This window comes from Melanerpes formicivorus, unplaced genomic scaffold, assembly GCF_026170545.1.
Source record: "Melanerpes formicivorus ecotype bairdi unplaced genomic scaffold, bMelFor1.0.p_v2 SCAF_34, whole genome shotgun sequence".
Classification (NCBI taxonomy): Eukaryota; Metazoa; Chordata; class Aves; order Piciformes; family Picidae; genus Melanerpes; species Melanerpes formicivorus.
In genome coordinates, this window is record NW_027142386.1 from 8,367,114 (window position 1) to 8,504,612 (window position 137,499).

The window sequence follows — 137,499 nt, forward strand, 5'->3', positions numbered from 1 at the left end:
CAGCCCCCACAGCCGTCCCAGGGCTGGGTGAGGTTCTTTTGGTTCCAGCACTGTTACTTTACTGTCTCTCCTCCCCGGTTTGGAAGCCCTCTGTGGGTGACACTGACATTTGTGTTACGATCAATTGGCTGAGTCGTCACCATGAGGAGAGGGCTGGGGGTTCCTGTGTGTGTAACAAGGTGTTTGTCACTGCAGGATGCAGGGGGGAGCAGCAGCCCTCTTTGTTTCAGAGAGCCGACGGCGCAGCTGCTCTGTCGGAACCGCCGGGAGGTGATGTCGCATTCTCCCCTTGTGATTCTTCGGGGATGCTTTCAAAGGCCTCATCAAAAAGCAATTGGAGGCTTGAGCTTGGCTGTTATCTGCAGATGAGCAAGGCTTTGAAGTTGAAGGCTGCAATCCAGGCTCTTCGAGGTGTGTGGAATCCACAACAGGTAGCAGAGGTTGGGGCTGTTATGGGGGCGTGTGGCAGGAGCCAGCCTCTTGTGCAGGCTGCTGCCCAAACCCCACCGTGTTTCGTGCAGGAGCCGCTGCTGGCGGCAGAGGGAACCTCATGGAGTTCAGCCAGGGCAAGGGTTGGGGTCCTGCCCCTGGGGAGGAGCAACCCCTCCAGCAGCACAGGTGAGGGGGGACCTGCTGGGAAGCAGCTGCATGGAGAAGGAGCTGGAGTGCTGGGGGACAGCAACGTGCCCAGGAGCCAGCAATGTGCCCTGCTGGAGCAGGGGACTTGCACTGGATGAGCTCCAGAGGTCCCTTCCCACCCCAACCATGCTGGGATTTGGCTTTGGGAGGGCTGAGTGATGACCATGGCTTGGCAGGGCCCGGCTGTGCCTGAACCTTTTGGGTTGTTGCTTTGGTATTGCTCAGGTGCAGCAAGGGAGCAGCAGCGCTGGTGCCAGGCTGGGCTTGGGCTCTGCTGCTCAAGATCTGCTTCGAGGGGAGTGCCAGCTGCTGGCAGCTGAGTTTCTTTCGGGTGGCTCCTGCACAGCCTCCCTCTGGCTTGGCCATCTGGTGGTGCTGATGTTTGGTATTCTGGGGGAGGGTTGTTGTGGAGAAGTGAGGGAGTGAGGATAGCCCTCAGCACCTGGGGTACCCCTCCCCACCAGGGACACCCTTCCCCACCAGGAACACTCCTCCCCACCAGGGACACCTCTCCCCACCAGGGACACCCCTCCCCACCAGGGACACCACTCCCCACCAGGGACACCCCTCCCCAAGCAGGGACACCCCTCCCCCCAGCAGGGACACCCCTCCCCACCAGGGACACCCTTCCCCCATCAGGGACACCCCTCCCCAAGCAGGGACACCCCTCCCCACCAGGGACACCCCTCCCCAGCAGGGACACCTCTCCCCCACCAGGGACACCCCTCCCCAGCAGGGACACCTCTCCCCCACCAGGGACACCCCTCCCCAGCAGGGACACCCCTCCCCAAGCAGGGACACCCCTCCCCAGCAGGGACACCCCTCCCCCACCAGGGACACCCCCTCCCCAAGCAGGGACACCCCTCCCCACCATGGACACCCCTCCCCAAGCAGGGACACCCCTCCCCAAGCAGGGACACCTCTCCCCCACCAGGGACACCCCTCCCCACCAGGGACACCTCTCCCCCACCAGGGACACCCCTCCCCACCAGGGACACCTCTCCCCCACCAGGGACAGCCCTCCCCAAGCAGGGACACCCCTCCCCCAGCAGGGACACCCCTCCCCCCACCAGGGACACCCCTCCCCACCAGGGACACCCCTCCCCAAGCAGAGACATCCCTCCCCCCAGCAGGGACACCCCTCCCCCACCAGGGACACCCCTCCCCCACCAGGGACACCCCCTCCCCAAGCAGAGACATCCCTCCCCCACCAGGGACACCCCTCCCCCACCAGGGACACCCCTCCCCAAGCAGAGACATCCCTCCCCCCAGCAGGGACACCCCTCCCCCACCAGGGACACCCCTCCCCACCAGGGACACCCTTCCCCCAGCAGGGACACCCCTCCCCAAGCAGGGACACCCCTCCCCCCACCAGGGACACCCCTCCCCAAGCAGGGACACCCCTCCCCTAGCAGGGACACCCCTCCCCACCAGGAACACCCTTCCTCCACCAGGGACACCTCTCCCCCACCAGGGACACCCCTCCCCAAGCAGAGACATCCCTCCCCCCAAGCAGGGACACCCCTCCCCCCAGCAGGGACACCCCTCCCCCAGCAGGGACACCCCTCCCCCACCAGGGACACCCCTCCCCCACCAGGGACACCCCTCCCCATCAGGGACACCCCTCCCCACCAGGGACACCTCTCCCCCCAGCAGGGACACCCCTCCCCATCAGGGACACCCCTCCCCAAGCAGGGACACCCTCCCCCCCACCAGGGACACCCCTCCCCACCAGGAACACCCTCCCCCCACCAGGGACACCCCTCCCCCAGCAGGGACACCCCTCCCCACCAGGGACATCCCTCCCCCAAGCAGGGACACCCCTCCCCATCAGGGACACCCCTCCCCAAGCAGGGACACCCTCCCCCCACCAGGGACACCCCTCCCCACCAGGAACACCCTCCCCCCACCAGGGACACCCCTCCCCAGCAGGGACACCCCTCCCCACCAGGGACACCCCTCCCCCACCAGGGACACCCCTCCCCAAGCAGAGACATCCCTCCCCCACCAGGGACACCCCTCCCCCACCAGGGACACCCCTCCCCAAGCAGAGACATCCCTCCCCCCAGCAGGGACACCCCTCCCCCACCAGGGACACCCCTCCCCACCAGGGACAACCCTTCCCCCAGCAGGGACACCCCTCCCCAAGCAGGGACACCCCTCCCCCCACCAGGGACACCCCTCCCCAAGCAGGGACACCCCTCCCCTAGCAGGGACACCCCTCCCCACCAGGAACACCCTTCCTCCACCAGGGACACCTCTCCCCCACCAGGGACACCCCTCCCCAAGCAGAGACATCCCTCCCCCCAGCAGGGACACCCCCTCCCCCAGCAGGGACACCCCTCCCCCACCAGGGACACCCCTCCCCCAGCAGGGACACCCCTCCCCCACCAGGGACACCCCTCCCCATCAGGGACACCCCTCCCCACCAGGGACACCTCTCCCCCCAGCAGGGACACCCCTCCCCATCAGGGACACCCCTCCCCAAGCAGGGACACCCTCCCCCCCACCAGGGACACCCCTCCCCACCAGGAACACCCTCCCCCCACCAGGGACACCCCCTCCCCCAGCAGGGACACCCCTCCCCACCAGGGACATCCCTCCCCCAAGCAGGGACACCCCTCCCCATCAGGGACACCCCTCCCCAAGCAGGGACACCCTCCCCCCACCAGGGACACCCCTCCCCACCAGGAACACCCTCCCCCCACCAGGGACACCCTTCCCCCAGCAGGGACACCCCTCCCCCACCAGGGACACCCCTCCCCCCAGCAGGGACACTCCTCCCCCACCAGGGACACCCCTCCCCCCAGCAGGGACACTCCTCCCCAACCAGGGACACCCTTCCCCCAGCAGGGACACCCCTCCCCCACCAGGGACACCCCTCCCCCCAGCAGGGACACCCCTCCCCCACCAGGGACACCCCTCCCCACCAGGGACACCCTTCCCCCAGCAGGGACACCCCTCCCCAAGCAGGGACACCCCTCCCCCCACCAGGGACACCCCTCCCCAAGCAGGGACACCCCTCCCCAGCAGGGACACCCTTCCTCCACCAGGGACACCCCTCCCCCACCAGGGACACCCCTCCCCCAGCAGGGACACCCCTCCCCCACCAGGGACACCCCTCCCCAAGCAGAGACATCCCTCCCCCCAGCAGGGACACCCCTCCCCATCAGGGACACCCCTCCCCCAGCAGGGACACCTCTCCCCCACCAGGGACACCCCTCCCCCAGCAGGGACACCCCTCCCCCCCACCAGGGACACCCCTCCCCACCAGGGACACCCCTCCCCCAGCAGGGACACCCTCCCCCCACCAGGGACACCCCTCCCCCAGCAGGGACACCCCTCCCCCCAGCAGGGACACCCCTCCCCCAGCAGGGACACCCCTCCCCCCACCAGGGACACCCCTCCCCACCAGGGACACCCCTCCCCCACCAGGGACACCCCTCCCCCACCAGGGACACCCCTCCCCACCAGGAACACCCTTCCTCCACCAGGGACACCCCTCCCCCACCAGGGACACCCCTCCCCACGCAGGGACACCCCTCCCCCAGCAGGGACACCTCTGTACCCTCTGTGATGCTCTGCAGCCCTGGAGGGAAATGCCCAGCCCTGGAGTTTGCTTCCTTCCCAGAGCAGCAGAATAATGCCTCGAGCAGAGAAAATATTTCTTGGTTGACAGAAACGATTTAAATGCATAATTAGCACTGGGAGGGAGTCATTAAGAGGATCTTTATTTATTTATTTAGCTCTGATGACTGCATTGAGTTATTGGTCGCACCAGAGCCCTGTGGAGGTGCAGCTCGGAGGCGGCGGCGGCGCCGGGGCCGGTGTCCCCTCGCAGCCGCTGGGGGATGAGTGAAGAGCTCCCTTCAGAGCCTGCAGCTCCCACAGCTGCCTGTGGATTCCTCAGCACTCAGAGGCTTCTCCTGCATTTCCCCAGATGTTATCCAGAGCTTAGCACCAGACTTGGTAAATCACAGAAAGCATTGGGTTGGAAGGGACCCTCGAAGGTCATCTTGTCCAAGCCCCCTGGAGCAGATGACCCTCGGAGGTCCCTTCCAGCCTAAAGCATTCTGTGATTCTGTTTCTTCATGGCAAGGGGGGAGTTCAGGGCCTGGATCCCAAGGGTTTGTACAGCTAAGTATGACTCTGGTATCCCACCTTGGCCTTTCCCACCTGCCCAGGGACTGGAAACATGCCTGGGTTTGCAGGTTTGCAGGAATGGAGGAGCTTTGCTTTTTGGTAGAGAAGGCCCAGATGAAAGGTCTGAAATGCCAATGTGTCACCCCTGAGGTGGAGACCTGAGTCTGAAGCACCACAGCTACACCTCTGCTGCTCCTTTGTGGCGCCTCTCACCCTCTGGACCATGGGAAGCTCAGTGTGACTCCGATCAAGGCTGACCGGAGCCCTCGGTGGCCTTCTGCAGAGCATGAGCCCTCCCAGGGGAGCCCAGCCCAGCTCAAGTCCTCCATCATCACTTAAAGGCTGAAGCAGATGATCCTTGGGGTCCCTTCCAACCTGGCATTCTCTGATTGTGTGATTCTGTGATCTCTGTCACCCAGGGCCTGGGTCCTCCCCTGGCTCTCCAGGCAATAGCTGCCAGCCTCTGGTTTGTTGTCTGTTTACTCTTTTCCCATCTCTCACGTTCATGAATATTGATGGAGAGCTCCAAAATAGCCAAGAGCACTTTAATCAGAGGACTATCTGCAGCCTAATCAGGATCAGACTAATCAGGAAGTTCAGAGCAGGCTTTGACACTTACTGCAGGAGGGGAAAGTTTACTCCCAGCTCCCAAGTGGAGTCTGGTGATGCCTCTTCTGCTTCTGCCCAGTCACCAGAGGAGAAACCCGAGATTTACTGTTTGCATCTGGTGGCTTCAAGCTTCTCAGCAGGAGCAGTGAGATGCTGGATGTGGCACAGGAGGAGCTGACACTGCTGTGAGGAAGCTGTGCCAACAGCTCCATGCTGCTTTAATCCAAGGTCTGCTGCAGCTCCAGCCTTCAGGATCTCACTTTTCAAGCCAATCCTTTACAATCTCATCTCTTTTTCCTTTCTTCACCTGGCTGGGGTTGGACAGATGCTGCTCCCAGCTTGCAGGAGGGTGATTTGAGTGCAGAGAAGCTGCTGTGAGCTGCTTTCCATCACTGCCATCTTGTTCCAGCAGAGATTGAGTTGAAAAGGGAAGCAGCAAGCTCCAAAATAAATCAAGGCAGAAGTTTTTGAGGTTCATCAACCTTAAAATCAGAGCTCCTGAGGGTTTCAGACCTGCCAGGCAGTGCTGTGCTTCTGTTCAGCATGGTGCCCTGGCTGAGGTTGAGGTTTCTGCTTCCACTGTCCCTCAGGGTTTGCAGCCAATCCTTTGATAAAGTCTCCAGCAGTGGCAAAAGCTCACAGCACAGCCCTGGGTTGCAGCTGCATCTCCATGGGACAAGGAACCAGGATCCTGCTGGGCTGTGGCTCCAGTGCAGACTTTCTGCCAAAGTTTGGTGTTCCTGCAGCACTGCTCTGTAGACTTCAGAAATCAATCAATCAATCAACCAATCAATCAATCAGCAACCAGGTCATGACCCTGCTTCCCCTGCAGCCAGAGGAAGGGTCCTGAGGCCACTGTTCTGCTCTCCTCTGTGTCTGTGTTTGCTGGGTGCCAGAGGATCCCAGCCTGGCTTGGGGTGGCAGGGACCTCCCAGATCACCAAGCCCCCTGCCACGGGCAGGTACACCTCCCCCTAGCCCTTCATCCTTCCCCCTGTGCTTTGCTCCTGGCTCAGCAGGGCTCACCAGTGCCTCTCCATGCTACTTTCACCAAGTTTTATGTGTTTTAATTTTCTTTTATGCCTTTGTAGCCCATTTCCAACTGCTTCACAAGAGAAGTCAATGAGACAGAGCTCCTAATAAACCTGCATTCATCAATGCCTTGTTTCACTCCCTTTCATCTCTAACTACTACCCAATCCCGTGGACAACTGATGCTGGCAATTAGACCTCTGCTTTCTGCTCCTGATGAAGGATTAATTAAATCAGAGCTTTTCAAGACTAGAACACATGCAGGAACATTTTTTGGCAGTTTTCTCCTTTCTTTCAACCTGGCTCCTATTAAATCAAGACACCTGGCAGAGAACTAACATCTTGCCCGGAGAGGAAGCAATAAACTGAGATTTATACGCAGGAGCCCTATGGAAAAGCTTCTTTTGCCTTCCCAAAATGCAAACTGTGGAACAAAACATTGTGAGAGTTTGTAACTCTCCACCCAGTGCAGAGTTTGCAGTCATGGAATCAGAGAATGGGTTGGGTTGGAAGGGACCTTAAAGATGACCCAGTTCCAGACCCCTGCCATGGGCAGGGACACCTCCCACCAGCCCAGGCTGCTCAGGGCCTCATCCAGCCCGGCCTGGAACACTCCAGTGAAGGGGGCAGCATCACCAGGGCTGTGTCTCAGGAGCTCAGTGTTGGGACCTGCTTAGCTGGTCTTGAAATATGCAAAGTCTCTGCTGGTGTAACAGATGCTGGGGGAGACCTTCTGGCTCTCTATAGCTCCGTGACAGGAGGCTGGAGCCAGGGCTGTGTTGGTCTCCCCTCCCTGCCCCTGCTGCCCACACTGTTGGGGATCAGCCCAGGACAGGCTGGCTCCAGGCTGGCAGCACTTGGTGCCAGCTCATCTCCAACCTTTCACCCTCCAGCATCCCCAAGTCCTTTTCCTCAGGGCTGCCCTTCAGCCCCAGCCTGGACTGATGCTGGGGGCTGTCCCAACCCAGCAGGGCCTTGTTGCACCTCATGAGGTCATGAGGCTGAGCCTCATATATCTCAAGCGTTAACAACTTCCTTTCAGTCCCTGACTCCCTGCCCCATCCCTGTAAGTCGATCTCTGCAGGGTCTGGAGGTGCCTCTTGCTCTGCACTCTGCTGCTGTTTATCCTCAGAAGCCCTGGAGCCTGCTTCAGCATCGCTGCTCTCTAAATATAGCCACAGCAAAGTGTGTCAGCAGCAGGAGCCACCCTTGGCTGCAGGTAAGGCATCTCCCAGGGCTCAGAGGGCAGAGCTCCCCAGTGCCAAGCGTGGCTGCTACTGGGAGCCACTTCTGGTGGGGTTTTGCTCAGACCACTGGGACTGTCCTCTGTGGTCTTCTGGCTAATGTTGCTCCTGGACATGCAGATGAGACACACAGCTGCCTCCTGCCGCAGGCTGGGATTGATAGGAGGCTGTGACACTGCTCTGTGGTTTCCTCAAAGCCTTCTCCTCAGAGTCTTGCTCTGCACATGCAAAACCAGAGTCTAGAATTGTTCAGGCTGGAAAGGACCTCTAGAGCATCAAGTCCAACACCACCAAGTCTACTCCTAACCCTTGTCCAACAGGTCCATGTCTCTCCTGGGCTGGTATCACCCAGCGTTCCAGCACCCCTGCTGGGTCCAGGGTCTGCTTGGCCCCATTCAGAGTAATGCCAGGAGTGACTCTTGGCCACTCATCACCAGACCAGCCCCAGACCACCTTACAAAGAGAGCTCTGGTGCTTTGCAAGGCCTCATGTTTCCATGGTACAGCAAAAGCAGCCTTGCAGGCCAGGGGTAGCAGAAATTACCACAGCAAATCCTGTGGAAGATTGTTCAGCTGTGGGGGGTGGAGGGAAGAGGCAAGTCCCTGCTCTGCTCCTGTCCCAGCTCACCCAGCCCTTGACAGGCCAGGGGGTGATGGCTTTAAACTGAAGGAGGGAGATTCACACTGGAGAGAAGGAAGAAATTCTTCACTGTGAGGGTGGTGAGAGCCTGCCCCAGGCTGCCCAGGGCAGTGGGAGCTGCCCCATGCCTGGAGCCATTCCAGGTCAGGTTGTTTGGGGCTCTGAGCAACCTGTTCCTGCTGCAGATGTCCCTGTCCAGAGCAAGCAGCAGCTGAGGGCTGGAGCTGCATCATTGCCTGCAGCTGCAAACGCAGGGCTCTGCAGCCCTCTGGTGCCCAGGAAACAGATGGGGAAAGCAGAATTTGTGACAAACATGGGGATAAGGACAAGGACAGCCCAGGGTGAGGGTCCTTCACCTCCTGCAGCCCGGAGCAGGCAGGAGCATGTCACCTGCGGGCAGGGACATGAGCTGGGGCTCTCAGGTTGCTCCAGGGCATGATCTAGCGTGGACCAGTGTGTGCCTAGGTGGCCAAGGAGACCAGCATCATCTGGCCTGCAGCAGCAGCGTGGCCAGCAGGACCAAGGAAAAGATTGAGCCCTGTGCTGGGCACGGTGAGGCCACACTGCAATCCGTGGTCTCTGCAGCCCTCTAGTGCTCGTCACAGATGCGAAAGCAGAGCTCTGACAAGGGAAAGGGACAGGGACGGCGCAGGGTGAGGGTTCTGTCACCACTACCGAATTGTTCCCCACTCCCTTGTCCCTGCAGCAATGGCAGCAGTCTCCTGGTTCCCCCAGGAGCTCCCTGACCCCTTCCTGCTGCAGCTTGTTTATTTTCCAGAGCAGAGCAGAACAGAACCATCCACACCTTGGTCGTCTTTGCCACCCCTGGCTTTCACCTGCTGCCAGGACAGAGCTCCAGCTGGGATCTACCCAAACAGCTGGAATGCTTCAACAAGCTCCTGTCCCATGAAACACGGCAGAGAAGCTGCCCAAGGCCAAAGGAGAGCCATGCAAAGGGTGCTTGTGGGTGGGAGCCACCAGCACCTAGTGTGGAGGTGATTCATGAACTTTCAGCCCATGGAAGGGAGGTTCAGTTCAAGTCCCCTCCCAAAGGGCATCCCATCTCCTCTTCTACCTGCCCTGTTCAGCTACAGTTTTCCACACTGTAGGAAAGTGATTTGATTTATAGGAGAGCATGAGGGACCTCTACCCTGGTCACCTTTGGGGCCTCTCACTCTTAGAAGGACATTGAGGGGCTGGAGTGTGTCCCGAGAAGGATGAGGAAGCTGGGGAAGGGTCTGGAGAACAGGGCTGGGGAGGAGCAGCTGAGGGAACTGGGGGTGTTCAGCCTGGAGAAGAGGAGGCTGAGGGTAGACCTCATTGCTTTCTACAGCTCCCTCACAGGAGGTTGGAGATAGGGCTCGCTCCCTTCTCCCTAGTATGAAGTGACAGAACGAGAGGAAGCGGCCTGGAATTGCGCCTGGCGAGGTTTATCGTGGGCGTTAGACCAGGAGAAACCTTCTCCTCCCTTCCCCTGCCGCTCAGCGCCGGCCGGTACCGGCACTGCTGCTGTTCTGGTTGTCACCACAGGAGGGCGACAGCACCCCGGGTCTGGAGCTCCGGGAGCGGCGCCGCTGCCCCGCGCAGGCTGCTCGGTACCTGCGGAGGTGTCAGAGCCAGGCGGAGGCTCTGCTCCAGCAGCCCCAGAGCTTGGGAGCAGCTTCTCCTGCCTCTGTGAAGTAAAAGAGCCGGGAATAATGCGAGTGCTCCACACCTCTGATCGAACCCTAGCCTCCCGATCCTCCCCAGCTGTGGCTCTGGAGTGTGCCCTCAGTGCTGGGGGGTTGTGTCTGTAAATTGAGTTAATCTCTGATGCAGCCTCACTTAGAATCTAACTGGCAGCTGCTGTTGGGGGCAGGGAAGAACGGGGTCCAGTCTCTGCACCATCCATGGCCCTGGTTAAACGACGTTGGAGCATTAAAAGAAAGAAAGAAGGAAGAAAGTACTTGGCAATACTATAAAATGAAATGAGAGGCTGAGCCCTGATTCCAGGGGCAGCTGAAGCTCTCTCTTCCTGAGCCCTGACATTTGCAAATCATTACACTTAATGAAACATTCACCAACTTCCCCTACTTCAGGAAGAAGCCAGCTACTCGAGTCCCTGCTTGTCTGTCTTTCATGCTTTGCTCTGGTTTTCATTTGCTGCCAAGAATTTGCTTTGCCCGGGTCGGGAAATGCTGGCACAGCTCAGCCAGCTTAGCTGCAGGAGCCAGAATCCAGGTTGTAGTCAGCCAGACTCCTGATGAGAGAATCTCTAGCCCGGGGCTTTGGCAGCCAGGACACAGGTGGGCTTTCAGAAGTTCATTTCAGGGCCTTTTCATGAATACTTTTCTTCTTCAATAACCTGGCCTCAGATCTAAGAGTGCTCCCCAGTCCCCATCTTGTCATTTACAAGATCCTACCCATCGAGCTGTTTCTCTTTGCCTGGGATGGCTGAAAGAAACTGGAGAGGAAATTCATCCTCATGAGGGTGGTGAGGCACTGGAATAGGCTGCCCAGGGAAGTTGTGGAGGCTTCAAGCCTGGCAATGTTCAAAGGCAGGTTGGAAGGGGCCTTGAATGACCTGGCCTGGTAGGAGGTGTCCCTGCCTGTGGCAGGGGGCTGCAACTGGGTGATTTGTTAAGGTCCCTTCCAACCCAACCCTTCAGCCATAGGAACTGCAGGGTTTGTGCATAGGAACACTGACTCCAGCTGTGTGCCAGTGCAACATCTGAACATGGCTGGCTGGGGCAAATTAGTGCTTTGTAAATAACAAAGCAGCCAGCAAGCTCCAGCTGGCAAATCTTGTCCATATTCTCTTGCTCTACACATGGCCATACTCTGAGCTGCAGCTGCAGGTGCAGAGACATGCCCAGGGTTAAGCTCTGAGCTGCAGTGTGCACATGTTGAGTGGTTTAGATGGACACATCTGAAGAGAGCTGGGAGCAGAGCAGATCACTCTGGAGAAGGGTTCGTCTGGCTGGAGGGAATGGGTGTAGCATTACTACAGCTCAGTGAGTAACACCCTGGTGTGTAACAAATCCATGGGCCACGCATTCTTGACGGCTGACAGATCGTCAGGTCCTCCTCGCCCCAGTGTGCTGCAGGATACTGTGGCTGAGGGTGGTGTCAAGTGTCCTGATGTCTGGAATCCTGGCTTGCAGAGAAGAGGTTTGTCAGAGCAAATTACCAGTCATTAATTCTGATGTATATTAACCACTCAGAGGCAGCAGTGAAGATCAAGGCAAATCAACTCCCTAGAAGCGCAGGTGGGAGAGTCTGCAACAGGGGAAGGTCTTCTGAACACAGGGGAGGGGTCGTGGAATCATTTCAGTAGGAAAAGACCTTTAAGATCCTCGAGTCCAGCAGTGCTTATCTCTACAGCAAGCCTGGATGGAGGGAATCAGAGAGAGACAAAGAGACCTGCCCAGGGCACCACAACAGCTGAGCAGCAGAGCTGCCCCAACTGCTCCTCACTGGTAATGGAACATAACAAACAGCCTTTAGCTCCCTGGATTTTCGTGCCCCAGTGCAATGAAACAGCTGGCTTGGTTCTAAGATGTTCTGACTGACCACAGTTCCCTTTGCCTTTCAGGAGAGATGGGCAGGCAGCACACAGCAGGCACAAAAGCCTCCCGGATCTGGTTACTGATGGCCCCAGAGGGATGCTGAGACCCTGCATCTCCTCAGCTTGGTAAGGAGCCTGCCGCTGGGCCTGGTATTGCTGCTGCCTGGCTGAGGCTGGTAGGTGCTGGTGGACATCCTGCACCACAGCCAACTCAACCAGCGGCTCCAGCCTGGCTCGGGCTGGGACATCAGAGCTGCCCCGCAGGGTCCAGGTCCGTACACGGCTTGTCCCGGTGGCACCAGTTTGAAGTAGTTTATCGAGTCCCAGTTGCAGCACTAGAGTCAAGTGGAGGCTGCCGTCAGCGAGTGCCAGGCCAGTCTCAAGGAGAACATTTCGTCCCCTGCAGAGTGCAGCCCTGTGAGCACCTCTCCAGGCGCCTGGGCTGCCTTCCGAGCGCCGGGGTTGTTTTCTCGGTTATTAATGAATTACCTTCAAAAATCCGCATTCTTGAGGCAGCGGCGCCGGGAGAGGGGCAGAGCAGCCCCGGGAAGCAGCAGCCCCAGCAGCCCCAGCCGCCTGCCCTGCCCGGCCCCTGCCCCCGCGCTCCTCCCCCGGCCCCGGCGCGCCGGCAGGGCAGGGCTCGGCTCCCGGGGCGGGGCGGCCCGGAGCAGGTGACCCCCGCCGGGGCGGGCACAGCCTCCTCCTCCCCGCTCCCTCCCTCGGCTCGGAGGGGCAGGGAAGTTGGGCGCTGTCGGGAATTGCCGGGGCATGGCGGAGCGGCCCAGGGTGGGGGGTCGTAGGCAGCGCCGGGGGGCGGCGGCGGGCGAGAGGCCACGCTGAGCCGAGCCGAGCTCCGGGGAGCCGCGGCCGCCGGCATGGCTCGCTGGATCCCCACCAAGAAGGAGAAGTACGGGGTTGGTGAGTGCCAGCCCGGGCTGCTCGGGCACCCGGCGTGCCCCTCCCTGTCTGCCCTCCGCTCCTTCCCCGCGGCTCCTTCCCCGGAGCCTCCTCCTCTCCGGAGCCATCTCTCCCATCCCCGGAGCCTTTCTCCCTCCCCGGGACACAGCTCCCCGCACTCTCGCTGCCGATCCCCCGGTCCGCCAGCCCTGCAGGCTGCTTTGCCTCCCCCCTCTCCAGTGGCTCCTTTTCCCTTGCAGCCCCTGGGTCTCTTTCTCCCCGAGCAGTTTCTTCTCTGTGCTCAGTTTGTGCTCTCCTGCAGTGCCAGGTTCCAGCAGCGGCTGCTGGCTCTGAGCCCCCAGGGATGGGGCACTGGTCGGTGCCCAGCTCCCCCCGGCAGCTCCGGGGTGCCGCAGCCCCGCGGCTCGGGGCCGTCCGGAGGGGTTTTGCCTTTTCAGCAGCGCAAGTGTCTGCCGCTGTCCCCAAAAGGAGACGTGGCTGGGACGTGCTGGCAGGGCGAGAAGGCTGCAGAGAGTGAATGCAGGACTGGCAGGGGCAGATCTTTGCAGGGGTGGAGATCCTGACAGTCAGGGGGAGGAACGGTGAGAGCTGAGCTGGTACCTGTGTGTGAGAGGAGTTGCTGAGTGCTGGCTCCCTGCTCTCTAGCAGGAACATGCCAGAGGTGTCCCTGACGACTTCTCCTTTTCTTGAGACTCCGTCAAATTGAAACCTGCACAATTCTGAGGCCGCTCGTGAGAACTGGAGAGAGAAAAGCAGGCAGGAAACCACCAATGACACAACTCCGGGCAGTTTATTTTCATGAGGAGTGCTCTGTGCCCCTTGTGCTCCACCGCGGGGCTTCCTGATGGGAGAAAACGTTTTGCTTTGATGCTTGCAAAGTGTTAACTGTCCTGACTCCTGCAGAGTTAGAGTTGTTCATTCCAGCTCAGCCCAGGAGTTTGCAGGTGAGGAGCCTCATCCTGCAGAGTTTTTCACAGTCAAAGGGAAATTGTTACTCCGATTCGAAGTGGCTTTGTGGAGGGGCAGATCAGTTCTTGCCGGACTGTGGCTTAAGCTTCAGAGATCCTGTTCCCAGCAGAACCTTATCTGCTTTCTGCTCTGGTAGCTGGGAGGGTGTGGAGTGCTGCACGCCCTGAACTTTGGCTCCTTCTGCGGAGGTAGCAGCCTGGGGCTGGGCGAGGTTCCTCTGCAGCAGGAATTCAGAAATGCTGGGGTTACAGTCAAGTACAATCCATGGGGGTAGTGGCTGTGCTGCAGTGTGGTGGAGAGCTCTCAGCTCACCTTCAGCAAGGCTTCTGTACCTCAGGAGTGGCCTTGGGTAGTGGATGAATCAGAGGCACTCCTGCAGCTTCCCCTTTATTGGCTTCCGGGAAGGTTTTGTGTGCTGGCTGGGGCCAGCTGCTGCTGACAGCTCCTGACCCAGAAAGGGCACAGGAGGAGGGGAAAACTGCCTGTTCCTCATGCTGCCCACCAGAAAGTGTTGGTGGGACATCCCCTTTCCTGTGTGCTCAGACAACTGTGCGAGGAAGGGAAGCCTGGGCTTGCATTTAACTTGCAGCCAGAACCGGTGGGGTTAATCCCCAGGCACCCAGCAGAGTTGTTTCTGCAGTGCCCAGCTTTATCAGGAGGGGTTTGATGCATGGCATTAATGGGATCAAAATTTGGCTGCATCCCATGCCCTGCTCAAGCCTTGTGCTCACCTGCCAGCCCCTGCTGGGTTTGTGCTTCACTTGGAGGAGCTGATGAGATCTGAAGGCAAAATGTGAGCCTTTGGGGCCACTGATCAGTCTGCTGACCAAGATGCCTCTTGGTGCCAGTTGTGAAGGTGGCAGTGGTGCCGCTGATCTCTATGACACAAGCCAGCAGATGGTAACAACTTCCAGTCCCTGGTAGCTTGGCTAAGTTGATAGCTCTGAAGTGTGAAGATGCAAGTTAGGGAATCACAGAAACACTGAGGCAGGAAAGATCTCTGAGGTCAGCACTTGGCCTTGTTGCACTGCAGTTCAGTCTCTGTGTGGCTGTTACTGAGCTGTGCTTTGGAAACTAATCTGGAGCCACTTGGAGTCATCGTAGCCACAGCTCTGTAAGTCACAGCAGCAGAGTCAGGAATTCCAGGAAGCAAACTGTGATTCAGGGTCACTTGGCTGAGTTTTTCATTTCAGTGCAGCAGGGCTTGTGTCCTGCACCGTGCTCTGCAGGTCTGATGGGTGTGGGTTCAGGCTGCTTTGCTGCCTCGGTTGGTTAGGCTGCAGACTGCCACCCTTTACCAATCTCCTCTCCCCCTGGGCTTTTGCTTTTGGAGCAGGCTGTTCTGGTAACCTGACAGGAAATTGCCCCTGATGCTTTCTGGCCACCTTTGGAACCCACCCTGGTTCCCTCCTGGACCTCAGGCCTGCTCTGGCCATGGACAAGTGTTTACTCAGTCAGAATCTCATGTGGTGGCTGAGGGGAGCTCAGCTGCCTCACGCCTCAGGAATGGCAGCAATTGTTCAGAGGTGAACCAGTGCCTGCCAGCGAGGTCATGATTTATGTGAGGAGAGATGCAGAGGATCAGAGAGGAAGAGAGAGTGCTGCAGGATGAGATTTTCTTACTAATGGTTTCATTTGTGAGGACTTGTGATGTGCTGAGCCATCCAGGCTTGGCTTCACCTTCAGACCTCATAGATCTTCTGCACAGCTGTCTGGCAATCCAGGCTGTGATCAAAGGGGCTCCATGGCATTGGTAGAACTCCATCATGTAAATTGGGGCAAAACTCAGATTTGCTGCAACTTGCTGCCTGCCCTCTGCCTCCTGTTCCTGCAGAGCACTTCTGCCTCGAAGCTCAAGTCCAGTGGTGTGCAGCAGGTTCATGGCAAGGGCTCTAGAAGGACAGACAGAAGGATTCCTACTGCAGAAGTGATTCTCTTCTTTCCTGGGGCTGTCAGGGATTGTGGTGCATTTGCCAGGAAGCCTGCTAATAAACCTGAATTATTAAACAGCTTCTTAGGTGGCCAGTCTGTGGTTGCCTTCGGAAATGGAGAGGTTACAGAGTGCTGGCTGAGCTTCAGTGATGGAAGTGTCTCTGGTACAGTGCAGGCTGTCCCTCCTCAGAAGGCCTCCCAGGATTGGAGGTGGGGAGCACTCTTTAAAGGGTGAATTGCTCAGGCAGCCTCTTGAAGCTTTCAGGGAGGTGTCTGGCAAGATGTCAGAGCACAGCCAGAAAACCCCAGCAGCTGCTCCATGGAGATGATTCTTTGGCCACGATTTTGCTGTCCAGTTTTTGGAGGAGTTGCTGCAATGAAAGTGGACCTGAGGCTGTTCATCAGGATACAATGGAGATAATCATTTGTTTCTGCTCTTGGGCAGCTTGGTGCTTGCATCCTCTGTAATCACAAACCAGTTCTTGCCTTCAGCTCTAAAGCTTTTTTTCAGAGTGTCCCAGGCAAGTGGTGGCCAGGTCGTTGTGATGGAGAATGCAAGGGCAGCTGAAATGTGAGAGCTGATTCCTGCAGCACCTCCACCCTCACTGCTCTGATGATGTTCTTGGGGCTTCAGGCTGCAGAGAGCTTCATGTAAAGGAATGAGGTAGCTCCATAAATGGCTGGGAGGGCTGCAGTGAGTGGTGCCCAATTCCCAGTCCTTTACCTGCCTGCATCCTGTGCAGTTTAATGGAGATTGATTTGCTCACTGCAGATCTGGGAGTCATTGCCAGTAGCTTGTTCTTCATCCTCCTTGGCAGCACAGGGATCAGCATTACTGTTTGGCTTTATTCCTTCCAGAGAAGGACCCTTGGTGCCCAGCCAGGATTTCTTGCTCCTCCTTTCAGCACTGTTCTCCTGTTTGCTTGTTACCTGAGAGAGGTGGCAAGATCTAACTCTGGGATTAAAGGTCTCTGGAAGTGTGAAGCTGTGGGTCTGGCTGTGCAGCACCAGGTCTCTGCTCAGGGCTTTGCATCCCTTTGCAGTCCTGAATCAATGAAACTGCAGGCACCCAGGTGAGCTGCTGGCCTGTGGAGAGTGAGAGCTGAAGGTGCAGAGGCAGCTGAGACCCTCTGACTATGCACAGCAGAGATGCTGCTGGAGGCAGCCCTGCCAGCACCAGGCAGCTCCGGTGCTGCTGTCCAGTGCAGGTGGAGAGGTTCCTGGCAGCATATCCCAAGGCTCTGGCAGTGCCGTGGGCCAAGCTGTGCGAAGACTGCTTCTCATACCGGCTGTGGTTGGTTCCCTGCCCATTGTCTTCCAAGTCTGCTGCTCCAAAAGCACAATGAAGAGATCACAAAAGACCTTCGGGGGATCGAATTTGCATGACACCAGAGGGGTAACCTGGGTAAGCTGGAATGGCCAAAGCGTTGATTCTGTGGCCATGTGGTGGTAGAGGCCACATCCCAGGGCCGAAGGATTGCTCTGAAGGACAGGACTATGATTTAACATCCTTTGGGGAGGATACTGATCCTTCAGGCTGGATGTTGCTGCTCACATTTCAAAGAGGCAGAATAAAGCTGCAGGGCTTGGAAGATCCACACCTTACAATAATATCGAGCACCCTCTCGCCTACTGAGATCTAAAAGCCACCTGTCCTTCGGTATCTCCTTGTAGCCTTGCCAGCAGATGGAAAGGAGCAGCCTTGTCTTGTATCCTGTGTGTTGGGGAGGTCACTGTGCCACAGGGAAGGCAGTTGAGTGTGCATCTTGGTAGGTGAGTGCAGTCATCAAAGTCACCAGGTAGATGTGCCTTGTGAAGCTAGAGCTGGTAAAGATGCAGCTGTGATAGCAGCAGGATCTGAGGCTGCTCTGGAGTGCAGCAGCAACAGCCCTGGCAGCTGCTGCTGCACCTTTCCTCCCTGAGCCAGCATCACCCTGCTCAGATCTGAACCTCCAAGGCAGGAGTGGCAGCTGGTGTCACTGCCACCTTCTGTGCCAGCTGGAGGAAGGTTGGCTCCATGAACAACAGCTGGGTTGAGACCCACTAAGCCAAGGACCATCTTCCAGACCCCACAGGCTTTGTGTTGTCATCTTTCTGCACTTGGAATCTGCTTTTGGCTCCTTAGTTCCAAGCTGGGTCTCCTGCTGGGTCTCTGTTCATTCCACATGAGCTCTGACATGCTGCTGCATGTTGCTTGCTTGAGTCAAGCATATCTGAAGCAGGCTGCAGCCTCAGAAACTGTTTTACACCTCAGTATTTTATCAGCCTTTTTGCCTCTGAGCTCTGGCAGGTGGGCATCATTCTCCCTGCCTGCAGGTGGAGGCTGGCAGAAGCCAAGGGGATTCCTCCTCACCACAGCCTGGGGAGTCTTGCAGACCACCCTTAGTGGTGGAGGTGCAGCAGAGTCTGGGTTGGTGCCCCACAGTGCAATAAATGTTGGAGGGGAGGATGAGTAATGGGAGTCCTGCAGACAGGATAAGGTGGAGATGATTTATTTTTCCTTTCTAGTCACTGTCTTTTGCTTCAGCAGTTCTGAGCCCTCTTGCTTTCCCTGATCTGAGTCTGCTCAGAAGCTCTAATTGGAAGACTTGGGCTAATTTCTCCCTGGGTCTGCCACTTGCTGCAGAGCATTCTTGTGGCACCAGCTGTGGTTTCTGAAGCCATAAGAGACCATTAGCTCATCCAGCTGGAGCACTTGTGTCATGCTTATGGAGCCATCCATGGGCCCAGGGGCTGAGGGTGTAAACTGGGGGTTCTCTGAAGCAGGCCAGGCTTAAGGAGATTAAACCTAGAGCCTAGGTCCTGCTGCCACCCCTGACAGAGCGAGACAGGAGCATCCACGAGCTGGTGATGGCATCACTGGGAATCATCCCCAGTCTCAAGTTTGGAAATTAGTTGGATTCAGCCTGTGCAGGACAGGCTCTGCCAAGCCTTGGCTGCTCTGCCTGTCCCAGCTCCAGGATGCTGCTCTCTCTCCCAGAGGAAGTCAGGAAAATCTGAGCAGGCTCTTGGCCAGCTGTGCTGGGCAGGCACTTCCCTGTCCTGGCAGGTGAGCAGCAGCAGCCTGCTGTTGGAACAGGCTGAGCTTGGAGCTGGCAGTGTGGGAAGTGTGCTGAGGACAGTGACTCTTCCTGCTGCTCCTGCTCTTCCCATGGCTCTCAAAAGCAGGGAATGAGCAAAGGGACAGTGGGGCTGTGCCCTGCCCTCCTGCACAGGCAGCAGTGCCTCTTCTGTCAGTTCAGAGACCTGTGTAAGAGCACCAGGCTTAAAAATGTTAGGGATAAGTAAAAGCCCTTCCAAGTGTATTCCTGTGTGTGAGGGCAGCCTGGAGCAGTAGGGACAGAGGATGTTGAAGGTTCACCTCTAGCTCATCAGATGTTTGCCTCTGGAGTCTAATGATGGCTGTTAATTAAAGCATTTCCAGCCCCTAATCCTGTTACTCTGGATTATTTGCATTCAAAATGCTAAGCAGTCACTGGGAACTTTGCAGATGAAGCTGAACATCATCCCTAACCCTGTCAGGAGCAGTCACTGCTGATCTAGCAGCCAGTCAGTGGCCATGGGACCAGGGCTGACTGCCCCAGACATGGCAGTCTTGGTGCCCTGGTTCTTTGTTTTGCAGACACAGATTCCTGGGCAGTTACCCGAAGGTTTTTGCTCCAACATCAAAAGGCCTTTGTTCCTATGAAGAATGAATTCCTTGGGCAGTTCCTTGTTGTTTAAATAAAGGCTCTGTTTTTTGGGTTGCATGTTGGCAGCAGAGAGCATCCCAGCCCTCTCCAAACAGGGCTGTCCAGCACAGAGGCTGCCTGGGTGCCTGGGAGAGGCTTTGACTGCAGCTGAAAGCTGCCAGGAGATGAACTCTGCCTATTGCAGCAGCCCTGAATGTGAGCCTTTGTTCTGGGCAAGCAAGGCACAGCCCTCTGCTATCAGATAGTGGTGGGGGCAGCCTGCAGAGGGTGGGATGTGGCATTTGGAAGTGGTTCTGTGGCTGATGGGTGGAGGGCTGAGTGTTCTGAGCCAGCTCACAGATAGCATCTCAGAGGGACTCTGTTTTTCAGGCCAATAATCCATGTTTTGAATGCATGTGAACAAGTTCTCGAGGGAAGGATTCCATTTCATTCTGCTTTGGGGTCTGACACTCTCTGCCTCCTTCACTTCAGTGTGGGACTGAAGTGTCCTTTCCCATCCCTGCACTCTGGCTGCTGGTGGTGTCTGTGGTGCCTCAGAGCAGTGTGCCCCTGACATCCCCTGTGCACACCCAGTTGTGCAATGCCTTTAGAGTCTCTTCTCAACCCACTTTGGGGAATCCCCTCCTGCCCTGAAGCACAAAAAATGCTTCTCCTTATCTCCACCTGCATGACTCTGGCTGCTGTCATCACTTATCTGCTGCCCTTTTCAGGTCAGCCCTGCTGGTGACTCCTCTGCCCTTCCCTCCTCGTGGATTCCATGGGCTGGAGACACAGTGGAGACCCTCAGTTCTTAAACTCTTCACTCATCAAATGGGGGGGCTGTAAACTAACCCCCACGGGACATTGCCTTTGTTCTGCTCAGAGAATGTGATCATTGGAACAGGTCTGGGACCTCCTTCTCGTGGATCCTGTTTTCCACCTCTGCCTGTTTATTTAGATTAAATTTGCTGGACTTCAGTCTGCTTTTCATTCAGGCTGATAACAGTAACAGGATCAACCAGCCTGAAGTCAGTTTCAAAGGAGCAAATCTCAGCTGAAGTTTAACTTGAAGTGAAAAGACTTAGCCTGAGCTGTTCCTGCACGTCTGGGGACAGAAGGCTCTGTATTTTTTTCCTCCTTCTTCTTCCTTTCTTGCTGCTCTGTGAGGATTCTCTCTGAAGGGTTGTTTTTTTCCATGCCATGTCCGTGTTTGTTGTGTGCAGCTTCCTTTTAAGTCTGGAAGAGGTCAGATTAGATACACACAATGCAGAGGAGAGTGAGCAGCTCTCAGAGCTGGGACTGCTGGGGACAGGGCTGGCTTCGAGAGCAGCAGGAAGCATCCCTGAAGCTCCCAGGGAAAATAAGCCAGCAATTGGCCTCTGCTAACCTCCAGCAGCACCACCGGGCAGGGGACTGCAGGGACCCTCTTGCTTGCTTAATTCAGCCTAGCAAAGCAGGGTGCTGCAGCCCCTGCCTGGCTCTGTCTCTGGCCATGAGCGTTACCCAAGTGTTTGGTTTTTCTCAGACATTGATGGATCTGTACTTCTGGGCCTGTTCTCTGAGGCATTTTGGGTGTCCAAACTGTGTACCCAGGTCAGCAGTCAGCTTTTAGTGTCTTGGCCTGCAGCAGCACTGTGGGGAGGGAAGGAAGGTGGCTGCTGCAGCAGCCAGTGCCATGGGAGCAGGAGTCCGGGAAGGTTCCTGCCAGCCTCTGGCAAACACAGGCAGAGGTTCAGGCACTGAGGGTGGGGTGGGCAAGGGCCAGGGCCACTGCATGATGCCAGCCCCTGCAGCATGAGGCAGTGAGCATCTGCCCCTGGTCAGGGGATTCACATCAGTGCTGCTCCTGGTTATTTATAGCTGCAGGGTTAAGGAGAGCCAAGAGCAGTGAGGTCACTTCCAGCGCGGGGAGCCGCAGGCATCTGCTTGCTCTGGGTGCTGGCCAGGAGGCACAGCAGCTCCTGCGAGGGCAGCACAGGCACCCATGGGAACTTCCCAGCACAGGAGCTCACAGCTTTATTTATTTATTTCATCTGCAGGGAGAGTTCTTCAAATACAGCCCCTGGGAGGTCTGAAGAATTTTCCCAAAGCCCCTTGCAGCCGGCGGTTCAGCCTGGAGCCGTGGGGGTGGGTGGCAGAGCAGCAGCTCAGGCAGTTGCTGTTGCTCTGGCAGTGCCTGGGGATGCTCCTCTGGGCTCAGTCCTGTGCAGAGCCAACGAAAATGGCACTGATGTGACTGAACGTCAGCCGAGGTGAGAGTGGCCTTTGCTGGGCAGGTTGTCAGTGAAGTGGAAGGCATAGAATGGCTTAGGGTGGAAGGGACCTGATGGATCATCTGCTCCAACCTCCCCACCATGGACAGGGCTGCCCCTGCCCTGTGTTCTCTAAGGCAGCAGTCAGACTTGGTTGGGTGTTAAAAACCTTTCTCCTTGCAGGAACTGATGCTAGGATCTGCAGCAGGAGCTGGCAGGGACTTCTCTGGTGTGTTACATCCACAGGGGAGCTCAGGAACTCGAGAGAGCTTTTCCTAAATCCTTTGCTGCCTTCAGCAGCTGCTGTGATCCCAGACTCTGCTCTGCTCACCTCACACCTTCCAGGACTGTTTCTCATCTCTCTCCCCTCTCTTTCCTCTCTCAGCAATCTACAATTACAATGCTGCCCAAGATGTGGAGCTCTCCTTGGAAGTGGGTGACACTGTGCACATTCTGGAGATGTATGAAGGTAGGTGCTGATCCTTCCCAGTACTTTGCAGTGGGTTTTGGAAGAAGCAATGATAAACCAGGATCCATTTGGGTTTAGATAACACAGACTTCAGATCTAGGCTTTGAGCTTTGGGTCCACCCAGGAGCACAGAGCTCACTCTGCAGTGTTTGCTGCATGTACTTCACCTTTTGGATGGCAGTAAAACTGCTGCTCTGGCAGAGGTTTGTCAAGGTGAGAAACGCTCCTGGCTGCTCAGTCCTGGTGTTACACCACACCTGTGTGCCTTGGCTCCTCCTCACCTGGCCAGGCACTGGTGTAGTCCTGTGGAGCAGCTGCAAAGCAAGGATGATTTCTTTAAAGCAGCTTTTAACTTGAATTGGTTCTTTGATCTGAGACAAGGGAGGCAGTGGATGAAAGACAAGCAGAGAGCAGATCTGATTGTTCCCGAGGTGATGCAGGTTTAACCCCAGATATCACCAACTGGCAGAGGGTGGTTTGGAAGGCCTCCAGTTATGGAGCTTCCTGGCTTTTTTTAAGGCTGTTTCTGCAGGGTTCTGCTGGGAAGCTTTTTGTAATCCACAGCCCAATGTCAAACGTCTTGCAGCAAGGAAACGAGAGTGAGCCTGGTGTGTTCCAGCCTCCTCCCTAAGCCAGGCTGTTTGGTGAGGATTCCAGCATGGAACACAGCCACTTAATTACTGCAGGGGCTGTAGGAGCCACTGCTCCCCGTGGAAAGCTCAGTCCTCTTTCCAAAGCCTGAATTCAATCCCTTTCACCAGCAGCATCGGTTTGAAATGGACTCAGAGCACAAAACCTGGGAACAGCGAGCTGCTTGTTTAGCAATTTGTTCTTAGCCAGTTGTTCTCTTTCCACTTGGCTTTGACCTTGACAATGAAAACATCCCCCGGTGCCTACAGCCAAAGCAGCTGCTGCTGGTGTTCCTGCACTGATGTGTGAGTGGGGAGTGTCTGGCAGGGGAGGGAGAGAGGCTGAGAACGGCAGAGCTTAGGCACTGGGTTTGGAAAAGGACACGAGGAGGAGGGAGTGCCAGGGCTGAAACTGCCCTCGGGAGGAGGATGCATCTTGTCCTTCCCAAAGCTCACCTTAAAACCTGCCAATTGTGATGCTGTTTGCTTGGCAGGAGATTCTCCTGCCTCGCTGGGGCTGCTTTTCTTTTTCTGGGCCATCAGCTTTCAGCTTTGTTTCCACCTCTCTGTGGGTTGTTTCTGAGCTGTAGTGCTCTCACAAGAAGCTTTTTCTGTTCCTTCTCATGCTAATGATGTACCCTTGGAAATCCAACTCCAGGCTGATAAAAGTGGGCTTTTGTTCCACTAATCACTGTTCTTATCTGGATACACAAGTCCTGATGTAGAAGTTTCCATTTATCCAGGGCGGTGGCTCTGCAAGAGGAAGGGCTCAGAGATGCCTTCTGAAGCCATTCTCTAGTCAGTGTGAGTGAGCCCTGCAGCTCAGCTCTGCCTGGGGGCAACCCCTGGGCTGTCAGCAAAGTTCTTTACAGAATCTCTGAATCCCAGGGTTTGGAAGGGACCCCTGGGGATCATTCATTCCAAGCCCCCTGCTAAAGCAGGGTCACCCAGAGCAGGCTGGGGTCACTCCAGGGGAGACTCCACAACGTCCCTGGGCAACCCACTGCAGGGCCCTAGCACCCCCACACCAAAGGAATTTCTCCTCATGTCCAGATGGAACCTTCTGGGTTCATTTGTGCCCATTGGCCCTTGTCCCTTCCCTGCCTCAGGATGCACAGGAGCACCTTTGTGAGCTACCAGAAGGTTCTCAGGGCTGTTGCACTGCAGTTCACTTCCTCTCTGCTGGTCCCCTAGAATGTGCTTCCTTTTTCTCCTGGCTGAAGGCAGCAGGTTTGCACTCCTCAGCCTCCTTCAGAGGAGGCTCTCTCTGCATCAAACAGCCTCACTTGACAGCTCTCTGCATTCTGCATCTGAGCTTGTGGCTGGCTCCAGCCTGTGCAGAGTTTGGTCCTTGACAGGAGGCAGCAAGGGTGAAGCTTGGGCTGGGTTTTGATGTTAACAAGAAATGTTATCTGCCCCTCAGCTGCCTGAAGAGCTCTGAGACACAGCAGTGATAGAGCTAAGCCACAGCAGGGGATGTGTGAGGCAGAGGGCGTTCAAGGGAGTTAAAGTGCAGGCCAGAGGGTGTGGATGGAGCTTGGTGACCCCTCTGCCATGCAGGCTTCTCATGCACCCAGAGCCAGTGCTCCAGGCTGGAAGAGGAGCAGAGCCCTTGTGGTTGAGCACATGGCCTGGGGTTGCATCACTCTACATAGCTTTTCCTTATCTCAGGTATTGGCATCTGAATAATTTTTCTTAGGTCTTCTGACCTTTTACACACTGCCTAAAATCCATGCAAGGGAAGGTGGAACTGAGGCCCTGTGCCTGAGCAGCCAGACACAGCCCCCAGCCTCGCTGTTGGTTCTGTGCTGTCTTTGTGTAAGCAGACTTCAGCTGGAAGCAGAGGACACTCAGGCATGCCAGTAGCCTGCCCTGCCCCTGGAGCTTTAGGCAGATTTTGCTGGGGTTTAAGAGGAAATCAAGCAACCCATGGAGAGCTGCCCAAAGCTTTTGCTCCTCTGAAGAGGATGGATGAAAATTACTGACAGTCAGAGCAGAATCCTGGACAGGCAGCACAAGCTGCCTGCTGACACAGTTCTGCTAACACCCAGCATGGTTTGGTGCAGTGACTGCAGAATAGTTTACAGGACTGTGGCTGAGGCCAGGAGCCCCTTTGAAATGAGGAGGCTGTGGTAGAGGAGGGCTGAGCCTATGTCCTGTGTGCCTGACATCAGTGGGAAATGTCCTGGTTGAATTCCATTAGCTTTGTATCCCACTCTGAGTAACTTGTACTTGGCCACTCAACTAATTACAACTTAGGTATAAATAGAAGCTAAATCTTCTCATCCCTAATCCAGTACCTTATCCATGGCTCCATGGTAATCTCACCCTCAGCCTCTGGAAGGACTGGAATTTCTTCTTTCTTCCTGAGTTACTGCTGGGATATTGGGTTTTGCATGGTCAGGCTGAGTCACCTTCTGAGTGCTAGAGAAAAGGGACAAGACTGTGCTTAAAACAGACCAAACACAGCTCCCCACACACACTCAAGCCCCAGTAAGACCCCACCCTAAGCTCAGATTCATGGCCAAGGGGTCTGGGATCCATGGTTCTTCATGGAACCTTCTTTGGTAAATGTATGAATAGGTGGAGGGATGGAAAACACAAGAGAGAACAAATTGCACTTAAAGAAGCCAACAGCCCCCAGCCTCCCCTCCCCTCCTCTTTGCCTGACTATTGCCCTTGAGCCCTGCAGAGCAGGAGGGGGAGGGTCATGGTGGGAAAAGAGCCTTCAGCCCTGCTCTTGGGGCCCAAGCCTCCCACAGAGAGAGCAGGGGTGTCCCTGGCCAGCTGATGCTGTAGGGACACAGTGGGGATGCCAGGGTGCTTTAGACAGGAGAGGAGAATCCTAACTGCTTCTGTCTCTGCTCCAGGCTGGTACCGAGGCTACACCCTGCGCAACAAAGCCAAGAAGGTAAGGCCTCACCTCCCAGGCACCCTGAGCTTGATCCTTGCCAGCCCCTGCTGCTGCTGTCACCTGCTCTGCTGGGCCTTCTGTCTTGGAACCTGAGCTCTGTGTCCTCCTCAGAGACAGAGAGAAATGCCCCTGGGCAGCCTGGTTCAGAGTCAGTGTCTGTGTGCTGCTCCCCTGTGAGCAGGAGCAGTGCAGCCTGAGCTCTCCGAGCTGCCTGTTGCACACCTGCAGCACAAGGTTGTTGCTTCATTGTTATGGGCTGGGACCTGGACACATCCAGCATTAGTTATGTGTGATGGCAAGGGTAGAGCTTGGATTTGCCTTGGAAAATACTGCCACATTATGCATGCAGGGCTCTCAGCCAGACCTGGAGAGGTCTGTGAAACAGGTCTGAGAACTGCATGGAAATTGGGGTTCCCGTAGGAATCCTGGCACCTCTCATGTGGTATCTTCCCAGTCCCACTTCTGGGTCATAAAGGCAGTGAAAAGAAAATGGAAAAAGACCAGAGCCTTCTAGGAGGTTTCTTTAAGTAAAGGAAACTTGGGGCTGGTGCAAACCTGCAGATGCTGTGGTGTCACAGCAACCCCCACAGCACTCCAGGCTGGGGGCAGAGTGCCTGGAAAGCTGCCAAGCAGCTGGAGATGAGCCAGGGGGTGCCCAGGTGGGCAAGAAGGCCACCAGCAGCCTGGCCTGGAGCAGCAGTGCTGTGGCAGCAGGAGCAGGGCAGTGATGGTGCCCCTGGACTGGGCACTGCTGAGGCCACCCCTCAAACACTGGGGTCAGTTCTGGGCCCTCACTGCAAGAAGGACATTGAGAGCTGGAGCAGGTCCAGAGGAGGGCAACAAAGCTGGGGAAGGGTCTGGAGAGCAGGGCTGGGGAGGAGCAGCTGGGGGTGTTGAGCCTGGAGAGGAGGAGGGTGGGGGGAGACCCCCTGCACGGGAGTGCAGGCACTGATGTCTGCTTTTGCTCCTAGGGCATTTTCCCAGAGACATACATCCACCTGAAGGAGGCCACCGTCAGGGACCGGGGGTAGGTTGGCACTTCTGGAGCTCTGCTCTTGGGCCCCAAGCCAGTGGAATGCTGCTGCCTCTGGAATCAAAACCCCAGCCTCGGGAGTGGCTGCCAGGAGTGCTGCTGGTCTGTGCCCAGCACCAGTGCCAGGCTCCGGTGAGAGAGCTGCAGAACTTGTCTCTTGTCAGAGCACTGCACACCAGAGAGCTGCTGGCAGAGGTGCAGCTCTGCTAAAGCAGTTAGCAGTGGGGCAGGTCAGCCAGGCTGCACTGCAGCTCCTCTGGGGACTGCTGCAAGTCATAACAGACTCCTGCTGGCAGCCAGCAGGAGTGTGGAGTCCTTCCTGTCTTGGAAAGCATCTGAGGAAATGACTTCTCCTAGAGCTGGGTCTGGGCTGACTGCAGGGAGGGGCTGTAAAAAGTGCTTCAGCTGTGGCCAGGTGACCACTGCAAGGGGTGACTGTTCCAGAGGGGGTTTCTATCTGCTCCTGGTGTTTGTGGAATGCATCCAGAGGAGAGCAGGACACGAGGAACTGCACCATGTGTGATGAGCAGTGGCTGGAGGCTGTGTGTGGGAGGAGCAGCTGAGCCCCCTGGGCTGTGTGAGTGCACTGTGACACCTTTGGTCTGTTCTCTGTTCTCTAGACAACATGAAACAGTGATCCCAAGTGAGCTGCCCCTGGGCCAGGAGCTGGCCTCTACCCTGAGGGAGTGGGCAGTTATCTGGCACAAGCTCTATGTGGTAAGTTGGGGCTCATTGCATGACTCAGGAGATCTGAGCCTGGTCTTTCTGCAGGGCCCTTTAAGACTTGGAGTGGAACATTTTCAGACTGTAAAACTCTCATGGGTGCAGAGTTGGTGGTGAGAGGCTGGAGCTGTTCTGCTCTGCACTGGGCAGGCTGTGTGGGCACACAGAGCTGTGGGTTAGTCCTTGCTGCAGTGCCCACTGTGCCTGGGTGAGTGTGTGGTGCCAGCACTGGTGAGGTACCAGGCACCCTGCTGCCAGCTGGCTGAGGCTGTCACAGCTCACCAGGAGAGGCAGGGGCCCTGCTCTGCCTGCCCTGGGTGAGGGGTGGGTACCTCAGCTGTGCAGGGAGCCATGGTGGTGTTTCCACAGGACCTCTGCTTCCACAGTTCTCACAGCTCAGGCAGGCTGGGCAAGGGCTGGGGAGAGGACTGGGGCCATGTGTGGAGGGGGAAGATTTGACTTGTCAGAAGTCACATCAGATACTTAGTTCTCAGGAGGGCAGGGGACAGACCTCATCTGTTGATTCTGTCTGGTGGCCTGACCCAGTGATGGTCACCTGGGTCACCTCAGGAGACCAGAGCCAGGGCAGTGCCTGGGCTGGGTGGGCTTGCTGAGGTGTCTGAGTCCTTGCTGAGGCAGAGCTGGGGGTCACAAGGAATTACCTTCTGTGGAAGGTGATTATTGAGCCACATTAACAAGAGTCAAAGTTGATTTTTCTTCAGTTAGTAATAATTCAGGCTGCTTACTGTGTGCTCTGAGGCTTTAATTAAGGTGAGGGGATGGGTTTTAATTAGCTGTAAGCATTGTCAGAGCAAGCTCTCCTCTGGAAGGTCTCAGCAGGCCACAAGTGTGTCTGGTCTGTGTGCCACCAAGCCACAAGAATTTACTGCATCCTCTTAATTTAGCAAGCAGCCTTCTGTGCCTGCATTGCTGTGTGAAAAGAGAGGTTTGTCCCTGGCTGCTTCTTCCTGAGTGACTTTGGGATCCTAGCCTCAGAATCTAGTTTTAGTGAAGAGCAAAAGTCTTTGATGTTGCTGTGCTCAACCAGTGTAAGTCTTAAAATAGTCCTGGACGATGTTGTGGTTAGAACTGGCTCTGAGTGGTGTGAGCTGCAGTGAGTAGAAAGAGAAAATCAAAAAGCCAGAGGAGGAAGGAGGTGTTTGAGGAGAAAAAGGAAATACAGAAGCTCTGAGCCTCTGACAGCATTCCCCTTCTTCAGTTCCTGTGGTTTGCAGCAGGCGTTGCACCAGGGGAGGCATCTCCCCTGCACAATGAGCCTAAAAACCTCTCTTGGACTGAGCTCCAGGGCTGGAAGCAGCCATCAGGTCTGCCCAGGACTGGGGCTGGAAGCAGCCATCAGGTCTGCCTGGCTGCAGGCATGGAAGGTTACCCAGCTGGGCCAGGAGGTGTCTCAGGGCTGTGGCTCAGAGCTGTCCTTGTCCTCGCAGGACCACAAGACGACGCAGTTCCGGCACGTCCAGCAGCTGACCTACAGCCTGATCGAGTGGAGGTCACAGATCCTCTCTGGGACCCTGCCCAAGGATGAGTTGGCTGAGCTGAAGAAGAAAGTCACTGCCAAGATTGACTATGGCAACAGGCAAGCTCCAAACGGTGTCTTGAGGGCACCTGAGGCCTCTAAACCCCACAGAAGGCTCTGGGTGGCTCTTGATGCCAGCAGCCATACCAGGGGAGTGCTGGCTGAGGCTGGCATTGTCCCTTGGAAAGGCTCCAGGCCCAACTTTCAGCTCCCATCCCTGCTGACCAGCCTGGCAGGTGGGCACATAGCAGTTGGTTCTTCACATGCCAGCAGTCTCTGTGCCCTGGCAGGGAAGCTCACCTGCCTCAGCCCTGCAGCAATGCTGGCGCCTGATGGCATTTCCCATCCAGCACAGCTTGTGCCTGGCTGGGGCCAGGCTGTGGCTCTGGGAGTGAAGTCAAACTGCTTTAGCAACAGCTGAGCAATGAGGTTCTACAGGCCACCAAAACTCCATCCTGCACTGGTTTGTACAGGACAGGGACTGTCTCCAGAAGGCATTTCCCTGCCTGTCAGGCTTGGGTCAGATAAGTCAGTGAACAGGAGAGGAATCATTGATGAGCCACAGCCATGAGCTGGGCAGAGACACCACTCCTGCTGCTGTGATTTGTGCTCTTGCAGTCACTGTTCTTAGCTGTTGTACTGTGTCCTTTGCTGACTTCCCTGCTGCTCAGGATCCTGGGCTTGGACCTGGTGGTACGAGATGACAATGGGAACATCCTGGACCCAGATGAAACCAGCACAATCTCTCTCTTCAAGACCCATGAGACAGCATCCAAGAGGATTGATGAAAGGATCCAGGAAGAGAAGGTACATCTCTTGTCTTTTTCTTCCTCCAGCAGCTGCCACCCACTGCATTTCTGCCTTCCTCTGGCAGCAGAGCTTTGCCCTGGTGGTGTTTAATGGAAGCCCTCTGCCCCTTTGCAGTCCCTGCAGCAGAACCTGGAGCTGCGAGGGCAGCCAGTGTTCACCACCACTCACACCTACAGCCTCTATGTCAACTTCAAGAACTTTGTCTGCAACATTGGGGAGGATGCAGAGCTGTTCATGAGCCTCTATGACCCTGAGCTCTCCAAGTTCATCAGGTAGGGCTCTTCCTTGTGGAGGCATAAGGCGATCCATACACATGGTGGTCACTCTAGAGAAGCCAGAGGAGCTTAGGAAGGAGGAGCCAGCAGCTAACCCTTCAGTTCTGTTGCTTGCTGCCCCAGTGGTGATTTGGGAGTTAACTTCAGAGGAGACACAGAGTGAAGGTGCTGAGCCCATGCTGAGCCCTTGCACTCAGCTTCTGACTGCTGGGGATTTCTGTGGTGCCTCAGTCACAGTCCCAGCCTGTGGGGTGGTTTTGCTCTTTGTTTTGCTGCTGGGGTCACTGGAGGCTGTGTTTGATTGATGGCTCCCATTCGGTCTGCATGGTTTGCTGTCAAGTCAGTGCAAGCTCACACCAGGAGTTGGCCACCTTGTACCAGCAGGGGAAGGTCTGAAGAGCTTCACCAGGGAAGCCTGGATGTGGCAGGCAGCCTCTGTCTCCAGCACTGCAGCTATCAGCTGAGGCTGTGCAGGCAGAGCTCGCTCACTCACATCCTGCCTGCCTTCTGCCCTCTGGAATGAGTCACTTCAGAGTCACTTCTTCAAATATTCCCAAAGGAACAAAGTGCTTTTGAGCTGTTTCCAGGTATGGGGAATGCCAGTGTTGATTCATTTACTCACTCAGCTCTTCCCCACTTCCTTGGCAGTGAGAGCTACCTGGTGCGTTGGGGCAGCAATGGGATGCCCAAGGAGATCGAGAAGCTGAACAACCTGCAGGCAGTCTTCACTGTAAGTGGCTCATGCCCTGGAGCTGCTTCCTGTCCTGCAGACAGCCCAGCTCTGGCTTCTTTCCCTCTCCCTTCTCCTCCCTCCATGCAGCAGGGAGAGAGGTGTCACATAGAATGATTTAGGCTGGACAAGACCTTTAAGCTCACTGAGTCCAATCAACGTCTGCTGCTCACCCATGTCCCTCAGCACCACGTCTCCAAGGCTTCCCCTGCAGTGCTGGGGATACAAGCAGTGCCCTGAGAAGCCTGTCCCAGGCTTTAACATCTCTGTCTCCTTCTTTCCCATTCCTAAAGCAGGCTGACATGACTTTATTTTGCATCTTTCCTAGGATCTGAGCAGTTCTGACTTGATCAGACCCAGGATCAGCTTGGTGTGTCAGATTGTGAGAGTGGGGCACATGGAGCTGAAGGATGGGAAGAAGCACACCTGTGGGCTCCGGAGGCCCTTTGGGGTGGCAGGTAGGACAGCTTCAGCCAGTGAGGAGAACAGCAGGGACAGGGAGCTGGGCACTGGGAAACACATCCTGGAGGTCAGCAGAGCCTGAGAGCCTCCCAGGGTCAGCATCTCTGTCCTCCAAGTGGAGACAGTCAAGACAGAACAGAATCACAGAATGGTTTGATTCTGGCTCAGCCCCAGCCCCCAGCACCACATCTCTGTGGCTTTGAACCCCCCAGGGATGGGAGTTCAGCCCCCTCCCTGGGCAGCCTGTGCCAGTGGTGAAGGGAGTGGTGCTCTCTGTTGTGCCACGGGTGGCACTGCCCCGGTGTTGTCTGCGTTCTGGTGGGGCTGTGTCCTTCAGCGACGTGACGCAGCTGTGTGATGACCTTGTGTTGTTGCAGTGATGGACATAACTGACATCATCCATGGGAAGGTGGATGATGAGGAGAAGCAACATTTTATTCCCTTCCAGCAGTAAGTACCTCAGAGTTCAGCACACGTTGGCTCGTTCAGAGCAGTTGTCCTTTGGAGAAGGACAGATTTGTCTGGGGGCCTGGCAGTGTCCCAAGGTCTCTGCACACAGATTAGCTTATGGCAGCACTCAGCCCTTTGGAGGAAAAGGTTTTTGTCAGCCCTCTGGAGCCTTTGTTCCCCTTGGCTCACAGGTCTGGCTGATGAGCTGCATTGCCTGGGGAGCTTTGGCACTGCAGCTGCACTGCTGGGCGCCACTCTCAGCCGAGGGGGCAAGAGCAGCACAGTGCCCAGCAGTGCTGTGGGGTCCTGGGCTGTGACCTTCAGATGCCTATCCTAGAATGAGAGATTCAGGGCAGTCTCTCTGGGCTTGTACCGGGGGAGAAGGAAAACATCCCAGGGGCTCCTTGAAAGAATATTAACCCTTGTGTGGAGGCGAGGCAGGTGCTGGGCAGCCCTCCTGCTGCAGAGCGCCTGCGGTGACTGTGCCTGGGGTGCTGTGCTGCCCAGGGTCACCATGGAGACGTCTGCCCGGCAGCGGCAGCTGATCATGTCCCCCCTGCTGCCCTCCCACGGCGTCGGCGAGAACGAGCCCCTCACCGCCGTCTTCAACAAGGTCATCGCGGCCAAGGAGGTGAACCACAAAGGGCAAGGTGAGCAGCTGGGGCAGGGCAGCTGCCCTGCCGTGCAGAGGGGAAGCAGTGGGCAGTGGAAGTCCAGGGATCAAGGCTGGCCGGAGCCTGCTGCCTCTCCCGAGCCAGGCTGTGTGTCTGTGGCGGTGCCACTGCCGCACGCTGGGAGGTAAGAGAGAAGCCAGAAGCTGTCCTGGCCTGTGGGAGCAGCCCTGCTCTGCCTGCTGGCTTCTCTCCTACTGATGCAGGAGTTAAAGGTCAAACTCTTGGGGTGGATGGAAAACACTTTTACCGTGGCTGGTTGCGTGTTGGAAGTGGCTGTGGGCTTAAGCTGCACTGTTCAGGATTCTTCTGCTCTTGCCCACGTGTGGCCTCAGGCACCACAGCCTCTGTGCTGGGCTTGGGAGATTCCTCTTGCCCAGCAAGGGCTCAGCAGTGGGGAGAGGGAAGTGGGCAGGTGAGAAGCAGCTTGGGATGTTTAAGGAGCTGTTGCAGGGGGATCAGGAAGAAAGGTCTCTGTCAGGCTCAGGTTTCCTGGGGCTGTGCATTCCTCAGTAAACAGTGTTCCTTTTTCCCTCAGGTCTCTGGGTCTCCCTGAAGCTGCTTCCTGGTGACCTAGTGCAGGTGCAGAAGGACTTTTCCCACCTTATAGACAGATCAACTGCTGTGGCTCGCAAAATGGGGTTCCCTGAGATCATCCTTCCTGGTAGGTCCCTGGTGCCCCCACACTTCATGGGCTGAAGGAGCCAGCTGGCATTCTGGGCCTCCTGCTCTGCTCAGGTTTATTTTAGGGCCAGCTGAAACCTTGCTTTCGTCTTTCTTGACCTTTCCAGCTGATCTTTTGATATATTTTTGGCCAAGAGGTGCAAATTAAGCTTGCTTCCTCAGACTGGGAAATGATGCTGTGAGTGCTCGTGGAGGAGAGCTCCTGTTCAGTCAGACACTTTTGGTGGGTGTAGCTTAGACCCTGCTCTGTTCAACCCATCCCAAGAGCATTTGGCCCTGCAGAGCTCAGTACACTTCAACAAGCAGCACAAGGACACAGATGTGTAAAGGGGAGAATGGTCCAAGTGCAAAGGCTGGGTCTAGTTGGATGCTGAGGGAGGTGGGATCAGTGAAGAGTAAGGGGAAGGCTGCGGTGGGCCCCAGGGGTGCAGAGCTGGGGGCAGGCAGCTGACGGAGCCCTGTGGCTTGCAGGGGATGTGCGCAATGACATCTACGTCACCCTGCTGCAAGGGGAGTTTGACAAGGGGAAGAAGAAGACTCCCAAGAACGTGGAGGTCACCATGTCTGTACATGACGAGGATGGAAATCTCCAAGAGGTACTGTGGCCCTTGCAGGAGCTGCTGGCTCTGCCAGGTGACAGCTCTGCTGCCTGGGCTCTTGGTTATCAGCTGCATGCAAAGCTGTGTGGTGAAGCAAGGAGATCCTGGAGGTGATCTCAGGGGCCAGATCTGGACACCCTCACTGGGTTTGCTTTGAAATTAAGAGAAGGGAGCAAATCCTGCAAGAAATTCTCAGGTGCTGTGCTGTGCAGTGAGTTCCCCTGAGTGGGAAGCACAGGCTGAGGAACTCTGCCAGTTCTGTCTTCTGGCAGATTCTGACCCCAGCTACTTGTTGCTTTCATTCCAGACCTGACCTGTTCTTTCCCTGCCTCCTCTTATCTTTTTGTCCAAAGAAAGCTATCCACCCTGGAGCTGGCTACGAAGGGCTCTCTGAGTACAAGTCTGTTGTGTACTATCAAGTCAAGCAGCCCTGCTGGTATGAAACTGTGAAGGTAGGAGCCTGGCATCTGCACCCTGGCCAGGGAGTGTGTCAGTAACAGAATGGTCTGGAAACTGGGACCACAAAGAGGAGGAGGACTCCTGTGATGACAGGCTGGGAGAGTTGGGGCTGTTCAGCCTGGAGAAGAGAAGGCTCCAGGGAAACCCTAGAGCAGCTTTCCAGTACCTGAAGGGGCTCCAGGAGAGCTGGGGAGGGACTTGTGTCAAGAACTTGGAGTGACAGGATGAGGGACAATGGCTTGAAACTAGAGCAGGGTAGATTTAGATTGGACATTAGCAAGAAGTCCTTTGTTAGGAGGGTGGTGGAACACTGGAACAGGTCACCCACATGGGTGGTGGAGGCCCCATCCCATGAGGCACTGAAGGTCAGGCTTGATGGGGCTGTGAGGGGCTCTGGTTGGGGATGTCCCTGCTGACTGCAGGAGCTGGACTGGGTGGCCTCTAGAGGTGCATGCTGTGATTCTGTGGAGTTGTCTGGAGCTGCAGTGCTGGTGCTGGGTTCTGATGGAGCTGTCACCTGCAGGTGTCCATCGCCATCGAGGAGGTCAGTCGGTGCCACCTGAGGTTCACCTTCCGCCATCGGTCCTCGCAGGAGTGTGAGTGTCAGGAGACCTGCAGGGCACCCACACAGGCTGCCCAGGACCACAGTGTCCAGTCCAGAGGTGACTCCATCACCTCTCTGGACAGCCTGCTCCAGGGCCCCAGCACCCTCACTGCCAACAGCTTTGCTGTGCAGCTGCAGATACCAACACCCTTGGGACGAGAGGGAAGGGAAGAGCTCTGCTGTGGGTCACAGAGCCCACATGGTGCAGTTAAATAAAGGAGAAGCTGCATACAGAGAGCTGTCACATGGACACCACAGGCAGAAGTAAGACCTCTCCTGATGAGGATTCCTCTTTCTGCTTGCAGCCAGGGATAAGTCTGAGAGAGCTTTTGGCATGAGCTTTGTGAAGCTGATGAACTCGGATGGAACCACGCTGCAGGATGGCAAACACAACCTGATTGTCTATAAGGTGAGCTGCAGCTCCACTCTGGGGTCACCAAGCAAAACAGCTCCCTGGGCTGCCTCTTTCCCAGCAGAGTCCTCAAGTGTCATGGCCACACATTGCAGAGAGCAATGAGGTCTGCCCTCGGCCTCTGCAGACTGAACACCCCCAGTTCTCTCAGCTGCCCCTCACCAGCCCTCTTCTCCAACCCCTCCCCATGCCAAGGTGTTTTAGCCTTCTCTGGCTGTCCCTGTGCTGAAGTGTCTGCAGGTGAGAGCTGCAGGAGGCCAGCTGAAGTGTGCTGGGTGTGGGCAAACTCTTCCCTTTGCTGTGTCCCAACAGGGTGACAACAAGAAAATGGAAGATGCCAAATGCTATTTAACTCTTCCTTGTACCAAAACGGAGGTAGAGGAGAAGGAGGGCCCCCCGGGGAAGAATGTGGCCAACTTCACCCCCACTAAAGACAGCACCAAAGACAGCTTCCAGATTGCCACTTTGATCTGCTCCACCAAACTGACCCAGAACGGTAGGTGTCTGGTGCCAAGAGCCTCTCCTGCCTGCTCTGTGTGGTGCTGCAGCCACAGGGGCAGCTGAGGAGCTCTGATCTCTCTCTGCCTGTGCTTTCTGTCCCTGCCAGTTGACCTGCTGGGGCTGCTGAACTGGCGTTCCAACTCCCACAACATAGCTCACAACCTGAGGAAGCTCATGGAGGTGGAAGGAGGAGAAATCGTCAAGGTATGCATAGGGATTTGAGTGCCTTTGTCATGCAAACACTTCTGTGTGTGCCTGGTGCTGGCCTTGAAGAGCTGATTGTGTTGTACCAAAAGCTGCCTCTAGGCTGGGAGCCATTCCAGCTGCTGAGCAACAGGAAAACAAAAGTTCTGCCTTGCCCCAGGAGCTCTCAGGGGAATTCACCAGGACAGGAGTTAAATGTTAGCAGGGTGAGGGAGATGGTGGTGGCTGTATTTCCCCTGTGTCCTGACCAAACCAGACAGATTCCAAGCCTAATCTTGCACTTCAGTGGTGGCTCTGGGCCTCCTTTGTGAACAGGGAGTTGCTGGGGATCTGGGAACAGAGCAGGTCAGAGCACCATGGGGAGCAGACCTGAAACGTGGGGGGCACACAGCAAAGAGTCTGCTGAAGGGGCTAGGGAGTGAGACTTGCTGTGGTTCCAAGTGTGGATGGCTGGGACTGTGGCAGGTGATGGCTTTGCACTGCTGAGCAGCTGCAGGAAATGCTGGGGCACTGCAGAGCAGGCTCTGTGTAAAGTGTCCTGGCTCAGTGCTTTGCTCTGGCCCAGGCATGTGGGAGCTGCACAGGCAGGGCTCAGTGTGTTCAGCAGGTCTCCTGCTGGCTAACAAAGCAGTGGAGCAGGAAACTGGGACCCCTCAGGGCTGCTGATAAAAGATCTTCTCTGCTCTAGTGAGGGACAACAGCTTGATGAACAGGACAGGCATGTGAGTGGATGCAGGGCTGAGATCCCTTCCTCAGCCTGTGCTGCACAGCTTTTACACTTCAGCTGGGCTAGGCTGGAAAGGGAAACCCACCCCAATGAGTCTGCTCTCCTGCAGGAGCCCAGAAGCAGTCCTTTTCCCACCCTTTTCCTCATTTCTTTCCCTCTAGTTCCTGCAGGACACCCTTGATGCTCTGTTCAACATCATGATGGAGATGTCAGAAAACGAAACCTATGACTTCCTGGTGTTTGATGCCCTGGTGAGTGAGGCCTCTGCTGCTTTTAGAGCCTGGTCCTGGTGCTTCCTTAGATAAGTGTCTGGTGTTGCAGAAATGAATGACCTTGAGACAGTTCTGGAGGCCTTGCCAGGAGCTGGGGCTGGGATGTGCCCCAGAGTGATGCACATCACATCACTTACAGGAGTCCTCTCAGCTGCTTGCATCAGAGCAGGGGACAGGAGGGGAAAGCTCTCTTGTCTGTCTGAAGCACAAAGTGAGGGGAGCTGTTCATGATGGAGGATATGTGGCAGTGGTGGGCATGAGCCTACAGACCCCACACCCTCTCCCAGCAGGCCTGTGCCTTGCTGGTCACAGGTCATGCTGGGTTGTTTCTCTAGCAGCAGGAGTGCCACAGGCACTGCCCTCGTGTGCCAGCAGTGGACAGAGCTGCACAGCCCCAGCAGAGCTCAGGCTCTGTCCATCTCCTTCCTTCTGCACTTCTGGCAGGTGTTCATCATCTCTTTGATTGGAGACATCAAGTTCCAGCATTTCAACCCTGTGCTTGAAACTTACATCTACAAACACTTCAGTGCAACCCTGGCATATGTGTGAGTATGGTGGGCACAGCCCCACAGGCTGTCAGCTGGGTGAGAGGGGCAGCAGGGGCCAGGCAGGAGTGTGCAGGACACAAGCAAAGCCTCTGGCTGCTCCTTTGTACCCTGTCCACAGTTTCTGTTGTAGGAATTTTCTCTGTAAGGAGAAAACCCTGCCCCCATGGAAGGCCTCCCTCTCCCTCCCCTGCTTCAGGAGGGCTTTGTGCCCTGCACATGGCAGTGCAGACACCTGGAGAGGTGTCAGTCAGTGATGGTTTTCCAGCTTCCTGAGCACTTCCTGTTAGGCCTCAGAGACAAAAGCCAGAGGTTCCAGGAGCCTCTCCCTGTGGTCCATTCCTTAGGCTGCAGTTCTCTCTGGGATGAGGAAGCTGCCCCCACACAGCCCCTCACAGCCTCTCTGTCATTCTCTCCAAAGGAAGCTGACCAAAGTGCTCAACTGTTACGTGGGGAGTGCTGAGGACTGCAGCAGGACAGAGCTGCTCTTTGCCGCTCTGAAAGCCCTCAAGTACCTGTTCCGCTTCATCGTGCAGTCGCGAATCCTCTACCTGAGGTGAGACCCAGCTCCTGCCATCCTTCCGCAGAGCTACTGCAGCCAGCACCCGGGGGGGATGTCCTCAGCATATCCTCATCCTTGAACCCTTGAAGGGCAGGATTTCTCTGCCCTTGTCTGCAGCTGGAGCAAAGAAGCTGAGTGAAAATCCCCTTGAAGGGGAGAGTCCTTCAGTCACCTGCAGCCTGCTACAGGCAGCACTGGGCAGTGCTGGAGAGGAACCTCTTAGGTGTCAAAAACAGGAAGCCATGGAGTGGCCTCCTTTGGAGGAACTTTAAGAGGTTAAGGCACAGTTCCTTGCTTGGTGAGAACAGCACACTGTGCACTTAGGGGATGGCCACTGGCAGTACCTTGAAACTTGTTTTAGAGATTTCCAGCAAGGGTTTGGAATCCTTCCCTCATCTTTGATACAAAATGAGCTCCTGGGTTCTGGGGAGCCAAGAGCCCAAGCAGGCAGTGGAGTGTAGAAGGTGCAGCCTCTGCCTTGCAGCAGGTCCCAGCAGGAAGCCACTGCAGAGCCTCCGCTGCTGCTGCTTTGCTCCTCGTGTCTCTGCACTCAGGCTGCACTCAGTTCCACAGGATGCAATCCTCAGCTGCTGTGGCACTGCTGGCCTGGCTCTGTCCCTGACCAGCCCTCCCTGCTCCCTGCAGGTTTTATGGGAAGAGTGAGGATGGGGACGAGTTCAACGACTCCATTCGCAGGCTGTTCCTCAACTTCAACCTCCTGATGGACCGGCCCCTGGAGGAGGCTGTCAAGATCAAGGTGAGGTCTGCTGCAGCTGCAGTTAGGGTCAGGTGCAGCTGCAGCTGCAATTAGGGTCAGGTCCTTGTGCTTTTTCTTGCAGGGTGCAGCTTTAAAGTACTTGCCAAGCATCATTAATGATGTCAAGCTGGTGTTTGACCCTGTGGAGCTCAGGTAACCACACTGTCTGTTTGTCCTCTAATCACAGGGCAGAGTTTGGGAGGAGTCTGGGAACTCCTAAGCCCCCTGCTGAGGTGGTGATGCTCACCCTGTGTGTGAGGCCCTGACAGGAGGCCAGTGCAGCTCAAAGGGATCTCAGCTGCTCCTTCTTAAACACTTTGAGATGTTGCTGAGGACCCAAACGTGAGGACTGAGGAGCAATGAGATGTTGTGCAAAGAGTGTGGCAAAGGCACAGCCTTGGCCAGAGAAGCACAAGTTGGATTGGTTCAGGAGGTTCCCAGCATCAGGGGAGTTTTGTTCTCTGCCCTTTGGAGCTCTGCCCAGCCCCTCCCAGCCCTGGCTCCCTGTTCTGACAGCAGCCAGACAGCAACGCAGAGGGAATTTAATTTAATGGAATCTCAGGCTGCAGTGAGTCATCTGTTGGTGAAGGGGGCATCTGGAAGGGTATCTCCTGCTGCTGTCCATGGCAGTGTTTTACCTTTCTGCTCTGCTGAAGCTGTGCAGACTTCTGCTTTCATTTGCTGTGGAAGAAGCCTGGTGGCCTGCTGCTGGCACTGAGGGCAGGTAGCACTGCCTGGCTCTGCAGGTCTGGGGTGCCTTGGGGTGCAAGGTGCACTGGAGGGGTGCAAGGTGCACTGGAAGAGTGCAAGCAGAGCCTGCAGGTTCTGTATCCTGTTTGCTTTTAGTCAAAGTCCTGTGCTAAGTTCCTTGACACTAAGTTAGGGCTCTGTACTCCTCTTCTTGGAGACCACTTGCTGCTAAGGTGTCCGCAGTGAGAGAGGTGCCTGTCCTGCCCGAGCGCAGGGCACTGCGGGTATAGGTCGGGGGAAGGTGCTGACCATCTGTTGGTTTGTGGTTTGCTCCCTCAGTGAACTCTTCAGCAAGTTCATCCAGAGCATTCCTGACAACCAGCTGGTTCGGCAGAAGCTGAACTGCATGACCAAGGTGGTGGAGAGCGACCTCTTCAGGCAGGCTGGTGAGTAGCAGGCTCTGGGTGCTGTGTGGGCCCACAGCCCGCAGAGCAGAAATGTCCTTCAGACATCATCAGTGGTCTGCCCTGAAATCCATCTTCAGAAATGCTTCTTGCCGTGGGGCAGCTGAGGCTGTCCTTGCTGTGCAGGCTTTCTGAATGCCTAGGAGGAGGCAGAAGATGGCAGTGCCCTGTGTGGTGTGATTGCAGCTCAGCTATCAGTGGCAGCTCAGGTGGATCTAAGTCTGTTTTGGTGTCCAGGATAAAGCTATGAGCAGGCTGCTGGGTGGTGCTGCTGAGGAGCTTACTGAGCCCAGCAAGCTTGATGCTGTTTGCTTTCCAGAGTGCAGAGATGCCCTCCTGCCACTGCTGGTAGATCAGCTGAGCGGGCAGCTGGATGACAACTCCAGCAAGCCTGACCATGAGGCCAGCTCCCAGCTGCTCAGCAGCGTTCTTGAAGTCCTGGATCGGAAAGATGTGGTGAGCATCAGCTGCTGAGGGTGCAGCTGAGGGTTAATTCTCCTCTTGAGAAGGTGCAGCACAGAAATGTTGTCAGTTTGGGCTTCAAAGAATGAGGAAGTTCTGCTCCCTGCAGGAACTGTGTTGCTGTGCTGGATGGTTCTGTGAAACTCCTGCACACAAAGCAGCTGTGTGGGAAAAGGAGCCATGAGAGGTTGGGTGCATGGTGATCACTGCAGTACAGAGGGAAACCAAAGAGACCAAACTGTTGTTTCCAGCTGCTTTGGTGGCTTGTGGGTTATTTGAAGCAAGTCCTGGAAGTGTTTGGTTTCTGTTTTCCTCCTCTCTGAAACAGGGACAGCAATCATTATTTGGTCAGGGGAACAGAGCCATGGAAGTTGGTTCTAAGTTGCTGTTTGGAGGAGGGTTTAAGGTGTTCAGGGACTCCAGAGCTGAATCACCTGGTCCAGCTCAGCTGTGCCAGGCTGAACTGGCCGGGCTGGTGCAGGGCAGTTTTTTGCTGGCTCTCCACCAAGCGCTCACCGACAGCCCGTGGGGTTTACAGCTCCTTTGCTGCATCCTCTAACAGCAGTTAAGCACTGCCAGGGCAGTTCCCCCTCCAGGGAGCTCTCTGTAGTGCACTCCAGCTCTCTGCAGCACTGTCTCAGTCTCTCCTTGCACCCCCAGGGTCCCACTGGAAAGCACATCCAGATAGTGATGGAGAGGCTGCTGAGGAGGATCAACCGCACAGTGATCGCCATGAGCAGGCAGTCCCCGCACAGCGTGAGAGCCTTTCTCCTGCTCTGGAGGAGCAAACTGAGCCCTGGGGAGCAGGGAATGCATGCAGAGACTTCACCTGGCAGTGTGGGGAGCTGTGGTTGGCCTGGGGCACAGACCGGGGGCAGGACAGAGCCGGGCAGGGAGCTGCTTGGTGCCATTGCTGGGGCAGAGCTCTGAAGGCAGCTGCCTCCCTCTGAGCTCCCAGGGCTGCACACAGGATAGCAACCACACCCGCACCACATCCTGGTCTCCAGGCTGGTGACACATGGGTGTGATGGGTGACCACTAGATGGGTAAGGAACTGGCTTGATGGCTGCACCCAAAGAGTGGCTGTCAATGGCTCCAGGGCCCAGTGGAGGCCAGGGACAAGCAGAGTCCCTCAGGGATCAGTCCTGGGACCTGTCTTATTCAACATCTTTGTGGGTGCCATGGACAGTGGCACTGAGTGCACCCTCAGCAAGTTTGCTGATGACACCAAGCTGTGTGGTGCAGCAGCCAGCTGGAGGGAAGGGATCCATCCAGAGGGACCTGGACAGGCTGGAGAGGTGGGCACAAGCCAACCTCATGGAGTTCAATAAGAGCAAGTGCAGGGTCCTGCATCTGGGTCGAGGCAATCCCAGGCACAAATCCAGGCTGGGCAGTGACTGGCTGGAAAGCAGCCTGCAGGAGAGAGACTTGGGGGTGCTGGTGGACAAAAAGCTCATCAGGAGCTCTCAGTGTGCTCTTGCAGCCCGCAAAGCCAATCAGATCCTGGGCTGCATCAGGAGAAGTGTGGCCAGCAGGTCGAGGGAGGTGATCCTCCCCCTCTGCTCAGCCCTGGTGAGACCCCACCTGGAGTCCTGCCTCCAGTTCTGGAGCCCCTATTACAAGAGGGATGTGGAGGTGCTGGAACATGTCCAGAGAAGGGCCACAAGGATGATCAGAGGGCTGGAGCACCTCTCCTATGAGGACAGACTGAAGGAGTTGGGGCTGTTCAGTCTGCAGAGGAGAAGGCTCCGAGGTGACCTCATTGTGGCCTTCCAGGATCTGAAGGGGGCTACAGGAAGGCTGGGGAGGGACTGCTCAGGATCTCAGGTAGTGATAGAACTAGGGGGAATGGAATGAAGCTGGAGGTGGGGAGATTCAGGCTAGGTGTGAGGAGGAAGTTCTTCACCATGAGAATGGTGAGACCCTGGAATGGGTTGTCCAGGGAGGTGGTCGAGGCCCCGTCCCTGGGGGTGTTTAAGCCCAGGCTGGATGAGGCTCTGGCCAGGCTGATCTAGTGTGGGGCGTCCCTGCCCATGGCAGGGGGGTTGGAACTAGATGATCCTTGTGGTCCCTTCCAACCCTGAATGAAACTATGAAACTATGAAACCACTGCCTTCTTGTTCCCCTCCTAGGGCATCTTTGTGGCCTGCATGACAGCCATCCTGAGGCAGATGGAGGACTCCCACTACAGCCACTACATCAGCACCTTCAAAACCCCCCAGGACACCATTGTAAGTCAGCCTGGCTGGGCACCAGCTCAGCCACGAGCAGTGGCACTGCTCCTGAAAGGCCATCCCAAGGTGCTTGCAGTTCCTCTTGGGTGCCAGGCGATCCTTGCCCTCTGCAGCTGCAGCTGCCTGCGATCTGCAGGGCAACACAGCCACCTGCAGGGCACTCATGGCTGGCACCTCTGCTGCCCAGCCCACCAGCTGCACTGGCCAGGCAAAGCATCCTCTGGTTTGAGAAAAGCTTTTAGAGTTACCCAGGTAATCTGGGGGGAAAGAAAGGCAAAACAAACAGATTGAGCTGTCCTGAGCAGGCCTCAGGGCAGAGCCTGGAGGATGTCTCCTGAGGCAGCACCAAGAGCCCTTTCTCCTCTCCATGGTGCTGCTTGCCAGCTCCTCAGAGCAAGCTGCTAGAGGCTTTGCCTTGCTGGGGATCTTTGCAAGGTGGCTGCTTTGTAGTCCAGCTCCTGCCCCAGAACTCCCAGCAACCCAGCTTAATGCAGAACAGCACAGGCAGATTTAATTACACTGACCCATGTGGGGGGAATCATTGCTCCTCCTGTAACTGAATGGAGGAGATGTCAGAAATAATTCAGTTACTGGAATGAGAGCTCCTGCTGGGGAGGTGCAGTGTGTGGGTTGCTGAGCAGTGCAGGCACTGATCAATGCAGCTGCAGACATTTGCCTTTCCCACTCTTTTCCCCAGATTCACCTTGGTGGTTTTGTTTTCCTGCAGGACTTCCTGATGGAAACCTTCATTATGTTTAAGGATTTGCTTGGGAAGAATGTGTATGCCCCTGACTGGATGGTGATGAACATGATGCAGAGCAGGTAGGAGGCTGCTGCTGCTCTGCAGCCTTTCTGGTGCTGCAGGGAGGGTGAGTGGCACAAGCAGGTTGTGAGCAGCTGGAGTTCACAGGCTGTGAATTTCAGGGTGATCTGAAGGAGGTTTCAGCAGTGAGGTTTCAGTAGGTGGTGCTGCCCCCATGCCCTGCTGCTGCTGGAACTCAGCATCTCTCTGCCCAAGGGGCAGCTCCGCCGTGTCCTGCCCAAGCGCTGCGGAGAAGGACGGGGCAGGGGCAGCTTCTCTGAGTGCTGCAGGGGTGGGGACAGGCTGAACTTCAGAGAAGCCACCAGCTGAAGTGACACTGCTCTGCCAGGCACAATGGGTGACCCAAAAAGTGTTTTCTGTTTCATCTGCCTCCATCCTGGCTTTCTTTTGCTCAGAAACAGGGAAGTAACTTTCCCTGAGTGTCCCTCTGCTGGGAAGGAGGTGAAACACCTCCTGGAGGAACAGCTGCCCAGCTTGGGAGCTCTGCTGCTGCAGTCTGAGCTTGCATCTAGGAGCTGTAGACCCAGCCCTGCAGGGTTACTTTCCCTCCTGGGCTTTCTCTCTTCCAGGGTTTTCCTCCGGGCAGTGAACCAGTTTGCCTCTGTCCTCAACCGGTCCTTCCTGGGTCAGACAACCTTTGAACTCCAGGTAACAGCTCCATTGTTCCTGCATTTTCATGTGGGTTCCAGCCCTGAAAGGCAGGAGAAACAAACAAATCCCACTGTTAAGAGGAGATCATAGAAGCCTGAGGGTTGGAAAGGCCTCTGATGAGGAACACGGAGTCCAACCATCAGCCCAACACCAGCCCTGCTGTGCTGGTTGCCGCTTTGCCTTCTGCTGTTTCAGGCTTCTTTCTCTTCCACAGCTCTGGAATAACTACTTCCACTTGGCAGTGGCCTTCCTCACTCATGAGTCCCTCCAGCTGGAGACCTTCTCACAAGCCAAACGCAGCAAGATCATCAAGAAGTGAGTTTGCAGTGCAAGGGTTCCAGGCCTTTTGCTTTTGAGAGCCACAGCCCCCTTGGGGAGGGCTGGAGCATGCCAGGGGAGTGCTTGGTTAGAGTGTGAGAGGCAGCAGACACCACAGAATCCAGCTGCAGGGAGCAGCAGGGCACATCCAGGTGCTGTCAGGGGGTTAAGGAGAGAGCAGCAGGTTTGGTGGGTTTGCCATTAGATGTCTCTGGCAGCTTTGCACAGGTCAGGTCCCTGCTCAGGTCCTGCTCTGCTTTTGCTCTCTGATGCTTTCTGTTGCAGGTATGGAGACATGAGGAAGGAAATCGGCTTCCGAATCAGGGATATGTGGTACAACCTGGGTGAGTTCCAGCCAAGGAATGGCCTCTGATCAGGCTCTCAAGATGGGTTTCAAACCCTGTCTTGCTTTCTAGAAGCTGCTCAAGCATAGTGTGGGGAGTGGCACTTCAGGCTCAGCAGCCTCAGAGCACAGCCTCTGTTTCTGTAGAGCTCCCAGAAGCTGATCTTGGCCCATGTCAGCTGCCCAGACAGTTGTGTAGGTTCCTCACCAAAGTTGTTCTGCCATGGGGAGGGCAGGAGCAGAATGTTGAGAGCCTTTGTGACCTGCAGCACAGTGTGCAGCTCAGCTCAGCTGTTCTCCTGAGCTGTTCCCGGGGCTGGGAGCTGCAGCACATTAGCTGCAGACACGCAGAGGACATGTGCCCTCCCCACAGGGTGTCTGTGGCTTGTGGTCTGTCCACAACAGCTGCTTCAACATTCAGATATCCAGATCCAGCCCCTGGCACTTGTCTGACTCTGACTTGCTTGCAGGTCCCCACAAAATCAAGTTCATCCCAGCCATGGTGGGCCCCATCCTGGAGGTGACGCTGGTGCCGGAGCCGGAGCTGCGCAGGGCAACCATCCCAATCTTCTTCGACATGATGCAGTGCGAGTTCACCTGCAGTGGCAACAGGAGCTTCCCCATGGTGAGGGGCTGGGGGCTGCAGCTCAGCTGCAGTGGCAACAGGAGCTTCCCCATGGTGAGGGGCTGGGGGCTGCAGCTCAGCTGCAGTGGCAACAGGAGCTTCCCCATGGTGAGGGGCTGGGGGCTGCAGTTCACCTGCAGTGGCAACAGGAGCTTCCCCATGGTGAGGGGCTGGGGGCTGCAGCTCAGCTGCAGAGGCAACAGGAGCTTCCCCATGGTGAGGGGCTGGGGGCTGCAGCTCAGCTGCAGAGGCAACAGGAGCTTCCCCATGGTGAGGGGCTGGGGGCTGCAGCTCAGCTGCAGTGGCAACAGGAGCTTCCCCATGGTGAGGGGCTGGGGGCTGCAGCTCAGCTGCAGAGGCAACAGGAGCTTCCCCATGGTGAGGGGCTGGGGGCTGCAGCTCAGCTGCAGAGGCAACAGGAGCTTCCCCATGGTGAGGGGCTGGGGGCTGCAGCTCAGCTGCAGAGGCAACAGGAGCTTCCCCATGGTGAGGGGCTGGGGGCTGCAGTTCACCTGCAGTGGCAACAGGAGCTTCCCCATGGTGAGGGGCTGGGGGCTGCAGCTCAGCTGCAGTGGCAACAGGAGCTTCCCCATGGTGAGGGGCTGGGGGCTGCAGCTCAGCTGCAGTGGCAACAGGAGCTTCCCCATGGTGAGGGGCTGGGGGCTGCAGCTCACCTGCAGTGGCAACAGGAGCTTCCCCATGGTGAGGGGCTGGGGGCTGCAGTTCACCTGCAGTGGCAACAGGAGCTTCCCCATGGTGGGGGCTGGGGGCTGCAGGGGTAGAACTTTTCAGCAGAGCCAACAAACAAGTGCTAGGCTCAAGAGAAGCTTCACTTTGGCCCTGAGGGGAAGTTTTCACTGCTGTTTCTGAGGACTGTTGCAGCTTCCCCCTGGGGAGCTCAGGCACTGCCATCTCTGCTGGCAGGCATTGCAGACAGGCTTCTCCCTGGAGATGGGCAGGAGCCATCCATCCAGAGGCAGCCACCTTGGCACTTCAGGCTCTTGTCATCTGTGACATTTGTCTCCCTGAGCAGCAGACTCACAGCAGCTCAGCCCCAGCACGTGGACAGGGTCTTGCTTCCCTTGGGGTCATCACTCTCTGGTGTGGCTGGCCCCAGGCTCGGGGCGGGGTTGGAATGGGCAGAGGGAAGCAGGACTTGGGGCTTGGCTTTTCCATTCCAGTGGTGTTTATGTGCTGGCTGCAGTTGTAGCTGAGGCTGTGCTTGGCCTGCCTGCACAGATCAGGACTTGTCCTTTTGGCTGGGCAATCACCCAGGGCTTGGTTCTTGTGGCACTCACTAGCAGCCAGCAGTGTTCTGGTGGCCAGAGAGCTGTGACTTGCCCTCCACTGGTGGCAGCTCAGCTCCCCTAGGGTGAGTGAGCGACCACTCTGTGACCTGGCTGCTGGAGTGCTGCTCCTTCTGCTGGCAAACCTGCTGATGGGCAGGGGAGAAAGGGGAGAGCTACTCCAGAGCCTGACTTCCAGAGGCTGCAGACTGAGAGGGAGGATTGGAATTTCCTTCCTCCAGTCCTGGCACTTTGGCTTCCTACCATTTGTGCTCTGCTCCACTCCAGCCGTGAACATGTCCTCTAGCCTGGCTTGTGGAGCCAGGGGGTGATGGTGAGGAGGCTGAGAAACAGCAGCCAGCAGCACTGCTGATGCTCAGACCACACTGCTGGGGAGTGCTGTCTGTCTGATTGGGGGTTTTGCCTTTTCAGTTTGAAAATGAACTGATAACCAGGCTGGACCAGGAAGTGGAGGGTGGCCGAGGGGATGAGCAGTACAAGATCTTGCTGGAGAAACTGTAAGTGCTGCAGAGACCCTGGGACCCTTCTGCAGCTCCCTGGCCTGTGTCTCTAGGCAAGCAAACCCTAGGGCATTACCCCAGTGGCCAGGGAGCAGAGCACCTGGCAGTGACACCAGTGCCATACTGATACTCTGAGATACTCTGAGTCTGGTTGCTCTGAATGATGCCACTGGAGCAGCTGGCACAATTGCCCTAAACTTGGAGATGAAAGCCAAGAGGCAGGTGCCAGACTGGCAAGGAAGGGGCTTGTGAAGAGCCTGGGGACAGCAGGCTCAGGGTCAATGCAAAATCAGAGCCTTCTTCCAGCACCAAGAGTAGAAGAGCCCAGGATTTGGATCAGCAAGGCAGGCTTTGGCCTGCCCTGCTTGGGTGTCTGGGGGCTGTGGGGGGCTGCTTGGCACTGCCAGGGACCCCGAGCAGGGAGTGCATCTGGCTGTGAGCTGAGGGCCCTGGGTGGCCCCCACTGGAGCTCAGCTGCAGTGCACCTCCCCTCCCACAGCCTCCTGGAGCACTGTCGGAAGCACAAGTACCTGGCTGCCCCTGGGGAGGTGTTTGCCCTGCTGGTCAGCAGCCTGCTGGAGCACCTGCTGGACTACAGGACCAGCATGCAGGAGGAGAGCAGGGAGAACCGCATGAGCTGCACAGTCAACCTGCTGGTGGGCGCCGGGGCTGGGGGCTGCCCTGTGCCAGGGCTGGGGGCTGGGGGCTGCCCTGCACCGGGGCTGGGGGCTGCCCGGGGCTGGGGGCTGCCCTGCACCGGGGCTGGGGGCTGCCCTGTGCCAGGGCTGGGGGCTGGGGGCTGCCCTGCACCGGGGCTGGGGGCTGCCCGGGGCTGGGGGCTGCCCTGCACCAGGGCTGGGGGCTGCCCGGGGCTGGGGGCTGCCCTGCGCTGGGGCTGGGGGCTGCCCGGGGCTGGGGGCTGCCCTGCACCGGGGCTGGGGGCTGCCCTGTGCCGGGGCTGGGGGCTGCCCTGTGCCGGGGCTGCGGGCTGCCCTGTGCCGGGGCTGGGGGCTGCCCTGCGCCGGGGCTGGGGGCTGCCCAGGGCTGGGGCTGGGGGCTGCCCTGCACCGGGGCTGGGGGCTGCCCTGCGCTGGGGCTGGGGGCTGCCCTGTGCCGGGGCTGGGGGCTGCCCTGTGCCGGGGCTGGGGGCTGCCCTGCGCCGGGGCTGGGGGCTGCCCTGCGCCGGGGCTGGGGGCTGCCCGGGGCTGGGGGCTGCCCTGTGCCGGGGCTGGGGGCTGCCCTGCGCCGGGGCTGGGGGCTGCCCAGGGCTGGGGCTGGGGGCTGCCCTGCACCGGGGCTGGGGGCTGCCCTGTGCTGGGGCTGGGGGCTGCCCTGCACCGGGGCTGGGGGCTGCGTGGGGCTGGGGCTGGGGCTGGGGGCTGCCCGGGGCTGGGACCAGTGGGGGCTGCCCGGGGCTGGGGGCTGGCCAGGGCTGGGGCTGGGGGCTGCCCTGCGCTGGGGCTGGGGGCTGCCCTGCACCGGGGCTGGGGGCTGCCCAGGGCTGGGGCTGGGGGCTGGCCGGGGCTGGGGGCTGCCCTGCGCCGGGGCTGGGGGCTGGCCGTGGCTGGGGCTCTCGGGCACGGGCTGGGGGCTGTCTGTGCCTGCACAGAGTGCCTCCGGAGGGCTGCTGCTCGGTGGCTGGCTGGAGGGGCGGTGCCAGCCAGGGTGCTTCTCCTCAGACTTTGGCTCTCTCTTGGCAGCATTTTTACAAGGAGAAGAAGCGAGAGGACATCTACATCAGGTAGGGAGCTCCCCACCAGCGTGCAGAACCTTTCTCCCTGCTGCAGTGCTGCACACAGGGCCCCGGGCAGGCGGCACCCAGGTGACAGCTGCTGTGCCTAGGTACCTCTACAAGCTGCGGGACCTGCACACTGACTGTGAGAACTACACCGAGGCAGCTCACACCCTGCTGCTGCACGCAGAGCTGCTGCAGGTACTGCTCCACAGCCACTGCTGGCTTCCTCCCTCGGGGGGTGGGGGTTCAGTGAGAGGCAAACAGCTCAGAGGAAGCAATTCCCTTCTTTATTCTCTTTTCTCTGATGTGCCTGGGTGTTACCCAGGCTCTGGTGGCCACCGAGGAGCCTCACAAGTTTGCAGAGCAGCTCAGTGGATGAAAGCAAGGAGTTTGCTACCTGCTCCGGGTGGAACAGAGCTGTAGTGAGCTGGGAGAAAATGCCCATGGCCAGAGTCATAAGGCAGAGCTTGTCCAGCTCTGGGGGAGCCGTCTGAGACACCCTGGCCTAAGCCACTGCCCTTTAGATTGAGCAGCCTGTGGGCTCAGGTGGTGCCCCTGTGGGAGCCCCTGAGCCGGAGGCACCCAGCTGTGCAGGGGCAGCCAGCCCTCTACCCACGCTGCGAGGCTCTTCTAATTGGGTGACAGGTTGGACTTGAGGACCTTTGAGGTCTCTTCCAGCCTTTTTATTCTATGATTCTATGTGACTGGAAAAGGTGCAAGTTCAGATGAATTCCTGAACTGACTCTGAAGGAACTTTGCATGGAACGGAAGCTTCCTGGCCGTGTGTGCAGGGGCAGAGGAGGATCAGATGCTCCCAGCAGCCAGCTGGAGGGGTTGCAGTTGTTCCTGGCTGGCTGCTGGTGCCCCAGCCGTGCTGTGAGGTGCAGTGCCTGTGCATGCCTGTGCTCTGGGCCACTGCACAGCTGCCTTGCCCTGGCTGCACCCCTGCAGCCCGTGAGGGTCTGCTCACCTGCAGGTGCTCCAGTTGCATCAGCTTTGCCTTTTCTCCTTCTCTCCAGTGGTCTGAGACGCCCTGTGTGCCCCACCTGCTGCAGAGGGACAGCTACTATGTGTACTCACAGCAGGAGCTCAAGGAGAAGCTCTACCAGGAGATCATCTCCTTCTTTGACAGGGGCAAGGTGAGTGTCCTGCCTGAGGGGAATCGGCTGAGCTTGCTGCTCCCCTCCCTCTGCCATCAGCTGCTCCTGACTGACTCTTTCCTTGTGCTTGTGCTCTTCTTCCCCACCTGCCTCCCTTCACCCTGCCTGGAGATGTGGGAAAAAGCCATTCAGCTGAGCAAGGAGCTGGCTGCCATGTATGAAAACAAGGCCTTTGATTATGAGGGACTTGGTCATCTCCTGGTAAGATTTCCTCTCCGTTTTCAGCAGGCTGCTGGCTGCCTAAGGTGATGCTGAGCCGGAAAAGCCCCAAACACAGTTCTGTGAAGTAGTTCCCATGGCTTTTGTAAAGCTCAGCTCTAGGATAGTTCACATTCTCTTACCAAGTGTGGGTTTGCCCCTGTAAGCAGCACCACCACCTCATGTGCAGATGTTTGGCATTCCTGATGTTAATCAAGGAAGGTAACCTTTGCATGGTGCATTTTCAGGCTCCGTAAATCTCCTCCCCTGGCTGTTCCTGTGCTGACACCACTGTCTGAGCACCGAGCTGCAGGAGCAGCTGGGCTCTGAGTGCAGTGCTTCAAGATGGAACCAGATGGGTTTTATGTTCTTCATGTGAGAGTCATCTGCTCAGCTCTGCTGCTGCCAGTTCTCTGACATTTGTCCCCCTTTGTCCCTGCTCCCTTCCAGAGCACACTGATGTGGGGCTTGTGCTGCAGCAGTGCAGCGCTTTGAGGACCCTCCTGGAGCACGAGGCATTGTCCTCACAGCTGCCAGCCAGGACATGAAGTTGGCTCTGGCCCAGACAAACCAAATATTGAACCAAGTCAATGGATTTGAGATCCTGTATCAAAACAAATGTGCAAAGCCTTCTGTGGGGGAGAGCTGAGAGATCAGGAGGGGTCAGTGGGAGCGTGGGCACTGGGCACTGACTGCTGCTGACCTTTTGCCTTTCAGAAGAAACGAGCTGCTTTCTATGAGAACATCATGAAGGCCATGAGGCCCCAGCCAGAGTACTTTGCTGTTGGGTACTACGGGCAGGGCTTCCCCTCCTTCCTCCGGGTAAGAGCTGTGCAGCACTCAGCTGCTGTCTGTGCCTGGGGTCCTCAGCCAGCTCCCACCGGGCGCAGGCTGGCGAGGAGCCCGCAGCCCCCTGCCTTGAAGAGCACTTTGGCCACACCAGATCAGAGCTGTGGCTGAGGCTCCACGAGCTGCATGTGTGATTCTTGGAGTGCTGGAAAGCAAGGCCAGGGTCAAGAGCACTGTGTGTGGGGCAGGGAATTTTGAAGCTAATGAGGTTGCCATCGCAGGGTCTTGACCTGAGAGCTGCTGTGTTCAGCCAGCCTGGTTCCTCTCTTCCACCTTCTGACTGCCCAGCAGGGAGACAAATCCTTCCTGCCAGCCAGGCTGTGCATGGTAGGAAAGTTCCTTCTCACTGCTCTGTTCAGTGTTAATTCCCTTTTGCTTCTGCTACCCACAGAATAAAATCTTCATCTACCGTGGCAAAGAGTACGAGCGAAGGGAGGACTTCAACCTGAGGCTGCTGACTCAGTTTCCCAGCGCTGAGAAGATGACCAGCACTGCTCCTCCAGGAGAGGAGATCAAGTCCTCCCCTAAACAGTGTATCTTTTGGTTCTGGTGTGCCTTGGCACCTTCAGGATCTGCCTCTTCCCCGGAGTAGCAGGGCTGGTAAACAGTAAAAAACAAGGAACTTACAGCTCCTGGGGGGCTTTGAAGTCAGGCAAGGGGCACGGGAATGAGGCTGTCCAGAGCTGCAGTGGTGAGCCCAAACCTGCTGAGAGAGAGGGCTTTGTGTTGGCAGAGTTAAGGGAGCTGAGGCTGGGGTGAAAGCCTAACACTGCAGGTCAGTGTTTCTTGTGCTGCCTTCTCAAGCAGGTGGTGCTGGCTGCTGCACTTTGGTGTTTGGAGGGGCAAGAGGTAAAATGCAGCCAAGGGGGGTACAGGGAGTGGCAGCTCTCCCCTGGCTGCAGTTTCCTGGCACTTCTGAGGTCACTGCCCTCTGATTTCTCCCTAGGAGTCACTTTTGGAGGAGTGTGGAGTGATGATGTTGCTGGAGGTTGCTGGCTGAGAAGCCTTTCCCTTGCCTGCTTGTGCTGGGGGCACTCCCAGCTGTGTGCCACTGCACACCACGAGGCTTGAGGTCCTCTGGACTCTGGGCATGGTCAGCAGCCTGGCCAAGATGTTTCAGATTCTTGTTTGTGACTTCCAGTCAGCAGCAGGCGTGCTGCTGGAAGATGCAGATGAGTACAAGCCATGTTCCTGGGCTCCCAGCCTGTGTTTCAGAGGCCAGGCTGGAGCCTGATGGTCCATCCTGGCTTCCAAAGCCTGTGCACAAAGGCACAGCCCAAGCAGTGCTACCAGATGCTGCTCCTGCAAGGAGCCTGCCAAGCACTGAAGCCACACAGGAAATTAAAATTCATTCAAGACCAAACTTGGTATCAAAAAATGCCTCTTCTATTGCTGCTTTGTTTCAGCTACTTCCTTTGCATCTGTTTGTGTTTCTTCTGATGTTTTTGGCCCAAGATGAACCTGAACTGCAAAATTTGGAGTCAGATCTGAACTCTTCCAAAAGTTTGGGGGTGTTGGTTCCGGGTCTCTGGCCTCATTCTAAAGGGGAGCAGCTGCATAGCTTGGATTTGGTACAGGTGGTTCTTGGATCCCTGCAAACACCTTCAGAAGAGCTGTGCCCAGGTCACTGTTGTGCTAGGCAGGGGAGGTGGGGCTCCAGTTTGTCTCTGATTTCTGCCTTTTTAACCTCCTTTGTCTCAGGATCCTTTTTGCTTTTGCTCAGAAGCTGTTCCTTGCCTTTCCCTGCTGATGTGCCTTCTTCCTCTGGTTGTGCCATAAGAGTGAGCTGGAGGTACCCAGTGAGCTGGGCACAGTCCCAGGGCATGAAGGCTGCACCAGGCTGGTGTTCCACCAGTGCTGAGCTAGAAGCAGTGGCACACAGCTTCCCAAGCACTCAGCAGGGAGCTGCAGTGGATGGAAGTCCTGTGGAGCCCTTTGGGCTGCTGAGCCAGGCAGCAGCTCAGTGCCTGTGAGTGCTGGGGAGCCAGCCAGCAGCCCCTGCAGCCATGGCAAGAGCAGGGAGATGCTGAGCAGTCTTTGACACTCAGGGAGCGCAGGAAGGGTATTGCTCTCTCTCCTCTTTCCCCCGAAGGATTCACAGTTTCTCATCCTTAACTGCAGCTGCCCAGATGTGCAATGCTTCATTGTGAAGCCTGTGATGAACCTGCCACCTAATTACAAAGACAAACCTGTTCCTGAGCAGATCCTGAAGTAATTTCTCTGCCTTTCCCTCAGCGTCTCCTCTGTACTTCTCTCAGCCGGCCTGGGCACGGGCTGGGGGCACCTTGGTGTCTGCTTTTGCAGTCCAGTTCAGACCTTGTAGTTCCTGGGAGCAAGCAGCAGAGCACTGCTGCAGGGAGGGTGAGAGGTGGCAGCACTCACCACTGCCTCTGCTTCCTCCTAGCTACTACAGAGCCAATGAGGTGCAGCAGTTCACCTACTCCCGACCCCTCCGCAAGGGAGAGAAGGATCCCGACAACGAGTTTGCTGTGAGTCCTCTGCTCTTGGTGCCAGCCCTCTGGGGCTCTGTGCTATCAGGGGGGGTCCTGTGGGCTGGTTTGTGTTTGGTGGCATTTTGAACACCACTGTCACGATGTCCTTTCCCTCCCCTGTGGCACACAAGGAGCTGTGCTTCACCTTGCAGTCTTTGCTCAAAGCCAGTGACAGGACTGAGGGCTCTGTAGCTGCAGCACTTGATCCAGGGTCCACGAGTGGTGTGGTGTCCAAGCACAGCTCCCTGCAGTGTCCAGCTGCGTGTCTGGCAGGCTGTGGGCAGCCATCCTCCAGAGGCCAGACTCTGACCATGAAGGATCAGCTCAGCTGCTGAGATGTGCAGTGCCGTGGCATCTTCCCTTGCTCCTGTGCTCATGTGGATTTGTTCCTTCTGCCCCAGAACATGTGGATAGAAAGGACAACCTACACCACAGCCTACTCCTTTCCAGGCATCCTCAAGTGGTTTGAAGTCAAGCAGATCACAACAGTGAGTTCTGGCGGGGCTGCACCTCGCTCCCTCCTGTGCCGCACTGCTGCACTCAGGGCTGCCTGGGGATGTGGCACAGCAGGACCCCCCTAGCAGAGGTGCATCTCCTCGGGGTGCTTGTCCTTGGATGCCATCTGCAGACAGCTCTACCCAGGGCAGCAAAGCTCTGCCTGGGCTGCCTGGAGAGCGCTCACCCCTGCAGCCTGCTCCGAGCCCTGAGCTGCCGTTCCCTCAGGCTGAGGCCTGAGAGCAGCGCAGCGCAAAGTCCTCTGCTGGGAGCCGCTGGCTGCCCCTGGCACAGCAGGGCTGGCTCAGCCCTGAAGGCCGTTTGCGCTGTCCTGTCTGGCAGGAGGAGCTGAGCCCCCTGCAGAACGCCATCGAGACGATGGAGCTGACCAACGAGAGGATCAGCAACATGGTGCAGCAGCAGGGCTGGGACCGCAGCCTGCCTGTGCACCCTCTCTCCATGCTGCTGAGCGGCATCGTCGACCCTGCCGTCATGGGTGGCTACAGCAACTACGAGAAGGTCTCTGGGGGGCACAGCAGCTGGGAGAGGGGCTCGGGGGGGGCACAGCAGCTAGGAGAGGGGCTCGGGGGGGGCACAGCAGCTAGGAGAGGGGCTCGGGGGGGGCACAGCACCTAGGAGAGGGGCTCGGGGGGGGCACAGCACCTAGGAGAGGGGCTCTGGGGGCAGGCAGCAGCTATGGAAAGGTCTGGTGCATTTATCTGTAGCTCAGCCTGGTGGCCTCTGCAGTGCTCAAGCCCTGAAGCCTAGGGGGCTCCAGCTCAGCTTCAGCCTGTGCTCAGTGTGTGTCCTGTAGCTGTGTCTGTGTGTCCAGAGCCAGAGAGAGAGATTTCCAGCAGAGCCCAGGTGGGAACCCCACACCTGCAGCATGCAGCTGTAGTGCTGTGCACTGTGAGCTCCCTGGGCTCATCCCCAGGGGGAACAATAACCTGGCCCTGGCCCTGCCTTGTGGAGGTGCTTGGGCAGCGCAGGTAGGGCAGAGCTGATGTTCCTCCACTGGGTTTGTGTCACAGGCTGAGGCAGAGGAGGATTTCTCCTTCCAGCAGAGAATGTCTGTGGAGTCCTGCAGCAAAAGGAATGTTCAGGGAAAGAGCCCCAGTTCCCCTCCAGCCTCAGTCAGTTGGCTTCAGCTGAGCAGGGAATGTTCTCCCTTGTTCTGGCTGTGACTCACTGTGCTGCCTGTCCCCAGTATCTGATGCTGGTGTTCCCAGCACAAGAGCCTGCTCACTTCCATCAGCTGCAAGGATGGTGTTAAAAGCATTTAATTCTTCTCAGATGTGTTCCAGGCACATGGAATGAAGTGCAAAAGCTAAATGGCAGAGGGTCTGATTTATCTGGGATCCAACTCTGCTGCTTCCAGAGGAGCTGCACACTCTGCCAGGCTGAGCTTGGCCCTAGAGCCTCCCATTTCATGAATTAAGGTTGACATCAAGTTTAGAATTACAAAAGTGGGAAATCAGTTGAAAGTGGGAACCAGAAAATCTCTGCAGCCACATCTGGAAGTACTCAGTTCTGGGTCACATTTTCCTGTTTCAGCTGAAGAGCAGCAGAGGACATTTGGCTGTTGTGGGCGGCTGAAATGTTGAGTTTTAATTGCTCCACTGCAGCCAAAAGGCAGAGTCTGCAGTTTTGAGATGTGCTTTCTTGCAAGAATTAAACACTTTCAAGCAAATCACCCCCCTGGGAGCTGCTGGGCAGCCCTCTCCCAGGCTGACCTCCTCTTGACACCAGAACCCTGCCACTGGGCCTGCAAAGCCTGGGACACACAGGTCCTGCTGACGGAAGGCAGGACAAGGAATGCAGGCAGAGGCTGAAGGAGATCAGAGACACCTTTCTGAAAGCAGATGAAAAACTGGGGAGGATTTTATCTAGGAAAAAAGAATTCTTCTGAGCAGGAATTGTGATGCAGGGCAGGGGCTGCAGCACAGGGTGGGAAGGGGCACCCCTGTAAGGCTGCAGCCCAGGCAGTGTATTTGTGCTCAGCTCTGAACCAGCACCAGATCCTGGTGAGGAGCTTTGGGAGTCAAACCTCAGAGGACAGAGCCTGAGGAGATGACAGGCAGGAGGTGTCCTGCTCTGCAGCTGAGCTTCTTTGGGTGTCTGTTCTGAGGTCACTGAGTTCTTTTTGATCTGAGAGTCAAGGGATTGGAGGTGCTGCTGGCATCTGAGCAAGGAGTGCTGCAAGCTTGGTCATGCAGATCAGCAGTGGTTGTGAGAGGGGAGTTGGAGCTGAAGAAAGCCCTCCCCATGAGTCCCTGTTTGGGCTGAGCTCTGCTTTACTGAAGAAATAATTTGGGGTTATTTTTCTAACAAAAGAAACTCCAAAGTCTGCTTTGTGCCCAGTTCCCAACAACCAACCACAGATCTTTGTCCCTCAGCCCTGTGTCAGGGAGGCAGTGAAACCTGGGTTTAATCTGAGGAGTAAAGGCAATGAATGGCTTTAGAGCTCGGAGCCGGCCGTGGGAGCCGGGCAGTGCCTGATTCACCTCTCTGCTCTCAGGCCTTTTTCACAGAGAAGTATATTCAGGAACATCCTGAAGATCAAGATAAAATTGAGCTGCTGAAGCACCTGATTGCTCTGCAGGTATGGTCCTGGGAAGGGGGTGGGAGCACTGTGTGTTGAGTGCAGGTGGAACCTGAGTGGGAAGAAGGAGCTGTAGGAAGTGATGGAGAGGTGTTCCTGTTCCTTGAGCACATGGAGCTCCTGCAGTGTCCTGAGCCAGGGCCTGAGCTGCCACCTGGTGCCCTGGAGCAGCAGAGCTGATTTTTGTGGCTTAGCTTTGTTCCTCCTTCCAGATGCCGCTGCTGGCAGAAGGGATCAGGGTGCACGGCGAGAAGCTGACGGAGCAGCTGAAGCCCCTGCACGACAGACTGGCAGCCTGCTTCCAGGAGCTGAGGAGGAAGGTGGAGAGGCAGTACGGGGTGATAACTCTGGTGAGCCAGCCTGGCTGAGCCAGGCACACAGCTGTGCCCTCCCTGCCGTGCCCCTGCTGCCTGGCTCACCCAGGTGTCTGCCGCAGCCTCCCTCGCTGAGCGAGCGCAAGCCCAGCCGCTCAGGCTCCGTGGTGCTGCCTTACATCCTCTCCTCCACGCTGCGCCGGCTCTCCGTCACCTCCCTGGCCTCCTCCGTGCTCTCCACGTCTTCTGCCTCGTCTGACAGCACTTCCTCCAGGCCAGGCTCTGACAGGTCAGTGCTCAGCCTCTGCATGTGCCAGGCAGCAGGGCCCTGCCTGGACTCACTGCTGCGGTGCAGACTTCCTCCTTGCAGACGTGAGGCGCATCCTACACGCAGCCAGGGACGCTCCTGGGAACTGGACCCCTGTCTGCCTCTGACCCCCATTGTCTGCAGGGTGCAGCAGGGGGTGTCAGCTGCACACCAGTCCTGTTTCCCAGGAATGCTGAAAGCAGAGGTGTGAGATCCCATAGGGCTGGGCAGTCTGCTGTGCTCTGCACAGGGCCACACTCTGGTGCTGCACAGCTCCTCGTGGCGCTGCTCTGGATGTGGAGCTTGCAGCTGTGCTAGCCAGGGAGTGGAGGTGCTGGCTCACAGTCACACAGCAGGCTGAGGCATGAGGTGCAGGCCTGAGGACTCTGTGCTGTACACAGACAGAGCTCCATGGTCACACCTCAGGCTTTTGCAACCAGCTCTTAGGCAAGCCGCAGGGTCACAGTGTGTTGACACCTGGAGCTTTAAATGGCCAATGGGCTCATGCCTCATGGCTTCTCCCTCCTTGGGTGTGGGCCACAGCTCTATTCTGGAGCCTCTCTTGGAGAGGAGAACATCAACAACTTCCAGAGCTGAGGAGCTGCCCATGAAGGATGATGCTGACAGCAGGATCTGCAAGCTGAAGCGGAAGGAGTGGAGTCTCAGCAAGTCTCAGGTCATTGTGGAGAAGGAGCCAGAAGTGGAACTGACCTCCAAAATGGTAAAAAGATGTCCTAATAATAACAGAGTCATAAAGTCCAGGGCAGGAAATGTCAGTTGCTTGCCTGGGTTTCTGCCATGCCTCTTGCTGGAAACTTCATTACATGGTGGGAGCGGTTCAGGTCCCAACAGCTTTGCTCATCCCAGCCACTCCTCCCTCGTAGCTGGAACACAGCTGGGCTGCAGCATGAGGCACTGATGTTCCATCCAGGGGGGAGTGGGAGGGCTGAGTGGGAGGGGAGGGAGGGCTCCCTGATGTGCTCAGCACCACCTAGAATGGTTCTGGGCTTTGGAGCAGGCAGACACTGCTAGTCCAAAATCCAGCTGTCAAGCCAGATGTTTAGCTGCTGTCGCTCAGCATCACTGCACAGATCAGATGTAGTGCAAGGTGAAGGTCAGTCTGGTGGACTGGGAGCTGGAAGGAGGTGGTCTGGTAGCCAGGTGACCAGCTCAGGCCTTTGGGAAGCTGTTTCGTGCAGGCTCTGCTCTGCAGCAGACCTCTGGGGGCAGGAGCTCACTGCTGGGGCAAATTAACTGCAAAGACTGCATGAGAGAGACTGGGAGTGCTGTGATGGAGAGTGTGCTGGGGGCCCTAGGCAGTGAGACTGGCAGTGGGGCCCAGGATGATCATCTGGTCCCAAGTGCTCCATGTCACCCCAAGCAGGGAGCACAGGCAGTGTCCTGGGAGCAGTCTCGGTGCTCCCTGCTGGGACTCAGCCAGGCCAGGGCTGTGTTTCACCCCAGTGCAGCTTCCTGGAGCATGGTGATGCCTTTGTGACAGCTCTGATTGCCTGTGCAGCAGCCTTGCTGACTGCTGAAGCTTCTCTCTGCTCTTTGCTTCAACCAGGGCATGTCTGGGAAAGCACAGAGGCCAAAGAGTCTTCAGCTAGGAGACAACAGACTGACTCTGCTCCAGGGTTCCTCACTCCAGCAGCCAAGCACTCGCAGCCCACCACCCATCACTCCCAAAACCCCAAGAACCCAAAGTAAGTTCCACTGTGGAGCAGTTGCCACGTCCTTCAGCAGCACCTCCAGGAGCAGGAATTAGCACAGATTTGCTGAGGCAGCCCCACTGGGGAGGGAGAGGAGGAGGAGGGAGGAGCTGCTCTTCAAGTAGTTCCCAGAAAGTGGCTCTTCATCTTCGTGGAGGTGTTTGTTAGGTACCAGCATCTGGCAGGGTTATCAAAGCCCTGCTGTCATGCTTGAAGCTTCATCTCACTTGTCAGAATTGGTCTCTCAGATGAATTCCAGGGCACAATTTTTATCCCCAGTTTCTTTCTTCTCCTGTGTGGACCTGTGGGGAGATGCACTGAACCCCACCATGGACATCACATTTCATCAGTGTGGATGCTCCTAAAGGCATCCAGCCAGGTGGTTCAGCACACACCTGAGGAGTATCTGCTGGGAGTTCCTGGGCTGGGACTGCAGCAGTGCAGCATGGTGCTCCTCAGCAGCTCTGTGGCCCGGGACAAGCCCTGGAGGCTTTGTCACTTAATGAACAAGAGCTCCCCTCATGTGGCAAGGAGCTCCAGGCAAAGCTGCTCTGCAGCTTGGAAACTCAGCTGAGAGCTGCTGGCAGATGGGAAGCACAAGAGGGTGACTGAATCTGCCTGCAAACTCTGCCTGCTCAGTCCCTTTTCCATCCCTTATCTGCCTGCTCTGATGCCTTCTCTTGGTGCTTCCAGGCTTCCCCTCGCTGCAGGCTGATGGGCTGGCGACTGCTGCCTTACCGAGCAGCCCACCTCCCCCTCCCCCCAAAAGCAAGCCCTACGAGAACAGCAACCCCAGGAGCTCTGCAGAGGTGAGGAGGGGAGAGCTGCTGTGGGGCTTTGGAAAAGGAGACACCTAGGGAGTTTCCCCAGCTGCTTCTAGGGTGGTGCTGCTGGAAACACATCTGGGCATCTCACTGCTTCCACTGCCTGAGCCCAGAGCCAGGCTGCAGAAGCAGCTGAAGAGATCTGCAGCTAAAGCTGGAAACCAAAAACTTTCTGCTTCTCTTAGTTGCTGCAGACCTGTCCTTGTTTGCTCCTCTCATCCACTGCATGTGGCACTGAGGGGCCAAAGATCTGGGCCTGAAAGAGGCATCAAGTCCTGCAGAACCCTTTGGGTTTGCTTGGGCCAGCAGGATGCCTTAACTTGCTGCTGATGGTTTCCTTCTCTGTCTGTTTTTGGTTTACCTTCTCAGATTGCTCCACCACTGCCCAGCAGACATGAAGCCAAACCTCCCCCCCCACCCCCCAAAGCCAGAAAATCCAGCGTGGTGTCTGCAGAGCAGGGTCTGCAGTGAGGATCTTCCCTGCCTGCTCCAGCAGAACAGCCTGGAGTGAAGGCGCTGCTTGCTCTCCACGGACCTGCTGGGGCTGGGGCCCTCCCCTGCCAGCCCCTCCACAGCCCTGGGACTTTGCTGTGGGGAACACCAAGAGGAGCTCTTGTGGCTGCATTCCCTGCCCCCTGGATTGCCTTTCCAGTGCTGAGACCCCAGCCACAGAGGCTGCCCTGCTGCCGTTGCTCTGTCCTGAGGTTTTCTCACTGCTGCAATTCCAGCAGTTCATTCCCAGTCTGAACCTGGCACAGTGGTGACTGGCACCAAAGTTTGACACAAGGGAAGCCACTCCAGTGGGAGAGGTGTCTTGCAGGGTTTTCACACCAGCTGACTGCAGCTTTGCAGCCCTCCTGAGTCTCCCTCCCCCTGTGCCTGCAGCACAGCAGATCGCAGCCATTCTGAAGCCATGGAGCTCCTGAGGTGCCAGGTGCTGGGCTGTGATCTGCAGTCTCCCAAGGTCCTTGAGTGCAGGCAGAGACCTGAGCATTGTCAGCAGGAGTCTTTGCCCTGCAGCCCTCAGCTGCTTCAGGTGAAGTGCAACCATTCTGCCTTCCCCTCTGCTGCATGGTGGTTGCTGCTCCCAGGGGAGAGTTCAGGCTCCCCAGGCCTTTGTCAGAACCTCACTGCTGAGCCTGGGTGAGCACTGCTCATTACAGAGCAGTTGGTGTTCCCCCCTGAACTGGGACCTGCTTGCTTTGTGCTTGCTCCAGGCCTGGTGCAGTGCTCCAGGCCTGGTGCAGTGCTCCAGCTTTGTGCTCCCTAGAGGCTGTCAGAAGTTGCCTCTGCACCCCTGCTCTGCTCTCTTGTCCTGCACAGGGTTCATCACCTTACTGAACCCCTGAGCTTCTCTGGGCCTACTGAGAGCTATCCTCAGCAAAGTCTTTTCCAGGCAAACCCCCAGGCAGTGCAGTTCTGGGAGCTCTTGTTTGGGCTGCAGCAGCTCTGCTCTTCTCCTCACCCATTCCTTTGGCTTCAGTGTGGCTCCAGCTAGAGCAGCCTGCAGGAGCTGCCCTTGCTCTGTGCCTGGCTCTGCAGAGCAGATTGCTCTCAGCACAGAGCTGCCCTGGATGCACAGCACAGGCTGGAGACCCTCTGGAAGCTGCAGTGCAGTCACATCAGATCCATCCACAGTGCTGTGCTGTGGCACACCAGCCACTGGTGCTGGCTGGTGCCTCCTCAGGGGAGAGCTTTGAAGCCTTTCTGGACACATTGCCCATGGCTCACCTCTCTCTCTGGTGCAGCCTGTCAGCTGCAGGTTGTGTGTTTGGACACAGACACTGCTTGACTTGAACACCACAGGGTTTTCTTGTCTCATTTTCTGTCCACCTCTTCTCTGCCTTCTGCTGCACATGAACTGAAGGAACCTCTGCAGCTCTTCACTTGGCAACTTTCTGACTGCAGGCAGCACAGCAGGATGTGGTCTGGATCTCAGCACCTCTTGGTCACTTGTGCCATGCCCATCCTGCATCTGCCTTTACCTCACTCTTGACTTCATTTCCTTCTCAGGCAGCTTTGTTTGAGCTCCTTTGGTAACCACTCAGCAGGAGCAAAGGAGCCTTTGCTGCAGTCCCAGATGATGCTGTTTGGAGCAGACAAACCTTTGGGTATTTTGGGTCCCTGCTTTAGTTTCTTTAACTCATTTCTGTACCTTGTACCTCCACCAAGGATTTTCTTTGGTCCCCGCACAGGAACTCCATGGGGTCTGCCCTGGGGAGGGGCTCAGCTGCCCCTGTAGCTGTGCTTCAGCCTGAGGAGACTTGGCTCTGGCTGCCTGTTTTGCAGACTGCTGTCATGAGCAGAGTGCTTGGCACATGCATGGTTAATTGTCCACTCCCTTCCTTGGGGGCTGGACCAGATGATCTTCAGAGGTCCCTTCCAACCCCTACAGTTCTGAGAGTCCTTCTCTGCCTTGGACCATGCAGCTGCCAGGGTTACACTTCAGCTGGTGGAGGACTCCTGTCCTCAGGAGGAATCTGTGCTGGAGCTTCTCATTCAATCCTGCCCTGCTCTATCGATTCCTTTAAGCACGTGGCAGCTCTGCCCCACAGCAGGGGGAGAGGGGAGCAGGCAGCTCTGCACTGCAGTGGGCTGTTGGCTCTTGGCTCAGGAGAGGACACTGAATCCAGTGGGAGCTGCTCTGTGATCTGCAGGGCTCGGAGAACCTGCAGCAGTGACCTCCACACTGTGCCCCCCAGATCTGCAGTGAGTTCAATGCCTCAGATCCTCACTCCTTATTTATTTTTATACTGTAAATGGAAATAATGTCCTTCAGAGGCCTGCAACCTGCTTGTGATTGGTGTTGATGGTGAGAGCCTTCCTGACCCATTGCTGCTCCCTCTTGCAGTTGGTTCAATTCATTAAAAACTTCTCTTTCTTACTTCTGCTGTTGGAGACCAAATTATTTAGTGGGCCAGGGTGAGCTTTTCCTAGGACTAGGAAAAGTAAACCAGAAAAGGGATTTCAGTGATTTGGGCAGGAGAGCAGCTTCCCCAAAGCACAGGATCCTGCTCCTGTCACTGCCAAAGCACCCTCAGGATGGGCACTGAGGAAGGTACCCAGAGGGGTACAGAGGAGCTGAGCAAAAGGTGAAAAGCTTCTCTTGGTGCTGCCTTGGGCTGACTGCTGGCACTGGAATCCCTGCAGAGACCTGGAGCCTGCTGCAGGCTTTTTGTGTTTCAGGCAGAGGTGAAGGCCTCAGCAGGCTGCAGCCCAGCCCCAGTGAGTGGCTTTAATTGCTGTGGTTTTTCATTGCTGGCATTGTGAAGGTTTAGTGACGGCACAACCCCTGGGACATGTTTGTCTTCCGTCCAGGAGGATGTGGATGTCACGGAATAGCTTTTTGTGAGTGGTTTGAGATCCTGGAGCTGATGGCTCAGTGCCAAACCTCTGCAGACTGCAAACACCACCTTGGCTTCCCCTATTTCTTTTAGCCCTCTGCAGCTGAATCAGGAACCAGAAGAGCTTTTAACCTGGCTCTGGGGGCAGTGCAGCAAGGGAGCCTTGGGAAGGGAGCCTGCACCTCCCTGGGCCAATGGCATCTCAGTCACTAACTCTGTAAAGCAAGTGCACAAATGGTCCTGTGTGCAGAATGTGTCCACTGGCAAAGTCTGTAAAGAGCTTTTCCCAAGAAATGATTGAAGCAGTGAAGCCCCAGAGCACAGGGGGCTGCTGCAGGGGGAGGGGGCTGTTCCTGTGTGATTGGGGCCAGTGAGGCCAGGCAGTGCCTCTGTCCCTGTGGGGCTGTCCCTCCCCAGGTGCCCGCTGCAGGACACAAGGCAGCCCCCATGCTGCTCTGGATGTGTTCTCTCTTACAGAGAGCTGGAGCCCTGCACACAGTCATCTCCTGGCACTCAAATGCAGCTTCAGAGTCTTTATTCACACAACACAAGGTAAGCAAAAGCCATTTGAAGGGGAATTGGTTTCAACACAGCTTTGAAATTGTATTCTGGGTCCCTTCTTCTGTTGGGCTTTGTGGGTTTAAATCTTCTTTGGCCTGGCTTCTCCTCCCATCAGCCTTTCCTGCAAACACACAGCATGGACTTGATTTAAAGAGGAAGAAGAACCTTGATGATGGAATTGTAAAGCCCAGGCAGATGCTGAACTATTCAGACTGTGGTCTCCATTGGAAGGATTAGAATGACCCAGAGCTGACCCAACATGTTCTCTCTGCCACCTGCCATGGGCTGCAGTACAATGTAACCAAGAATGGCTCTTTTCATCCCCAAGTGCATCACCAGCTTCCCATCTGTTACTGGCTGCACCACTGCAGCAGCTCTTGGAGGCCACCCCAGCAGCTGTTGACAGCAGCTCAGGGCAGGAGGCCTGAGCCTGCACAAAGCAGCAGCCTGTGGGGCGTCTCTGTGGGCTCTAGCAGCTGGCCCAGAGAGCAGAGCTGGGCTTGCAGGGGCAGTGCCAGGGGCACAGGTGCCCTGCTGGCCTTCTCTGGGTACCTGAGTGCCCTTCAAATGGAAACCACCTTCCTGTGCCCCAGCCTGCTGTATCCGGGCCCCCCCTTGGCTATTTAGTTCTGTCCTTGCCTCTGAGTTGAAGCCTGAGGTGCTTGGGGCGGCTGCCCTGTTATTTGTTACTTGTTGCCCTGCTGTGTCTTTGCAGGGTGAGGTTTGGGTTGTGCTCACTGCCAGCTTCTCCAGGGAATGATGAAGAGGATTCTGCTGTTGCTGAGCCTGAGCCCTCGCTCAGGCCTCAGTGTGAACTTGAAACTTTTGGTCTTGGCTCCAGAGCCAAAGCCCAGATTGAGTGTTCCAGCTTCCAGGACAGCTCAGAGGCACTGCAGAGCGTGGTGACCATCTGGCTTGCTCAAGGTGTTGCTGTGTTAATTAAAGAGCACAGTTTTGCTGGGGAGGGCTTCCTGTGGCAGGGAGTTTGGATGTGGAGCTGCTGCTGTCACTGCATTAGAGCATCTAATGGAAAATGCATTTCCCAGTTAGGGACTTGGGGAGCAGCAGCTTCCATATGGCCTGGCCCTTCAGCTGGCAAATCAGCCTTTGAAGCTAAGCAGCTGTGAGTGCTGCAGAGATTGGTATGGAGGCAGAATCTGTTTGACTTTTGTTTTTAATGTAGTGAGCAGTGACATTGCCACAGCAGGAGCCTGGGAGGAACATCAGAGGTCCTGGGGCTGCAGCTCTGAGGTGCTGCAGATAATGAGGGCAGAGGCACTGCTGCCACATGTGAACTAACTTGCATGCCTCTTCCCCCTCCATCTCTTTTCCCTTCCCTCCCTGTACTTGCCCAGCCTGGGCCAGTCCTCTCCTTCCCCAGAGTGACAAAAGGAAAACCATTTTCCTTACCATGGCTTCCTGCAGCTCCCTGGAGTGCTGGTGGGAGCCTGGGCAGCCCATCTCCTGCAGCTCCCCCAGGTTGTCCTTTCCATTTGCAACCTGCATGGGTAGCAGCACAGCCTTCAGGGGGGCAGCTCTCTGCTAGAGCAGCTCTGGCCTGCCAGGACCTACAGGGGCTGCTCAGGAAGCTGGGGACAGACTTTTGAGCAGGGCTCTTGCAATCTGGAACCTACCTCCTGAAATGATTCCATCAGGTTCTCAGTGCTCCTCTTCCCTCCTGGCTGCAGACCATAGGACCAGTGCTGAGCCAAGCAGATCCCCACAGCCAGGGCAAACAGGACAGCACTGACAGAGATCTTTGTGGACTTCTCCATCCTGTGAGAGAACAAAACATCCTTCTGGCTATTAACAACGTCCCAGCTCTGTTTTTATCTCAGAGAATGAAGAGGTTACATTTCTGGAGCCCCAGTTCTGCACCCCAGTGCCTCTGTCTGAGCCACAGCTGGACTGAGCCCCTCAAAGTCTGCATCAACTCATTAGAGAGAGATTTAACATCTGAACATTTTGGATGGGGATCTGAATTAGGACTTTTGAGCCCCCCACTCAATGTTTAGGCTGTCTGGACCTCAAACGTTTCATGCAAGTCCCTCTTGCTAGTTGAGAGATGTGCTCAGCTTAGCCACTCTCTGTTCTCAGGTCCCTGCCCCTTACAGAGCCTTTGCAGGCTCCTCACAGGCACCTGAGAGCACTCAGGCAGGGGAAAGGGAGCTGGCATCAGGACCTTACCTGCGCAGGGGAGAGGCTGCAGGGCAGCTCCAGCTCTTTCCTTTGACGCTGTGCTGCCAGCCTGCCTCTCCTCTCCCTTTTTATACACAGCCCCTCCACCACCCAACATTGCCCAGCAGGGGACTTCACCTACCTCGATCTGCCGTGCAGCAGAGGCAAAGCTCATAATTGCCCCCCCGGTGTGGCCGTTTCAGCTCATCGGTGTTCCCTGGCAGCCACAGAAGTGGCCTCTGCTCCTCGGGAGCCTGGGGAGCTGCACTCAGCCCCAGCCGCCTGCCGCTGCCCCTGCACAAGGCACAGACCGGCCCCAGACAACCTGACCTGGGATGCTTCCAGGGATGGGACAGCTCCCACCTCCCTGCCCACCCTGGGCCAGGCTCTCCCCACCCTCAGTGTAGGGAATCCCTTCCTTTCCTCCAGTCTGACTCTCCTCTCAGTGTCAACAGCTTGGGTTCATGGTGGAGTTCCAGCAACAGGACTCAGACGCTGCTGGGCTCTGGGATTTCTCGGGGGCTGTGCCCTCCATGCTGGAGTTGCCAGGAGTCAAGTTCAGCTCTTCTGCCAGCAGAGCTGTGCTGCTGTGTAGCCCTTGGGCAGCTCTTTTGCCTTGCTCTGTGTGCAGCTGAATGCTTCCTGTTCAGTGCTCTTCAAACATCCTCTCCCTGCTCCCTTGGCCTCTGGGAGACTAATGGATTAAAAGTAATTTAATAAGTAAATAATGTGAGGAGGATTGAGTGGCTCTAGCAGTAATTCTTCCTGCTCTAATGCTCCTCCTACTCATGGCAGGGACAGACACCGTTTAACTGCAGCTGATGACCCAATCAAGCTGTGAAAATAGTTTGCTTCCGTGGGAGAAAAGTTGCCTGGCGTGGGCAGGGCCCTGCAGAAGGGAGATTTCCTCTCCCACTCTCTTAGGGCTCCTTCCTCCCTGGGGAGCACAGCAAAACCCAGGCTTTAAAGAGAAGCAGAGGATTTTGTTCATCCTGGGGGAGATTTTCTCTTTGTTTTTCAGACCTGAGGGTGGTGGATGCCAGCTTGCCAGAGCTCCCAGAGCTCCAGGTGCAGCAGACCTTGTCTGGGGAAGGGCAATCCCAACACCTACTCTGGGCTGCTCAGGAAGCCTGGCTTTCTGCAGGCCCAAGCCAAGAATCAAGACCTCTTCTCTGGCAGTTTTGGAAAGCAGCATCCCAGCATCCTGCAGCTGAGGAGACTGAGCTGGGCTGCTCCTGGGGTGCTGCACAGCCCTGACCCCTGTGTGCTGTTTGTGTTCTCACTGCTGTGCCACAGGCACTGCTCTGCCAACCCTGCTCAGTGCCTCTGAGCATTCACTCAGCGTGGGGGCAGAAGCAGCTGGGCAGTCAGAACAGGTCAGAAGCCCCTGGCAGCTCTCAAACTGAACCTGTCAAACACTGCAGCAACTCACCTTGCTCTTCCACCTGGCTGCCACTCCTGGGGCCAGGGAAGAGTGGGCCTGGGCTTGCACAGATAGAGACAGCTCAGCCACTGCTGTGTTTCACACTTTTATTAATGCAACTTAAATGAGCCTGGAACCTGCAGCTTCTGAACAGGCCACTCAGGGCTCCTCACACAGCTTTGTTACAGCAAAGAGGTACCTTGGGTGCATCTGTGAGTGCATCACAGAATCACAGCAGGGGCTGCAAGGGACCTCCAGAGATCATCCAGTCCAACCCTCTGCCAGAGCAGGACCACCCAGGGCAGCTCACACAGAACACATCCAGGTGGGTGTTGAGTCTGCAGAGCAGGAGACTCCACAACCTCTCTGGGCAGCCTGCCCCAGGGCTCAGCATCCTCACAGGGACAAAGTTTTCCCTCCCATTCCTGTGGCACCTCCTCTGCTCCAGCTTGCCCCCAGTGCCCCTTGCGCTGTCCTTGGACATCCCTGAGCAGAGCCTGGCTCCAGCCCCAGCACTGAGGGGAGCCCTCAGACTCCTCTGCTCCCAGCCCCAGCTCCCTCAGCTGTGCTCACAGGGAGATGTTCCACTGCCTGCAGCAGCTCTGGGGCTCTGTGCTGGACTCTTTCAAGCAGTTCCCTGAGGTCCTTCTTGAGCTGAGGAGCCCAGAACAAGACACAACATTCCAGATGTGGCAAAGGGGCATGAGAACCTCTCCAGACCTACTACTGCCCTTCAAATGCACCCCAGGATGCCCTTGGCCTTCTTGGCCACAAGGGCACATTGCAGGCTCCATGGCACTCTTCTGGCCCTCCTCCTACCCTTGCCCTTGTTGGAGTTCATTCACTTTCTCCCCACAAAGCTCTGCAGCCTGTCCAGCTCTCACTGGATGGCAGCACAGCCTGAGGGCTGTCACCACTGCTCCCAGTTTGGTGCCATCACAAACTTGCTGGCAGTGCCCTCTGTGCCCTCACCCAGGTCATTGATGAATAGACTGAACAGCTCTGGTCCCAGTACTGACCCTGAGGGACTCCACTAGACACAGGCCTCCATCAGACTCTGCCCCACTGACCACAACTCCCTGATTTCTTCCCTTCCCCAGTTCCCACCTCCCTCCCCCATCACCCAGCACACACTGCTTCAGTCCAGCTGGGAGGATGCTGTGGGTGTCAGATGCTTTCCTGAGATAAATAAACCACATCCACTGCTCTGCCATCCACCATCCCCCTGGGGATGTCCTCATCAAAGGCTCTCAGCTGGGTCAAACATGACTGGGCCCTGGTAAGGCCATGCTGGCTGCTCCTAATCACCTCTTATCCAAGCACCAAGGAGAAGTTGCTCCATCACCTTCCCGGGGTGGAGGTGAGCTGAGGCTTTCAAGCTTTCAGCAGCTGCATTTTATTCCACATCAACAAGGTCACAGAGGAGCTCAGTTTCAAGACAAGGCCACAAGGCCACTTCAGTGATGTCCAAGGACAGGCCAAGGGGCACTGGGTGCAAGCTGGAGCAGAGGAGGTTCCAGGTGAGCACAAGGCAAAGCTTCCTCACAGGGGGTTCAGTCTCTGCCCTATCTGACACTCTGAGACATGTGCAGGGGTGTCAGCATCTCTTCAAAGATGGCTCCTTTCACATTGGATCCCCTCAAGTTAGCTTCTTGTAGATCACAACCTGACAGATCACAATTCTGAAAGGCAAAGGAAAAATCACTCTTAGCTGAACACAGCCAGAGCTTGGTGCAAGCCTTACCTGAGCCATATTCTCCCAGAGCCCACAGGCACTGCCTCAGGCTCAGTGCAAGCTCCCAGCCCCAAGCAGGCTGTGCAGGGGCAGCTGCTTTGTCCTCCTGATAGGAGCAGCAGTGGGCCACTGCCAGCAGCCAGCTAAGATTCCATCTCTGCTCTACAAATCCCAGAATCCCAGCATGGAGGGGTTGGAAGATCATCCAGTCCAACCTCACTGCTCCAGCAGGGCACCCACAGCAGCTGGCCCAGGATCACAACAGCCAGGGGGGTTGGATTCTCTCTCCACAGCCTCAGTGGGCAGCCTGCTCCAGGCCTCCAGCACCCTCACAGTAAAGGAATTTTTCCTCTTCTTCAGACTTCCCTCAGTCTGCTTTGAAGCTGCAGAACTCAGGCCAAAGCCAGCAAGCCTCAAACCTGGTTAGGTAGTGCACAGAGTGTAATGTGAATTCAAACTCACTTCCAAATCAGTTCCTGCCAAGGTTGCTCCTCTGAGGTTGCAGTTCTTGAGTTTGGCATTCTTCAAGGTGGCCACTCGCAGGTTGATCCCTGTCATCTGGCTGCCTTCCATGTCAACTCCTTTCAGGTTAGCCCCTGAAGCACCAAGAGCAGTTCTGAGACAAACCAGCTGCAGAATGCTGCTTGCTCAGAGTTGTGAAGTAACAGAAGTGACTTGGCACTGAATGATTTGTCCCTGCTGCCTGCAGGGAGGTTGGTCTAGGTGACCTCTAAAGGTCCCTTCCAGCCTAAGGCACTCTGGAGACATGGGCACACACTGTCCAGGACGTGTGGCCTCCTCTCCTGAGCACCTGGCTTGCCCCCACCCCAGCCAGGCCTCTCACACACCACAGCCTCACAGATCACCCATCAGGCAAAGAGCTTCTCACCTTCCAGGTTAGCTTTCAGGCCTGAGGGATCTTCAAAATTGCAGCCTTTCAGAGATGCTCCCTCAGCATTGGAGCACAGCATCTTCACCCCCTGCAGGTTTGCACACTGGTGGAGAGACAGCAGTGAGGGGTGAGGATGAACAGCCCTCAGCAAAGCATGGCTTTCACTTCTGCTGTGGAAGTGAACCTGCTCAAGCACAACAACCTCGCTGCTCTGAGGGCAGGCAAGAGCTTGCTCTAAACTGCCTTTCCTGTCAGCAAGAGCCAGGCTGTCCTCACCCACTGCCCTTTTCCATGAGATAGCTTCAAAAAGCTCTGGCAGTGATCTGACTGAGCCGCAGCAGGCACCAAAGAGCCGCAGCAGGCGCCAAAGAGCCGCAGCAGGCACCAAAGAGCCGCAGCAGGTGCCAAAGAGCCGCAGCAGGCGCCAAAGAGCCGCAGCAGGCGCCAAAGAGCCGCAGCAGGCACCAAAGAGCCGCAGCAGGCGCCAAAGAGCCGCAGCAGGCGCCAAAGAGCCGCAGCAGGCGCCAAAGAGCCGCAGCAGGCGCCAAAGAGCCGCAGCAGGCGCCAAAGAGCCGCAGCAGGCGCCAAAGAGCCGCAGCAGGCACCAAAGTGCCGCAGCAGGCACCAAAGAGCTCCATGCCTTCCACCTATCTGTTAGTCCAGTTCCTCCTCCTTTCAAACAAGCCAAGGACAGCCCAGCCTGTGCAAGCCAGAGCAGCTCTTACATCAAGCACTGATCCAGAGAGGTCAGCTCTCTCCAGGTTGGCACAGCAGAGGTTGGCATGGGCCAGGTTGCAGCGGCTCAGGTTGGCCATCTTGAAGTTGATGTAGCGAAGATCCAGGCGTGAGAGATCTGCTCCACTGAAATTGAGTCCCTGCACACAAGAGAGCAAAGCCCAGGGGTCACAGAAGAGGAGGTGCAGTTCTGAACCCAGCTGGCAGAATGGTGCAGGGGAGGCTGTGCTGCAGGCAGAGGCTGCCTTGTCTCACCTGGCAGCGCAGCTCAGACTTGGTTGGGGTTGCCAGCAGGAACCGGACAAACTCCTTGCGAGATATAGGGGAATGGTCCTCAGCTGGCTGGGAGTTCTGTTGGGAGAGGTGGTTAAAAGCTACCAGGGATAGGTGCTGTAGCTTGCCTGGAAGGACAGGACAGGTGCCCTCATGGAGGAGAGGAAAGAAGTTACCTTAATGGCTATTTCTAGCTGTTCAATTAGGGAGTCGATCCCAAAGAACCTGGCTTCCTCCAGCACTCCTGGAACAAAGCAGCAGGGGTCAGCTCCAGGGGGTCTCCAACAAGGGGCACTTGTCTCAGAATCACACAGTCACTTGGAAAAGCTCTTTAAGCTCACCCACTCCAACCATTCTCTAAGTCTACCAAGGCTGGGGCTAAACCATGGCCCTCAGCACCTAAAGTCTGTGGCTTTGAAACCCCACCAGGGATAGGCATTCAGCCACCTCCCTGGGCAGCCTGGGCCAGGCTTTGGGGACTCTTACAGGGAAGAAGTTTCTTCTAATGTCCAACTTAAATCTCCCATGGGGCAAGTTGAGGCCACTTCCTCTCATCCCATCACTTGCTCCTAGTCACCCCTGACTGGAGCAGGCAGTGTACAGCCACACCAAAAGCCAACCAGGAAGGTTAGGGGAATCCATCCTTACTCTTGGAGCAGCATCAATCCCCTGGACCTTCCCTGCTTGTCAGACCTTATTTACACTTCAGAGAGGCACAGAGCAGCTGCTGGAGTTCAAGGAGCCCTACAGAAGTGCATCAACTGGTAAAGCTGGCAGCAAGCCAGGTGCTGCTGGGTGTAACTGGACAGAGGAGGGGTGAGCTCGCTGGCAGCCAAGAACAAAAACCAGCTCTGAAAGGAGCGTTGGGCTAGAGATAGCAAGTCCAGAATCACTGCCAGACACTGAGCCCCCAGGGAGGGGATTTAATGCTCTGAAGACAAAGAGGTTTGAGCAGCAGCTCTTCACTAGCCCCAGCGGGAGGAACTGCAGCGCTGAGCACAGCACACCCCCAACCATTCAGGTGAGCACAGGCAAGCCCCACTGACCTCAGCATCTTGACCTGAGGGCAAAGGGTAACTTGTAAAGGTAAGAATGGAGATGTCAGACAGGCAGTACCTACCTAGCAAATTAATGCCATCATTTACAATGAGCTGTCCGTGCCGCAAATAGTTCAAAATGGGCTCAAAATACTCGGGGCTGCGGTCAATGAGGAATGCTCCTCTAGGATCTTGCTTATTTCCCCATGCATCTGTTTCCACAACATATACAGCAGCAAATGGCAGAGATTAGCAGAAGGGCACTGGCTTCACTGTCAGATGTCACTACCGAAGGGCCTGAAACATTGCAGCTGAAGGCAGAAGGAGAGGGGAGCAGGAATCGCCTCACAGGAGCTCACTGCTGCTATCGGCAGGCCAAACCTCTCGGCACACACAGCACTCAGTGCTGGCATCAAGGCAGCACTGAGGTGTGGGTCTGCCTCCTTCCCTAGGCACTGCCTCACACCCTGTCTGCTCCCTGACTCTCTGGACAAACGCCAGCCAGGGGCACAAACCAGGTGAAACTCCAACACGAAGCAAACACAGGAGGACCCCAGCAGAGTGACTGTGGGTGGGAGGGAAATCTTCAGTCTGTGAGGTGCTGAGCATGACATAGGCAAGCAGTTAAACCCCCACAGGTCTGTGTTCTGCTCTGATAGCTTAACCTGCTGTGGGTATTCTCACAGGAACAAGTCTGGCTCTCACAGTGCCTTCTGCCTGTTTTGCCAGCTTGTGGGCCTAAACCCCAAGGTTTGTTCCACTGTACCAACCTTTATCTTTAAACATGTGGGCCAGCATGCTCTCAGGCTCCTTGTTAACCAAAGTGCTCCTAGAAAACAAAGGCAGAGCAGTTTTGGTCTATTTTCAGCACAGAATGTTCCCCTGCAGACAACAAAGCTGCTGCCCCAGGGTGTGATGTGCATCCCACCAGCCCCAGCACTCTTCTGGCTCCATTTCACACACTGTGCTAACACTGCACTGCTGACCTGAGGCACCACAGAGGCATTTCCAACACAGAGCACTGCGTTACCTGAGCTCTCCAAGGGGAAACCCAGCTCTGCTCAGGCTCTGCCCCACTCTCACTCCATGTGCAAACTCCTTCAGACATTCATTTGTTGCAAACACCAAATACAGAGAAAGCTGCACAAGTCCAAGACCTCCACAGTCAGGTCTCTTTCTGGCCCTTTTGCAGGAGCATCTGGAGCCTCACCCACTGCATGCCCACTGCCAGCTGCACGAACTGCAGCTCCTTAGGAGCACAAGCAGCCAGCTGCACTTCTACCTTGTGGTGGTGAAGTATCTGCCTCCAACATTGAGGGTCAGCCAGTCTGTGTGGGACCCTGTCAGCTCCTCCTGGGGTCTCCCATCAGTCTGGGGATCTACACAGACCAAGAGACAAGAAGCAGTAGAAAATAAGGAATGTTTCTGAAACCTCCCTCTGGTAAGAGGCAGCTTCTGAAACCAACTGAAAATAGACCCTCAAGATTTATACTAAAGCAACCCAAAACTTCTGCTAAACAGGAAGTTAAGCACAAGAATTACACAGACTCACCAATGAACGGTTCCCCTTCACACACAAACAGAACATCATCATCCCTGAAAGGGGAAGGGGCAGGGGGAGAGGAGGAGAAGAAAGAAAGCCAACATTAATCATAATTGTTTGCAGAGCCTCTCCTGCAGCTAAGTGCTGAGCAGTTGCCATTAGCCAGAACTTCACTCTCTGATTTTTGTCTTCATTTTGCAGGTTCCAGTGGACTGTACCAGCAGTGACTCCACTAGAGGTCTGCACCAAGCAGGCAGGGATCACTGTTACTCAATCAGTTTAGTTCCACACAACACTTGTTTCTCCCCCCACTCCTGGAGTATTCTGTGAAGCCACAGCACCTCTGGGCATGTGGGCTGGCAGTGATCAAGTCTGGGTTTAAGGAAAGCACTGGTTATTGATTAAGGTCAGAGGATTAATAGGCCAGAAGTCTCTTAATCCACAGCAGTGATTTGATTTGAGCTTGACTGGATGAACCTTACCTAATCAAAGCAATATCATCAATGAGTCCTCCCTTCCCATTGTACACACTGGTTGCTTTGATCCCCAGCTTGCTGCTAGCCACAGACAGCAGGTCTGAGAGAGTCCCATAGACAGCCACCACCTGTGGAGAGAGGGAGCTGTAGGCACTGCCTTCCCTTAGCTCGTGCCACCTCAGACCCATTTCCAGAGCTATCAGGCTCTCCACAAACCAGGGAGGTAGATGGGAACGTATCCTTACTAAAAAAAGGCAACAGAGCACCTTTGATGTGACAAACATCACTGCCTTAGGGGTGCCTTGCACAGCTCACCCCAGCCTCAAGGCACTGAGCTGGCAGCAGCAGTGGAGCAATCAGTGCTGGTCCTGCAGGAATTGATTCCAGTACTCATCTCTAGTCTAAAGAAACGTTGCTAGCTGGTGTGTTCCAAGCTTCTCCCTCCCTCTAAAAGCCAAAGATCAAACTGCTGTCACATCAGCTGCCTGCAGCGGGATGGGGCTGGGAAAGGCCAGGGACCACGGAGAGCACTTGGGACAACTGGACCAGTTTAACCCTGGAAACCTGAACCGTTTGATGCCCAGGACCCTGTACATACATCTGCACTTTTTAAAGCCTACAGAGCTTCCAAACAAGCGAGCAGGGTTTCAGCAGGGCGGCTGCCTGGCTCCCCAAGCAGCGCCTGGCAGGGCACAGCTCTGACACCCTTCGGGTTCGATTCCCACTCTCCCCAGCACACGAACCAACAAGGCCGACACGAAGGGGGCTTGAACTGCGCCCCCAGCAACTCCGTGGCGTGTGGCGATTCCCCGCGGCGCCCCCAGCCCGACAGACCGCGGGGAGGGGGATCGGCGGGAGGGGGTTCTGCGGGGGGGGTTCTGCGGGGGGGTTCTGCGGGGTGGTTCTGCGGGGGGGGTTCTGCGGGGGGGTTCTGCGGGGGGTTCTGCGGGGGGGTTCTGGGGGGGGGGCTCTGCGGGAGGGGCGGTTCTGCGGGGGGGCTCTGCGGGGGGGGGTTCTGCGGGGGGGTCTGCGGGGGGGTTCTGCGGGGTGGTTCTGAGGGGGGGGGGCTCTGCGGGGGGGGTGGTTCTGCGGGAGGGGGTTCTGCGGGGGGTGACTCCGCGCTGCCGTCCGAGGCACAGAGACTAGGCCCGGGCAGCCAGCCCGGGTCCGGATCGGGGGCGGCGGGAGCAGCGATGCTTCCTCTGCCGCAGCCACGGGCACTGCGCCCTGAAAGGCGGCTGAGGGAGTTCCCACAGCCCCGCGGCCCCGGCCCGAAGCCCAAGCACGGGCACCGCCGGCACTCCTCTGCCAGCGGCTGTCCGCCGGCGGCTGAGACGAGGCAGAGGAAGGAAGAAAGACTCCTTGGAGAGGGTGGGGGGCAAGCCGGGGGCGGGCGGACCCTCCCCGCGGGCGGCGGAACTCCCCCTCCCCGCCCCTCACCTTCCCGTTCCGGGGGCTGCCGTTAACGAACAGCGTGACCCGCCTCATGCTGCGGCGGCGGCGGCGGCTCCTGCCCAACCCGGAAGGCAGCGCCCCGCTGACCGACAGGTGCCGCGACCAATCGCGGCCAAGCCAAGAACCTTGACCAATGAGAAAGGCGTTCTGCTGCAGAGGCGGGGAAAGAGGGGAGGGAAGAGAGGGCGGGGGAGGGGCGGCCTCTGCTGATGGCCAATCAAGAGCCCCAGTCTAGTTTGAGGGGCAGCCGGCTGTCGTGTGGGCGTGTCTCATGAGAGCCGTTAGCTCTCCCAACGGAGACGCCGTGTAGGTCAGAGGTCTTTTGTGATCGTTCCGCGGTCGGGTGCTAAAAAGTCCCTCCTGCCCGGGAGTCCGCGCCCGGAGAGCGGGGCGGTACAAGGCCGGTTCCCGGGAACTACTGTCCCTCTGTGCCCCCTTTGGCCGCGGTGCCCCGCGGTGCTGTGCGGTTCACCGCGGTGCCCGGCGGCCGCAAGGTGTTGGCGAAGGCGGGCGATGGCGCGGAGGGATACAGAGCAGTGCGTCTCGGTTTGAATGGCGGCCGCGCGCGCCGGTCGGGGAGCGCCGGGCGGAGGTGAGCGGCCGGGGGGCAGCCAGGGGCTGAGCCTGGGCGGGAGGGGAGCGCCGCGGCTGCGGCTAGGGGCTGAGCGCCGAGGGAGTCGGGGTGCCCCGGGGTTACCGCAGTCGGGAGTCAGCCCTGGCCCGCCGCGTTTGGCGTTGACGAGCAGGCCTCGCTTGAGGGAGGCGCCGCGGACGTTGGCTGGGCTGTAGCCCTGGGCAGCGCTGCCACCGCGCTCCCGCAGCAGCTCCTGGCACAGCTTGCTGCCCTGCTGCCGCCGGGCACCGTGGCGGTGGCAGCTGGCATTTGCTGCTCTTGGACACCTAACAGCCCCCCACGAAGGGATCCTTTGAAAGACCACACGAGACAGTCAGTGGATGCGGGGCAGCAGTGCCCAGGTGGCCGAGACAGCCGAAGGTGCCCTGGCTTCTATTAGAAACACGGTGGGGAGCAGGGAGGGACAGGGAGGCCACCCCTTGAGTGTTCAGCCTGGAGAAGAGGAGGCTGAGTGGAGACCTCGCTGCTCTCCAGAGCTCCCTGGAGTCCGAAGTTTTCCAGCTAGTATCCAGCTCCTAGGACTTGCTGCAGCGCTTGCAGCAGCAGTGTGGCAGTGTGAGGGACCTGAAGTGTGAGTCTAATTAGGAATGGAAGCAGGGCCTCTGTTTCCTCTCTCAAGGAACACTTCTGCTGCAGGGTTCTGTTGCTGCTTGTCTCTACAGTGCTGGCCTGTGGTGTCTTTCGGTGGAGCTTACTGTAGATCAGATTTTCCCTCTCCACTGCCCCCTCAAACACCTTGTTCCAGGAAAAAAATCCAAACCCCTAAGTTTGGGAATGGGAGTGAACTCTTACTGTTACCCTCTACCTATTAAAATATCTTTCTCTTTGTTTTTTTTGGATAGCTTTTTCTGTCCTCCAGTGAGACACCTGCCTCAGTCTGTCTTCAAATCAGTCCCTAGCCATGCACAGAAGACTGAAGGATGGAAATCCTCTCCTGAGAGCTCAAGACAATGAGAACACACACACAGAAGAAAAGGAGGAGAGCTCTTGTCCTGAGCTGTCAAAGGACCAGAAGATTTGCAAAGGCATAAAGGCATTCAAGGAGAATTTAGGCAATGGGCAGGAGGTGCAGCTGCCAGGAGTCCCCCTGCAGCACCCCAGAAGATGCGGCAGGCGCTCGTGGCACACCGGGGAGGGTGTGGGCAGCTGCCAGCTCCCCCAGTGCCCTGTGGGCATGCTGCAAGGGGGTGCTGCTGGGGAGCAGGCCTTGCCTTTCAGCAGTAGGGAAAATCTGCCAGGAAGCAGCCCTGTTCCTTTGGGGGAGGAATGCTGCCTGACACCTAGCAGGGACAAAGCTGAAGGATCATCTGCCTGTGGGCTGTCGGCGAGCCAGGGGCAGACACCTGTGGGCTTTACACCTGGAAGAGCTGCTGAGTTTGGGCTCACCCAGGGAAACTTTACTATAGGTAAGGCTGGTGTGGCTGGTGACTTGTCCTTCTCAGGGGACAGCTGGAGGTCATGTAGCCAAAAGCTTCCCTTTGGGTCAGGTGCAGGTTGTCTGCCTTTAGGGAGCTCCCTGCTTTTGCTCAGGAAGGTGTCTTGAGCTGAGCAGCTCACTTTGGATGTCTTGGTTTCTCCTCTCCTGTCCCCACTTCAGGGGCATCTCCAGCTTCACTGAAATTCAGACGGAGAGCAGGCATTGGGGCGCGGGGCTCACCGGAGAACAACAGCCTCATTCAGTTCCTTGCCCAGCAGAGAAGCAACAGGCAGAAAGAAGCTTTGGCCCAGGTGAAAGTCTCTCAAATATCTGTTGTGCCAGTATGGGTCCCTCAGGGATCAAGATGTGCTGGCAGGAAGGGAAGGCAAGGCTCAGGAAGCAGCCATGGCAGCAGCCATGGCTTCAACTTTGTTGACTTTCCATGGACTCTACTTCAGAGCCAGGGGATGTTAGGAGGTTGGTTGTGTAGAGCATGGAGGCTTTGCTCCTTTACCTTTACTTTCCTGCCTTTGGCATGCTTGATTGTTGCCAGTTAAAGTGTTGATAGTTCATAGTGAAGTAAATCCCAGCATAAGTGACTTGATTTTTAAGTAGGCTCATCCTTCAACTAGCACAGACTGTCAGACACCAAATTCTAGGGCTGCTCTGGAGGGGTAGGCTATGAAAGGCAATAAAGCTGAAGAGATTCTTGACACAGTTCCTGATTTGCATGGTTTTAACATGAAATGTGAGGATTTTCTTCTTTTCTGAGTCTATTTTCCATGCCAAAGTGCAAAGTGGTAAAGCCTGTGCTATCCTGGGGGCACACAGTAGTCTGATGAGGTGAATTTTGTTTTGGCAGGTCAGTCCATTCAAACATGTCAGGCTGCTGAAGGACAAGATAGACACCTTTCAAACATGTTTTAAAGCAGTAGAAGAGGAAACTGGCACCCCCGGACTGCCACGAGTGACTGAGGCCTCCCAGGATACAGGCTCCTGTAAGCTGATGTGTTCCTGGTCCATGACTGACCTTAAACATTGGGGCACAAGACAGGAATGCTTAGCACAAAGCAAAAACCTTTCCCTTGTAAGGACTGTAAAGTCTGTGGGTGTGGTTAGAGAGAAGTTTTGCTTGTTCAAAGCTAATTGCTTGGTTCATCCTGAGCAGTGGCTTTGTGAGTTTCTCAGGACACCAAGGGTAAAGGTGGCAGCATGGTGGCATGGCAGGTGCTCAGAGGGGGATGGAGGTTTTGGTGGTGTGCATTTGTCATTCACCTGGCTAAACACTAAAGTCTGCAGCTCTCCTTCAGGCTTTAATGGTCCCTTCTGTCTGCTTGCTCTTAAGGTTTCAGTTCTGAGCACTGCACTAGAGATGCTGGAATGAATGTTTTATCAGATCTGAGCAGAGAGCAGGAAGGGAGCCCAGTGTATGATGGAAGCAGGCTCTGCATCTCCCCAGCACAGCCCAGCAGGCCTCCGTGGGCTGAGCGTGCACGGAGCGGCTGCTGGCTGCCACCTGTGCCAAAGAGAACACCAGAGAGGCAACCACTGGAGGCATTGCAGGTTGGTCACTGATTTACTGACTCCTGCAGTCATGGCTGCAGAGCCAGAGGTGAATCTGGTCCTTCAGTAATGATACTCTTGTCTAACATGCTTAGTGACTGACTGCTGTCAAAGAGGAACAGCTGAATGCTGTCCATGCTCTCTCCTCCCTGCCTACCTGGGAAGCTTTGTTGGAAGCTTTCATGTTAGGAGAGGATCCATGTTGAGCTTCATTCCTTTAGAAAACCAGCAATGGGCTGACTATAAATGTTGTTGACAGAAAAAGTTCTTTTCACTTGATCTGAGCAGAGGCAGTAGCTGAGATGGCTTTGATAGGTGACTGTCACTTACATGTGCTAGGAATGCTCCTATGAGGCCCTTGATGGAGGAGGTGAATCTCTTGCAGTCTCCAGCTGTGCAGAAATCCTTGAGGCCCTGCAAACAGGTCAGATTCCCCTTTTGGGTTTTGTGCAGGCAGATCATTATGTGGGACCATAAGGGTTTGTCTCTGGTAAATCTGAAGAATGATTTGTATCTACCTCTGGGGTAGCTGATGTGTGGCATCCTGCTGCGTGCCCTGGGAAATAAGGTGGCCAAGGAGAATGGCTATTGAAAAAATAGCAGTCTGTGTTTTTAATTGCAACAGAGGAAACTGAAAGTCAGAGCTCTGAGAAGCCAAAGAAGAAAAAAGTTACTTTTGGGCAAGATCTGAGCCCAGAAATCTTTGATGAAGCTTTGCCTGCAAATGCTCCGCTGCGCAGGGGAGGGACCCCCGTGCAGCTGCACAGGCACAGCAGCCCTTCTGCAAGGCTCAGTCTCGCTCAGGAGCCGTTGCCCCAGCCCAGCTTCGATTGCTCGGAGGTAAGTTTGTAGTTGTTTGGTTCTTTTTTCCCTTGAAGTCATAAAAACAGCTTCTTAGTCTCTGTGAATGCTCAGTTTCTGCTTAATGTTTTGGTTTTGAAAGGCAGTTGCTGAGCTGATGAAACAGTCTGCTTGAGGCTTGGGGATGGCACTGGGAAGTGCTTCTGAGCAGCATTTTGTCCTGTATAAAACTGAGTGCTGGTTGCACTCAAAATGGTTTTGCCTTGGCTTATTCATATCCTTTTGATTTTGCATTTCTTTCTGCCTTATGTAGCTTCCTTGAGGACAAAACAACTTTGTTCTCCTACCTGGCTGTTCCAAGCACTGCTGGGGCAGGGCTGCTTCAGTCTGCCTGGCGTGGTGCGTTGCCAAAAGGTTACCTTTTCTTGTTTAAAGGATTGTGAGCCTCCTGAGGGGGTAGTGCAGGACGCTGCTGCTGCAGATCTTGTGCCTGCTGAAAATGCAGAAGGTAAGTTCAGCTTCTGGTTCTGTCAGTAGATAATGCAGCTCTGTCCCTGGAGATGCAGAGATGGGGATCTGCTTCAGCTGCACTCAGATTTAGTGCCCTTGTTCTCTTCTAAAGACCTCTGCAGTCACTGCAGTGTTTCCCTGCTGTGGGTTCACTGGGGGTGGTGCTTTTCTGTGCCAGTGGCTGAGCTACTGCTCTGAGTAACTCTGCTCAGGGGCTTCAGGCCGATATTGCAGCCTGGGTCTTAACAAGCAAGACAACCACAAAGCAATTGGAAAGGGCTTGTGCAAGTGCCAGCATCTGTAGGAAACCTCTCCAAGTGCTGACTGGTTTACCAAACACTCACAGGTTTTAACTCTTTTCTGAAGTGTTTGTTAAATCTTGCCACGAGTGTGAGCTCCTCAGGCTGAGCTGACTGAAGACTGTGCATAAAGTCAGAAGTGGTGTGGATTCTCCTCACATGTGCTGTCACTTTCTGTGCTGGTACTGAGTTCTCTCATTTTCTGCATCCCTAGCAGCAGAGCCTGGCAAGCCTGACAGGATGAGAACTCGCTCCTCTACGAAGAGGAAGGTAAATCTCTAGGGGGGGTGCCTGGGTTGCTTAGGTTTTTAACTTCCCAGGCAGATTCATTCTCTTTTTCTACCTCCTGATGTTACAAAGGTTTTACACCCTCAGCTAGGAGGGCTGGATACATCCAGGTGCATGGAAACACCCCTGCTAGTGCTGCTACTTGTCGTAGGAAATCTCATTTCTGAATGTGGCTTTCATGCACACTTAAATCTTTTCATGTTCCTCAGCAGTGCAGCACCACCTCAGAGGGGACTGATGCTGGCATCTCCGCTGCCACAGCTCCTGAGAGCGCCAAGGATAACCGCAGGCGGAGCAAGCATCCAGACCAGAACACAACCACGGCTGCTGCCAAAAAGCCACGAGTAAGTGACAGCCCTCTGCAGCTGAGGCCTGCTGCCTGCTTCCTCCCACAGGTGTTTCTCATCTTCCTTGTCTCCTTGGCCTGGCTTTGTCCTACCAAAGATTTCTGAAGGCTCTCAGATTTCCTGCTGCTGCCAGTGTCCCTTCTGCCCAGGGGAGCCCTGGTGTCAACCTTTGCTGCAGTACTGCCCCGGGGCGGGAGGGCAGCAGTGAGGGGAGGCAGAGCTGGCTGCCCCGGGGCGGGAGGGCGGCAGTGAGGGGAGGCAGCGCTGGCTGCCCCGGGGCGGGAGGGCGGCAGTGAGGGGAGGCAGAGCTGGCCGCCCCGGGGCGGGGAGGGGCGGCAGTGAGGGGAGGCAGCGCTGGCTGCCCCGGGGCGGGAGGGCGGCAGTGAGGGGAGGCAGCGCTGGCTGCCCCGGGGCGGGAGGGCGGCAGTGAGGGGAGGCAGAGCTGGCTGCCCCGGGGCGGGAGGGCGGCAGTGAGGGGAGGCAGCGCTGGCTGCCCCGGGGCGGGAGGGCGGCAGTGAGGGGAGGCAGAGCTGGCTGCCCCGGGGCGGGAGGGCGGCAGTGAGGGGAGGCAGAGCTGGCTGCCCCGGGGCGGGGGGCGACGGCGGTGAGGGGAGGCAGCACTGCCCCGGGGCGGGGGGGGCGGCGGTGAGGGGAGGCGGCAAGGGGAGGCAGCGCTGCCTGCCCTGGGGTGGGAGGACTTCGGCGAGGGGAGGCGGTGAGGGGAGGCAGCGCTGGCTGCCCCGGGGTGGGTGGGGGTCGGCGGCGAGGGGAGGCAGCGCTGGCCGCCCCGGGGCAGGAGGGCATCGGCGAGGGGAGGCAACGCTGGCTGCCCCGGGGCGGGAGGGCATCGGCGAGGGGAGGCGGCGCTGCCCGCTCCGAGGCGGGGGGCAGCAGCACTGCCCCGGGGGACGCAGTGCTGTGCTCTGCCCTTTCAGAAAAGAAAACGTGCAGGCTGTGTGGGAAGGAGAAAGAAAGTCAAAGCATCTCTGTATGGGGAGAGAACAATGGCTTCTAGGAAACCCCTTCTGAGCCCTGTCCCTGAGGTTTCAGAGTGCTCCTTGTCTCCAGGCTCGGCACTTTTTCCAGGTAATGTGGTTCTGGGGGGTGTTTGGCCTTGCTCTTTTGGTGACTTCCAATTTTTTAATTCAAGTTGTGCTCAAAGATCTGATGGTGGAGCTGTGAGCATAGGTAGGGCCCAGTTGTGCATTTCACACTCTACTTTGCCTCTGCAGTAGAGTCCAGAGGATCAACAGTATCCAGCTGGATAATTGTAACTCCCGTGGGACTCGAGTATGAGCACTTGGGACACTGATATTCCCTCAGTCTCTGGAAGTGCTGAGTTGGGTGTTAGGAAAGGGATGTGCACTGGGGCTTCCACATCACTTCTCTGGCGTGGGCTCTTTAGAAGGTTGCTTTGTTGAGCTAAGATCCTGTAAAGCTTCTGCTGTGACATTGCACAGGGGACTGTGTCCATTCACCAGTGCAGCCAAGTGACCTCTTGTCTGTTATGATGCAGAGGATGTGTTCTCAGGTGGCACCAAGCCTGGGAGTGCTTGCAAGGATGTCCAACAGAAGCCAGTGGCTGAGAGAATGAGAGGCCAAACCACCTGTGCAGCTGATACTTCTGGAAGCTCTGAGGACCTGGATGTGGCAGAAGGCAGCAGTTCCCATGACACAGTGCTTCAGGTGCCAGGTGGTGATCTGGAGTCTGCTGCTGGCACTGACCAGGAGGTAACTGAGGTGCTTAAGGATACTGCTAGGAAGTCAGGATTGAGCCTGGTGCTGTCAGATTGAAAAAGGGAAGGGAAAACCCATGGTTAAGCAGGGGAGCAGGCTGCTGGAGAGCCCATGGAATCTCCAGCCTTGGAAGGAGGTCGCAGAGCTCATTGACAGGCCCTGGAGCCGATTCCAGCCTGTGGATTCTGTGTGGTTGGTTGGGGTCCAGACTTGATGTAGCAGATGTCTAGTGTTCAGCTCTTTGAAACCAGGTTGGATGGGGCCTTGAACAGCCTAGCCTGGTCTAGCAGAAGGTGTCCCTGCCCATAACAGGGGGTTGGAACTGGGTGACCTGTAAGGGCCCTTCCAGCCCAAGCCAGTCTGATCTGCCTTTTTATTTTCTCCCCAGTTCTCCCACACTGTGCCAGAGGCCAGGGCTGGCTTTGACACCTCTGACTGTGCCCCACAGGGTGAGCAGACTGCACGGGCAAGAGAGGCAGAAGAAAGCACTTCCCTGATGCAAAACAAGAGGTTAGAAGGAGATCTGCTCAGTGAGGCAGAGTGGGTAGCTGGGCTGGAAGTCCTGGAGCAGGACAGAGGTGTGCATGAGGGTGCCAGAGGAGCTCTGCAGCCACAGCAGTGTTCTGCCAGAGGGCCTCGAAGGAGGAGAACAAGAAGCGGAGCTGTTCCTCTTCCAGCTTTTCAACAGGAGCACACAACTGAAGACAACCTTCCGCTGCCTTCTTTTCATGTGGAAGAATTCTTAGCTGCTCCTCTTGATTCTTTTAATGTGGAAGAATTCTTGTCTGCTCCTCAGCCAAAGCATGACCCCTCAGAGCCGTCTCGTGGGGCAGTAAGAGTGAGGCGCAGCATGAGGCTGCAGGAGGATGCCCAGAGCGAAGGCCTTGCCTGGCTTCTGCTGCCCGAGGAGATGCAGAGTTGTCCTCCCCTGCTGGCTCCTGCTCGCAAGCTCAGGAGAAGCACAACTGTCCTGAGAGAGTCTGAGAACCTTCACCATGGAGAGCAAAACCTCAGCCAGTTCCCAGCAGCAGGGAAGGAGAACCAGGGCTCTGCACACCCTGCCGCTGCCTGCCAGCGGCCGCGCAGGAGGAGCCTCTGCACGTCCACCCCTCGGGGAGCAGCAGCTGGGGCCCTGGCCCACAGGAGGAGCATAGCAAACCCTCTCTGTAGGAAGGGCAGGGGTGGGCAAAGCCACTCTGAAGAGGCAGAAATTCCCCTTCACAGTAGCTAACACTTAGCAAGGGTTCTGCTGCCTCTGCTTTTCTGAAGTGGAAGGTCAGTCTCAGACTCCTCTGTCCCATCTCCACCTCCCTTCTCTCTCCTGCATTTCCTTAGTTTTTCCTTACTCCATGGATAGCTTAGAACTGCTGTTCCTTGTCTTGATGCCTAAAATACATTCACTCAGATTAATGTTAGTAAAAAAAACCCTAACAACTCTTAAACCTTTGTTGTCTACACCATGAATTAAAAATAAATGAAGTGGGCTGGGGGGAGTGGGGCTGGGGGGAGTGGGGCTGTCCCTCAGTGCTGGAGGGGCTCAGGGTGTGCTACAGGCACTGTCTGTTGTTCAGGAGCTGTCTGCAGAGTCAAACCTGCATAAAAATAACACTGTTCTGCTTGCTTTCAAGCTTTAACAGCAGCTGTATTTTATTTTTGTCAATGTTAGAAACAAGGCCACAGAAGAGCTCAGGTTTCACCGGGGCTGCACCAGGACAGTGTGAAACCTGAAAGCCACATCACAGCTTAGGGGTTGGAAGGGACCTCGAAAGCTCATCCAGTTCACCCCTTGCCATGTTCCTCTGGCATCTCTGCTCCAGCTTGCACCCGTTGCCCCTTGTCCTGTCATTGGATATCACTTGAGCAGAACTTGGCTCCATCCTCCCCTCACTGCCCCTGACATCCTCATAGGCACGACTGAGGGCACCTCTCAGTTAAGAAAATGGGGAGAGAGGAAACGAAGCCACTGCAGGATGCCAAGACTAGCTTCAGCCATCAGGAGTGGGCAGAGAAAGAAATGTGTTCAAGCTGCTCACAGGTAGGTGAGCAGTGGAAATAAACCCAAAGTGGGGTTGGGTGTTCTTCAGACTGCTCTGCTTCAAGAGTGGGAGGTAAACTGCAAATCCCAGGGTTTGAACTTGGAATCAGGCAAGGTCTAATTTCACTGAGTCCCAGTAGAGAAGGTGAAGCTGTGCCTGTGACTTACAGACAGGGCTAATGTATTAGTGTTGTAATTAAGTCCTGTAAATTGTGCATAGCAGAGCAATTAACAACTGTAGCCAGGCTTTTGGGGGGAGAAGGAAAACCTGTGTGCACTGGGAATGAGGGCATGGAACATATTCCCTAAGTCCAACCTGAAAAACCTGGTGTTAGTCTTGGGTTCTTTCCAGTGACCCCTTGACTCCCATCTTCCTGCCCCCTGCACAGAGCTGGGGCTGGTCAGCCCTGCCTGTGTTTGGAAGGCAGAGGAGACAGCTCTGATGAATGGCTTTTATTGTGCAGCATTTCAGACCCTTCCTGGCTGCATTCGGATGGAGTGGAAAATGTTCTGCCCTGTGCTGCAGCCAAGACAAACACAACATATTCCCTGAACCTGGATCTGTGCTTCACTCAAGCTGGCAGCAGTTAGAGCTCTGCTCTGAAACAAGAATTCAGTTTGACAATTTTTAGGCCTTGTGCAGCTGAATGCAACAGCCAAAGAAAATACTGGGGGAAAAATTCAATAATACAGATATTTACTGCCTGCAGGTGGCATTAATCTTGGGGGTGCTTGGTGTTCAGGTTTAAGAACCCCTCTCAGCTGGGCGAGGTGGGGGTTACAACAAAGAGAGAGATTTTTAGATATAAATTAAGGGGGGTTAATGAGAATGGTCTTTCTGAAGAAAACCCATTTTCTGTGGCTCCCTGTTGGGTGATAAATAGTTGTGATTCAAGGCTTTAAAAGCTGAGGGTCTGTCAAGAAACTGAAAAGTCTCCAAACACAAGACCCAGCAAAGAGCAGTGAAAGCTCCTGACAGAAGCCTGCTCTCCCCTGACTGCTTTCCAGCCTGGCTGAAGTTGGGTTAAAAACCCTCTTTGAGGTGCAGGCTTACTGCTGGTTTTCAGCAGTGCCAGCCAGGGCCTTCTGTGCTGTGCAATGGATTCTATAGCCTCAGCATCCCTCGTTGTTCTGAATAACAACAACAACTACGTGGAGCCAGCACTGCCCGGAGGCCTCTTGGGCACTAACAACAGAGGACTAAAAGTCAATGATCAAAGCAGGCCCTGTGCCTGGTAGCTCCCAAGCCCACCCCACAAGCAGCACTCCCTGTGAGTAAATACTGCAAAAGTTGTCCTGTGCTCAGCAGCCAGATGAGCCTCACTTGTGAAGGGATTGACTACAGCATGTGAGACTCCAGGCAAGGTGTCCCACAGCCTGAAGAGAAGTTGCAAGAACAAGTAGTGATTATTCCTGGACAGCCTTTACGATGTGGGGAACTAAGCAAGCTAGGGAGCAGGAAATTGGAGGGTTTGTTCCCTCTGGGCTGGGGCTGTGCTTGTGCTGCTCTTGAGTGAAGTTACTGCTTGGGCTTCTTGCTCTTTGTCTTTGCCAGCACTTGTGACATCAGGGTGAAAAACCCAGATCTGAAATCACCATCCATTAAATCAAGGGAGTTACACTGAAGATACTCTTTGAGGCCATGCTTCCCTGCCATAAATAACCTGCCTGTGGCATGCAAATGTTTAGACAAACAAATGCACTTCATTCCATGAGCAGGAGGTCAGCAACACTGAGCTTTGGTAGTAAATAATATTCACTAATGCAGATCTGTTCAGGTTGTAAGGGAATTCACATCTGAACTGTGGCTCGGGCGTGCTGAGTATCCTCCTGTGTGCTGTTGAGGAAGAAGGAGCTGTGTGGGTACAAATATTAATGATTAATAAAAAGCTCCTCATGCTCTCCCTTCAAGGGGAAAATAAATCTGGAGTACCCATGGACTTGCCAGGAAGGCTTTGTGAGGTTTATGTAAGCAGTAAGTAATGTAGCTGTAGTTTATCTTCATGTGAGCAGTAGATAGCAGGAGCTGTGCAGAACATGCCTCAGACCTCCTCCGGACGTTTGCCTCTTGGGTCTCCCACTGCCTGCTGTGCCTTGCTGAGGTCTCCTGCATTGCTGTGCTCCTCCACCTCAGGTTTGGTGTCTGCTGCCTTCTGCTGTGCCTCACTTACCTTACTTCTGCCTTCCCAGTGCTTCCTCCCCTTGCTTAACGTCCTGGTGTCCAGCTCATGCCAGCCCCCAACGTGGCAAACTGCTCCAGAGGGCGATGGTCCAAGAAGGGAAGGGAAGCAGCTGGCAGCACAGGAGGTGTGCACACAAGATGCTGCAAGTCCAGCACAGGAAACCTTTGCTGCCAGCAACTTTTTCTGGTGCTTGGCACAGTGCCTCTTAATAGAGCCACAGGAAGCTTTAGCTGCAGCCAGATCCGTGGTGCTGAGTGCCTTGGGGCTGCACCTTTGTATGGGAGCTGAAGCCCTGTAAGGCTGGAGGCAGAATTCAGCTGAGCAGCTTCACACCGACACGGAACAGCCAAAGCCTTAAACTGTTCCTCTTATTAGCCAGGAGAATCTCTGCTTCTGAAAAGGGCTTTTTTCTCATTCCACCAAGGATCAGCAGGGGCTAGGGACTTGGGCTGGTGGCTGAGGAGAAGTCTTAAACTAAATCCTCAAACTTTCCATTTCCATGCTTTTAGGCTGCCTCTCCCCTGCTCTCAGCACAACTCGTGGGCCTGTGCCAAAAGCTGTTTAAACAATATTAAGATGTTTTCTTCAAACTTCTCCCTAGGAAGATACTCTTTTTCAAGAGGAATGTTTTCCCTAGAGCATTACATCATGAATTGGTTCAGTTCTTGGAGTAAGAAATTGGACCAAATGGTGGAGAGGGTCTCCAGGGGAAACATACTTCTGCTGTTAAGTATTCCCCCCAGAAAGCTTAGAAACCGCTTACACAGAACCATTCTGTCCACATTTAGCCTTTCACCTTGCTGCAGCTGAGCAGAGGCAAGGGGGGGTTAGGCTTTTGTAAGGAAACTTGAACCTCCTTTGGTTTTGTCATTACATTTCCCCCACTCTCAACTGTGTCTTGTGAGCTGAGCCCTGGCAATGGCCAATCTCATTCCTGACAGCAGCGCTGCAGAATGCTGCATTGGGTTTGTGTGCAAACTGTTCATGAAATCTTCATTACCAAGGCTTCCTTGGAAACTCCCCACTTAGGGCTCTTATGTTTTCAGGATTAAAGTAAGAGGAAGCTCTGAGAAGAGCAGAGGAGGGATTTGGGTGGGTGAGAGGGACAGCAGCCATGTGAACAATGTCTGAGCTCTAACAGCTCTGTGTTTCCTCTCGCATTCCCCACCAGCACTGGAGGCCCTTGCTATGGTTTCCTCTGTCAGCTGAAGGCCTCAGAAGGAGAAGTGCTCCCCTTTGAGATCAGCTCAGATGGTTGGGTTTCTACCACAGTAGTTCTGCTCTGCACAATTGCTCTGTGGAACCTGGCAGGCTCACAACAAAGGTCCACACTTTGCTTTGTAGGCAATTAAGGACCTAAAGCCACACTGCAGGTAGAAGCTGGATTTGGAAAGCTTTCATTTGTTGACCTGGAGCTGACACAATTGCCTTGCAGGATCTAAAATGAAGCTGCCACCCTGTGTGATACAAGAGAAGAACAAACATGCCCCAGGCAGGACACTCAGTGGCTCCTGACAGGCTTGACCTGGACCATGGAGCTGAATTAGGAGCCTCCTGTGATAGTCCTGAATCATGTTCCCATCAATGTTTTGGGCCATGTTCTGCTATCCCAGAACTCTTGATGGGCACAGAGAGAATTTTTGTATCCCAAATCTTTTGTCTGGCACCTTCAAACACTCCTTAGAAAACCAAACACAAGCCAAAGCTCAGATGAATTCTCACCACACTCTGCAGGCGCAGGAGGCTGAAGGGAAGGTCAGGCCCTGCAGAGGCTTTCTCTGTCCCCAGCTGAGGTCTCTCTAGGCAGAGGAGTGGGCTTGGTGGATTTTTAAAGAGAAGAACTCCCAGGCAGACGGAACTGTTCCTGGCCAGGACCATTTGCTGGTCCAGCACTACAAGTGGTGACTGGAACTGGCACAGGACTGTAAAAGACTCCTGCCAACGTGTATTTAAATTATGTAATCACATGAAGCAATTAATTACACTGTGCAGGCTTCTGCTGCATCCAGGCCATGAAATCCTGGAATAACAAAGTGTCTGCAGGTAGTGCAAGGTGGTAAGAAGCTCTCTTGGCGCTGCAGAAGTCCTCTTGGAGTTTGGTGCCTCAGGTTCTACGTCTGCACAAGGAGATGTCCACCTCTTGTGGGCAGTGGGAAGTGCATTCACAACCAGCAATGAGCTGGTTTTAACTCTTTCTGTGCCGATTCCACCTCTGCACAGGGGTGAATCATTTGATGGTCAGCAGCACTGATGTCCCTGCTGCTCAGGTGCACAGCAACAGCCCCGGTGCCTCAAGGGTGCTGCTGTCAGAGCAGAGGAGGCTTGCAGAGCTTTGTAAAGCCCTTCAGATAATGTCTTTTATATCTGTGATTGATTTATTTGATATTTATGCAGTTGGCAGTGGGATTTGAAATATAACATAAGCACTTCCTGAGATGTCAGTGCTGCACTGTTAGTGGTCTGCACAAGGCTGTAATTCATATCTGCAGGTGCTTGCTCTGCTATCAAACACTGCACTAACATCATGCCTGTGGAATCCGGCCCTCCCCAGCGGCCCATTTGTATCCTGATATGCCCACATCTTTCCTATGTGTGTTTTTCTTTCTTAAGGAGCTCTCATTTCCTCCAATAGGATATGTTTTATTTCATCCTTTTTCCTGCACTCACTCATATTAATGTCACCACACTCACTGGTAATGGCTGGGCTGGGCAATCGCCCGTGCAGCCCTGGAGCACGGCCTGAAACCCAACGCCTGGACACTTTGTCAAGCGATGGAGGGTGGCTGAGGGAAGGGAGGGCAGAGCTGCTTTTTGGACTCTGAGTTGAGCTTCCCCCGTTAAAGGTGCGTGGATCATGCTCAGCACAGCCCATGGCCCCTGCCTTGTGCTCCAGGACAGGGCAGGTGTCCCGGGGTGGGAGTTTCCTGGGGTCCTTCTGCCACATGGTCTGATGGTGGTGACCTGCCTGCCTCCTTTGCTGTGCTGTGCCTACCCCTGGTGATGAGCACACAGCTGGGGACAGCAGGGCTGGCAGTGAGCTGCAGGGATGCCCTCAGCGCACAGCTCCAGCACATGAGGATGGCCTCACGCCGGCAGGGCTGGGGCTGCAGGGCAGGATGGGCTTCTGCTGCATGCCTGGACACTGCACTCTGTCACAGCAGGGAACAAAACACAGCCACAAATGAGTGCAAGGTGGAAATAATCTTTGAGAGGAGAGGTGGAGGGGAATGAAAAGTTATTAAAAGCAGAAGAGATCTCAGGGAACTCAGCTTGGTTCCATTCTCATGAAGAAGCTTTGAATACAGCAGGGAAAAGGCATCGGGAGGAATTACCCAAAATGGGTGGCACAAATGCGAGCAGAAAGTAATTCATCAGCTTTGGAGGCGCTCAGCTCAAACTGCGAGCTGGATTTGCCTGACCTGCATTGGGGAGCGAGCGTTAATGAAAGGGCCGCGGCAGCTCCTGGCTCCTTCAGTTCGTTCATTTCCCACTAGATGTCTCCGGTGTAAAAACTAATTAGGAATCTTCTTGATTGAACTGGGGAACAAAACAGGATGAAGCTTTACTTTTTCTTTTTCCTCTTCTTTCTTTTTTTTTTTCTTTTTAATTATTTTTATTTCTTTTCCAGTCTGCTGCTGCTGTGCAGAGTGCAGCTTCACCCTTGAGCCTTCTCCAGTAACTGCTGCAGCCTCAAGGATGAGAAGAGGCCGCTCAAAGGATGCACTTCGTGGAATGCTTTAGTTTTAGGGGGTTTAATACTAGAGAGTTGTCCAAGTGTTGTGAGAATCAAATCTTTATTCCCACCAATTCTTTGGCTGCTGCCTGGAATGTGCAGCTCATCTCCCAGCTCTGGTGACACCAGCAGCAGGCTGTGAACCAGCCCTGGGTTTTATTTAGCACTCTGTTGGCAATGCTGTGTTTGAGCTTGGACCTCCCTTTGGGATTTCTCTTTGCAGAAGGCTCTGGGTGAGCTTGCAGAAGAGTTTTCTCTGGAGTGTTTGCGCTAAACAGATCCCAGGATCCACCCACATGGATCCTGCTGCAGAGCTGAGGCTCCCTCCCAGAAAAACCCAGAGTTCCTGTTGGCATTTTTCTGTGGCCTGCAGATGAGGAGCTGTGAGAAGTGTGGTAGTGCTTTGTGTCCTTCAGTATTGGAGAGTCAGGGACCTGTTGATTTCTCTTTCTTTACTTTTTGAAGCCTGGGTCTTGATTCTGTGTGCTGCCTTTGCCCTGCCACGCAGTGTCGTTGTGCCTGCATCGAGCAGCTCTGTCCCAGCTGCTGTTGGGGGTGGCACTGGTTAAAGAGCACACAGTCAGCCTCAGACACCGCCAGCAGGCACCTGTCCTGCTTAGGCTGCCTCTCCTCAGCTCCTACATTTCCTTCTTTATCCACTCTCTCTGTGCAGCCTGCTGTGTTGCCTTCCACACTGAACTCTGCTCTTCAGCCTGGCCTTGGCCACAGCGACACACAGCCCCAGCACTCTGCTGGCAACCAGGGAGCTCTGTGTGCATCTGCAGCACCCCTCAGAGTCCCCAGGCTTGACAGGGATCTATGGGCACTATTTTAATTAGATAATAGAATAATTTCACATGCAATTGAAAGTGCTGCAGGGGAAGCAGGGGGGTGTTTGGGAAGGTGGATTGTAATTACCCGAGCTGGAATTCGGCCAGGATGCAGAGGTGAGGCTGCAGAGGGCACCGAGGGACCTGCAACGAGCACAAGTAGTTAAAATCTCAGCTAGACTTCTGATTTGAAAGATGCAGCCTCACAGCCTGGTGCCCCCACAGAGTCCTTGCTCAGGACTGAGCACAGCTACCAGAAAAAGCCACAAGCAATTTTCCACAACAAAGGCACAAAGGAAACAGAGGTGACTCTGGGACTGGGACTGGGATTTGTTCTGCCCCAGATTGTCCTTGGCATTTTCTGCTACACTTCCCACAACTCACAAAAAATTTAGTTCAGCAGGAGCTGGTGCAGGGAGCTGAGATTTGAAGTCTCGTGGCTGAAGTGGACATTTGGTCATGTGAGAGACCTCAAAGACTTAGGCATTTGGCAGCATTTTCAGTGGAAGATGAGCACAAGCCCTGAGTGACCTAGGAGAGAGTGAGAGCATAAAATCTGAGCCTTAATCAGACTGAGAAGTCCAGGGCTGGTTCAGTTCTCACTCCTGGACAAGCTGCTGGTATCATTAGGCACTCTCTAACTTTTGCTCTCTGGAAAGGACCCTTCTGATTTTGCCCTCTGCTCAGGCAGATATAAGCTCTCCAAAGCAGAGCAGCTGCCCTGTGCTGGAGTCTTGGTGGCTCTGTGGTACAATAACCAGCACCCTGCCATAAGCCTGGTGTGAAAAATGGCCTGAGACTGCTTTACAAGTCCAGAGAAACACTGCTGCAGGGGTGACCCCCGTGCAAGGTCACAGATGTTCTGCATGGTGGGGGAAGAGCTGGTACCATGTGTGCAGGCCAGGAGAAGTCTCTGGCTGCTCTCAGCCTTTCCCTCGGTTGCTGCAGTGCTGCCAGCCGGCTGCAGAGCTCTACACAGCCTGGCAGAGCTCCCTGTGGAGGTGACACAAAGCAGGGTCGTGGTGGCAGGCTGGGCTCAGAGCTTCCTGCTCCCTTTCCCTTCACTTTGCACTTGAAATAAAACCCCAAGTTTTACATGCCCTGCCAGCCACATGGGAAGGAATTCTGAAGGATAAAATGGAGCAGGTCTTGAGGAGGTTTGTAACTCAACATCAGTTTGGAGAACTGCCTAAATGTGTGGAAATTCATCAGGACATCTGCAGAAATGGATCTGAAATCACTTGGATGACCTCTTTGGTCTCCCCTGCATGCCCTTGAAAGCTTACCTGTTGCAGATGGGTTTCTGTGACCTGGCTTGTGTTCTTTCTTTGCCTAAATGTGAGTGAGGCTGTGCTGGGTTCTTAGCAGCGGCTTGTGGCCTCCTCCTCGTATCTTCCTTGTTTTTCTAACGTGGATATTGCTGTCACCATCCTCCTGCTCTCAGGCTGGCACCAATGCTTAAAGGAGCTTTACAAAAGAGAGCATCTCAACAAGAGTTAACTTCTAGATTCTGCACTTAGAGAGCTCAAAGGGTTTAGTAAATCAAGGTCGAGACATCAGCCACAATTTCTTCTGCAGGGAAACTGAGGCAAGAAGACTTTGTCTGGATTATATGGCAAGTGATATAAATGTGTGAGCTGTTTGTACTGGCAGACTGCTGAGCTGTGCTGACCTTGTGATCTAAGGCAAGAGGCATAAATCTCAAAGGTTGGGATTAGGAATAACAACTCCTACAAGCAGAGTTCCCCCTTCCTTCTCCTGCTGCTTGCTCTTGTGTACTGGTGACTTGAAAAGGGCTGCCAGGCCTGACAAGCTCCTGGTTTACAGAATTAGTCAACATAGTCCTGTGGCTTGGCATTGCATAAATTACACTAAACACTTTCATCCCTGAGCAAGCTGCGACAGGAGGGGAAGAGCCAGGAGGTAACTCCAATCACAACTGTTAATGACAAAGGAAAACTTGGAGCTGCCTTTCCAGTGCATGTTCATTTAGTGGCATCTAATTTTTTTTCAGTTAGGGTTTTCACCTCTTGACCACTGCTTGATCCATGAAATTGCAAAGCAAACCCTTTGTTTGCCATTGGTACAAGAGGTTCAACTGCTTTCCCTGCTCTCTCTCATTCCCCCTTACTTCTTGGCCTCTTTCAAACTGATTAAAGCACCTCCGGGTCTAATCCGCGCTGTTCTCTCACTGCGTGTCTCAGTCAACAAGCAAATATTCTCTTTATCTTAAAAGCAAACAGCCAGCAGCTGATGGCATGAAGAAGAGGAGCTCAGAGATACTCCAGGAGGGACGATGCTGGGTTTGCGGAGAGGGCGACTCGGGGCCTTGCCCTGCCGGCTTCCGGCCACTAGAGAGCGACAGAGAGCCGCCGACAGAGACGGCAGCGCGCCGGGCAGGCTGCGGCTCAGGCTTCTCCCCTCTGTCTTAGGCACTTAGGGGTAGGGCCTGGAGTGACCTTTGCTGCCTTGGGCTCTGTGGAGAAATATCTCAGACATGTGCAATGTGCCTCCTTTGTTTAAATAGGCCCTGTCAAGGTGTTGTAGGCTCTGTTATCCAAACCCCCCTGGGAAGTTCACCAGCAGAACAAATTTTCTTGTAGGTATTTTATCTGCTTTGCACATGTAGAGCTGTTTGGAGAAGACTGCCCTTGCCTGGGTGGAGGGGAAGGCTGCATTTCCAAGGGGAAGGATGCACTTCTGGGGGGAAGGTTGCATTTCCAAGGGGAAGGATTCATTTCCAAGGGGAAGACTGCATTTCCAAGGGGAAGGATGCAAGCTGTGCCAGGGGAAGTTTAGGCTCGAGGTGAGGTGAAAGTTCTTCACCAAGAGAGTCATTCACCATTGGAATGTGCTGCCCAGGGAGGTGGTGGAGTCACCATCCCTGGAGGTGTTCAAGAGGAGATTGGATGTGGCACTTGGTGCCATGGTCTGGTCATGAGGTCTGTGTTACAGGTTGGACTCGATGATCCTCGAGGTCTCTTCCAACCTTGAAGGTACTGTGAGACTGTGATACTGTGATTTCCAAGGGGAAGGGTGCACTTCTGAGGGGAAGGTTGTATTTCTAGGGGAAGGGTGCATTTCCGAGGGGGAGGATGCCTCAGCTCTGACCTTAGAGCTGTCTCTGATCACTTGTGTCATTGCCCAGCCCCAGTTTCCCCCCTGTAACATGCGGATGCTCCTGACTCATTTTGGTGAGAAGCCCTGGGCTGTCCCATTGCTTTGTGAGGAAGATGCTGAGGCTGCCTTGTTTGCTTGGGTTTTAGCAGGTCACACACGAAGGGAGTCAAGAAGCAGAGCCTGCTGACAGCTGCTGTGGGGTGGTAGAACACTGTGGTGTGTGTTTGAGGATCAAGAGCATGGACAGTGTGGGAAATGCTTCTCCTGCACCTGCCCTGGAAGGAAGATCTCCGCTGAGACACCTACATTGTCCAGCTGATGTGTCAGCAGAACCAGAAGGTTAATCCCAGTTTTGTCTTCAGGTGGACTTCAGCAGTGCCCACTAGAGAGCAAAAGCTGCCTGTGATACACCTTCTGTGCTGGCCTGAGGCCATTGCCTCTTATTCCCTCACCTGCAGAAGTGCAGGCTGGAAATGCAGAGTCCTGCCTGTGTCCATAATTATTTGCAACTGAGAGCATCTTGTGTCTTCTCTTTCTTCAGACTGAGCTGTAGATATCACTTTAAAAACAACAGACTCCTGGGGGGGCTGGGAGGGTGTATAGCCTTCAATAATTAGAGTAGAAAGTGCCAAGGGACATGACAAATGAACCTGCACTGAAAGATGGGCTGAATATTTAAACTGAACACACACAGCTGGTGAGCTGCTTTTCCACCATGAGCACAGAGCCTGCTCACCTTGCTCAGGACAGCCCTTGTGGTGAGCAGACCCAGGAGCTGCAGTGGGGCTGACCCACAGTGGCCATAACCATGGATCTGATGATTCTGTGATTCTATCTGGCTTGCATAGAAATCACCTTGATATCAGAATGGCACTGCCTGATTGAATCCAACCAGCCCTGTGGGACCAGCCAGAGAGGTTTTGTGAGGGACTCTCAAGTCTTCTGGCAGCAGCAGTTACACTCCAGGCAGAGACCCTTCAAAAGCCTGAGCATCCAAAGCAAGCAGAGGAGGCAGCCTGAAAGCCAGGCAGGCCTGTTTGTGGCTGGCTTCTGGTGTGTAACAGTGAGAACCTTCAGCTGTGCTTTCAGGCTCAGTGTGTGCAGAGGCTGCTGTGCTGTGGGAACTTCCAGAAGGTGCTTTGGGAGGGCTCAGTCCAGACCTCTGTGGATGGCACATCTGCTTCACTGCTAATCTACAGAGCACTCACTGGAGGCCTGGGCATAGCTGGATGTGGTCTCCTTGGCTTTGCTGGGGTAGATACAAAGCTCTCAGGAAAAAGAGATCTCTGCCCACAGACTGAGTCAGGGAAGCCACCTCCCTCCCTGTTCATAAAGAAAAATACTCTGCCTCCAGGCTCCTAACAGATGGCCTCACTGCTCCTCTTCCACTGCCCATGCACTCTGTGTGTGCTGAAAGGAGGAGATGCACTTTGCAGCTACCAACTCTGAAGCTGCAGGGACAGGGGAAATGTGTGAGTGGACTTCTGAGCACAGACATGTCCTTGGGATGGGGTTCTCACAGGATGTGTTAGGGAGGAGATCAAGGCTGCAGCAGTAGCTTGGTTTCTACTGCAGTTTTCCTTCCAGTCCCTGGAGGCGTTCAAGAGGAGATTGGACGTGGCACTTGGTGCCATGGTCTAGGCATGGGGTCTGTGTTGATAGGTCGGACTCGATGATCCTCGACGTCCTTTCCAACCTAAGTTATGCTGTGATACTGTGATACTGTGATACTGTGATACAGAACTGGTGAGGATGGCCACAAAGATGGTCCAAGGGCTGGAGCACCTGACAGCATTTTCGTGTGAGGAGTCCCTCATGCTAAAATGTGGCCGTGACCTGAGAGCTGTAAGAGTGCTTTGGGGTGGGGAGCACCTTGGGGGCACTGAGGTGACTTCCCCCCTGCTCAGCCCCTGAAGATATGAAAAGTAAACTCTGTCAGCTGGGTGCAGGTTTGCCACCCCCGTGCTGCACTGTCTAGATGCACAGAAGGGGCTCTGTTGGCAGCATCATTTACCTCGGCAGCGCTGGGAAGTGTGAGCTTGTGGAACATATGGGCTGCAATCTCGGGGCAGAGCAGCCTGTGTGAAGGATGCAGCAGCTCAGAAAATATTCTTGTTTTTGTCAGTTTGAATACAAGCTGCTTAAAACTGAGCTGAAGCAAAACACAAATTCCTATGGCTTGAGGAAAATGCTTTACAGCGCCTGCCCTGAACAGATTCCTCCCTCCCTCCTCGGTCTTGTTACATTTCAGTACTGCAATTAAGAATAAAAAACCCAAGGCAGACCCAGAAAAGTTTGCTACTCTAAAAAGCATCACTCTGGCACAGGGGAGAGATGAAGCTCCTGCCAAAGTGCAGTCCATGAGAGCATTCCTTCCCTGTGTGAATGAGCTCCAGAGAGCCTGGCTCTGGATGGTGGAGAGCCCTTTCTCTACTGTCAGTGGTACCCCAGCGAGGCCAGGGGTCCCCTGCCTGGAGGGTAAGATGCCCTTTGCATACAGGGTAACATCCAGACAGAGATTCTGATCCAAACCCTGGTGCTTAGAGGAGACTCCACTCATGTCAGCAAGGGTTAGCTTGGTGCTTTCTGAGTAGCTAGAAAGAAGTGGTGTGATTTTCACAGAATCATGGAATTATTTCAGTTAGAAAACTCCTCTGAGATCAAGTCAAGCATCTCCCTAACACCACCATGGCCACCAACCCATGGGCCCAGGTGCCATGCCCACACATTTCTTGACCACTTCCACCACCTCCCTGGGCAGCCTGTTCCAGCTTTAATAGGGAGATGAATCTTCAACTCTTGAAGAGTCTGATCCTGTGTGACTGAAACTGGTGGGAGACAGTTCCAGTGCTATTCTGCTACTTGTTCTCCATGCAGGAGCAACACCACAATGGAGCTGAACCGAACTCAAGCCATTGTCACCTCTTTGGAGAATTTGGTTTCCCTTGGAGAAAGTCTTCCCCTGGAGAAAGTCTTCCCCTGGAGAAAGTCTTCCCATGCCTTTTGCATTATTGTAACCGACAACTCTAAGACACTGTCTAATGTTAATTCTGCTCGTTGCTGCCAATTATAATCAGAGCTAGTCAAAATAAACAAATTAAACAAATAAACATGTCAAAACATCTCAGTTGTAGAGAAAATAAGCCAAGTCTGAACTCTCTGCGTGCCGCGGCGGAGCCAGCGTGCTGCAGACTGTAAAATGTTCTCTCGCAGCTTTCTCCTCTTGCTGGGGAAGGGGAAGCAAAGGTTGGGTCAGTTTAGAGTTACAGTTTAGCTCTGCCCTGCTAAGGAGCCTGCAACCAAGACCAAATGAAACCCAAATGTTCCTTTAGCTCCTTCACCCACCCTAATGATTGTCTGCTGCATGTTTTAAACGTGGGTTGGTTTTGTCTTTAGGGCTTGGGGATTTTTCTGAGCGATTCTGTGCTGTCAGAGTGCCAAGATGCTAAATCATCGTAGGATCTGGACAAGATGCAGGTGAAAATGTACCAAATGTGGGTCTGCACTTCACTACAAACCACACTGCTGCTGTGACAGTGTAGCATCCGGGGGTGCAACACCAGGCCACTGACATTAGAGAGCAGACCAGCCTGGGGGGAAATCCATCACACACGCTTCTGCCTCACGGGGTGGGCATCAGACCCTGCGTTTGTTAAGCAGTGGTCATGGGAGGAGGGGGCAACATTTTGGGGCTGGGCTCTTTTTTAGTGGTATGTTAACCTTAAAAATCTGTTGTGAGGTTCCAGGGAAAAGCTGTCGCCTCGGACAGGTGGTTCTTGTAAAGAGCTGATCTTTAAAGTGCTCTCTCGCAGTGTCAGCTCCCAGCCTCTCGGCAGAGATAAAGCTGCGCTGCAGGTGATGCTGGGTCTCTTCTGCTGGCTGTCACACAGCTCTCCAAGCCAGCCCAAGGCTCACATGTGGAAAGGGACCTGATTTTTGTAATGTGAGACACAGGCACCAAGGAGCTGTTTCAAATGGCAAGTCAGCACCGGGGCTAGGAGATGCAAAGCTCAGAAATGGTGGCCCTGCTTTTGCAGCTCTTAGAGGGTCCCTGGTTGGGTGCAACCAGGAGGCAACTGCTGCTGGCACTGCTCCTGGGTTTCCTGGGAAGAAACAACTCTCTGTTGTGAGCCCACTGGGCCAGGTGTGCCAGGTGTGGAGGCATGAGGTGAAGGGAGACCTCCCTAATAAAAAGCAGCAAATGACCACAGAGATTGCTTGGCAAATGCTTGCTCCTCCTGCCCCTATGTTGGGACTTGCAGCGGGGTTTGCTCAGCCCTAAAGGAAAAGAGAACCACAGAATCATTCAGGTCTGTAAAGGCCTCTGAGGCCATCAAGTCCAACTGTCAGCCCAACACTGCCATGACCACCAGCCCACGTCCCCAGGTGCCATATCTACAGGTTTGAACACCTCCATGGGTGGTGACTCCACCACCTCCCTGGGCAGCCTGTTCCACCCCAGACCCAGGCAGCTTCCTTGAGGTGTGTTTGACTTTGCAAGGCAGTTTGAAGAGAGCCTGAATCCCCCACAGCAACGCACAGGACTCTTAACTGGTGAGGTTCTTCCTTCTCTCCCTCCCGTCCTTTGCTTCCCCCCACAATGTTTTTCATGTAGCTAGGGCCTGGGGAGCAGAGGAACACTGTGCCTTTGAAAGGCTGTGTGCTGCAGACAGTCCATAGAACCGGGGTTATTAACAGCCTCTCACAAGACAGTTATTTTTGGAGTGGCCTCTGAGGAGGCAACCTCTTGGAATCGAGCTCATTTATTCTGCGTCTCACTGTCCTGCCATTTCCTGCAGCGAGAGGGGAAAAGTGAAACCACATGTTCCGAGGAGCGAGCGGAGGGAAGCCCACCGAAGACAAATGACTGCTCCTCTCCCCTGGCAATCAGTCAAGGCCGGGCTGGGAGCCAGCCCAGGTGTTCCCAGGAACAATGCAAATCGCAGCTGATTGTGCTGACAGATTCTTCTGGTAATTTCCTGTTGTTTGGCATCTTCAGGTTACGTTCCCACAGTTGTGGATCCTGACAAAGGCCGGGGCCTTCAAGCCCGCTTTGGAGCTGGAGGCACAGGGATCCTCCCCGTGTGTCTCCCCTGCAGCCGCAGCCTTCGCTCGCAGCCCACAGATGTTTTAATTTCATTCCTTTTGCAAAATACAAATTTTAATGAGTCTGAATTTTAAGAACTATTTGCACCTGCACCATCTAGAGTTTCTTGGCTCTCCCCCCACCGCTTTTGCCAGGATTCCTGCTTGTTCTATCGCTTCAACCTACCACTTGGAAGGCTTTCCTCTTGCGCCTCCTATTATCTTTCACATCAGGGCTGCTCAAGACACCCTCGCTAATGGAAGAGAGCCTTGAGCTGGCCACAGGAGGGGAGGAGGCTGATCTGACAGCTTGAGAGGCTGCCAGCAGGGTGGTGTTAGAGTGAGGGGTGGCCTCAGATAGCAGGCGCTGGTTCGGGACCCGCAGTGAAGAGGGCTGCCCCCAAAGAGAGCAGCGAGGCAGAGGAGGGCAGGCAGGCTGAGAGTGATCGTGGTGCTTGGTGCACTCCAGTCTGTCAGGAAGTTATAAATACTGCCTGGGCTTGTTGAGCAGCTCACATTCTGGGATGGTTGTGTTTTTCTGAGTTGGAATGGAGCTGGATGGGCACCAGGGGACAGCAGCCCCGGGTCCGTTGTCTCCTTTATTCTCGGTGTGCATTCCAAGCGGAGGGAGAGCAGAGCACAGGGGAGGTTGCTGCAGTCTGTAGAGAGGGGAGGGGGGTTCTGCCCAGCCTTTCCTCTGGGCATTTCCTGACAGTTTATCTATTCCTAGAAGATCAATTCTGAAAGTAACTCTTGAGTTTTGAACTACTTTGCAAACCTTCAGCAGTTTCTGGTGGTTTGTTGGTTTCTCTGTAGTTTCAAGGTGCATTCCAGAGAGCTCTGACTCTGGATGGATGTCCTGCCTTGGCTGGGGAATTTTCCACCTTTTTGTAGTCCTTAGAGGGAGGAAATTTCTCATTATTTGTGGGGCAGGTGAAGCAGGACTAAGGCTGATCAGAACCACCCTGCTTTTTAATTTGCTTTTCCTCAGAAAATTGTGGGTACAGCTAAGTGAAAAATTCTGACCCTCGAAAAACCAAACTCAACAAAACCCCAGCCAGGAGTCTCAGGCAGATCTTCTTAGTCTGGTTTGTTGGGGCAGGGGATGGATGGGTCTTTAAGCAGACCGAGGAGCTGTTGCCCTCAGGTTAAGGTAGCATCAACTGTGCTGGGCTGCTCACAAAGCTGTCAGGAGCTGTTGAGGTGCTGAGGTTGTTCAGTATCCTAAAGTCCCTTTCTCTGAGGCCGCTGATCCACTCCTGTAAACAACTCATAAAGCCTCTTCTGCCTCCCGGTAGGACCAGCCTGCTGCACTCCTCAGCTGCTTGCTGGAGATGTCTCTGGTTTAGGCTTACAGGCCCATCACAGCTCCCTTGGTGCTAATGGCTGTTCCCAGGGAGTGCCCCGGGGGGATTTGATGAGCAGGTTAGGAGAAAGAGGGAAATCATCTTGTGAACCGCCCCCCACCCTCTGGTTTCCATCAAAAATGCTTTTCGGTGGAAATCTTCTCCCAGCTGGAGTGTCACCTTCTGTTCAAATCCCTAAAATTAGCCTGAGAATCTTCTCTCACTTCGACAAATCCATGCTGTCTGCTCGCTGGTAATTACCCTTCTGGAGCAGTGGCAAAGGCAGGCACGTTTGCAGAGCTCTCTGAAGATGAGAAGCCCTCCTGGTTCCTCGTGGTCCTTGCACATGCTGGCAAATGGGTAGGCACCTGGGAGATACAGGAGGGTTTGAGATGCTTCTCCCCAGGAGCAGAAATGTGCCACCCATGCTGTGAATCCACCTCACAGTGATTACTGCAGGGCTTTGGCTCTGGGGAGCTGCCAGCTATCTGCCCACTCAGCCTGACTCAGAGCCTATTGAAGGCAATTAGAACCTTGTCACTAATTACCAATGGGATCCGAAGTGCCTGGTGGTAGCCAAATCCTCCAAGTCCTCCTGCTTGTGGGCCCCACTTTGGTGTACATCTCTGCAAGGAGGCTGCAGTGAGGTGGGGGTCGGTCTCTTCTCCTTAGTAACTGGCAATAGAAGGAGAGGAAATGGCCTCAAGTTGCACCAGGGGAGGCTTAGGTTGGAGATAAGGAACAATTTCCTTGCTGCAAGTGTGGTCAGGGATTGGCACAGGCTGCTCAGGGAGGTGGTGGAGTCCCCATCCCTGGAGGTGTTCCAGAAACCTGTGGCCATGGCACTTGGGGCCATGGTTTGGTGTCCATGGAGGTGTTGTGCTGATGCTGGATGAGATGATCTCAGAGAGCTTTTCCACCTGAGACACTTCTGTGGTTCTTCCATGCATCCCATCCCCCTGGCTCAGGAGCTGTGGTGAGTCCAGAGCACTGAGGGCTGTCCCTGGGAAGGCAGTTCCCAATTATTGGTGTCTCTGGGTGCCTGTGCAAGACCAGGCAATAAATCCTGTGGGAAGATGACATCTCTCCAGCAGGACCTCGCTGTCTCCTAATCGATTTACAGGGAGTGAGCGACATGGAACCCCCCAGCCCCCATCAATCAGGGCTTCTGCTCTGATTTCATCCTGCTAATGGCATACTGGGGGCTCACTGCTGTGGGCTGGGGGCTGCAGGCACTGTGATTTGCAGTTTCTTGGTGGCCCTGTGGAGCTCTGCCACACGTCAGGCATGTGAGGGCTGCCCTGCTCACACTGCCACTGCTGAGCACTCTCTTTGCCGAGGGTTTGGTGAGGGCTTGGTGAGGGCTCCTGAGCTCTCTGCTCTTTCAGAGAGTTCTGTGGCTTTTTCTTTCTTGTTCTTAATTTTTCTTTCCCTTTTTGGATCATCCTTACTGACCCAGACCCCAGTCTGGGTTGCTTCCTCCCTGGTGAGCAGTGGGCAGAAGATGCTCACTTCTGTTCCGTGCTCCTGTTGGCCACCATTCCCTCTCCCTGCCCCCCCCCCCCCATTTCATCTGCCTGTTTCCCCCTTGCTATTTATCTGGAGCCTCCTTTTTCAGGACGAGGACACTCTGTCCCACTTCTTGGTCAGCTCCTAATACAGTGTGACCACCACTTCCTCCACCATATTCCAATGACTTCCACCACTGTTGGATTCTGCTGAGCTGGTGGAGAGAACGGAAAGTGAGTGCCAGGATCTACTTCTGCTTCTCCAACAATCTTCTGTGACTTCAGACTGGTCATTGTGCAGTGCTCTGCCTCCATTTCCCTACCCATGACAGAGACAGGACCTCTGTCTTCACACTGCTTTAAAATCCACAGAAGAAGGAGATCTGTTTGCCAGAACAGAACGTGGTTTGATTCAAACTAATGAAAACATCCATGGTCAGGGCCTGATCCCAGCCTGTCTCGTGGTTCAGTTCTCTGACCTTAACAAATGAACCTTGATGAGCAGTGCTGTATAATCCAATCCCTTAGGCTGGAAAAGACCCCCAAGACCATCAGTTCCAGCTACTAACCCAACACTGCCAAGTCCACCACCAACCCACATCCCTCAGCACCACTTCTCTTCTGTCCCTGCATGCCTGGGGACTCCACTGCCCTGTTCCAGGGTCTGACAACGCTTTCAGGCAGGGAATTGTTAAGTTAATGAAGGCCCTGGGTGATATATTTGCCCTGAGACTAACAAGCAGAGAGTTGCTGTGAACAGAGACTCTCTGGCAGGTGGCTGGCAGAAGCTGGAGTTCCAGCACAAGCTGCCTGCAGAAGGCAGCTCCTAAAGCCGGCCTCAGCCGACCGCTGCAGCTGAGGAGGTGACAGCTTCTTTACAGGGATTTCACTTGCACCAACTGGGAGCTTTATTCTCCTTATAATTCAGTGAAAACGCTGCTTTCAGAATGTCCCAGGCTGCCCAAGGAATTTGATCTCCCAGCCCCTAATAAAATGAACACAACTTGGAAGTCTAAACCTCGGTGGCTGCAGTGAAAGTGAGGGTTGGTGTTTTGCTTTCTCCAGGTAGCAGCCCTGCTTAGCTGGAGATGGGCTCCAGGAGCTAAGAGGGGCCCCTTCTCCAAATTATCCTGCTGGTTTCTGCAGCAGTTTTCTGCTTACCAGGTGACTCTGAAGCACACCCAGGATTTCCCCACCAAGCAGCAGGCTGGGGAGCTAAAGGGGCAGTTTCTCTTTGCAAAAACACCTGAAAACAAGGGAACCCCCCCAACCTTTTTACTAGCCTGTGTACAAAATGCAGCGTTCTGGCACACAGGAGACTTGTTTAGAGTGAGTCTATCAACATCTAAACTTCAGCTGCAAATGGGTCAGGGAGCTCCTAAGAACAGGATTTTCCTTTTCTGCTCTATTCTGTCTGAAGAACAACTCTGCCTCTTCTCTGGGACAGAAAACGCTTTGGGCTGTAGCTGAGTGAATTTCTGTAACCAGGGGTGTCCTGGGGGTGTCCTCCAGATTCTGTCATTTATCACTGCTAAGAAGCATATTTAGGTCCTGATGAAGAAGCTAAATATTCCTTTAAACCTGAGTGGGAAGGAAGAAAAGCTCAGGTTTGGTTTGCTGCCAAGTAGGTTTCCATCACGTGTGGTGTCAGCCAGTCTCTAGAAAGAGATCTGCGGAGCTGCTGCTGGCTACTCAAGTGTGGCTGTGGGTGTGAGGCTTGGAGGCATTACCTGGCTTGAGGAAGCATGAACTGTGTGGTCACTGAAGAGCTTAGAAACCTTTCCATGGGCCTAGAAAGTGAAGCTGTCATGCTGGTGAAGCTTAATGCTAGCTGCCTGTGCTCTGTGGCCTTGATCCTTCCTGCACTTCCACTCGGCTGCAGGACCCTGCTCAGCATCACCCTGTGCTCTCAGCAGCTGCTGCTTCTCACCCCAGGGGCAGCCGGACTTGAACGCAGACCTGCCCTGATGCACTGGTTCTGAATCACTCTGTGGATCCATCAGGGATAAAAGCAAGATTGATGGTATTTTAATGGGAAATCTGGGAGCTGAGAGGGCTCTTTCAAAGTGAACAGTTTCCCTGGCGGGGGCTCTGTTCCAGGCTGGCCCATCCTGAAGGGAAGCAGCTCCCCACGAGGCAGGTGTGCTGCAGTGGGTGTCAGTCTGCATCCCTGACCACCATTGCTCATGGATGCAAACCTTGTTCCTCTGGCCTGAACTTTGCTTTTTCCTCCTCCCCCAGCCCCCCCAGGTGTGTGAAGCCAAGCAGCCAAGTGTAGGCAATTGCTGTCTCTCGGACACTCAGAAGGTTTTCATGTTTGGAACAGTTTGATTTGGCTGCTCTCTTCTAGTAGGAATTCTTGGATTTTTTTCCCCCCCTTTTTTCTCTTTTCAGTTATGAAAAACAGGTTTGCTGCTTGGGGGAAGGGAGAGGGATGAGGAGAGCAAGGCTGGGAAGCAGGAGATGAATTTATTCTGACTTTATCTTTATTTCCTTCTCCCCAGTTAAATTCTACCCAGTTTCACTGAGGCCAGCTGGTTTTAATAATTTCAAGAGCACACTATTTATTAAGTGTCTGTTTCAGGCAGTGTCAAATCCTTCAGCTCCTTCTCTATTCTCCATTGTAAGCAAGAACATCAGTAGCCCAGGTGGGCTTTGAATAGCTTCAGAAAGTAGGTAGGTGAGAATCTATTTATTACTGACTGTAGATCTCAGTAGACAGAGACTCCAATTAAGGCAGGAAGCTGACACACTTAGCCAACTCCTTCCATGCAGAGGATGCAGAATGAGGCAATAAAAAATTAAATAAAATAGCCCAAACTGCTCTGCATCTCCTGACACAGTCTGGAGCCATAATTCCTCTGTGCTTTGCTTTCCTGCAGGAATGGCTGCCACAAGCTTGTTTTGTTCACCCAAACACAGGTGATTCCCAGTCCATGATCCAGTGGATAACCTTCAAATTCATTTGCTGCAGGTCTTTATTCCCCTCTGTCCTTGTATCTGAAGTAAGTGAATTTATGCTCCTGAAAAAGCAACAACTGGCACTGCTCTGAGTGGAGGTCAAAACCAGGCTCGCAGTATCACCACCTCACAGCCCTGAATCACTGCTGCTGTTCTTACTTGGTCAAGTTTTGTATTCAGATCCACAAAAGATGCTTAAAATACTGACAGAGAGAGCATTTGTTGTCATAACAAATGTGCAGTCTGTAAATATGCTGAGCAGCAGGAGGAAAGGCAACAGAGCAAAGTGCTGGCAGGGTTCACAGGCCTGTGCTGACGCTGATGCAGAGGACAGGACCTGCTGCAGCTCCCCTTCTGCAGAACCTCAGAAACGGCAGCACCAGCCCGAGGGGCTCATGTTACAAACAACTGGACTGGCAGAGCAAAGCTCTTGGTCCACTGATGCTCAGTTTGAGCAACAGCAGAGAACACTGAATCTCCACATGCTGTGTGCCTGCTTTGGTGCCACCAATGGCTGACTCTAGGGGAACTCTCTTCATGCTCAGATCTGCTGAAAGTTTGATTTTTCGCTAGCACTTCATCCTCTGTTACATTGCTTTGATAACAAAGTAGGGGAAAAAAAAAACCAAACCAGGGGAAAACCCCACCTATCATCAAAATTTCTACCTCTGGATGCTCTCCAGCAAACTGCTCCTGAATGAAAGCAGCTGAGCACTGCCTCTAGCACAGGTAAATCCGTGCCTCCAGTTGCACTGCAAGGGAAAGGGAACCCCACGGCAAGGGTGAGCAGCAGCTCCAGCATTTGTACAGTGGCTCAGTGGGGATTGGCCTTTGGTGAAGCACAAAATGCAGCAGCTGCTGCAAACTCTGGAGGTACTTTTGGAGTCTCTTCCTGGACAACTTGCAGGACTCCCAGGGACCTGCCTTGGCCCAGTCTTGGCCGGCAGTGCAACACGAGGGGGTCCCTGTGTCTTCCTACAGCTCCTCCAGAAGGCTGTTTCTGTAATTAAAATGAACTGTAAAGATACTGCGTGAAAAGGTTTCCTGAAGTGCTTTCCCTGGCCTGCATTCTAACATTTTCCTGCAGCCTGCTTTGTTGTTGTTGGTTGGTTGGGGTTTTGCTGGGGGAGAGCTGGCGTGGTCCAGGAGGACACCAGCCCATGAATTATTGAAGCACATGGGCACGTTAAGGGGACTCCATTGTTCTCACATCTCCTCCACTTGACATTTCTGCAACCTTGTGTCACTCTGTAGCACATCCTCTTCGTATTAAGAGCAATTTATCATTAATCCATTTGAATAATATTTTCTCTTTCTATTTTTTTTTTCCAAGGGAAAGAGACAGAAAACATCTGCATATTGAGTAACATTAGCTACAGTTTGTGTCTCAAGTGAGACTAACTGACAGCCCTCATTTATTATGACTGTGTAGGCTTAATTGGGTTGATGCAGGAATTGGACTTTGTGAGAGGAGAAACAGTTTGAAGATCTCTTCAGAAAAAAAAAAAGCAAAACCCTTTCAGAGAGGGAAAGAGCAGGGAGAGGAGCGGGGGAGGAGAGAATAAAAGGAGAAATGTGTAAAATAATGATGCTGAGGTTTCTGCTAAGGCCCAGGCATTTAGGAGGTGTTTTAATAACAATGCTTAATGAGAGATTAGTTATTAAGCCATATGGTTTGTATTACAGCTCTCATCTTTTGTTTCCTGCTTATGCTGTCAAGCATTAATGTGATTGTTTTGATTCTTAATGTCTTAATGCATCATTCCTCCCGATGCATTAGGCTAATAACTTTGGTCCTCTTAAGGGCAGCGTGGCCATTCATTACTCTGCCTGTTTTGGCTGACCACAGAAGCTTGACTGAGGGACTCAGAAAATGCCTACAGGTTCCTTCCAACATATATGAAGCTAGCACGTGATCCAGATCACCCCAGGGTGGAGCATCACAGCAGTAGTAGTGTCCTGGAGTACCAAGAGGATTCTGGGCTGCTGTTCCAGGGCTGTCATTGCTGAGAAGCTCTGAGGTCACTGTGCCTGGTTTTACAGAGCCCTTGTAAAACTTTGCTCTCAAGCTTTTCCCCAGAGGAGAGCTGGGGTTTCCAGGAGAGTGGTCAGCTCCAGGGCTGGCAGTGCGTTGTCTTGGTTATCCTCCACTGCATCACCCAAGTAGAGCCAGCTGGGGCTTCACTGGCACCAGTTGCTTTGAGGAAGGGTTTATTGGGGTTTGCTTTCTAATGAGATAGGATGGCAGTGACTGAGGAAGCTTTAACTAGCCAGAGGGAGCTGGGGTTGTTCAGCCTGCAGAAAAGGCTGAGGGAAGACCTTCTGTTTCTCCACAACTCCCTCAAAGGAGGTTGGAGCCAGGTGAGGACTGGTCTCTTTCCCCTAGTAACAAGTGACAGCATGAGAGGAAATGGCCTCAAGTTGCCCCAGGGAGGGCTTAGGTTGGACATTAGAAGAAGCTTCTTCACTGGAAGGGTTCTCAAACACTGGAACAGGCTGCCCAGGGAGGTGGCTGAATGCCCATCCCTGGAGGTGATCCTGTAATGTTGCAGGGTCTGCTGTGAAGTCTTGTCCCTGAAAGGATAAAATTTTGATAAATGGTAAAATTTGGATTGGATGAGTGAGCTTCTGTCTATATGTACATGGACAGAACAAACCACCTTGGCTGTTTGTACAGATTTCATCATCTGTCTTCCCCTCTTTACAGCTCAGCTGCTTTCCCCTCCTTGCCTGATGCCCACAGCACAATTTCCTTGAGCAGGAATCATAAACTGTCCTTAGCATTTGGGACTTTCAAAACTGCAATGGCTTCCCTTCAGGGGCATTTGACTGGCAGATGTTTCTAATGGGGTTGTTCACATCCTCTCTTCCTGAACCCATCTTGCAATTCCAGATGGTGATGGCTTCACGTAGCAGCCGCATCGCTCCAGCGGCATCGCTTCAGCCGATGTTCTGTGGCAGAAATGATGCAGTGAATCAGATGTGAAATCTGTGAATCACTTAGGAATCCAGTGGGATAAAAAGTGGTGCCTCAGAGTGAGATTATTGTCCCTCCACGGTCACCCCAATTTGTGCAGCAGCAATAGCAGACGCAGCAAGGTGGAAGGGGGATAAGAGGTGTGACGAGCTGTTCACAGCCTTAAAATGACCACAGCCCGCTGGGAGCCTGTGAGATATCCAACATGTCACTGAAACTCCTGTGTGAAGGGGCTGCACTTGAGAGGGTGTCAGTGTGAGAGACAAGGAGATGATTTAAGCACAGGACACACCCAGCAGTGTTGTCACAGGCTGGGATTTTAATGCCCAGCAGCTCACCTGCTAGGGAGAGCCAGGAGAGAGGCTTCAGGGAGATGCAGCAGGGAGGTGGCAGAAGAGTTTGTCCAGGGAAAGCATCTAGGTGGTTGGGGGTTGGGGGTTTGGGGGCTGGGAGGTGTTGAGGAATTCTTTTGCTTTTCCTTTCCCCCCCCCCAGAACATTTCCAGAGTCTCCATAAACACACCAGGGGTGCTGGGTGCAGGGTTTCAACAGGCTGCAGAGCCTCAAAGGAACTGAAGCTGGAGTGGTCAACCTGTTGCACAAAAGATGAACCTCAGGCAGAGGACAACATCTTGCTGGCCCCAACAATTGTATCTGCTCTCTCCAAAGGCCAGTGGGTTCCTGCACTCTGTGCTATCAGTGCTGATCCGGCAGAAGGGGAAGATCAGATCTGAGGGAGGGGAGGGTTGAAGCAGCCCCAGACGCACAGGCTGAAGTGATGGCTCTCCAGCTGGGGACAGGGACTAGGTCTTCCCTGCAGCCATCTCCACACAGCTCATCAGCTCTGCTGAGGCTTTAGAGCTCTGCACTCCTTTGCACCCGCAAAACTGAACCTTGCACAGGTGTGGGCAGCATGCAGAGCATTCAGGGCTTGCTTCCCTTCAAATCTAGACATGACTGTTTAAATGAGAGCCTTCATCCTGTGAGTCCTTGCTGTATGCAAGACTTTGAGATGGCCTGCTCAAGACAATAGCATTAAGTCATCTCCCACACTGACTCTACATGGCTGAGACCCTGGAGAGAAATGCTTCAGACTCTGGTGGCTGCTGAATTAAACAATGAGGAATATTTGCCTGCTCTTTCCATTTGCTTATTAATAGGTTCTGTGTCTGCAGCTCCAAGGGGATTGTCCCCTCCTTTGAATTGCTGGCAGGAAAGCATTCAAGCATTGAGTCACTGCAAATGGAGGGAAATGGAGAAGGAAGAAAGAATGTTCCAGGAAAGATTGGAGTCTGGACTAAGGGTCTGGCACAAGCACAGATGCTCTTGTTCCTGGGACCTGGTTCCAGCACTTGGGGTTGTTGAAACCAAGCACTACCCAAGTGTAAATCCTGTCATGCCCTGGCAGCCCAGCACCCAGCAGCTGCTGGAGCCAAGAGGTGATTCCAAATCTGTGCATTCATGGGACACTGCCCTGTGAAATCCCTGCTGCTGTAGAGCTCCTGAACATCTTTTTGATGAGGGGACTGGAATTCTTCATAGCAGGATGGCCATGAGTCTCTGGGTGATTGTTCTGGAGCATCAGATCAGTAGGTGAACTGTGAGCTGGTGTCAGGTGCAGGTGCCACAGGGTGGGTGTGAACCCTGAGTGACACTTGGTAAGAGCTGATATGGCAAGTGCAGCTTCGTAGCTTCCCACTGTGCTCCTCACAACATTGTCCTGCAGATGTGTGTGGGGCCCCTGTGCAGACCTAGCACTGATTTCACTCACTCTGGGCCATGAGTGGAACTGAGCTCAGAAACCTGAAGTTTTCACAGTGGCTGCTGTGGCTTGCACTGGGCACTCAACAGCAGCCTGGCTTGGCTGAGCTCTCCCCTGCCTTTGTGTCACTGGGTACCAAGGGGTTGTTCACAGCCACTTTTCCTGCTGCGCTGGGCATCCCTGAGCTAAGTGAACCCAAACTGCCCAAGCCATGCATATTGTTCTTGATTTTCCACTGCTGAAGCTGGGACATCTAACTAAACAATCCCATGAGTTAATTAAGGAGGAATTGTCTATGATTTCATCTTACCTTTTATTTCCACCCCCACCTCCTCAAAGTCTGTGCAGGGAAGCTGCCTCTTGCCCCTTGTGCCAGAATGATTAATGGTGGGACCACAATGAGGTCAATTAGCTGGGGTCGGCTGGAAGCTGGAAGGTGCAGTGTGTTTCTTTATTGAACGCTGCATTCACACTCCAGACCGTGACCTGGGCTACAGTGATTTATTGCAGGGGCAGCCTTTTGATCACTTACCTTCAGTACCTTACCTTGCCTTCAGAAATCAGTTTTCACTGTCAATTAAAATCCAGAAGGAGAGATTCATTCAAAACCCAAAGCATGAACCCCGAGAAAAGCATGAGGGGCCTGCCCAGGGCCCTCAAAACTGTCTTTGTGAGTAACAAAGAAAATAGGCTGCATTTTGTCTCTGAGAGGAAAACATTCAGCCAGAGCTGAACTTTTGCAGCCTTTTTCCTGGCAGAATGGAGAAACCAAATCTGTCCTAACGGCTTTTGTAGGGGAACTGGGGGAAAAGCTCTTCACCTAATGTCTGTGTTACCTACAATCTGTTATCTGATATCTGTTATCCATAATCTGTTATCTAATATCTGTGTGAGCCATACTCTTATTTCTGTGTGATCTAAAAGCTCTGCACCAAATACCTCCATTCTCTATAAGCTGTTATCTGCTGCTCTCTGTATTGAGAGGTTATGCCCTGAAATTTAAGGCATCACTTTATCTTAGCTTGCAGAGACAGAAGAGTTGCCTGTTTGTGAATCAGTTTAATTTGTGCAGCCTATTCTGGTTCCTTGCAGAATTTCATCTCTGCCTGTGCTCACCTGCAAGCCAAGTGGCTCTTTGCTGGGTTGGCCTTCCCAAGAGCCCTGGAAGGCAGTGCCAGGAACCATGGCCGACCATGGCCTGAGCTGAGGCTCCCCCTCCTCTTGGCCAGCTCATTCCCTAGCGGCTGGAGCACCAGTTCTGCCCTGGGGCTGAGGGACCTGTTGTTAGATGTGTGCAGAACCTCTCCTGGATCACAGAACCAACCAAACAAGATGTTGCTGATAAAGATGCCACTGAAGTGGCTTTGCCCTTGGACTCCTCCAGGACAGCACAATGCCGCTCAGATTCATTCCGGATGTGACTCAGAAGTAAAATTCTACTAGTTATGGGCAAGTAATTTTTTCCAAGTGGCTTTCCCCTGTATCTCCATGACTTTTAATTGTAAATTATTTCCTCTTCTAGACTTCTGTTCAGGTTTTATTCCTATTGCAGGATTTAACAAAAGAAAACATGTCTAAAACTTCACCTTTCCTTGTAGACTTGGGAATCCTTTCTCTGCCCCCTGTTCCTGCAGACTGCTATTGACTCAGTGCCTATTAATTTTTATAGGGTTTCTCCAGCAGGCTTTGTGAGGCAGACACAGATATTTAGTCCCTGGCCTGGTAAATTTTAATGACAATTCTGCATGCTTGACTTAATTCCTATTTTTCATGTCCCAGTCGTGCCTGTCCCTCACCTCATTCTTTTAGGGCTTGATTCTTGTCTTTTGAGTCTGATCCAACCACACACATCAGCATCTAACTAGTCCCACAGATGTTAACAGAGGATTTTTTCCAAGGCAAGTTAGTCCCAAGGTCTCCCTGAACTCCACTGGGAGCTGGTTCTAAGCTGCCCTCCTTGCTTCCATGTCAGCGGCATTCAGACACAGGGGCTGAAAGAGCTCTAAAACTGAGCATGAGAAAGAGATCTCTCAGTGCTAGATGAAACCTTCTGGAGTCCTGGACTCAATCCTATAGGATGGATGGGAAATCCTGTAAAAGGAAACCACCCTCCACTACTTCCTACAGAGACAAAATGCAATGAAAAGAGAACATTTTTGTCCCCTGTTCACTGCAAGCAGCCCGTGTGCGTGTGTGTGTCTGTGTGTGTCTGTGTGCCTATATGTGTGTCTGTGTGTGTCTGTGTGTGTGTCTTTGTGTGTGTGTCTTTGTGTGTGTGTCTTTGTGTGTCTCTGTGTGTGTGTGTGTGTTTCTGTGTGTGTGTGTGTGTCTGTGCTTGTATGTGTGTCTGTGTCTCTGTGTGTGTCTGTGTCTCTGTGTGTGTGCCTGTATGTGTGTGTCTGTGTCTGTGTCTGTCTGTGTGTGTGTGTGTCTGTGTGCCTATATGTGTGTCTGTGTGTGTGTGTCTTTGTGTGTGTGTGTCTGTCTGTGCTTGTATGTGTGTCTGTGTCTCTGTGTGTGTCTGTGTCTCTGTGTGTGTGCCTGTATGTGTGTGTCTGTGTCTGTGTGTGTCTGTGTGTGTGTGTCTTTGTGTGTGTGTGTCTGTCTGTGCTTGTATGTGTGTCTGTGTCTCTGTGTGTGTCTGTGTCTCTGTGTGTGTGCCTGTATGTGTGTGTCTGTGTCTGTGTGTGTCTGTGCCTGTATGTGTCTGTGTCTCTGTGTGTGTCTGTGTCTGTGTCTCTGTGTGTGTGCCTGTATGTGTGTGTGTCTGTGTGTGTCTGTGTGTGTGTCTGTGTCTCTGTGTGTGTGTGTGTGTGTGTTTTCAAAGCAAGGAAGGTTCTGCTGGCACAGGTAAGCGCTGCTCTTGCATGGCTGCAGATGGAGTTGGTGTCAGTCCCTGCTTGCTGAGCAGGCTCCCTTTGCCTGTAAGGTGTCTCCTGCTCTGTGTGGGCACAGGAGAGAGCTTCTGATGGCTTCCAGCAGACTCTGCACACAGACGGTGGCCTTGGTTTAACATTCAGTTGCTGATTGCTGTGGTGGGCAAGGGACAGGCGAGGAGCACTCTGACATCTGATCTCTCTTCCACCTCATCCATTGCGGTCAGGCTGATTTCCTTCACGGAGGGCTGATGTCCTTCCATGGGGAGGTCTCCATCTGGCCTCGTGAAGAGACACTTCCCACACTGGGGAAAGGATTCCAGTGTGCACTGGGCTCCTGTTATTGACTTTCCAACAAGAGCAGGACGAATTCTGTTGGATTCAAACCTGTATTATTCCATGCCTGTGCCCTCTCTGTGTTTTTATTCATCCTCTTTCCCCCTCTATTATCTTTCTTCTTCTACTTCCCCCAGAAATTGCAGGTTTCGATGCTTTATTCAGTCTGAAGGAAAAGAAATTATTCCACAACCAAACACAAACTGCTAATGCTAACAGGAGAGGAAGATTTTCTTCCTTTCATTATGATGTTGATGATGATGATGATGATGATTATTATTATTTGGGAGAAGGTGGTGAAAAAGAGAGAATTTGTCATTACTGTATAATTTAAAATTGCACAGCCTACAGCCCACAAACCAGAGCATGTAATTACACACTTACTAGAGGTAACAGCAGTGCTGATAATTATTCTTTACACAGGAGAATCTCGCTGATATCCCAGAGTCGGAAAGTGGGAACTACAATATCTTTAATACCATCCTTAGAGACCCTCATAAGCAGAGGAGAAGTATGAGGAGGCACACAGGGTCCAGAGCAATATCTTCATCGCAGCAGAATGTCAGGGGCTTTACTGCAGCAGAAATCAATAGAGCCAAGTACGCTTTTTTTAAGGTACAATATTTTTTTTATGACCCTACCTAGAGAAGGTAGAGCAAAGGCAGAGCAGCAGCAAAGGCATGGAGCAAACATTCTGAATGGAAGCTGTGGCGGTGGCTGAGAGCAGTGGGCTGGGATTTATTCATTTGTTTAGCTGGTTTGAAGAGGTGCCCTGCTGCAAGGGTGGGTAACCATCTCTGGGCTCTGCCCCCAAGATGTCTTTGGCCTTAAACACCCAGCTGCCACTGCCCATTCTGGCTCACACTGCTCTCTCTGGCTGTTCTCTCTCACCCTTTTTTAAAGCATTTTGGACCACTTGATGCAAACAGCCCAGTAATTCAGATTTCATCCTACCTTTGATGTTTCTCTTGGTGCTTCTTGGTCTGAGCTAGGAAACAATCTGGTGCAGAATTTTCTCCACCCCTCTGGCTTTTAGCAGTTCATTTAAATCAGGCCAAATGTTGTCCCTTTTATTTACACTAAGTGGTGTTTTATTTTCCAAGTGATTAACGTGGTAAGGAATAAAATGCTGCTGCCTGTGGAGGCAAAGTTACCTTTTCACTTTGTCTGACGGCACGAGATGAGTGCACCCTCAGCAGGTTTGCTGATGACACCAAGCTGTGTGGTGCAGCAGACACGCTGGAGGGAAGGGAGGCCATCCAGAGGAACCTTGACAGGCTGGAGAGGTGGGCACAAGCCAACCTCATGAAGTTCAGTAAGAGCAAGTGCAGGGTCCTGCAGCTGGGTCGAGGCAATCCCAGGCACAAATCCAGGCTGGGCAGTGACTGGCTGGAGGGTAGCCCTGAGGAGAGAGACTTGGGGGTGCTGGTGGACAAGAAGCTCAACAGGAGCTCTCAGTGTGCACTTGCAGCCCGCAAAGCCAATCAGATCCTGGGCTGCAGCAGGAGAAGTGTGGCCAGCAGGTTGAGGGAGGTGATCCTCCCCCTCTACTCAGCCCTGGTGAGACCCCACCTGGAGTACTGTGTCCAGTTCTGGAGCCCCTATTACAAGAGGGATGTGGAGGTGCTGGAACGTGTCCAGAGAAGGGCCATGAGGATGATCAGAGGGCTGGAGCACCTCTCCTATGAGGACAGACTGAAGGAGTTGGGGCTGTTCAGTCTGCAGAAGAGAAGGCTCCGAGGTGACCTCATTGTCGCCTTCCAGTATCTGAAAGGGGCCTACAGGAAGGCTGGGGAAGGACTTCTCAGGATATCAGGTAGTGATAGGACTAGGGGGAATGGAATGAAGCTGGAGGTGGGGAGATTCAGGCTGGATGTGAGGAGGAGGTTCTTCACCATGAGAGTGGTGAAACCCTGGAATGGGTTGTCCAGGGAGGTGGTCGAGGCCCCGTCCCTGGGGGTGTTTAAGAGCAGGCTGGATGAGGCTCTGTCCAGCCTGATCTAGTGTGGGGTGTCCCTGCCCATGGCAGGGGGGTTGGAACTAGATGATCCTTGTGGTCCCTTCCAACCCTGAATGAAACTATGAAACTATGAGATGAGACGTCACCTGTCAGCGGCAGTGACTCATGGAGGGAGGGTCCGAACTGACCCATTCCTCTACAGGTGTGCACTTGAGGTAGGCAGGAGATCTGCAGGCTCCTTATTTTCCCGTGCTGCTGGCTCCAACCAGACTGATTGCCTTACTCTGGAGTAAGGTGCAGTGTCCTCTGGGCTGCTCTAACTTAAGCCATCAAGTTCGGTCTGGTGTGGCTGCCCGATGTGAGCCAGGGAGTCCAACCTCACTTCTGCATGGTCTCAGCTCTGCCTGATCAAATCTCTGCCTTGGAGAGAATCTGGGTCACGGTCACAGGGAGGCAGCATGCAGAATAATGTGCAGGAAGCAGCTGGGGGGAGTCAGGGGAGAGAAAGTTAATTAAAAAAAAAAAAAATCTGTTCTTAATATCCCTAATAACAAACTTCAAATGACAGAAAGGTCTTGCAAGTTGGCTTGAAGGGGGAATCCAACTGCTCACCTCCAGCACAGGCTGGCAGCTCTTGGCACCTGAGCCTGTGAGAGCAGGGCTGGCTGTGAGGAGTGTGCTGTCCTCCCATGGCTGTCTCCTATGGACACTGCAGAGAGTGCAGACAGCACAGGAGCAATCTGTAGGCTCAGAGAGAGACTTTCCACTTGATCTTGAGGAGAAGCCTCTGAGGCTGCTGGAGCCCTGTCACAAGCTGCCTGGAGAGGTTGTGGAGTCTCCTTCTCTGGAGAGATTCCAAACCCACCTGGCTGTTGTGATCCTGGGCAAGTTGCTGTGGGTGCCCTGCTGGAGCAGGGGGGTTGGAGGTCCCTTTCCACCTCACCATTCTGTGATTCTTTGATGGGGGGTGTCAGGATTCAGGTGAAAAGCTGTGGTGTTCCTCTTGCTGGCATGTGGGTCCCAGCTCCAGCTCAGGATGTTCATGTGCCAATGTTGTCACCCAGCTGCTCTGTGCCCCAGGTTCTCTGTGTGAAGGGCACTAATTTAGGTGATGTTCAGCAAGAGGGGACTCCCCCCTTAAAAGCAAAATATACCTGATGCAAAGTGTCTTGAGCCGGATCTGAATTAGTAAATGATGTAAACCAGCAAAGCAACAGAGGAGGTGCAGCCTTGCAGCAATCGAGACATAAATTACACTCATTTTGATCTGCTCCAAATCCTCAGTGTGGAGACAAACCTAAAGCAGTTGAAAATGTTGACACTTTAAACTAAACAAAGTAGGATAAATGTTCCTCTGGTAAAAGAGCAACTAACATCTTGCAGGTTTTTAGGAGTCTTCTTGAGGTTTATTAATAGTGATAGCTCCAAAATGAATTGGAGACTGAGAAGCTGGAGCAATACAAATATTTTATATGAGTTAAAACCCTACTGCAGTCATTTAGAAATCTTCTCTTTGCTTGGTAGCTGCTCACGTTCCTCTGCTTTGCGATTTGCAGGACGGCTCCGTGTGAAAAGGGACATGGTCCCTCCCAACCCTGACTGATACTACGACACTATGAGAGGCTGGATCCGGCCTGTGGCTTTGCCTGACCTTGCCAGGCTCACCTTGAGTTAATGGCAAACTCTTTTTGTGCCTCAGTTCTCCACTTTCAGAACTCAGTGGCTGTGTTTGCTCTGATTTTTTGTGTGCCAGTTACTTAAAATCTTCTCTGGGCTGTGTGCAGGTTTAATGTGACCTCTGCCTGCAGAGCGCCCGGGACACGGGGAGCAGAATTAGCAACTCCCTGTTTAGGACAACAGCAATGGCTTCTTCCTCCTCCATCCTTCTGTAGTCTTCTAAAGACACCAGCTTCTCTTTGCTAGGCAGAGGGCAACTCACTGTTAGAGCTGAGGCTGGGTTATGCAGGTCGCTGATGTGCTGCCTGTTCTGTTTGTTTCAAGCACAAAATGCAGCTCCCAGTAACTGCTGGACTGCTGTGGTTTGGTTGTGACTGGCAAATGACTTGAGAATCCTGCCAGGAGGAGGCCTCCATGGGAAAGAGATTTTTGTTTCAAGAGTTCCTCAGAAGTCATCCAGGGAGGTCTGCAGAACATTGGAGTGAGGCTTGGGTCTGGTTTCTGTGGCTGAGCTGAGAGGTGCAGTCCTGTGCCCAGCTCTGTTCAGCTGCTGGTCGGGAGTCTGCTGGCAGAGTAGGCTGATGGCTGAAGGCTGATGTCCAGCTGTGTGCTGGTACCCTCAGGACCAGGTGGTGGGCACATGCCTGAGGAGGTGGCGTGTAAGGCTAGCTCAGCCATGTGATGGGAAGCACCGTTCTCACTACTACAGCACGGAACTGCCGCTGCCTTGATCCTGGTTTGCACCTCCTGCTGCTGGAGCAAGAGGTAAAGGCCAAAGGAGTAAGTGTGGTGCTGAGGGCAGGAGGTGTGGTGCTGAGGGCAGGAGGTGTGACAGCTCAGCAGTTCCACTTTTGGTCTGTTCCTTGATACTTATCCCTTTGTCACCCTGGACTGTGTGCCCCCCTCCCCTGCAGTCCCTCAGCTGAAGCTCAGCCTTTTTATCAAGGCCTCCATTGCAGCCTGGTGTCAAAAGTGAGGTGCCATTAGCACATTAATGCAGGCATCAGCTCTGATAGCTGCTCTGATATCTCTCTTTGCTTTTTCAGCTGGATTAGAGCCTCCTGCCTGCCGATTCCCATGTTATATTCCTAATTATTTTTATTTCACACTTCATAACATTTTGGTAACTAAAATGCTCTAGGGTTCAAAACTTGTCTATTACGTTTTAGCCCAGAGGAAACTTTGCATCCAGTTCCAACTTCTCTCCCCAAATATGAATTTATATTGGAAATTCTGAGGGATGCTGCCTGGGATTGGTGCAGCTTTGATAGACCATTGTACAGCACTGACTTTGTTACACATCCAGCCGGGGCATTTTCTCCCCCTCCCCTGCTTTCTTTTGTGTAAATCTGTTTTCACCACAGGAGCACATGCTGTCTCTTCTGGCTACAACACTACTTACTAATTCATCGATTCATCTTTAATGAGGCCCCCTGCCAATGTTTAAATAGCATTCGGAACAAAGGAAAAGGCAACACTTCCAAAACAGCTGCTTCCCTCCAATCCTGACAGAGCAGCCTTGCAGAATTTTAAGCATTTCCCCCCCTAAAGTTGGTAATTTATAATTTAGGTGTAGCTTTATAATTAATTGTTTGAGGAGGGAGGAAAAATAGGAGGAGATAGGAATGAGATTAAAAAAAAAAGGGAAGGAAAGTTTCCCTGGGGCTCCGATCCGTGGCAGCAGCCTGGAGCTGCCTGTGGAGAGCAGGAGGCTGCTCCTCTGCAGCCAGAGCTGCTCGCTCTGCATTGCAGGCTGGGCAAGGGCATGGCAGAGCAAAGCTTCTCTGCCCCTCTTCCCCACACAGCTTCACCCTGGCGTATCCCAGCTGCCGGCAGAGGCCTCAGCTCAGAGAGCATCGCCTCGGCCCAGTGGCTGCTCTCCTGGGCTCTGTTCTCTCTAGGGCTGGGAGTGCTGCACCATGGGGGAGCTTTCATTTGGCATTGCCCCTTCTGGCCTTTATTCAGGAGGTGATGCTGATCTTTCCCAATGTCAACTGGTAGGATCTGACCTGGCAGCCCAGGCTGTAGGCTGCCTTCTGTTCCAGTCCAAGCCCCAGCAGTGACCAAGGTGGTGGAGGGCACCTGTGAGAGTTCAGCTGTAGCCAGACCTGATGTGCTGGAGCTTCCCCTTCTCCTTCACTGCAACAGAGCTGCCTTGACCATGACAGATGTAGATTTACCAGTGAATATTTCCATACCTATTGGCATAGCCAATGTTGGCAGAGAGGTCCCAGGCAGAGAGGGGAAATCCTTTGGAAAAGTAGAGAGGATATTTGACATTGAGATTAAATTTGCACCAAATTTGGTTTCCAGGAGGTTGTTTCTCCAATAAGCAACAGCAAAAGCCCCACACAGGATTGCCTAGAAACAACACCACAAAAGGAAGGCAGTTTGGAGGCATTTCCTGGGAAAAAGATTCATGATTCTGTTTCCATGGAAGCGACAGCACATCCCAAGTGGCAGAGAGCTGACACAGTGCAGCTAGGAGAGCTGAAGTGCCATCTACTCAGTCCCAGCAGAGATGGGGGGCAGGGGTGGGGGTAGCTGCTCGTGAAAGGAAACCAGAAAGATGTATAAGGACAGATGGACATATGGCTGGGTGGGAAGCCTGGAGATCTGGGCTGGTGCTGAGCTCTGCCATGAACTTCCTGTGTCCCTCTGGGCGACTCACAGGAGACATCTTCCAGCTCCTGCTGCAATCCATAATTGATTTCAGTGGGCACTAAAGCAGAGCCTTGAGCACTCCAGACTGTTCAGGCTGGCCCCTTTGCCACCCAAGCTGCCCATGATGGTTCAAACTGAAGTGCAGCTTAGTTTGCCTGTTGAGCTTTTACTCTTGTAACAATGCTCTGCAGATCTTCATACCCAGCAGTAGCAGCTTCACAGAACTGGAGACAGCACCTTCAGGGAAGCCTCCTTTGTCTTTAGTTGGTCACTGCGTGGTGTTTTCATTTTGGATGTGATGTGATGAGCAGAACTGTGAAGAAATGAGAGAAGGGTGGGAAGGAGTAAGAGGTTTGGGAAGAAATTCCTGCTTTGGAAATTCCTGTCTGCTGTTTGCAGCAGGGTTGGAGTAGATGACCTTTGAAGGTTCCTTCCAACCCAATGCATTCTATGAGTCTGTGACTTCCTTCCACGCCATGGCCATGGCCATACACACCCTCGCCACTCAATGCATTAATTAACCCAACTGCTGAATTGCGAACCTATCCCAAAGAGCTTTGACTGCTGCTCCCAGGTGGAGCTGGAGTGCAGGGCTGCACAGAGGGCTGCAGTGCTCTGAGTTGCTGGTTGGTTTGTGGGGTTTTTAAATGGTTTCTGGCAATCACTACGCTGAGGAAAGTGCTTTGTTTCCCTCTCAAGTGGCACTCAGCTCCCTTGGGTTTCCTTATGGATGCTGGAGGAGGACATCCACTCAGGTTTGTTTGTGTTGTGTTTGTACTCTACAAGCTTTTGGGTGCCTCTGCCAAGGGAAAGGACAGGTTGGAAGAAATATTTTTAATTGCATGGTATTGATTTTCCTTTCTCTTGGCAGTGTGTGCTCTGCTGTTGATGGATGTAGTGCAGTGAGGGGCTGGGTTTTGTGACCAGGTTAGCACGGAGGTAGAAGTGCAATGGAACTCAACCATCCCCTTAATGTGGTGCAGGTTTGTTTGTGTCAGATTCCTCCTCCTCCTGCTCTCTTCCTTCAGAGGGGAGCAGGGCTCAGGGAGCTGCTCCTAGACTTTGTGTTGCTGCACCTTGCAAACAGTCTGTGGAGCTCTCAGCACCCCCAGATACACCTCGGGGGGAAAAGAGTCACTGCAAACGCTTGGCTGTAAGGAGGTTAGCAGAGAAGTGTGGAGAGTGACACCCCCCCTTTCTCCTTGCTCTGATGTGCTCTGATCCTGAGCAGTTCAGAGCTGGCAGAGACACGTGTGTGTGCTGATGCAGGACCAGGGAGCTCTAAAATTATTTTCACATTTATATGTAAAGCAATTACTGATGACTTTTTTTCTCTGCCTCATAACTTGAGAAGTGGAGCAGACATTCAGGAAGTTTTACCTTTTTATTTCACTCTGGCAGACTTGTAAAGCATGCAGCTCTGGTGTGCAGTGCAGCAAGAGTCAAATGAAACTGGAAATTTTTCTTTATTGCATTACTTGTAGCCCCATAATGCAGGCAGATCCCTTCAGATCAGGGGGGTGAGGGCAGGAGCAGCCTGCTCTGACAGCTGACTGCCCCACACGTGATGGCTGGGTGTCTCTTCCGACACAGGCAGGTTTCTCCCTGCCCTGCTTGCTCTCATCTGTGCTTTTAGGGCACTGGCTAATGAAATGTCTTTTTTCTTTTCACCAACTGGTACTTTGGAAACTGCTTCTCCAAGCCTGTGTGTGCTTCCACCAGGTCTAATTAATCCATTTGCAGTCTGTGTTCCTCTCCCTGCTCACCCTGTAAAGGTGCTAAGTCTTGCAAGCAGAGAGAGGGAACCTGAACAGATTTGTTTTCACGTTCCACATTTCAAAGCTGATTGAATCAGACCCAGCAGCTCTGTGTTGGAAGGAGAGAGATGATCTTGTAGACTAACAGCAGTGCCTAGATCAGGACTACCCAGAGTCAAGCCCTTCACTGTCCCAGACCAGTGCCGAATAGAATAGAATAGAATAGAATAGAATAGAATAGAATAGAATAGAATAGAATAGAATAGAATAGAATAGAACAGACCAGACCAGACCAGACCAGGTTGGAAGAGACCTTCAAGATCATCATGTCCAACCTATCATCCAACACCACCTAATCAACTAACCCATGGCACCAAGCACCCTGTCAAGTCTCCTCCTGAACACCTCCAATGATGGTGACTCCACCACCTCCCTGGGCAGCACATCCCAATGGGCAATCACTCTCTCTGTGTAAAACTTCCTCCTGACCTCCAGCCTGAACCTCCCCTGGTGCAGCCTGAGACTGTGTCCTCTTGTTCTGGTGCTGGCTGCCTGGGAGAAGAGACCAACCTCTGCCTGTCTACAACCCCTGTTCAAGTAGTTGTAGAGAGCAAGAAGGTCTCCCCTGAGCCTCCTCCTCTCCAGGCTAAGCAACCCCAGCTCCCTCAGCCTCTCCTCACAGGGCTGTGTTCCAAACCCCTCACCAACTTTGTTGCCCTTCTCTGGACATGCTCCAGCAACTCAACCTCCTTCCTAAACTGAGGGGCCCAGAACTGGACACAGGACTCAAGGTGTGGCCTAACCAGTGCAGTGTACAGGGGCAGAATGACCTCCCTGCTCCTGCTGGCCACACTGTTCCTGATGCAGGCCAGGATGCCATTGGCCCTCCTGGCTGCCTGGGCACACTGCAGGCTCATGTTCAACCTACCATCAACCGGCACCCCCAGGTCCCTCTCTGCCTGGCTGCTCTCAGTCACTCTGACCCCAGCCTGTAGCACTGCCTGGGGTTGCTGTGGCCAATGTGCAGAACCTGGCACTTGGATGTGTTCAATCTCCTGCCCTTGGCCTCTGCCCATCTGTCCAGCCTGTCGAGGTCTCTCTGCAGAGCCTCTCTACCCTCCAGCAGATCAACTCCTGCCCCCACCTTGGTGTCATCAGCAACTTTACTGATGATGGACTCAATGCCCTCATCCAGATCATAAATAAAGATGTTAAAGAGCACAGGGCCCAGCACTGATCCCTGGGGCACACCACTGGTGCCTGGCTGCCAGCTGGCTGTGGCACCATTCACCACCACTCTCTGGGCTCAGCCTCCAGCCAGTTCCTAACCCAGCTCAGAGAGCTGCTGCCCAAGCCAGGGGCTGACAGCTTGGCCAGGAGTTTGCTATGGGGGACGGTGTCAAAGGCCTTGCTGAGGTCCAGGCAGACCACATCCACAGCCTGCCCCACAGCCACCAGGCAGTCACCTGATCGTAGAAGGAGATCAGGTTGGTCAGGCAGGACCTGCCCTTCCTAAATCCATGCTGGCTGGGCCTGATCCCTTGGCCATCCTCTAAGTGCTGTGTGATTGCACTCAAGATGATCTGTTCCATGATCTTGCCTGGCACTGAGGTCTCTGTGGGTGCTGGTTTTGTTATGGGTGCAACACAAGGCAGAATTCATCAGCTCAGAGGGAAAAGCAAGGTGGAGAGGTTACTGGCAGGGAGAGGAAAAGGGAAACACAATGCAAACTTTGAGTGGGTTTAGAAAAGCTGGAGGAAGCAGATATTGAGTAAGGAGTGAGTGAGGAGATTTTTCTCAGTGGATTAAAATGCTAGAAGCTGACAGAGACAGCAATGTAAGCTGTGTGGGCTCAGGACTGCCAGGCAGTGCTCAGGGAGCTGGACAGAGCTTCCAGAAGCAGCTGTGTCCATTGCTACAAAGCATTTTGCAGTCCTTTGACAGGCCAAGGAGCAAAGGCACCTCACCTGGGTTTGTACCTTAGTAATTAAACAGCAAACATCTCAGATCTGTGCAAATGGGAGAGTTGACACTTTGAGTCTGCTGTGCCAGAGTGCCCCTGTGCCCTCTGCTCACTGCACAGAATCACAGACCCAAGGCTGGAAGAAGCCTCTAAGAACAGCAGGTCCAACCCTCAACCCAGCACCACCCTGGCCATAACCCATGTCCCCAGGTGCCATGGCTGCAGGTTTTTGCAAAGCACTCCATGTACAAACGCTGCTAATGGGTCTGCCTCTGAGCATTCATAATCTGCCCATCCAGGTGACAACTTCAGCTTCTGAGACTGCAAATGTCACTCTGGGCCTGGAAGAATGTTTGATTTCATTCCAGGCATAAAGTAACAAATTGCCTTTAATGGCAGCATCACCAGAAACAGACCTCCCTCCTTTTCCCATGTCTCTTTCAAGTGCCTGGTTGATCTTTTTATGGATTTCCATTCTACAGCTTGTTATGCAGCAAGGAGAACTGTGCCAGGTTCTTGGGGATCAGCATGCAGGGGGGACTCAGCCATGATAACAACTCTTACACTCATGGTTTTAATATCTTTTACTTCAAAGCAAGGAGCTGATGTGATCTTTCATCATCTCAGCTGTTGTTTACCAGCTCCCTACAGATGCTGTTTGAACTAACAAACCCCACACTTCCTGGCTGGAGTGAGTAATTCCCTTGGTAGTTGCAATCCCTTCACTTGGAGGCTTAGTAGTCCTGATTGAATGATGCCACTAACAAGAGGGGGATAAACCATTGCAGTGTTCAGTGTCACCTTTCAGCTCAGTCACAACTGCCCAAATTGGCTTGGCTGAGCTCAGCCCTGCTCCTTGTTTACTGCTTCCAGGGGCAACCACCCCCAAGTCCAGAGCTGCATTTGGGGTCAGTTTTCTCCAGGTCTCACAGAGGTGTTCCTGATGCCAGGGCTCCTCTCTGGCCCTGGTCGGTGAGCAGTGCTGTGTTTCCCAGCAGCCTTCTCAATCAGCTGGACTCCAGAAATCACAGATGAGGAGAGAGCTGTGAGGTCTCCTGCTCTGAGAAGCTGAGGGCAAGCTCCTCTTCTCCGCCACAGGCTGCACCAGGGACTGCTGCTGGAGAGGGAATGACCTGAAAGCTGTGATCTGTGCCTGAGCTGGGCAGATTGCTGCCAGAGCAGGGCTGCATGCAACACTGCCTGCTGCTGGGAGGGCCAGCCTTGCATCACAGTGCTGGGCAGCGCTGCTGGGCAGGGGTCACCACCCCAGAACTGTAGGCAGCTTTACAGCTATGTGAGCAAGCATCTGAGCACAGACAGAGGGAACCCCACAAACATGAGTCAGGAACTGTCTGCCAGTCTGTGGAGTGCAGCTGTGCTGAAGGGCCAGGATCCCTGTGGTGGGTTCTGAGCACACTTATGGAGCTCTGCAGGCTGCCTCTGCTCCTTTCCCAAGCATCTGTCTGGAATTGTGCAGGCTCAGGAGCCACCCAGGCACAGCCAGCAGACAATGCCCCTTTCTGGGTGCCAGCAGGTTGCAGTCAGTGCCTCATGTCCTTAGACCTTTGTCTGCAGAGCAAAATGTTAATTAGCCCGAGAAAAACTTTCCAAAGGCAGCAGTGCAGCAGACGTCCTTAGGGCAACTCCCATCTTTCTCTGCTGACTCTCTGCTTTTCCCCCTGCCAAACAGCCACCTCCCAGAGCAAAAGGCAGAACCACCCTGCTGGAGTCCACTCCAGTAAAAGAGCTCTGAAGGGGGAAGGAGTTTCTCTCAGAAGCCTCTGTGTGTGTGTGAAATGATGGAGAGTCTGGTTTCATACAGATCCAAGAATAAGTTTTCCACTGTTCAGGATGCTTGGCTATTTAGTCTGCACCAGAGGCTTGGGACCCTCATCAGCCACAGAGCCACTTCGTCGTTAAATGGAGCCTGAGTGGCACTGAGTCTGAGCCTCGTGCAGCCTGTGAAAGGAGGGTCTGATTCTCAGCCACACTGAGGCTCCTTTGTGCACCTACAGTAGCACAAGGCCCCCAAGACCTGATTTTGCATCAGATCTTTCATAAAATCTATTCACCCAAAGTGCTTTAGGGTTAAAATTAATTCAGTTAATGAGTTAAATAACTGCCAAGGGAGAGAGAAATTAAGAGTCATGGGCAAGGGGGAAAAGAGACGCTTCCAGCTGAGTTGAGAAGAGAGTGTGAATGAGTTGAAGGGGAAAAGAGATGCAAAGAAGATGCACTGATGGGCAAGAGCTGCGGAGGAGAAAGCTCTTATGCCCTGGGGGTCAAATTATATGAAGAAAGGAGGAAGGGCCCCTTTCTGCAGGAGAATTGCTGGTGCTGGAAGTTGATTTAACACATCTCACAGAAGCAGCAATATGAGCTGAGGCTTTCCCTGCTCTGGCTACCTGCTGCAAAGTCTGCACAGGCTGTACAAACATTCATCTTTTATTGTTTGTTTATAATGCAATAGGAATTACTCAGGGACTGCCCTGCTCCAGCATCAGGCATTTGAGGAACGATAAAAACCAGCCTCTGACCAGGTCTTTGGGCTCCCAGGCTCAGCTGGGCCAGACAGAGCTGTTTCCTTCCACTAAATTCTGCCTTGACCTCATCAGAGCAAGGGCTGTGGTGGGGCTGTGTGGAGCATCTGCCTGTGGCACACTGCTGCCAACAGCTATGGGGAGCTCCTTCCTGAACTCCTGGGTGACCACCACTGCCAGAGCTGGGCAAAGCTTTAGGCTCTCCTCAGTATTGCCTCCAAGTCTCTTCAGCTGGGTCTGCAGAGAGGGCTGAGGACCACTCTGGAAGCTCTCTACCAGTGGCCAGCCCAGGACTTATTTCAGACTAGTGGATAAATTAACTTCTCCTGCATCTATCCTGTCTGCTTTGAGCAAGCCTTTCATTCATATTTGCTGGACTCCTCTGGCTCTGAGCCTGGCACAGAACACCTGAGCAGATGTTTTTCAGGTGAGTTTCAGTGGAACACTAAACTCCACGTGAGGCAGGATGTGTCTGAAGTGGCTCTGAACCTAAAAGAAACTCTGCTAAATCAGGCTTTAAACAGCTCCCAGTTCCCAGCATGGTTAGACTGGTGACGTTCCCTGAGCTTTAAGAAGCCTCTGAGGCCCACAAACAGAAGTTTTATGTGCAGTGGTTTGGAGGCTAACAGCCTTGACTCATTTCCCTCAGTTTTATGTCACTGCTCTGTCACGGAGTGGTTATGGTGCAGGAAGGTGCCTTGGAAGCTTGGAGCACAGTAAATGCAGAGCTGGCTTTGCTCAGCAGAACTCCTTCAGGGCTTTATGAGACATTTTTAGACAAACTCATTTGACAAAAGTTGGTTTACAAAACCCAAAACACAACCCCCCCCCCAAAGCCCAAGTGCCTTATTTGAGGAATGTAAATGAACCACATCCTGGCTGCTCTCTTCACTGGGATGCAGTCAGCTTTGGGGTGAGGTAAGGGAGATTTGCCCTCACCTCGCATTCGCCCTCTGTGAAGTTTGCTGTGGTGTCCCTCTTCAAATCAAGCCAGAGAGAGTGGACAGTGAGAGGGTGAACTGTGAGCTTTATAGGCTGTGCCTGCACAGCACAGGGCTGAGAAACACCTCCCTGGACACGTGGGTGGGTTCAGTGTAAAACACAAGGAGGATCCTCCTGAGACACATTTCTTCCAAAGCCCCACTTGGAGATTTGGGGGAAGAACTCCCAGGACATCAAGTGCTGCAAGTTCTGCCTGAGAAGGTCCTGTAAAACAGCTCTGGGTAAGACAGACAGCCCCAAGGGCTTGCCTGCAGGCCCTGGAGCTCGAAAAGGCTCCTGCTGCCATAAATCTTTTTGTGAGCCCAGAGGCAGCATGCTGAGTTCGTGCCAGTTTACCAGGCCTACAGGTAGAGGTGGGTGCCTGTTTTGAGGGAAAAGAGCAATTAAGATAATTTTGCCAGAGCCTGTATGCTCAGTGCTGAGGCACTCATCTCTCCCATATGCTCCTCTTCCTTCTCTGTATGCCAGCCTGGTCTCTGTGGCACGGGGATGAAAAGATAAACCTCTTTAAAACAGGGTCTGCCTCTAGCCTGTTGTTTGATTTGGACACACCTAGAATCACAAAGTGTAAGTCTGAGCTGCTCTATGAGCTTCATTTTCTTCTCAGCCTTGAAGCAGGACAGATAATTTCTGCCTCACAGGCATCTGCATGGAAATGGTCTCATCCCCAGCTCAGCAAAGCACTTGAGCACGAGGAAATGAGATCTTAAGGCTGTGATTACTTTGTTTGGTGAGCTAGGGCCAGAGTGAAGCACCAGGAGGTGGCTGGAGTTAGAGGAGTTCCAGAGCTGTAAGTTGGCATCATCAGTGTTTTGCAGGAAAATAAACCACTGAGATATTTCCCCCCTGCCTGCAGCAAGTAATAGATGGGGACCGGGTCATCTTAGAGACACACTTTGGGTTTAACAAGGAGCTCTTCGTGGCTCAAGCATTGTCTGTGTACTGCAGCTGTCCACAGCTGGCCGGTCCCTGAGAGCAAAGCTGAGCAGCTGAGCTGTGAAGAGCAGCACAGCCAGAGGAGGAACGCCAGGGATGCCCAGGAAGGGAAGGAGGAGGCTGGGGAGGAAAAGGCAGCGGCGAGGCAGCTTGTTTATGTCACCCCCGAGCTGACTGCAAGCTTATCACACACAGCACTGCGCTGGGGGTCCGGACAAGGAGCTGATTGTTCTTCCTCAATGAGCAGCCGCCCTGGTGACATTCCAGACCTTGCCCTCTGCCCTGTCCAGCGCCAAAAGAGTGCCGTTAGGAGTCGTGTGACACTGGGCACTGCAGATTGCTGGCAGAGGCCAGGGGGTCACCCTGCTGTGCAGCCTGAGCAGCACTGCTGAGTGCAGCCATCTTGCCCTGCTGCCTGGGGCTGTGGGGCTGGCACTGCGACGGGGCTGTGCTGGGAAGGGAGGCTGGATGCAGCCTGAGGCATCTCATCCTTTCCGTAGAGAGCTTAGAGCCATGGGACAGTAGCTTAGGCAATACCAGAAGAGCCCAGCCCCATCCTCTTGCCCCCTGCCCTTTACTTCTTGCTGAGCATTGATCAGATCCCCCCTGACCAGACTCCTCTGTGCCAGTTTACACCAGGGGAAGGTCTGACTTGGCATTCCCAGGCATGTCAAAGGTGTTGCTGTGCAAACAACTGCAGAAATCATCACTGGAAGGTTTTCAGCTCAGAGGCAGATCAGGTATCTGGTCCTGGGAGGCCATATCCACCACTGCAGAAGGAAATAGAGGAGAGAAAATTGTGAAGTGTTAAGTGATATTTTGAGAAGCTTTCTTGGTGATGTACCCGAGGACCAGAAAGTGGCAAATCTAACACCAATTATTCAAGAGGGGCAAAGAGCTGCAGCAGTAATTATGCTGTAACACCAGTTGTGGGAAAATAGGAGAAAGCATTTGCTGGGGTTTGGGGAGGGAACAGCTTGGAAAGTGTAATTTGCTCAGAGATGGCCAACGTGAGCTTTCCAGGTGAGTTTTAACCAACTCAGGATTCTGCACAGGTATTGCTGCCACGGGAGGCAGTGGGGCTGGATTGCACGGCTTGGACTTGTGCTCTCTGCAGTGGCAAACTGGGACGCAGCTGCAGAGCCTCTCTTGGCTTCCCAGAGCTGTGCTGATGAACCTGCAGCTTGTTTAAGCGAGGAGAATGTTGAATGCCTTTAGCCAGGCAGGGGGTGAAAGACTTGGTTTGAAGAAGCAAAATCAAGTGGATGAGGGTCAAGAAGTGCAGGGTTCTGCAGGAACCATCTCCTGCAGCAGGACAGGTGAGGGGAGGACCTGCTAGGAAGCAGCTCCATGGAGAAGGGCCTGGGAGTGCTGGGGGACAAGTTGTCCACACGCCAGCAATGTGCCCTTCTGGCCAAGAAGTCCAGCGGTCTCCTGGGGGGCATGAACCCACCTGGATGCACTACTGTGCGCCCTGATCTAGGTGAACCTGCTGTAGCAGGGGTTTGGCCTGGAAGATCTCCTGAGGTCCCTTCCCACCCAACCACTCCAAGGTTCCATGAGGACTAGTAATTATTTCTTTATTTTTTTGGCCTTCTACTTCCCAAAAGTCTTAAAGGTCATCGCAGGAGAGACGATGGAGACTGGGCAAGCTGCTCGGCCATGCCAAGCTCTGCCTCCTCAGGGAAGCCGCTCCGGGGAGAGCTCTCTCAGAGGAGCTTCCCTGGGGGTGTGAGTGCAGCTGCGCTGCCTCCGGGAGGTGCCAGGGCAGTGCCGGTGTGTCAGCGGCTCTGTGCCGGCCGCACAAACCCTCGGTGGGGATCAGTCTCAAAATAAAATGCTGATGTTCTCTGTGCTGCCTTTTTAACTTGCAGGCTGCAGCTCAGGGAATGTCTCTTGTGGCTTCCACTCCTGCCTTGGCCACTGAGCCTGTGAATCCGGCCAGGTCTCTCTCCTCTGCAATCTTGTTCCCTCCCAAACCTTCTCTGTGCTGAACAGGGTCGTGGAACAGCCTCCTGCCAGTGATGGACAGCAGCCAGCACGAGAAGTCCCTGGGTGTCCCTCATGTCAAAGTCCCCAAGGCTTCTTGATGCTACTGGATAAAAAAGACTGATATCAATAATAATAAAAATAGCTTTAAACAAAGAAACAGAGATAGGGACTCCACTCCTGAACTACCAAAAAGCAGCTCGGGATCTGGCTCAAGACTGGTTGATTTTGTCTTAAAATACATTTCAGCAGAGATTTGCTGATAACTTCAGGGCAAGGCCAGCAGTGAGGTTAACAAACTGTGGGTTAGGCTGAATAATTAGCTGCATTTCTTTGTTTTCTATTCCCAAAGCATCAAGCATCATAACCACTGATGGTTTGGCACTTCTGAATCCAGCCTTCTGGACATAATGCTTCAAAAGTACCTCCATGCTTTAGGATTTGAAGTTTTGTGGTGCTCTTTCCAGCACTGCCTTGTGTCTCTGTGTGTGGGAACTGTGCTATTTCACCTTGTTTCATCTGAAAGCAGAGGAGGTGCTGAGCAAGGAGGTAGCAGCATCACCCCCATTAGAAGGGCTAGAGTCTGTCTGAGGCCGAAAACTGGAGAAAAACCTTTGAATGCAGACAAATATAAGATGTTAAATCTTGGGGGCAATGCAGCAGAAGTGAGAGCAGAGGTGGAATGGCAGAGCCATGCAGCATACTGATCAGGAAGGGGATTTGGGGCTGTGGGAGAACAGTCAGCACAAAACCATAGTGCTGCAGTGAAAAAAAGGAGCTCAGTGTAAAGCGTCAATAGGAAGGAGAAAAACCAAATGGAGTGGGTGCCTGGTGCCCCTGCAAGGACAGCCAAGGGTTTGGGTTTCCCAGGTGGAATTCTGATATTTGAAATGTCTTTCTTGCTTTTAAAATATGTCAGTGTACCCTGGGTAGGTCCTTAAGGAAGATTTGTTGCTTGTGTATATTCTACTCCCCCTAGGGTTAGGGCTCTGCCTGGATGTGGTTTAGCCAAGCCCTGCCACTGAGGAAACAGCCCCAAGCTGGCAGTGGCTGCCTTCTGGTTCTTGTGATGATCAGCACACAGCACAGTGGCGTCCTCATCCATGGCTGGCTTCCTAGGTGCTGCCTTAGCACCAGGAACTGCTCCCTGGGTCCCCAGGTGCTGCTTCAGTAGCAGTAGGACTCCCCAGGATGGCCACGTCCTGCAAGGAGCTGGCTGGGAACCGCTGCACCTATGTTGTTGTGAACCAGAAATGTTTACTCATGATATTGAAATGGGTTTGGATCACTGTGGATGAAAGTGAAACAAGATATAAGCCTGCAATGACATGCATAAATACATAATTAAGTGTATTTCCTTCCCATATGGAGAGGATTAGCTTCCTTGCCTCAGCAGGGAGTTGCTTTATTTGGTGTCTGCTTTGGTGTCCCTTTCTTTTTGACAGCTTACAGAGGTGCTCTGAAAGGGAATTTCACTCTTTGGCTAATGAATGCTGGGATAAGGACTTGGAGGGCATGGGGAAAAGAATAAGTGATTGCCTCAGAAAGCAGAACTTTTGGGACCTCAAGGGCTGTCCTACGATTCTGACTTCTCTTTTTGACCTTAAGTGGGCCCTATGGGATGACACTGCCCAGCCCACCAAGACTTATTGCTTAGTCATAAATGGAGACAGAGGGGGAGAGAGAGCTGTGTCTGATAAGCGCTGAAGTGTCAGCAAAACCTCCTTAACTCAGGTTTCATAACTTGAGAAATATTTTATCACCCTTGTGAGCCAAACCCCTGAAAAATCAATAGAGCTTGCGAGCTGCCTGTATTGATCCGGAGGGCTGAGCTGCACTGAAATATTCATGGCCGAGCGTGTTTGTGTGTGTGTGTGGTTTGGGGACGGAGCCCTGGGCAGCTCTCGGGGACTGCAACCTCCTCATTTTTCATTTAAACCAGATTAAGACGATTAGGTGACCTGCAAAGCATCTACTTGAAAGGGAATGAATTTGTTTGTCTTACAACAAGGCTCCTGACAGTCAGGGAGATGCATTCTCATTATTATTATTTTTCTTAAATGACAAACTGTTGGGAGAGAGAAGTCAGGGAGATCTGATAAAATTAGCACCAGGCTCTCTGGGGGATCCCTGGGCTTGCTTTGTTTGCAAAGCCAATTTGGACACCGTGTCTTTGATCTTCACTTTCAGCGTTTGAGCAGGCATGTTCAGTATCACTCATTTCACAGGAGAGTTGGGATTCAAGTTTCTTCAACAATCTAAAAAGCAGTACATTAGAAGGGGAATTGTCTGCCAGGCGTCTCAGAATCTCAATACCCTTGACACTAATTTGATGTGATGCATTTCACCAGATGTGTTACCTGAACGATGCTCTGTGCCCAGGAGGTTTGTGCTACTGTAGAGCATTAAACTTGCCCCCCCCCCCCCCCCCCCTTTTCTCCCTTCCCTTTTTCTTCCAAGAGCAACTGAATGAAAAGCATCCATGGTTTTAATCTCCACATAGGTGTGACAGGTTACAAATCCTTGGCAGGGAGTGTCAGGCAGGGTTCATGCAGACAGTAGGACAGAGCCATGGAGAGAAGCTCTGCCAGCAGTGCTGCAGAAACACTGAGAGCAGCTGAATGCAGTCACTCACACTTTCAGAGCTGCCTTTTCACTTTCTACTCCTTTCCTACAGTACCTTTCTCAATTCCAGGGCATAGGTTCAAGTCTCTGGTGATGCCACAGACTTGTGCTGGGCTTTGGGCAGATCACTTAGGGCCACAACACTTCAAGGCATTCAGGTGCTCAAGTGCCATCGATTTTCCTCTGCATCTCAGTGCCTCAATCAGAGCCATTTCTGTGAAGCCACAGCACTGCTCTGCCTTGCTGAACACTTGTGAGCAGCCAACAGCTGAGGGGTACTCAGTGACTCTGGACATGTGAGTCCTTAAGACAGATCTGTGGTTATGGGAGAGGCTGAGTGCAGACAGAAATGGAGAAAAGCAAAGGCAAGAGTCATGCTTTAATAACTACTGTCCACACTGGCTGTCAGTGGGCTGAAAACACTGCTGTGGCAATGGGCACCTCCATAACCTTAACCACAGATGGGGGTGCAGGCTGCCAGGGCTTGGGGCTGCCTGGTTGTGGAGCTCAGCTCTCAGAGAAAAGGGAAAATAAGGGCAATTAAAAGTGATTTCTCTCACAGCTCTCCACCATGCGTCAATCCACCCATGGTTAAAAATAGTTATATGGAATAAAAACAGGCACCCTTGAGAGGGATTACGTCAATCAGTGGCTCAAACTAGGCAGAAAACCAGGCTTTGAGCAGCTGAGATTTGCTGCTCTTGCTATAGAGAAAGGGAGCAGCTCCTTCCCTCTATCCATGGAAGCTGAATGTCCCCCAGGAAGATTCGCAGCACCTTGCGCACTGATGGTGTGCAAACACCAACTGCTGCCTGCCCCTGGCCAGTGAACCATGGCCACGTGGCCTTGCTGAGGTGTTTGAGGTGCCAAACACTGGCACTGGTGGCATGAGGTTTCCTCTGGTTGGTCTGGCAGGACATCATTTTGTGGCCTGAGTCTCACTTTGATCCATGTTACTGTTCCACTGCTTTCCTGCAGCAAGTCAGACAAGAAGGGGAAACCCCACACTTGCCATTCCTTATTTATTTGCATTCCTCAATGGCAAAGTAAACTGAATGTTTAAGCAACTGACATCAAAGATTTGATTTCTCTGAAGCTAAAAAGCCAATTAATCACAATTTTAAAGTGTTCTTTAATTACCCTGTAATAAAATGACACGCGCAGAGGGGAGCAGGGATTGTGTGCTTGTGGAGCTCCTCATGCTTGGTTGTGCTGCAAGTCTCACTGGAAAGCCTCACAGAGCCCTCTTGCTTCTGCTGCTTCATTCTTCTCCACCACAGCCATTGTTCATCCTCTTGCTGTTCACTGTCTGCTGTGCAGCTCTGAGGCAGGGGAGGGCACGGTGGGAGAACAGACCTGGGACTTCTGTCCCTCTGCTCTGCACTGCAGAGGCCACACCTGGAGTCCTGGGCCCAGTTCTGGGCTTGCCAGCTCAAGAGAGACAGGGAACTCCTGGAGGGAGTCCAGCAGAGGATGAGGAGGGTGCTGAGGCACCTGGTGCATCTCTGTGAGGGGTGAACACTGAGAGCCCTGGGGCTGAGAGCCTGGAGAAAAGCAGACCCACAGAGGATCTGATCTGATCAATGCTCAGCAAGAGAAGGGTGGGGGGCAAGAGGCTGGGACAAAGTGGGAGCTAAGAGCCAGCAGATGGTGCTCAAGGTTGCACAGCACAGGCCTGAGTCGTGTAGGACCAATACAGCTTCTCCCAGTCCTCACATCAGCCTGGATCCAAGCACTGAAACATGCAGCTGGGCTTGGTGGGCACTGTAGGGGGTGAAAGCTGTCAGAACAAAAGAGCTACAAGGAAAAAGACAAAGCAAATCTTGGTTAAAAACCTCATTGGGAAACTAAGCTTTGTAAAGGGAGGAGAATGAAAAACAAGCTCAAGGTGGGAACCCAGCTACGCCTCTGACATCACGAGACAGGGGCTGGGCTGTGGCAGCAGAGGGAAGCTTGGAGACATGAAACAAATCCAGAGGACAACAAAGTCATTGGCCTTACCAAACCAAAAACCTCACCATGTTTTACAAACCTTGGCAGGTCCTAGAACCCCTTTGCAAGCTTCTAACACTTGAGAGTACTCAGGAAAGGGAACAGCAGCAGCCAGCATGGAAGCGATCGCTGCTCCAAGCATCCAGTGATGGATGAGGGGAAGTGGCCTCGAGTTCCACCATGGGAGGTCTAGATTGGATAGGAGGAAAAACTTCTTTCCTGGAAGCAGACTGGACAGATGTGATCCTGTCTCCTGGAGCAGCACTAATGGCTCCTTACTGGAAGGAGAAAGGGCTGGTGGCTGTGGGTGGAGGCTGCCTGCATGCCGCGGGTCCTGGCTGGCTTGGTTTGAATTCCCGGCGACTGCCGAGCTCAGCCGAGTGGGGAACGCGCCGAGTGGGGCTGCTTGCAGGCCCAGACAGTTGCTAATGAAACAGTTGCTGGTTTGTTGACAGAACATTAATTACTTGATCTTAGGAGTTGGTAATTGCACGGGCCCCCTCAGTATACAGCACTAATTACATTAGCAATTATATGGCATTTTAAAGACAAAGAAATGAGTGCAGCAATTGCGGTGTCACAGGGACCCTGCTGCTAAATTTCAATCAAGTTCCTGCAGTCTCAGGGAAGTGTTGAGAGAAGGCCTTCTCCAGGCTGTTCTGCTGCTGCCTGCAGCCACTGAACTCAACTGTCTGGAGGAGATGAGAGGGGCTCAACTTTCTCATCAGGGCTACCTTTGTTCCCAAAACTGATCTGAAACCTTCTCAAAGCTCTACTGGCTGCTGGAAATATTTCTTTCCACTCCAGCTCCACTCAGCCTCAAAGTAATTGTCAGGGCTTAGGAAATCACAACCTAGACTAAAAATGCTGATGACTGTACCCACACCATCAAGGCCTTCCTGAAAGAAAGAACATGGTCTGGAGAACATCTGCTGAGGAGTGGCTGAGGGAGCTGGGGCTGTGCAGGCTGGAGAAGAGGAGGCTGAGGGGAGACCTTATTGCTCTCTACAGCTCCCTGAAAGGAGGCTGCAGTGAGGTGGGGACTGGTCTCCTCTCCCTAGGATCAGGCGATATGACAAGAGGAAATGGCCTGAAATTGTGCCAGGGGAGGTTCAGGTTGGTCATGAGGAAAAATTTCCTTGCTGCAAGCGTGGTCAGGGACTGGCAGAGGCTGCCCACAGATGTGGTGGAGTCCCCATCCCTGGAGGTGTTCCACAAACCTGTGGCCATGGCACTTGGGTCCATGGTTTAATGGCCATGGATGAGCTTAGAGGCCTTTCCCAACCTTTGTGGCTCCATGAAAAGCTGTGTTGTATTTTAAAGGATCACAGGGCCAGAAAGTTCTGAAGCCCTCTCCTGCCATTGTGCTGTAAGCATGGGTGCTGTGCTGGGACAAATGTGAACACAACAGAAATCCAATGCTTGTACATTTTTCTTCCCCACTTTCTTTTGTAGCTGTGCTCCTGGCTTGCAGGCCAGAGGGGAAAGTAATTATCTGGGCAGATCAATAGATGATGTAGGCTGCTGGTGCACCTGCACTGACTCTGGCTCAGCCCTTGTCTTGTCAAGTGCTGAGCTTGTAAATAGGGGCAGGTGGAGCTGCTACCACAGACAAGATCTCAAAAGTCTCCTCCTGGATCTTCCCCCATGCCACTCTCCCCTCCCTTCTCACTGCTCCTCAATGCTGCTGCTGTCTGCAGCCTCTGACCAGTTCAACCAGGATCACATTCATTGAGACCTTGCTCTAGTGCTGAATGAGGTGGGTGGGAAGCTACCACTGGTTTTAATGGTGGCAAGACTGCAGCCAGCACCTCACAGCAGGGACAGTCTCTTGTGTTCCAGCTGGGTAGCCACAACCTCTCTTCTGGACTGAGTAGAGGGAAGAGGTGGAGGCCCCATCCCTGCAGACGTTTAAGGTCAGGCTTGATGGGGCTCTGAGCAAGCTGCTGTAGTTGGGGATGTTCCTGCTGACTGCAGGTGGCTTGGACTGGATGAGCTTTGAAGGCCCCTTCCAACCCTGTGCATCCTGTGAGTCTATGACAAATGAGCCAGGAGGATTGCCCCAAGTCCAGGTGCTGTAAACCTTGCAGAAGGCCTTGCTCCATCCACGGCCCCCCCACCCCAGGAGAAGGAACTGGTAATGGGCAGGGTCTGTCTGGTCATTCCCATCCCTTTTCTGTTGTTGTTGCTGCAACTTCACCCAAAGGAAACAGGACACCAGATCTGATTTCCCCTGCCCCCCAGCCTTCTTGTATTGCCTCCTTGGAACAGTGTTTTGGTGCCTTCCACTTAGGGAGGGGGAAGTGTTTGGTTTCCTGCTTCCCTTTATCTACAGCTCAACACTGTCTCTGCCATGGCTGCTGTGTCTGCACCCTCTGCTATGGCCACCAGCTGGCTGCTTAATCCAGTCCTGCAGCAGAGTTAATGAGACATTCCTCCTTAAATAACCTGCTGCCATTAAAGCTTCAGATCTTTGCACCTCAGCAGCTGTGTGTTGTCACCGAGATAAATATTTTAACTGGTCTGGCAATTCCCGAGCTGCCCTCTCTAAGTGGCTGAGCCAGGGGCTAGCATTTCTCCATTTATTAAAGGGAAACTCAACTTCTCACAGAACAGCCACCTAGAAAAGAGCTGGGAAGGGACAAAGGCGAGTGGGAGCCAATCTGCT

The 137,499-nt window shown here is 54.1% G+C and overlaps 3 protein-coding genes across 8 annotated transcripts; 2 read left to right on the top strand and 1 right to left on the bottom strand.

Annotated features, from left to right (window-relative positions):
* Window positions 1–12,582: 12,582 nt before the first annotated feature.
* On the top strand, window positions 12,583–62,611 carry DOCK5 (dedicator of cytokinesis 5). The gene is made up of 52 exons (XM_068156795.1): window positions 12,583–12,769; window positions 21,979–22,062; window positions 25,562–25,602; window positions 26,577–26,632; window positions 27,259–27,355; window positions 28,810–28,958; window positions 29,570–29,705; window positions 29,823–29,980; window positions 30,632–30,713; window positions 31,042–31,171; window positions 31,553–31,625; window positions 32,133–32,275; window positions 32,835–32,960; window positions 33,452–33,576; window positions 33,933–34,031; window positions 34,562–34,634; window positions 34,948–35,051; window positions 35,367–35,550; window positions 35,662–35,759; window positions 36,648–36,737; window positions 37,203–37,303; window positions 37,725–37,859; window positions 38,511–38,622; window positions 38,705–38,775; window positions 39,652–39,758; window positions 40,096–40,232; window positions 40,899–40,994; window positions 42,371–42,469; window positions 43,200–43,294; window positions 43,865–43,943; window positions 44,161–44,261; window positions 44,550–44,608; window positions 45,078–45,232; window positions 46,951–47,036; window positions 47,539–47,695; window positions 48,740–48,780; window positions 48,882–48,972; window positions 49,794–49,913; window positions 50,046–50,135; window positions 50,850–50,954; window positions 51,373–51,514; window positions 53,111–53,192; window positions 53,386–53,470; window positions 53,875–53,961; window positions 54,311–54,487; window positions 56,487–56,570; window positions 56,783–56,920; window positions 57,007–57,173; window positions 57,735–57,912; window positions 58,759–58,897; window positions 59,597–59,712; window positions 60,097–62,611. Exons 1-52 carry the CDS (start codon window positions 12,727–12,729, stop codon window positions 60,196–60,198), a joined length of 5,625 nt encoding a protein of 1,874 aa, XP_068012896.1. The 5' UTR covers window positions 12,583–12,726; the 3' UTR covers window positions 60,199–62,611.
* Window positions 62,612–67,335: 4,724 nt separating this feature from the next.
* KCTD9 (potassium channel tetramerization domain containing 9) lies at window positions 67,336–75,444 on the bottom strand. Of its 3 annotated transcripts, XM_068156796.1 has the most exons (12): window positions 75,365–75,444; window positions 73,931–74,052; window positions 73,458–73,501; window positions 73,188–73,284; window positions 72,676–72,734; window positions 71,989–72,117; window positions 71,045–71,112; window positions 70,851–70,946; window positions 70,586–70,735; window positions 69,858–69,963; window positions 69,431–69,564; window positions 67,336–68,915 (listed from the first exon to the last, which is right to left on the bottom strand). In XM_068156796.1, exons 1-12 carry the CDS (start codon window positions 75,410–75,412, stop codon window positions 68,799–68,801), a joined length of 1,170 nt encoding a protein of 389 aa, XP_068012897.1. In that variant the 5' UTR covers window positions 75,413–75,444; the 3' UTR covers window positions 67,336–68,798. The 3 variants fall into 3 exon arrangements, with proteins under 3 accessions (XP_068012897.1, XP_068012899.1, XP_068012898.1); XM_068156798.1 differs by lacking the exon at window positions 71,989–72,117; XM_068156797.1 differs by lacking the exon at window positions 71,045–71,112 and having other exon boundaries at window positions 70,851–70,996.
* A 238-nt stretch (window positions 75,445–75,682) lies between these two features.
* On the top strand, window positions 75,683–84,454 carry CDCA2 (cell division cycle associated 2). Of its 4 annotated transcripts, none has more exons than XM_068156799.1 (13): window positions 75,683–75,971; window positions 76,856–77,419; window positions 77,611–77,741; window positions 78,293–78,428; window positions 78,776–78,993; window positions 79,333–79,417; window positions 79,619–79,833; window positions 80,230–80,302; window positions 80,818–80,873; window positions 81,101–81,235; window positions 82,174–82,324; window positions 82,755–82,969; window positions 83,364–84,454. In XM_068156799.1, exons 2-13 carry the CDS (start codon window positions 76,915–76,917, stop codon window positions 84,204–84,206), a joined length of 2,763 nt encoding a protein of 920 aa, XP_068012900.1. In that variant the 5' UTR covers window positions 75,683–75,971; window positions 76,856–76,914; the 3' UTR covers window positions 84,207–84,454. The 4 variants fall into 4 exon arrangements, with proteins under 4 accessions (XP_068012900.1, XP_068012903.1, XP_068012902.1 ...); XM_068156802.1 differs by having other exon boundaries at window positions 83,424–84,454; XM_068156801.1 differs by having other exon boundaries at window positions 82,770–82,969.
* The last annotated feature ends 53,045 nt before the right edge of the window (window positions 84,455–137,499 follow it).

Coding starts and splice junctions, on each gene's coding strand:
- DOCK5 (XM_068156795.1), top strand. CDS start 12,727: ATGGCTCGCTGGATCCCCACCAAGAAGGAGAAGTACGGGGTTG. Junction 36,738..37,202: donor TCCTGGTGTTTGATGCCCTG/GTGAGTGAGGCC, acceptor CACTTCTGGCAG/GTGTTCATCATCTCTTTGAT. Junction 57,174..57,734: donor TCCAGGCCAGGCTCTGACAG/GTCAGTGCTCAG, acceptor TGTGGGCCACAG/CTCTATTCTGGAGCCTCTCT.
- KCTD9 (XM_068156796.1), bottom strand. CDS start 75,412: ATGAGGCGGGTCACGCTGTTCGTTAACGGCAGCCCCCGGAACGGGAAG. Junction 73,502..73,930: donor GATGATATTGCTTTGATTAG/GTAAGGTTCATC, acceptor TTCCCCTTTCAG/GGATGATGATGTTCTGTTTG. Junction 72,735..73,187: donor AGATACTTCACCACCACAAG/GTAGAAGTGCAG, acceptor TTTGTTTTCTAG/GAGCACTTTGGTTAACAAGG.
- CDCA2 (XM_068156799.1), top strand. CDS start 76,915: ATGCACAGAAGACTGAAGGATGGAAATCCTCTCCTGAGAGCTCAAGAC. Junction 78,429..78,775: donor CTCCCAGGATACAGGCTCCT/GTAAGCTGATGT, acceptor CTTGCTCTTAAG/GTTTCAGTTCTGAGCACTGC. Junction 82,970..83,363: donor CTGCTGGCACTGACCAGGAG/GTAACTGAGGTG, acceptor TTTTCTCCCCAG/TTCTCCCACACTGTGCCAGA.